General features: G+C 41.1%; 7 protein-coding genes across 14 annotated transcripts in view; 1 reads left to right on the top strand and 6 right to left on the bottom strand.

Moving 5' to 3' along the window:
• Positions 1–755: 755 nt before the first annotated feature.
• On the bottom strand, positions 756–6,980 carry LOC105058909 (DNA-directed RNA polymerase II subunit 4). The gene is made up of 7 exons (XM_010941981.3): positions 6,783–6,980; positions 5,921–5,969; positions 2,348–2,456; positions 2,171–2,248; positions 1,915–1,948; positions 1,756–1,824; positions 756–1,002 (listed from the first exon to the last, which is right to left on the bottom strand). Exons 2-7 carry the CDS (start codon positions 5,967–5,969, stop codon positions 925–927), a joined length of 417 nt encoding a protein of 138 aa, XP_010940283.1. The 5' UTR covers positions 6,783–6,980; the 3' UTR covers positions 756–924.
• Positions 6,981–9,093: 2,113 nt separating this feature from the next.
• LOC105058910 (auxin response factor 12) lies at positions 9,094–25,319 on the bottom strand. Of its 3 annotated transcripts, none has more exons than XM_029260253.2 (17): positions 25,028–25,319; positions 24,685–24,803; positions 24,481–24,596; positions 24,291–24,389; positions 24,149–24,205; positions 23,918–24,073; positions 23,733–23,817; positions 19,244–19,334; positions 18,997–19,161; positions 18,792–18,914; positions 18,461–18,536; positions 16,529–16,676; positions 14,726–15,702; positions 14,461–14,651; positions 11,886–12,025; positions 10,311–10,365; positions 9,094–9,433 (listed from the first exon to the last, which is right to left on the bottom strand). In XM_029260253.2, exons 2-15 carry the CDS (start codon positions 24,725–24,727, stop codon positions 11,938–11,940), a joined length of 2,415 nt encoding a protein of 804 aa, XP_029116086.1. In that variant the 5' UTR covers positions 24,728–24,803; positions 25,028–25,319; the 3' UTR covers positions 9,094–9,433; positions 10,311–10,365; positions 11,886–11,937. The 3 variants fall into 3 exon arrangements, with proteins under 3 accessions (XP_029116086.1, XP_029116087.1, XP_019711032.2); XM_029260254.2 differs by having other exon boundaries at positions 24,481–24,590; positions 24,685–24,894; positions 25,028–25,318; XM_019855473.3 differs by having other exon boundaries at positions 24,685–24,894; positions 25,028–25,318.
• Positions 25,320–35,351: 10,032 nt separating this feature from the next.
• On the bottom strand, positions 35,352–40,525 carry LOC105058911 (uncharacterized). Of its 3 annotated transcripts, XM_010941984.4 has the most exons (7): positions 40,295–40,525; positions 39,854–39,986; positions 39,211–39,750; positions 38,072–38,573; positions 37,816–37,897; positions 37,679–37,737; positions 35,630–35,809 (listed from the first exon to the last, which is right to left on the bottom strand). In XM_010941984.4, the coding sequence occupies exons 1-7, from the start codon at positions 40,328–40,330 to the stop codon at positions 35,791–35,793; spliced, it is 1,371 nt and encodes a 456-aa protein (XP_010940286.1). In that variant the 5' UTR covers positions 40,331–40,525; the 3' UTR covers positions 35,630–35,790. The 3 variants fall into 3 exon arrangements, with proteins under 3 accessions (XP_029116082.1, XP_010940285.1, XP_010940286.1); XM_029260249.2 differs by lacking the exon at positions 37,679–37,737 and having other exon boundaries at positions 35,352–35,809; positions 38,072–38,501; XM_010941983.4 differs by lacking the exon at positions 37,679–37,737 and having other exon boundaries at positions 35,352–35,809; positions 40,295–40,524.
• Positions 40,526–58,032: 17,507 nt separating this feature from the next.
• Positions 58,033–66,843, bottom strand: LOC105058912 (tobamovirus multiplication protein 3). 3 transcript variants are annotated; one of them, XM_010941987.4, is made up of 12 exons: positions 66,340–66,843; positions 65,809–65,899; positions 65,679–65,731; positions 65,499–65,591; positions 65,325–65,396; positions 63,620–63,692; positions 63,468–63,513; positions 61,291–61,411; positions 60,555–60,618; positions 60,403–60,456; positions 60,234–60,311; positions 58,033–58,512 (listed from the first exon to the last, which is right to left on the bottom strand). In XM_010941987.4, the coding sequence occupies exons 1-11, from the start codon at positions 66,826–66,828 to the stop codon at positions 60,292–60,294; spliced, it is 1,176 nt and encodes a 391-aa protein (XP_010940289.3). In that variant the 5' UTR covers positions 66,829–66,843; the 3' UTR covers positions 58,033–58,512; positions 60,234–60,291. The 3 variants fall into 3 exon arrangements, with proteins under 3 accessions (XP_010940289.3, XP_010940287.3, XP_073106463.1); XM_010941985.4 differs by lacking the exon at positions 61,291–61,411 and having other exon boundaries at positions 58,193–58,512; XM_073250362.1 differs by lacking the exons at positions 58,033–58,512; positions 60,234–60,311; positions 60,403–60,456; positions 60,555–60,618 and having other exon boundaries at positions 61,012–61,411.
• Positions 66,844–78,085: 11,242 nt separating this feature from the next.
• Positions 78,086–86,200, bottom strand: LOC105058913 (putative 4-hydroxy-4-methyl-2-oxoglutarate aldolase 2). Of its 2 annotated transcripts, none has more exons than XM_010941988.2 (2): positions 85,986–86,200; positions 78,086–78,779 (listed from the first exon to the last, which is right to left on the bottom strand). In XM_010941988.2, exon 2 carries the CDS (start codon positions 78,756–78,758, stop codon positions 78,252–78,254), a length of 507 nt encoding a protein of 168 aa, XP_010940290.1. In that variant the 5' UTR covers positions 78,759–78,779; positions 85,986–86,200; the 3' UTR covers positions 78,086–78,251. The 2 variants fall into 2 exon arrangements, with proteins under 2 accessions (XP_010940290.1, XP_010940291.1); XM_010941989.4 differs by having other exon boundaries at positions 78,086–78,770; positions 85,986–86,195.
• A 3,787-nt stretch (positions 86,201–89,987) lies between these two features.
• On the bottom strand, positions 89,988–95,455 carry LOC105058914 (uncharacterized). The gene is made up of 7 exons (XM_010941990.4): positions 95,066–95,455; positions 94,223–94,310; positions 93,558–93,625; positions 92,569–92,670; positions 92,365–92,458; positions 91,628–91,805; positions 89,988–90,427 (listed from the first exon to the last, which is right to left on the bottom strand). Exons 3-7 carry the CDS (start codon positions 93,576–93,578, stop codon positions 90,367–90,369), a joined length of 456 nt encoding a protein of 151 aa, XP_010940292.1. The 5' UTR covers positions 93,579–93,625; positions 94,223–94,310; positions 95,066–95,455; the 3' UTR covers positions 89,988–90,366.
• A 23,516-nt stretch (positions 95,456–118,971) lies between these two features.
• Positions 118,972–120,506, top strand: part of LOC105058915 (inactive leucine-rich repeat receptor-like serine/threonine-protein kinase At1g60630) — a 5,443-nt gene continuing 3,908 nt past the window's right edge. Inside the window, exon 1 of the mRNA XM_010941991.4 lies at positions 118,972–120,506. This exon is cut by the window's right edge and continues 572 nt beyond it. Coding sequence (XP_010940293.1) covers positions 119,671–120,506 — 836 coding nt within the window. The 5' untranslated portion in view covers positions 118,972–119,670.

Raw genomic sequence — 120,506 nt, forward strand, 5'->3', positions numbered from 1 at the left:
TTATCTACATCAGATAGAAGTTACAAATAAAAAAAAATTTCAAAAAAAAATTTTACCATCATTATTGACTGAATTCAAGATAAAACGAAGCAACTGAAAACTTTATCTCCCATGTGATATCTAAAATTTTTTTTATTTTTTTCATGATATTTATTCAATATATCTTTCAAAAAATAAACGGTACAATAAGTAGATTGCACCATCATTGCTGAACACACTCAAGACTATATATAATATCAGGACAAAATCTACCCATGAGTCCTACAAGACCTTTTGTTTTCTAACTTTTTGAATTGCACTCACACCAAAGCGATCGCCCCCATGTCCCCAAAAAAAAAAAAACAATAAATTTTTGCCGCCCAAAGCTCTAAATGCCAACATATCTTTGAAAACATAAACAGGGATTTAACCAGAAAAAGGCAATACCAAACGGGCTCAAAAGAATCCAACAGCTCCTGTCGCGTTACCATGGCATTCTTTCAAATTGGCATCACACGTACAGCTAGGACGGGAGAAATAGGAGCGATGCATCAGCTATGTAGCTTTTCTAAGGTTTGCATATAACTGAAGTATACGTTCATAACCTTTTTCCTATGCCAGCTTAAACATGAATCCAGGTATACAGAATAAAATTCAAATAAATATCCAAAACTACCAACTTTATGCTTATACGCCTCCTATAACAGTTGATTGAGAGCAGAATTTCACTGATACGGATTTAACATAGGCCACAACACATATCTACCAGATATCTATGTACTAAATGCTAATATTCATTCTGCATTCCTGTGCAAGATCGTCCAAAGGATTCATTCAATCTACAGACCAGTAGTAGATACATAGACTGATCACTCCATGACCCTTGAAACATGCGACAATACAAGACATTTTGTAGGAGTTCAAGTTCCCCATGACAAGACTACACTACTCAAATTTCTTTATCAGAGAGAGATCATTTAGCATTTTCTCGATTGCATCATCTTCATGGATCCGTCCTTTGCTCTGCCAGATAGAACAAGAGAATTAAAGATAAATGGCCTCTATGTTTCAAAAGAGTCAATACTTGAAAAAAAAATTTGTTCTGGATTTTATCCGACGGCAAAAAGATATGATAAAGCAGCACAGATACGTTACCTGAAATAAATCAAAGTATAATAGTTCTAAAGAGTGTGATACTAGTTTTATATAGGCAACACAAGCAAAATTTCTGGTAAATCGAGCCGATGAACGTAGAGATTGTACGACCTCTTAAGGCATGGACATAGACTTACAGAAACAATGCCAGGAAAAAATTAGGCAAAGTATCATATTTTTCTCCAACAAGGGAATAGTTTAACAAACTTGACAAGAAGAATTTACTCGAACCTACTGGATTAAGGAATCAGAACTACAAGAACAAGTGCCCAATGGTGACCAAATGATGTCAAAAATAAGTGTATTTAAGAATTAATCTTCACCTGAAATCTCACTACAACACCCCTAGGTAGCAAACACAGGGCCCTAGGAAATAATAAGTCTTATCCTAACTGGAGAAACTTGCAACTGCATTAATGGTGGTTCTGTTTGTAAAACTTCGTAGAATGGAAGTGAAGATGACTTTGTAAAGGCTTTTAACCAGTGTGAAACCAATAAGAGGAATGAGATATCCATTCCAAGATATTGAGAATGGGGAAACATCATACATCACAACTAGGTTAAAACAAAAACAGATAATAAAAAGAAGCAACTCAATAGAGTGGTTCCTATAGCTATTACCTTAATTGATGGGACCATAGCAATAGCTTCCTCAACAGTTTCTGGGCAAAGATTGCCAAGCACACAAAGCTGCAAATCCAAAGAAAAGCATGTGATTAGTGCAGTCTTCATTTAGATGATCGAGGTTCCAAACTATTAACTAATTCACAGCATCCATACCTCAAATTCAGCCAATCGGTACCTACTTAGGATTCTGATAACTGCATTAAGAATTTGCAATACCAAGAAAAATCATTTTTTTTTTGGTTGGGGTTGGGGGGGGGTGGTGCGGCGGGCACAGAAGTTTTAACAATTATTCTTCCTAGTCCTCTGTTTTCTGACTTCAGAAAAAATTTAAGGACTGTAACTTTCTCTTTTTCTTTCAAGAAAAGTGGAGGGGGTGCAGAGACCCCCCACAAATTTATTAAAAGGATACTCTCTAACTTGTCTCACAGCATCTTGGTTTTTGTAGCGACTAAAGCGTTTCACGTACTGCATTGACTTCTCAAACACCCTGAATAGAAAAACAGAACTCAGTGAAATACCCAAGAGTAGCCATGAGAGCATATATAGGAAAGAAAGTTGAGTAAATTTAAAACTGGACAACACCCACTGAGATATTTGGTTTGTAGGATCATCAGATAGTTGCTGAAGCTGCTCGTATTTACGATCAAGAATAAGTGCAACTTCACAATTCATCAGGCACTTTGCCTTCAAAAACTCTGGAGATTACAGTGACAAAATTAAGTATTTTCACTAAGCATTAAAACAGCATAATAATTATATGCATTAGATGAGGTAGAAGATACATATGGAATGGGAATGCATAACCAACAAAATATTTCACTCACAATACAAAGGCATTGCACCAGAATAATTGCACACATTTGCTCAGGGGAAACAAGGACCATTTTTCCCTCGAATAAAGCAATCAGTATCAAAAACCATATGGAATGGATCAATCATGATTACCTGCCAGATAAAATCATCATTTGCATGAAGAAAAATCTGATAGATGTTGTGATGCCTCACTAAACACCTCTAATTTTGAAATGTTCCCTTGGAATGTCATACAAATCTCTCTCTTTCTGGACTTCCCACCACATTGCATTTGGCATCTCAAGATTTGAAATCAGGAATGGACAAAAAACAGGCAGACTATGTGAATGCAAGATGAAGCAATAAGTGGTCAAATTGATTATCCTTTGATGAGATAAGAGGCAGGTAGCAGGTACAAATAACATCCCTCTCCAGGGAGGTTGAGAAGGTTAGATAACTATTAAGGATGGCTGTCCCAAATGAACCTTTGAAGTTATTCAATCATCAAGGCCTCCACCAGCTATCTCCACAAACAACTGCCCTCCAAAATTTTATGCTATTTCATCCTTGAAAGAAAAACCCAATCAAAGAATCATCCTATGAGCTCCCATTTTTTGCAATCAGCTATCTTTAAAATCTATTATTCTTGATTTTTTGGAAGCAGACACAAAAAGGTTCTCCCTTTTATTTAGGAGGATAAAAAAGTTTCCATCTCCATGGAAGTTTCTCCTCCAAATAGGATCCCAACCCCGACTTCTCTTCCCTTCATAATGATATTTATGGTCTCAAGGTCAAAAGTTCAAGAAACTTCACATGAAGACTCTCCATTGCATCTACTAAAAGGATTTCACTCATTTACTTTTCTCCCTCTTAATCTATAAAATCTTAAGTTCTAATCCTCCTTAAAAATACCTTTCTAAAATTTCAAAGCCAAATTAACATCGTCCCTTCCACTCATCTTTCCTTATGCTGTATGTCACACATATATGCACAAACAGCCTTTTTTGGTGTCAAAAGTTACAAACTATTTGCCCAGATAAGCAAATTTAGTATCCTGAAGTCTTCTAGCACGTAACTCCACTTGTTTTTAGCCTAAGAAACCAAATTCCAATCTTGAATTGAACAAGTCCTCTAGAAGTTTGGTAGGATAATATACATTTCTTCTCAAAATAAGTGACAACAATTGTAGAATAATAAACTCAAGGAGCTTGTGCACCAGTTGGTAGTTGAAGATTTAAACAGTTAGAACAAAATGTGAAGTAAAATATAGAAAGATCAAGAACATAAGGTGATCTGAAAGCAAAACAAATGACATATGTTAAAGCCACATTATCAAGATAGGGGAAGAAGAGCACGATATTATAATAAAAGTAATGTTGCAATTGACAACCAGAGGTTACAACACAGGTGCGAAAGATATATACACAACTTCGAATTCTGATAAAACATCATGCACGATAAATTGTTGGATGGAATGGAAAGGTCTAGAAGGCATCTTAGAAAAATCTTTTTTTTTTCTTTTTTGGAAATGCCAAGGAAATAGCAGAATTTACAAATCTGCAGTTTCATCAGGAAGGATAAGAAGTTAGTAACGTGAATAATGTGGCGTTTAATTTTATTAGAACAGGGTAAGAACAAAAAAAGTGTGACAAATATATTCATACATTAGCAAACATTAGGAAGGATAAGTAGGAATTTTGAACATTGGATTCGCAAATAATGGGAATGGTCAAGTAATTTTGATAAGAAATAATTTAATAAAAAGATAAGATCATCACCAATTGTTCGATGAGGAGACTGTCAAGACTCAAGAACACAATATCAAAAGGAGATCCAAACACAAGGATAACAGAATTTTAAAGACATTGTCAATAAATTCAACGGAAGATGTGTTAGTAAGGATGAAAATAGGTAAGGAATTATAGCATGAAATACAGTACCACATACAAAAGAAGAAAAATGAGTAAAAAAAAAAAAAGGAGCCTTGTGGTACAAACTCATAAGAACAAAGGAAACAAACAAAATACAATATTTACCTTCAAATCTAATCATACTGGATACTAAACTTCCTGTCTCCTGATGGAGTTCAATGGATGAGTCTATTTTTGAAGACATTAACGAAAAAACAAAAAAAATGCACATTTATTATAGATCCTAAATGATTCATCGTTGAGTGCCAAAAGAACTTATTTGGCAGGAAATTAGAATAAGATTTATATTAGATACCATGTTGATAGTATTAAAACGCATATGAGGGAGCAATTAGGTGTAGACAGGCAAGACAACTCCCAAGAACAAAAGGTCTTCACTACGAATCAACTATGTACCCTGATTTCCAATACCTGCTTTAGAAATGTTATAATTGAAATTTCCCCTTGACCCAAAAAAAAAAAACAAATAAATTTAAAAATGGAATCCTAGAAGCAACACTTGAATATAGAGTTTGGAAATATTGGTCAAGCTGGAAAAGCTTATACCTGTAGAAACGCAAGAGGAAATATGGTGACTTGAAAATGCAGCTAAAATTGGGTGTAGAGATGCACAGAATAAACTGTTTTCTACCTTACATGAATTCTGCCATAGAATGAAGAGATGGATAAAAAAATCTCTACTAGGGTTGTAGTTAACTTTCATATAATCACAAAATACCACAAAGACGATACACTAAATTTATTGGTCCAAAGAACAGGTTATGTGTGGGTCAAAATACTGGCCCAAGAGTATGAGTATAGCAAAGACAAGGCTGTAGAAGGTGGATAAAGCAATAGAATTAGGAGAGATGGAATCCATAATAAGTGCCTCATTGAAAGTTTGAAAGTGGTATTATTTAAACATGGGCATGGAAAACCACACAAGATGACATAAACAAGTTTAACATGGCCGTCGATGGATCAGGGAAGGTAAGGATTTTGACTACAAGTTGATGGGCTGCAAAAGAAAGGTGGATCTGACAGAACTGGGATAAAGGTAGTGAAAATTTTTGAGGTACTTTCAACTTCAGAACTTTCACTTTCAGAGGATTTGACCTTGCTCAGGAACCACAAAGTAGATATAAAAAGCTAACTTATAGTTATGGGATAAGAAATACTGTTAACATTTTTGTTTTTGTGACTAGAATCTGAAATACGTTCAAAATCTTAATCAAAGTAAAAAGGAGAATTTACCCATACTGCACCTACTCTAACAATATTTTGAATACAAGTTTTAGCATGCAAGAACATGCATCTATGTAGTCATTGTAGGAATTATAATTTTCCACACGACAAACATGTATACTAATGGATGCCTAACATCACAGTTGGCACAAATACTTCTTAAAAATTCTTAAAAATTACAATGCTCATAATCTGTCTCTATGCTCACTCACCTTCACCAATTTTTAGCTCCGCAGCATTCTCTTCCTCTTCTCCAGACATCTGCACAAGCAGCATTAGTAGTTAGAAAATCAAGAAATCCCTATGGGAAGAATGCACAATATTAATTGCATATGTACAAAAGGAAGAAAAAAGTTGCTAGAAGTTGCAACGTTGAAGATTGCAGAGGCACCATATGGCTATTTGCTCCAAGTATCTACAGATTTTGTTCTCTAAGCATTTCTAATGAGTATACAATCTTTTCATCAAAAAAGAAGAAGAAGAAGTGATTACAGATTTTGGATATCTTTGCATCTAGGACAACAAATACCCAGGAACTTTCCGTGAGAAAATAAATAAGATCAAATTGAAGGACCCCGGATCACATAACCAGGGTTCTGGCCATCAAATCATTCACAGGGAAATAAAGGTTCGAGAAACACATTTTTAGAAAGTCAAAAGCCTCAATTTTTTTGGCCCAAGCCATGAGTTTTCCCGTTAAAAGCGGCGATCTTTGGGACTAGGAGCAGCGGTCTTCGTTGGCATGCGCAGTTCCCATGAATGAAAAAAAGGATGGCTATGACTATCGTTTACCTAAAAAATTTATATTTATTATTTATTTATAACTCAATAACTTCATTTCTCTTCTAAAGATGCTACAATTCCAGTTGAAGACCACCCAAACCCGTGATGACGGCCACCGGATGCCGCGGGTTCATCATACATCCCTCCTAAACCACCGCTAAAATACCCTCCAGAGTAAATCCACGCTACCTCGTGGATTGAAACCCCACAACCTTCCAACTCCCAGCCAATAAATCATCGAAACAAACACGGAGACAGAAAAAAAGAGACAAAGATTCAGGATTTGTGCACCTGGTATCGCGCTTGGATTCTTGTATCGCCGGTTGAGATGCTCCTCTCGCCGGTCGGGAAGGTCGCTTGTTGCCGATCGCCGGTCGCCGCTTGGGAAGAGGGAAACGGTGAGGAACGGGACCGAACCCTAGCTGCCTCCGAAAGCCTTTTCTTCGTTACTAATTATTACTTCTTTTTTTTTTTTTTGGTTCCGATTCCGGTTTGGTTTCAACGCGTGTTTCTTTTTCTTGCAGTCGGATTCGGATCCATCCACGGATAGCTGGGCGCGAAAAGAGTGTGTCACGTGACGGGGTTTAGAGGCTTGCTCGGTTTTTAACTCATGTTTCTTCTCCTGCATTCAGATTCGGATCCAACGGTGGAGGAAGCTCTTGCTGGTCAGAACTGACCGAGACCACAAGTCAAATGCCTTTTTTTTAAAAAAAATATATAAAATAAAGAACAAAAATTAATTAGGAATTGGGACTCATCCCCTATGGGCATGACCCTCCAGAGATTTTGGCTTCGGGTAATGATAGTAGTTAGCTAGAAATAGATGTTACCGTTAGAGATTGCTTTGCTGGATTTAGATGGGGTTTGCTGGATTTATGGTTTTCCAATCAAATTTGCATTTGGCTAAAGATTCTGTTAGTCTTAATTTTTTTGTTAGATTGTGTTTAGATGCTGAGGAGGTTTTTGAAGATGGTGTTTGCTTGCATATTGGATTTCGAATATATATTTTCAAGAAAATGGACAAAATTTGTCTTTCTAACCCCATTGCATTATGTGCATTTGTGGTTGGCTAACTCATGAGAAAGAGATAAAATTAATTAAAATAGCATAATAAAAACAAAACTTTTTAGAACATTATATTCATTAATTATAGTATTAATTTGATAGTAGGCATGATGATAATGTTATAATAAATGCACTTTGTAACGTTGATGCATCCTATAATGTAACATTGTTTTAATTTTTCATCACAAAAAAATAGAATATAATATAATATTAAAAAATCATAAGAGAATAGCAGTATTCTATAATGATATGCAATAACATAGTATTGTATCACAATATTATATACTAATATTATACTGTTATAATATTATTATATGGTAATAGCATAATAATTTTGTACGATATAATATTATATTTCTAATCATATTAAATAATACGTGATTATGTTGTAGTATTATAAAAATTATTAATATAAGATGTTAGTGCAATATGCATATGTTTTTATCCAAGTTCATTACTAGTTATCACCAATAACATATGTGCTATTGCTCTTTTAGCAAAGTAAAATATATAATATTATATGATAAATACTTAATATTATATTAACATATTATATATACACTATGCTATTAATATTATTAATAATAATTTCTTGATAAGTTTGTCCATTGTGTATGTTATATTGCATGATTATATATGATGGCGAAGGCTGTTACCATGAAAGTTATTAAGCATGCGATGGCACATATATGATTTATGACAGATTGTAAACCCCAAGTTGAAGCTGAGCTGATGATCATTGTAAAATTAAAACTTTTTACCAGTACATAATATAACAATAATGTCTAAGTTGTACTAGTATTTTAGGCTCGATTATTTTGCCATCAACGCATATGATCCATCACATATATACAAAATCCAGAGTAGAAGTTTTGTCGATGCGTAAGGACCCTGCATGCACCGAGGTTTAGAATGATAAAATTAGCCAAGTCCTAAATGTGCATTGGTCCAGAAAAAATTATTTGTATAGCATAACTTGCCCAAATTTGAAAGGATAGGACACATTAACTGTTGAAAAGAAAAATATTAGCTAAAGCAGCGAAAGCCTTTGATATTTAGAGATTTGACGGAACATAAATTTTTTATAAGTGAGATGATCTCATATGTTTGATCAATGATGCACATACATATGATCTATGATAGAATAGAAAGCATATGAAAAAAAATATATAATTATAAAACTAATACATTAAGATTATGATATAATTTAATCATATATAGTACAAAATATAAATAAATTGATGAGTAAATACTAGCGTGATCAATATTTTGTTGTTTTATTAGATTGATGTATATTAGATTTTGATGGTCAGAAGGCAATAGTTGTCCAACTTTGACAAGTATCATGTCAGATTTTGGATAGGATCTTAGGCAAATCCCGGCTTCCATAAAATGCTAAAAAACTGGTGCAGTTTTACGGAAAGCTTTTGGCCATACCAAGTATTGGAGTGACAAAATTAGCCAAAATTTATGACGCATAAATTATTTTGACCTTTAGGGAGAACAAACGAGCTCAACTCCTAGACACACTCTCATATTCTGAGGAAGGATTTCTCTGGAGCACAAAAAACTGAATATCCAAAACACTAGAACCTACAAGGTCGTTACTGGTTATGGGCAGTTAATACAAGAAATGAGACGAGAATATTAATGGTCACTGAGCACAACTAAGCACAGCAAATATTTCAAGAGATTAATACTGCAGAAACTGATTGCGAGAGCAGAACAATGGAGTTCTAACAACAGGTGCTGCATCATATCCATATATTACAAAACTAGACTTCAAGATTCAACCGACTGCCCCCTGCTCGATGGCATGCAAGACTCATGATGTTGATAGCCTGCTCGGAGGATGTGTTTCACATATTCAGATGAACCTGCAAAACTTAAAACCAATCGAGCAAAGATGTTACTGAATTTATCAGGCATGAATGTATATATCTAAGCGTCCATAACATGCATTTCTTCTTTTTTTTTTCTGGTTTTTGTATGCCTGATCTTAATCATTCATATATAAATATTTCAGCATAAGCATGAGCACAAATGTTCTTAAGCATTGTTTAAGCTTAAGGCTCAATATTAATGGAAATCAACCACACCAAGACGAGATTATAAAAAGGCTTTTTAGAATTAAAATTAGTTATGCCCTCTGGACTTTATCTCAGCCGGTTGACACTCTTCTCCTCAGGAGAAAGATCCTAGATTCAACTTTAGATGGTGGCATGCCCACCACTATTTGCAGGAAAAACAAGTTGAGCCAGTTGATAGTAAGTCATTGGGGGATGGATCAAAGTAATGACCCAAGTGTATAGTTCCATATATTGGGCTTTGCTACTCAAGATTCTGAGGAGATCATTTGAGCATAATGTTGACTGCTAGCTTCAAGCATGTATAATATACCCTGGGCTCAGGACTTCAGGCCAAACCTAACCAGCCGTGCCATGGCCAGTGCTCATATGAGGTACCACGCCATACTTGCACAGAATATAAGCCTTCTTAATTATAGATAAATAAGTGTTCTACCATTAAGAATGGTCATCTTTTGAATGTGCAACTCTCCCAGAAAAACTCTGGCATATACTCCTATATCATGTCAATCATACTATTGCTTATTGCTTCAGTATCATAGGACATACAAGGTTCTACAATATACTCCAAATACTTAAAAAGATTGACTAGAAATACTAGCATACATAATGCAAAATGGTTCAGCATATAAAAAATTTCAATATTTATTGGAATCTTTGAACTCACCATGACAGCTACAAAGTCCAGGCTGTTTCATTAATAATAAAGCAGATCCTCCAAACTGCTCATAAAACATAAACTATCTATCAGGACTGAACAAATTTTACTCATGCTGCTACCATGAACATTAAAATTGCAAGTAGTTTTCCAAAAGAAACAGCTGCTAGGCTGGTCTAGGACGTGGTGGATAGATCAGATACAAAAGTACTTGAGAAATCTTAGCAGGAGCATCCACAAAGGGTATGGTAAGGAATTCATGGAAGAGCTTTGTGATGTTCAACACATAGGCTAGAGAGCGTTGGTGACAAGGGCGTTCATATAAATGGTTCCAAGGACAAAGGCAGTGGGAGGAATGGAGTTGAAAATAGTAGTTATTTTAGAGGATCTGGGCTTGGATACAATTTAGTTCCCAACTAATATTTACAAAGCCAATCAGAATAGATGGGATAAAGAATTTGTTGACACGAACATGGACTACTTTCATTTACATATTAATATTCTTACATCTAATCACCTGATAATAGTAATGAGCATCATGAACTCATTTAAATCATCAACAGAAGTTTAAATGATTTAAGATTCTCGCCTCTAAGTTAAATTCTATGAGTGGTCAGATTTAGCATGCTTCAAATATGCTATGCCTTGCAGGAACAAGCCTAATAAAATAATGAGGATAATATGTTTCCATATTAGATATTGCACCATCAATTTGCAAAAGATGCTTCACATAATAGGTGGCAAATTACAGGCATCATCCATTTAGTTGATTTATGAACTTTTCCCAGTGATCTGCTCCTAATGTGAATGGTAGTTTGTATCTATTTTAGTGCCAAAACAGCCCAATATTAACTGATTCACCTCCTAAGGAGTTTAGCACCGCTAAAGGGCGGAAGATTGGCAAGGCATGTATGATGCAATTTGGGGGATCACGTCTAGCTATTCTATGGCACCCAATTCCTCAAGCAATAAATGATATTTCTTACTTATCAGAGTATTGTGAATGATTCAGGGAGCACTCAAGGTTGTCTTTAATTTTTTTTGTTACAAAAAGCAATACCAAAAGTGTGATTCTGATCGGAAAAGTTTTATAGTTCATTGGAAAAACCATTTGTGATTTGTTTATCTTTATCAGGCTACTCTTGTTCAATTGATACGAAACACTTCCTAACTGCGTGACGTTTAATAGTTAGTTTATTCATCCATATGGATGGAACTGGTGAACCAGGAAATGTAACCCTGTACTCCTCAAAACTCTTCATGAATGAGTTTGCCTTGATTACTTTTCTATTTAACTTTGCTATTCCTGTCTGAAAATGTTGTGACAGTATTAATATGCGCCATATTTTGACAGGCTTGATCAAAAGTTCTATTTGTGTGAAAGGTACACGTCCACATGATAATTGATTCCATTCATTTGTTGTCCTGTGCTAAGGCTTGTGAGTAGAAGTTGCGTGGTTGTGGATTATACTATGATGAAGAATTCTCATGCTTAGCATAACAGAACATTATACACTACAAACAGCAAGTAGCCAAGTCTAGTAGGATGTTTGATACAAGATAACTAAGAATGACCATACTCACATATGTGCGCAGCTGTAACATGCCATTTTTGTTTTCTTTCAATTTGAGATGATTAACGGGGCTCAATTGCCGGCTTCCCCATCTCCTGCACATCCTCAGGCGAAAGTATCTTGATATACCACACATTGTTCACAAATGACCTGTGTTAAGGGCCAAATAAATTTGTTATATCAGAGAATGTATAAGCAAGCAAACCAGCTGCATAAATACACAAGTTGCTAGAACCTATATTCAATATATATAGATTGAAGTATTAACTCTTGAAACTATTGAACATGCAAAATGATACAGCATTATAGGAGCTAGAGCCCAGTGATTTCAAGGCAGTTCTTAGCCCAAAATACAAAAAATTAGTAGACCATATTCAAGATCACCATAACCCTGTTATTTTGGAAAAACAAATTGCCAGGTTGAAAACCTAATAATCTAACAGTTTAATCATCATATTGAAAATTTACTTTCCTCTTTATCCTTCATTCTGGTCATCAATAGAATAATTTAATACGGAAATTATATTAGAAAACCCACACCCATAGCTCTTCTTAATATTTATGTTCGCTTAAAATTTCCTCCAGCATTGTGAGCATATACTTTAGCGATTTGTATATATGAGACTAAAGTTTGTGATACTTGATAGTAGATACTTCACTAATATTTTTATAATTACTCTTGTAAATTGCTACCAATAGTTAATTTTTCATTGAATTATAATTTATCCTAGAGTTGATGCCTTGAATAGCAGAATCAGTTGCTTTAGATTGTCATCTAACAAATATGCCCTAGTGTTAAATATCCTCACACTTTTGTTACAATTTTTGTTAAGCTTCCTTTTAATTTAAAAAAAAAAAAAAAAAACACTTCTCCTATTATGCATGTGTCAGTTAAAAAAGGGTGCATTCTCCTTGATAATCACACTTCTCAACTTAAAACCAGTCCTTACCAAAATCACCAACATATGATCTTTTAGAAAAGAGAAAAGCAAAATCTTTAAAAAAAAAATAATAGAAGATCAGAGTTATTCTTTATGGCATGCTGCAGAAACAAAGAATCAGACTGGGTAAACTACTGTTTCCTAATTCAGACTCTTTGCCAAAGGAGTCTTCATATCACTCAAAAACCCTTGTTTCTCTTTGCTTTCTTGACTAATAACAATACTAGACCCCTTTTGGGGAGTCCTTCAATGTTGGGACTCAGTAGAGTATCCAGCCTGTCCTTATTCTAATCCTTCCGACTGTATATACAAGGAATTCTTGCAGCCAAGCTTCTCTTTTCTCTTTTTTTTTTCTCTCTCCCCTTCCATCCACATGCTTGAGAGGATGCATAAGCCAAATGAATAAGAACAGTCCTCATAGGTGACTAGACACATCTTTGCTTCTCCTTTTCTATCTTGAGACTCCTTGAGAGAGGTATTAACATGGCTGGTCAATTATTGAAGACATTAGGATAGGAAATTTCACAACTAGAAAACTTGTGATTTTCTTCGATTAGATCTTGGCTGTCCACTTGGTAGCTTGTTGATGATGGAACCTCCAAACTATAACACTGGTTGTAGTACCAAAGTGCAGGTCTTTCCAACTGACATTTCTTGAAACAATGTAATTTCCAATAGGCAATTGCATCACGATGGGGATCTTTGGCAGAATGACCTTTTGCTTTTCCTTTCGCTTTTCCAATGATGTCCATGGATTTGATGAACTTCTTTTGATGTGAGTTTAGATTCCACTTTGCTAAGACCTATGTGGAATCATTTTGGGTCTACCAGCAGAATAACACCAGAAAGCACTTCTTTGAAGCTAGCCTCCAAGAACACTTTCTATGAGCATCAACCCTTATATAGTCATGGAAATTCATTGGGTTTCAGCCCATATACCATTAAGGCTTAAAGTAGATATTGGTACTTTCTTGCAACATTGACCCGATCTTCAATAGTGAGGATGCTCATGGACCACCTGGCTCCCAGATGAAAATATAGACAGTACCTGTGGAGTACAGAGTACCTCCACCTTACCACATTTCTCTGAATTATAAGACCTGAATGGATTTTCAAATGTTCTTCCACAGATTTTATTGCAAGATTTAAAAAAAAAAAAGAAATACTTTTTTTGCCAATTCTTTTTACTGAATTGCAAATCAAGGTCTACAAAATTCTTCCCTTTATTTAGATGTTTCATATCATGTCCAGTCTGTCTCTTTTTAATCTTTTAAATCTCCCACCATTTCTTGACTTTCTCCCAGCTTTTGTCCATCATCCTTGACAAAGTAATTCCAGAAGTCTTGACATTTTAACCACTGAGTGTCTTGAGTCAAAAGACTATCTATATTGCTAGTTTCTATTGATCATATATGTTTCCTGATTTCCAGACATTCAGCTGCTGGATGCTCAATGATGGGAAGCAGGTTCCCTATGTAAGCTATATGAGAATGGTTATACCCAATTACACAACCTATAAGACAGATTTTCTTTAGAAAAAGAACAATTTGAATAGCAACTACATTACAAGCAAGCAGAAAGAATATTATGACATTTCAATCAAATTTCCAAAAATATAGCTAGAACTGTTTTGAGCATTCTTACTCCCATGGGTCGTCTCCAAGGAGAAGCACGTCATTCTCCCTGTCGACAAACACAAGCTGCCAGCCTGATCTCAGAGGGTCTTCCAACTGACCCTCTATACCAAACATCTGACCCAGCTCCTCACGTAGTTCACCATAGCTGTTGAACCGTGTGATATCCAGTGATCTCCCTACTGATCCTGACTTGTATACCTGCATATTGTGACCAAAATTTTTAATATGAAAGATTTAGATTACAGTGTTATGATCTTTCTCACTCCTCTTACCTTGACAAAAGTTTTGGTTGTTGGATCAGCCTCTTCTGCATTTTGCAGCACAGCAGATGACTCTTTCAGGCCACCATAAATAGAATTTTGAAGACTTGAGGAAGCATATGTCATTGTAGATATATCGTTGGTAATAGAAATTGGGCGTAGACTAGGCACCGCATGAGAGAGGAGGGAGGAAGAATCTATATTAACACCAAACAGGGTGTGGTTCTGCATATCTAAAGAACTATTTTCAGTTCCCATAGAACCACCCTTCCCAGGGAATGATGGAAGCAATATCGTGTTGCCAAAAGTAGTGGACTGTGACATCGTAAATTTTGGTTCCCATGTTTGCTGATTCTGCTCGCTCATCATTGGTTGACCAAGTCTTGCTACATCCAAAATATTTGAACTTCCTTCTGGGTAAGCAGAGCCTAACATACTCTGAACACAGCCAGATGTCATGACTGTTGAGAAGTTCACACTTGAATCAGGAAATTCTAATTTTTCGCGCAACTGCGATGGCAGAGGTGACTGCTCTTGCTGCACATGAGTCCCAGGTATCTGGTACAATTCTGGGTAAGTTTGTGTATGTTGAACCTGCTTCTGGTTACTGATTGATTGCTGCAGTTGCTGATGTAGAACATTATGTGTTAGGTTCTCTGAAATATTTTGCGACTGAGGACAGATTATCTGTTGCTGAAATGCTCGCTGGATAATTTGCTGCTGCGATGATGGGCTGGTACTGTAGGACTGTTGAGGCAATTGAGAAGGTTGCTGAAAGTGTAGAAATTGTTGATTCACATAATCACTGCCTCTGGTACCTGGCAAAGCTGCAGCCGTCATCACTTGATACTGATCATGATCATTCCCCAGCAGTGTAGATTCCATTCTCTGTTGAACCCATGAGCCCATACCAGGTGACTGAAAATTTAACGATGGAAGGCCTCGTTCTCCAGTACTACCTCTCAACCACATCAAAGCATTGCCCTCATCTTATTGGTAATAAGAAAGCGAAGAGAAATATGAGAACAATGCTGATCGGGGGATTTTGTTATTAAGAAGAACTAAAAGTTCCCCATGGTAAATTAGATGCATCACTTTCTAATGTGAACAGAGTAGATGTTAATATTATACAAGGATGGACTAAAAAAAGGGAACACTCATGACAGCTTTCACTACCGATTTACTCTTACATGTACAGAAAATTGTAGGCAATGAGAGGCATAACAAGAGTGTGACTCAGATTGCTAGCTATCTACTGTTCCATGAAAATACCAATACTGCCAATTGACATTTCATGCGAAACTAACATTCCATTTGCCAACCACTTCGCAAAGCCCTTACCATGCGAAACTGTCTTAACACCCCCCCCAACCCCCACACACACAACAAAACAAAACTATTTAAGCATTATTCAACACAACTTTGAATGAGTCTGTGTTTGCAAATTTATGCCATTATATTGTTACTATTCTACGTTGATGGTAGATACTATTTTCCTTGTTTCTGGTACTGTGGTAACTCCTACCACCACAGTGACGGCATCTGGTATCGTATCATCTAAATATATGAGCCTATTTTCCCATTAGGGGTCGGATGCATAACATGCCATTTTTTCCATATCTCCTATCAAATATGGTTAGTTGAAACTGGTTCTTGATATATATTGTTTACAAAATAAATAATGCCACCAATTAAACTACTAAGTTACAGTTAAATTAGATACCAAGTGGCAAAAGAAACTATCTAATAAATGCAAATTGAAGGATGAATCTATTGAATGAACAGAACAAAGAATCAAAACCGAGATCATCTTACCATGAAAAGAGGGTACTCCAGGATACCAAGGACGTTTAAGCCTGAGCGGAAACAAAGATGGATACATGGGAAAGGTTGTTAAAGGCTCAATTTCCCATAATGAAACTCTAGGTGGTCTCTCACCTGCCGTTGATTCATCCCAACCAACCTGTGTTATTATAATGATATATAAATTCAGTAATTAAGAAATTGTCGAATATCCAGGATTGGATTAAGATAAGCAAAAACCATATAAATATAAGTGTTGAAACACACACACACACACACATATATATAGAGAGAGAGAGAGTTGGACTACATACTTTCAAGGAGTTAACAATTTAAAATCAATCACGCACCATCCAAATTGAAGATCCAAACTATTGAACACATGACAAAAAAAAGCCTAGAAACCAGAATTCATATATTTTGGTGGTTTCTAACCTATGCAACAAGTCATTCAAAAATAAACGAACTATCAATAGTCGTGGTGTGGTAAAATATATGATAGGGCACACAAATTAAAATCCACTTTATCGATCATGATCTATAGATCCTAAAACATGGATGGATATAAATTCATCATATTTTGATGATTGGATCATAATAAAATATAATTCATCATGCCATCAAAATTGTCCATTTTGACACCTAATTGATGATTAGGTTCGAGACCACCGAAACACATGAATTTTGGTTTCTAAACACCTTTTTTTTGTAGCATAGATCAAGTTCAATGGTTTGGATTTTAAATTTGGATAGTCCATCAACTTTCAACAGCTAACTCCTTTTTCAAGGAGATAAGATAACGCGTGTAGTCCAACTCATATACATACATGCATATACACATATAATTGAAGATTTTGAACATAAATGAGCAGTAATGGAATTAACTGAATTTGTATAAGACTGAGCAATAAAGACATTAAAAGAAATATTTTGAAGTTATAGCAGAATTATTCTTTTTAGGCAATCTAAAACATAAAATATTATAAATACATTGAGTAACATCTAGGGAAGTGGAGCTGTTAGTTTAATTTCCAAAGATGCACCAAAGTAACTATTAATGAGATCTCGAGGGTGATTAGATGTGTAGCAGGAGCCACTTCCTCGTCCATGATATTTCATGTACATACATGGTGAAGATTCGATCACATCAAAGGTAACTATAAATAGGAAAGGTGGGTGAATGAGGATCTATAAAGCTGACGCCAAATAGTTGGGACCATGGAATGGGCGGTACGGGGCGTTCCATACCGTACTGGTCTCATACCGATACGTCATTTCGGAGCATACCAACACTACTGTCTCATACCGAATAACATACTGACATTGGAGTGGGATTTTACCAGTATGGGATCCGGTACCGAGATGGCAAACCTTGGTTGGGACAAGGCTTCATAGTTATGGTTATATTTATACCTAGTCAGCTCTAATAGCTATGTGAAAGAGGGATATGATTTGATAATATATGACTTCTGCATATTTGTTTTTTATAATTGTATGTCTTTGAACAGTTGCCCTATGAAACATGTACGAGTGCATGATATTGTTTTATCACTCCAAACATGATGAACACTAAATGCAACATAAGGAATTTTTTTTAAAAAAAAGAACTGAATCAATCAAAATGATCTCTGACAGGTGGTATATTTTAGCAAACAAAAAATGCAATATTACTATAATAAGCATGATAAGTAACACCAATAACAGAGAATACAAAGTAATATACTATGTCACGATCATAGGCACACATGTACGTGCGCGCGCCCACACACAGTAAACATGAATTCTTTTCACAGTGAATATATAGCCTCCACCATCAGATATAGCACTTTGTTCAAATCAATTACTAGATTCTTCATCATAACTTACATATTGTAATTATCTCAAGGGCATACTTTAATCAATGTGATGGACACAAAGCAAGAGAGCTCCAATACAACTCTGTACCTTAACTGATCTCCAGTGAGAATTTGGCCAACGTAAAGGGTCCAAATCACTTATTTCTGTTATCGTTCCCATGTACCTAGATTCAACATTGCATTCACATTAGAACTTCTTTCAAAATGAGCAATTTAAAAAAAAAAAAAAAAAAATCTAAACCCATGATGAATAGGTTTAATTAGAGATGAAATGAAAATAAAAAAGATGACTGCATAGCAATTGATATGTCTTGAATGTTATAGATATGTACCCTTTAGAACTATTTCTAAAAGCAAAGTAGCTTGTCAAAAAAAGGTAACTCGTCAAAAACAATTATGGCAAAACGCTGCTACCTTACCTACGGACACTCGACTCCTCAGTCTCAAACAGCATACGAAAGCGCATCCCAACTGATACACGAGTGTGAAACACAGCCTTAACATATTTTGAAAGTGGTATCACAAACTCAGATGGACTTGCCCTACAAAAATTCCACAAGTATAACACTATTCACTAGGACAGAAGTATGGCCATGAAAAGAATATTCAGAGTATTTGCGCTACCTTGGGTTATAAAAAATGGTGAACCGACTATTTGTAGCAGCAGCATGAGCCGCAGCAGCAAGAAGTCCTATGTGCATGCTATCACTTGATAGAACAGATGAAGGCATTACAGTTTGTGGTCGACTTGCTCGTCTGATACCCAACAACAGCTGATTCTTTTCATTCCTAATGCATAAGATACATGGAAAATTAACTCTCAAGTACTGGACTCTGAGTATAACAACAAGATTAAAAGATTAAAGCAAACCATATAAAAAGAACCGAGTCTCCAGCAACAAGTCTCTTGGCACTAATAAACACACTCCACCCCGTGGTAAGAAGATGTCTTTTGGGTTGGCCTGCAACAAGAAAAATGTAGCAATGCACTAATCCACAGCATAATTTGTTTAAAGAAGATTTTGTTATTATGTTATTTTGTGGCATCACAATTTTCAAGGTAGTGAATGGACATATCCTGATTACCCAAATCATCGATTGTTGATTCATGACCCAAAACAGAACAACAAAGTTTTTCCCTCATCTTCATTATGACACAAAATTAAAACAGGGGAATAATAGACAAACAAGTGTCACACTCCAACATCATACTGGCAACAAGGTGGTACAAGAAATTGGTTGCAGTTCAAGTGAGTTAATATAAGTTGCTGGTATGTTTTAAATCAAAACTATGGTGATGCGCATCCTGCAGAACAGCAGCATCCTTTAGGATATGACAAACAACATGTCAATAAAAGCTGATAATTTGCTGGCAATATATCCATAAGACGTTCAGATGATATTCAGTAGTACATATAAGTGCTAATTGTTCACCACTCACGAGCTGAACCGAAGAAAGTGATTGATTGTGTAAATGTTTATCCACAATTATTCTCCTCGAGAATGGAATTCCCAACATAAGTCAATCAGAAAAAAGCAAACAGCTATTAAATAGTCCAAGGATTCAAACTTTGGCTATCCAGATTGACAAAATATTAATTTGAAGAATATGATAAAATCAGGTTTAAAGAAAAGAAGCAATGCCTGTGTGACATCTTATTTCATGGAATCACCTGACATATTTTCTAGAAGCATTTGAACTCTCCTAATTAAGGACAGCATACATATCTACATACATACACTGCTGAATCATCTTTGAAAACCGCTGAAAACATCATTCATGAACACAAACCATGTCTCTCAAAGGTTTCAGTCTTTCAGAGATGCAATTGTAACTTGGATGTATGCCCATTACTATTTGCTTAGTTCGACACAGGAATCTTAATAGCAAAAAAATATTCCAATATATAATTATGATTATGGTTTTCAGAATCGTCCTGAACCGAGTGGTTCAGGGCATGCCAAACTGGAGCGGTGGGAAACCGTGACGATTCTGGCTTGGAAAGGGGCACACGCCGGCGCCAAAGGAGAAAGAGAGGGAAAGAGAGGAAGAGAGAGAGACAGAGAGAGGAGGGGAGGAAAACGCCGGATGCCGCCGTCGGAGGGCGGCGTTGGCCGACCGAGACTGCTGGAGGCGTTCGTGCTCGGTGCCGTCCGATAGGAGCTTTAACCCCGAGAGAGAGAGGCGAGGGATGCTATCGGACAGTGGGGACGGCGGTGAAGAGGGATCTCTGACGCCGCTAGGTGGCCGCCATGACCATCGGACAGTCAAAAATGCGCGGATGGAGCTACAGCCGTGGAATAGGGACGACCACTCCTGTTTCTCACATCGTATTTTTTTAAAACGATGATGAATAGTGAAGACGGCAGTGGGTTTGCCGGCTTCACTATTTCAATTTTTTTTTTAAAAAGTCGAGAAATAGTAAAGCTGACAATGGATTTGCCGATTTCACTATTTCAATATTTTTTAAAAAAAGCTCAGAAACAGTAAAGCCGGCAAACCCATTACCAGCTTCACTGCTGTCAATTTTTTTTAAAAAAAATCATGAAATAGGGACGATCTTTGCCAGCTTCACTGTTGTCGGACTTTTTTAAAAAAGCCCGTGAAATAGGGGCGATCACCCCTGTTTCACAGCCGTGGAGCCACATGTGGCATTTACCCCACCCAACGGCCAGCCAGATGTCCTCCGACGGCCTCTCCGGGGAACCCCCCTCGGTCCCTTTCTTTTCCTCCCCCCTCTCTCTTCTCTTTTCTCCCATGGACAATACAGAGCCGCGGTGGCCACCATGGCCTTCCGAGGGCCCACGCAGCCCTCCGATAGCCATCGATGGTGTCTCCACCGCCTCAACTTGCTTTCCTCCCCTCCTCTCTCTTTCTCTTCCTCTCTTTCTCTCTTTTTCTCCTCTCCGGTTCATCCCTTCCTCCCTTCATCAGTTCGTGCCGGTCCGATCTGATACAGAGTCATACCGATTCATGCCACTGATCGACCAGAACAGTGTTTGATACCTCGATTATGATCATGATGACGGTCCTTGCAATCATGGGTAATTCTCATTAAAACTTGATGATAAGGTTAAGAAAAAAAAAAACCATCTGAACTTGATGATCATGCTCTGCTGCCCATCTATTGGTGATTTTTCAACATGTGCCTATGCTTGTCCATGTGAAATATTGAATAATTTTCTTCTAAACTGTCAGCTTGTGGTGCTTCAATGATCTCTCTGGTAATTTTCTCTTTCAAAAAAAATCTAGCTCCTGATGATACCTAGACACACGCACCAATAGATCATTTGCATCTTGTATTACAAAACACAGGTGCATGATCTGCCCAACCTTCAAACCTCGTTTCCCTTTTGCTCTTCCTTTGATCAAGTAGACTTGAATCATTGTAGTTGATGTATGCTTTGCATCCTGAGCATCCTCCTTCTAAGGATCTTCATAATCTTTAAACAAAATAAATGATTTTCCCAAGGTAAGTGATTAAAATTAAGCTCATGTAGTCCACAAAGCATACCAATTCTCCCTTCCGAATTGTGGAATAAACATTTAGAGCCCTTTGATTTACAGATGGTAAAGCCTGGAATGTCTACTCTTATTCTCAAGTAGAATTTATCCATATTCAGATTCCCAGAGACAGAAGAGGTCTGAATCAAAAAAGTGGGGAGAAATAAATCTTCCCCACTCTCAAGGATATACAATTCCATCCCTCTTGCAGAACAACATATTTTGAGGATTCATAAGTAGAGGTAGAAATAGGCCAGGCCAGGCCAGGCTTTGGCTTAAACAGACCAGGCCTGTATTGTAAAATACTAACCTGAATCTGGCCTGTTGGACTGGTTCAGGCTTAAAATGAGGCTCGGCCTGACCTGTTTTGCAAAATAAAAAAGCCTGGCCTAACCTGAAAGCCTATTTAAAAAGACTCTTTCGTCTTCTTGATTCTCGAAAGGACTAAGATAATTGGATATTGATGGGTAAGATCAATAATTAATTAATTATATATATTAATAAAATAATAATTTTTATTAAATTATATATATATAATTTATACAGGCCAGCCTGCAGGCTTTTAGGCCAGGCTTTGAAATTTTAGGTCTGACCTATTTATTTAAACAGGCCTTTTTAAAAGCCTATACCTGGCTTATTTAGATAAATAGGTCAGGCCAGGCCAGGCCGACAGCAGGCCAGGCCGTAGGCCCCTGACAGGCCGCTTGGCCTATTTCCATCCCTATTCATAAGTGATGTTTGCTAGCATAGGAGCTATGTCACCCTCATACTGAACACTGTGTAAGATTGCCCACAATTTATCCAAATGAGTTTGGTAGATTTAAGTTGTTGATACCGATGAAGATAGAATACTTCAGAATCAAAAAAGTGGGGGGAATAAATCTTCCCCACTCTCAAGAATATACAATTCCAGCCCTCTAGCAGAACACTTTAATTTGAGGACTCATAAGTGATGTTTTCTCTCATAGGAGCCATCTAACCCTCATACCAAACAGTCTTACCTAAGATTTCTCACAATTTATCCAAATGAGTTTGGTAGATCATTAGTTGTTGATACTGATGGATAAGATCAACTAGACGGATCCGTATGACCATTTTTAGCTTTATGTCTGCAATAATGGATTTTTACATTCGTGGACAAGTATATGGAGATACACTATGTATCGGAGCATTCTTTTGTATTCCATGGACAATGCTCTAGCTTCACATCTACTGTAATTCAAAATTCCACTTCACCATGAAAATACTAATGCCGTGGGACAAGGAAAGATCATGCAGTGAAGGTGATGAAGGGAAAATGAAGATATATATGTTGAAAGAAAAGAAAGGGGAAGGGTATAGAAGGGGAACAATCAATTGATCAAAATCTCAAACATCCACTGATAGCCCTCCTATTAGCACCAATTGTATATAAAGATTTTCAATAAAATACAATCTTTAAGACACTTCTACGCATCCCATATAACTACTTAGTTGGAACTCCATTACAGCAGAAACCTACAAATTCATATACCTAACAAGAATGTAAGTGATCATCAGAAGAACACCACCGCTTAATTCTCCTGAGATACCGGAACCACTTATATACCACAAATCATACAAATTCAATGATGGCCTTGAAGTAGCAGTCCAAGGCTCCTTGAGCTTTTCCAACAAGTATAAGATCACATAAATCCAACACTCGAGTATCAAGACCTGCTTCATTGAAGTTTATCTCTTCATTCTACACTGCAAGTGATTCTGACATTTCGATCTCATAGACCTGTGGGCTATCCCACATCAAGATCGAATTGTACATGCCCTATGAAAAGATTCTCAAGTACAGACTGCTAAGTAGATACCCTTTATGACTTACCTCGGAAAATATGCCTGAACTTCCACTCAACATCATGGAGATCCCGAGCAACAAGCTCCTGAGCTGGTGGCTGCTGTGAGAAATCCTACGGACAAACAAACAGCATTAACCCATTAGTTCTATTTATTGCTGTAGCCAATTTAACAAGATCAGAAAAAGATACAGTATCGGCATAGTTATCATACAAGAGGAGGAAAAACTTTCTCAGCTGCACGACGAGGAACAGAAAACCCTCCATGAGTACTGGTATCGCTCGCAGTCAAAGTCTTGCAGAAATAATTCGTTGGCTGCTTGCTTATAATACCCATCTCAGCAGGAAGGTAAGCATCATTCATTTCTTGCTGCAGAAGTACCAATGTTCATCAAGAAATGAACCCTAAAATAGAAAATTATCCAACTTCGGAACTCGGTTTTACCGGGTTTAAAGGCTGCAAGGTCATCTGAGCGTATACCTCATCCGTTTCAACATCTGCCTGAAATTTCACAACCAAACAGCACTCTCTAACCTACATTCTCTGACATTTCCTAGACAGCAAAAAGATGACCTCAAGAACTCACATGCATTGTAACATCGTGTAGTTGGCAAATCAGTTGTGGAGGCAAGTTTGGATAATTGGGGATTTGGCCCTCGACCTCCTTGTTTGTCGATACAGCAACCTTTGTTCCAAAACCAAGATTCCGTAAAAACATCAAAAAAATTCCTTCTAATTTTAGAAAAATCATTTCTTTGAGTTCAAATAAATTTCACCTGCTCGCTGTGACCCTGTGGGAAGTAGACAACTCGAGTGCCGAGCGTCGGTAAGCAAACAAGCGGGCCGGCGCAGGCATGCCAGAGCTCCGAATTTAAGCATCTCTTCTCTGCTCCTACCACAACGCACAAACCAAATAATCGATTTCCTCGGGATAAGAAACAGGAGCAGCGGCATAAAAATAAATAAATAAATAAAAATACCTTCTTGCGCCTGCTGCCCCAACCCGGCGGTGGAAAGCTTCATCTCTAAACCCTAGCTTCTAAAACGAAGAACACAAGCTCACTTCTTGGAACCCACCCCACTTCCGCAACTCCATCTCCTGTACGAATTCAAAGAAAGCTCCAATTTTACACTTCTTGGAACGCACTCCACTTCTTGAGGCACTTCCCCTACTCAAAAACACCAGCATTCTAGAGAAAATCCAAGAAACAGAACTCATCAGCTGCCAGACTTCAGCCGGAACAAAACTAGGGTTTTGGAGGGCAATCGAAACCCAAAAAGCTAAAACCGAACTCAAGCTGGTGAACCGGGGGGAATTCTTACGGGAAACAGACGCTATCCGAGCCCGGAGAAGCTCTTGGCGTCGGAAATCGCCATGGGAGGTCACTTCCACGCTCTTTCTGTACGATATGTGAATGATTGCGGAGAGAGAATGGGAGTGCGATCTCTCCAGCAAATCAGATTTTAACTTCTTTTTTTTTTTCTCTCGATATTTTTTTTTTTTAAAGCAATTTCTGGGACAGTCGGCGTCGGTTCAGAGGTTTTCTAGCAAACAGACTGTGAGGCTAATATGGCTTCCACGATCGCTTTAAGTACACCACGGTCGGCAACTTGCTACATCAACCACCGTCTCTTTGCAGAGGAATTGGTGCTGGCAAGTTCTAAAGCTCAATAAATGACACTAAGTACATGGTCCAAACTCGTGGATTGAGATCTCTAAAACCTAAGGAGATAGGTAGCTGGTTCCAATAATATCTTTCATGTAAAAGATAATTCATTATTTTTTATAATGTGCGTCATTGTATCGTACAATAATTACTATTAGATCTCTACAGACGGTGAAAAAAATGAGAGATCTTAAAATTGTAAAATAAAAAGATCATTTATTCTTTCGTGTAACAGATACAACTTAAACCCGATAGATAAATCGGTATATATTTTTTATCCTGGATATCAATACAACCATGCAGAGACTATAGATTAATCTCGATGTGAAATTGTGGATGGAAGTATCATGCCGTGGGGGAAGGAATGGAGATGAGGTGAAGTGATGGCTATGCACTGCTATAGTTAGCTACCTTTCAAAAAAAAACAAATCAATTAATTGAAGGTCACAACTAGCTAGTATTTTTGAGATAATCTTGAAAACTTCCTATAATATCATTCTGATCTATCTCATATGACAAAAGAATCAACTTAACAGCTAGTAAAAAAATAGACATATTAAATCGAAATGATATGTCTTTGCATGATACAAGATAGTTAAGTTTCTTTCTCAAAGCACGACTGCGAAATCTGATACCCTGAACTCCAGGTTTACAATCCTTCCTTCTGCAAGTGGAAGTAGTTAAAGTGATGGATCTATTGTTTCTGCTATTGCACATGAGTTTATGTCGGCATTTTTCCCCGACTAAACATGAGCTAATCAAATTTCGATCGAACAGCGTGAGGGGTTTCCTATTGTGATTCATTGTATTCAACACTATCTAATTTTGTTTAAGCACCATAGTGTAGGAGAAGGGTTCTAAGCCATGTGAATTGTTGAACATGCTATATTATTGCTACCTTCCAAACAAAGCAAATCAATATCTTCCTCTTGCATTATTTTTGAGATAATGTTCGAGTCCTTCAATAGTTCATGAGTCACCATCAAATAGGGTATGCACTTTAAATTTCCTTAGTGACATGATCTATTCACATGGCAAAGGATGGAACTCATGTTAGCTAAATCCAATGCTTCCAACTCAAGGGCAATGATGTGATCACCAACGCCTCAAGCTTCATGCATGAGCCCACCAATGGAATGTGGTGAGACCGATCCGATTTGGTGCTGGCCCCAATTGCATATTTGCCTTTTAGTAGGTACTGATGCTTCTACAGCACATCCATGCATCATTGTAAAATTATTAAGATCCGGCACATCGATATAGTGAGTACCACTATGGTGTACATAGATGAATCAAAAATTTTTTTGCTCTATCTACTTTACAGCCTCTTTCAAAGACTCCTATGGACATCACCACTCCTGTTCTAATTAATTAAGTGATGCAACAACACTGGATCAGGATCGCTTGGATATACCATGCACATATTTAGGCAATCTTGGCTTACGCAGGGTACTTGTAGCTGTTCTCTACCAAAATTTTTGACGTAGGATTATTCCCTTTGGCTAGTGGAAGTTTGGCCTTCGGGGTTTTCAGGCAAAACAATCGTCAACTTCTCTAGCTAAGATCTCTGCAACAATGCAATCATCTTACACTAGTCTTAAGGATGAGAATTGCCCTCCTTTTTACCCTCTATTTTCCACTCCTTTGCCCATTCTCCTGATAGCATGACAGAATATGATTTCACTGAAACCAAATGTTCACTGGACCACTGGCCATGGTCTCGGAGCTTTTGCTCATGACTGCAGTTCAGGAACCCATCTTTTGGTGACATGCAGATAGGGAGCTAGTGGGGAGGGTGGGGAAGGGGTAGGATATAGGGAGACAGGCTTTGTAGTTGGATGCACTTGGAAACACAATCTCATACAAACAATAACCCCTTACAACTCAAAGCAGGATCCCTGCATGTTCCACTACTTTTATTCAGAGTTGTCTCCTAACACTTCTCCCATCAACCAAGGACCACTGTTCGGTTTCCTTTGCATCCTTATCCATGGTGACCCCCATTCCATCGTACCCCCACTGGCTTCATGAACTTATCTCACAGGTCACACCGACCAGAAGGTACTTCAGAACCACCCCCTGCTGCAAAGTTGAAAGTTACAACAGCAAGCACGCTTCACTGCTTCATCAACTTCTGCCACATCTACTCTCCAGTTTTCCTTTTCCAAGAAAGATCCACCTATAAAAGTTCACACGCCAAACACAAGTTAAGCTAAAGTTTTATTTTGTGTCACATTATCTGAAAAAAGCCATATTTAACATGACTCCATGTTAATAATAATAATAATCTTAAAAACAAGTAACAGTACTACTGGATTACTGGTCTGGATTGAGCTTAGTTAACCTGACCTGCTCCAGTATTCAAAGCCACCTTCACCCCATCCACAAGTTGGCCCACGTAATGCACTAAAAGTTGATATCAGCTGTGCTGGTGTCCATCTCGATGACAGCCGTGCGACCGTGGCAGCCATTGTTGGCCCACCTAGAAGCGACCACTGAACCAATAGGGATGATTTAGTCGGGGCATGGGGTGACGTTGGTGCAGTGGGTATGAAGAGCATCATGTGAATGGGAGAGAGAGGGACGTTGCATCTCGCCCTCAGGTCAAAGAAAGCAACCAGGACTCCATCATGCGGTCCTTGGAATTCTGGCTCCCATGATCCCACTTAGCATTCCCCGTATCTTGTCTAAAGCCATGCTCATGGTCCCCCAATCCAAGGCAGACATCCCCCCTCTCTCTTCCCTCTCGCTCTCTCACTAAATCATTTTACCATGATTCCCACCTGTTCCTTATGGTTTAACTTTTAAAGCCTGAACCCCTTTGGAAGTTTGATGGAATGTGGATGGGCCCCAATCAGAAGTGTGACGAGGGGAAGTCGGTGAAGAGTAAATCTTTGTGCGCCTCGGGCGTGGTAGAAAATCTGACGTGGAGCGTAACACTTTTCATGATTGGTCCACGTGGTCATGCTTTCTAACATCAATTAAATGTATCCATTAAATGCTTACATGATTATTTTTGGTTTAAAATTTTGAATGATAAAAATATCTTTTCTGAAAAAATTATGATATCCCGTGATCTGTTTATGGCATCTCGTATTCTGTTATGATATTTTGAAATATTTTATAATTTTTTAGAAATACGAATTCATAAAATCATAAAGAAAGAAAGGCATCGATCAGAACATTTTCATCATTCAAAATTTCAAACCAAAAAATAAATCATGGATGTATTAATAGACATTGAAAAGTATGACTAAGTGGATCAATGGGAAGGGGCGGTGTACTGTTATTGCACCGCATACGGTGCACAAAGAATTTCCCGTGAGTGAGACATTGGTGGGCGTCATTGCATGTGGAGGATCAGTAGAAACAAAGGGCCCTAAAGGTTCCCTGGCGTCTCATGGTAAGATTGGAGTACAAGAAGATAACTGAGGATTTACTCATTGAAGCCCCATGGCTGCATCTGTAGAAGGAAAAAAACAAAGGTGGGCATAATACTATGCATTGGATTCCAATCGGAGAAGGAATTTTAGCCTCATTGCTAAACTTGATAACGATAATCTATTATCAGGATCAGGCATGCATTCGTGCTCGAAAGCATGGCCGGTCAGCGATTAAATTTAGTCACATCAGTATTTGGAGGCTCGTGATATCTTTCGAAATTTTATCGTTTGTCTCAGCAGATGTGTTCATGAGTAGGTTTAGATATGAGGTTTGCTTGCTTGGATCTTTCTTTGCCAAAAAAAGAGAACCAAATAAGTAGTATGCTTTTATTAGCTCTTTTCATTTTGTTGGGTGAGATACATGAGAAGAGGAAATCTTTCACAAAGGAGTCACTTCCACTTTTGTTATTATTGAATACTATAAGTTTTACCATCATCCCACATGATGAGCAAGATAAGAACCTTCTTTAATATGTGACTAAGACTTGCACCACCAAAATGAGACCCTTCATGAAAACTCCACTATGTGAACATGGGATAGCATGGTTATGTTTTAGATATTATCCAATTTGAAACATGCCATAGAAGGTATTCCATTTAAAGTAGAATTTGTTTTGCCTATATGCATGTAGTTGATGGCGATCTACCTCCAAAATATAACGAATTGTTACATATTTTCTTGAAGTACATTCACCATTGAAGGAGAATCAAATGCAGACCTGAACTTACAAAATCCAATTACATTGAAAATCAACAAAATAAATTGATGAAAAAAATTCTCTCTCAATCCTTTTTTTTTTTTTCCAACTCAATTCTCTCTTCTCAAATACTCAGAGGAGGCACTTAAATTCACTTAATGTTCCATTTACCCTTCTCAATTCTTTTATCTATACTCAGTTCTGTTATTCAAATTGATGGAAATAATCATCTCCTTCTCTATTTATAAATATGAAAGGAAGAGTGTAAGTGGAAATTTATACGTCCTTTCGTTGTATACACCCCATCATCATATGATCCATCAGGTCATTTACCGTTGTGACCCTGAAATCATCATCTAATCAGAAGAGAAGGGGCATCCTTTCTTTTTATCCATGTGTGTTCGAATGGTTTTAAGAGAGGAGAGAGATAAAGGTAGAAATTAAACTTTATCAACTTAAAAGTTCAAATTTTTCGAATATGTAAGATAAGAATTTATAGCTAAATATATCTGTATTTAGTTTTACATTAAACCATTTGGAACACATCAAATTTTTAAAGTACTTTAATTAATAAACTAGCAAGACCTATATTAGGGATATCAACAGGATAAATTCTGTGCGGTTAGTGAAAAAACTGAAAACAAAATCTAAATCTAAATCTACTACTTCCCTCCCAAAAATGAATAATTTTTTAAGTCAAAGATCATAGCCGGCACCCCTTTCTCCAAAAAAAAAAAAAAAAAGAAAGAAAGAAAAAAAAGGAGAAGCAAATTAATCAAAACCCAAATCAAAAACCAGAAAACTACCTCTCTTTATTATAGGGTTTGTGACAATGTGGCTTTGGACAATCCAGATTGGGTAGGATAAAGGATTAGGATTATCTATGGTTATTCTCATAAAGTTAATAATTTAAATTTATAATAATATAAAAGATATTAAAGGTTTTAGATATCCGAAATGTTCGGCTTTAAATTAGATTTTATGTTCGAGATTGGCTCAATGTCGGGTTTCATTTTGAGTTCGATTTTGGATCAGAAATTATCAAAATTATAATCAATACTGAAGCTAAACAATCTTTAATTTTTAAATCTATTATCAAAATCATCTCCATTTTAATTAAAACCAATCTATTAGATTCGAAGATGGATAAAATATTAAAAAAAATTATAGGAATATCTTCTCAATTTTAGTTCAATTTCACTTATATTCGATATACTTTAAAAAGTATCAACTAGTCCTTCTAGTTATCGATGTGTTCTAATATGATCCAGTCATTTACTTACCCACAAATGATGTTATCTTTTTCTCTAAATGGATAGACATGCCCTTCGCTCATAGATAGGCTTGGAAGAAAAGAGAATGAGGAGGAAGAGGGAGACACCGTGGAGGGAGATGAGCTTATGGACGGCGGAGAAAGGGAGAAGGAAGAGATTAATCGAAGAAGAGGGAGGAGGGAAGAAGATGAGAAGGAGGAGGAGGCTGCATGGAGAGGGATGGCTTATGGATAGCTTGAAGGAGGAGGAAGAAGGGAGGAGGAGGAGATCAAGAAGAGAGGAGGAAGGAGGGAGGAGGATGACTAAGAAGAGAAGGAGGAAGGAGGGGCGGTGGAGAAATGGACGGAGATGGAAGGAGCTCCCATGGAGGAAGAGAAATGGATGAGGAAGGAGAGGAGTAGGGAAGATGGATGCCAGTGATAGAGAAGAAGGAGATCAATCGGAGAAAAGAAAAGAGGAAGGAGGAGGAAGAGGTGGAGGAATGAGTGGAGGTGAAAGGAGCCGCCGTGAAGGAGAAAAAATGGATGAGAAAAAAAAGGAAGATGGATAAGAGAGAAAGAGAGACACTGGTGACGGAAGAGGCAGAGATCAATCGGAGAGAAAAAAGGAGAAAGAGGAGAAGAAGGATGATGAGGAAGGGAAGACAGTGGAGGAATGGATGGAGGTAGAGGGAGCTATCATGGAGGAGGAGAAATGGATGAAAAGAAAAGAGAGGAAAAAGAAAGAGGAAGGAGGAAAAAAGAGGATCGCCAGTGATGGAAAAAGAGGAAATCAATCGGAGAGGAGGGAGGAGGGAAAAGATGGACATAAAGATATTTTTATCATTTTATAAAATACTTAAATAAGGTTATGATTATGTGATACCATTTCATTGATGGAGATAGACAGCTGGATCACATTAGAACACATCAATAACTAAAATAATTAGTTTGATATTTTTTAAAGTATAAAAATATAAATAAAATTAAATTAAAATTAAAAAAAATATTTTTATATATTTTTTAAAAATATTTAAATATTCATCTTGCCGACGTCCCCAACCTAGATGTTGGCCGCGTGTATCAGTGATAAGGACCAGTTATGTGATCACATGCATTGAGCTTTCTTTTCCTTGCTGATTTGCTGGTCCCAAATTACATTCCAGATGATGCCAAGTGCCAACGAGTAAACTCGAATGCCAGCGAGAAGAAAGCTGCAAGTGTCACGATCCATCATCTGTAGTGTGTGTTTTTTTCCCAAAACAATGGTGCAAGCACTAAGAACCATTTCCACAGAACGGTGGAAATATCATCCACGTCAAACACGTACAAAACCACCTGCCAAGATTAATATCCTTCCAACAAAAAAAAGGTGCAACCTCTTTGTGCCATGCAAGGATACGTCAAGATCATCAACTATTCAAGCAATAATATTATCACTTTACGTACCTTCAGATAATTTTAAAGTTAGCTTTTAGGGATGGAATATGAAAGGTGGCTAGGGGAGCTTAACTTGTCCATTTTTATTAGTGGCCAAAGATACGATATCTTAGATCCTACCAGATAAAGCTGATAGGCCCTATCACACTCTCTAAATGCGAACATAGTCTCTGATAGATAGTGGTTATCCGAGAGTGTGATGACTTGCTCCTTGGTGGACCATAGCAACATCTAAGCTTGTTATTTCTTGTACTCTCCAGCAGCTCGAGGTGACGACGAATTGACTCGTGTGGACTTCTCTACTTCAGCCTCATCCGCGTTGCCCATGAATTGCTTTTGAAATGCTTCCATCATTTGCAAATTTGTAGGTTGGATACTAAAAAAAGTTAGGCTTTGTGAAGGTTTATGGGAGGCAAGGGGCTTAAGGGATGTATGATTAAAGCATCATCATTCCTCACATGCATGCATATAGGAAAACATGAATGGCAATGAATTTTCTTTATGTCCGGATATAAGGATCATAGAAAGAATCCAAGAAGCTTGTTTTTAGTAATAGATGGATGGAAAAAGAGGGATGCATCATGTGTGGAGTTGGATCTTGAGAATTAGCATTATGATGGTAAAGATGGATGGGAGCGGATAGATGGGGATGCCATGTAACTGATGTCACATTGAAGGATGGTCTACAGACGACACACTTTCTGTCATGGTTTGTCTGATGTCTGAATTGTCTCCTTGATGAGATTGTTCAGCTAAACTAACGTTGATGGGCCTTGCCCCTCTTTTTCTCAGCAAAGACATCAAGATATTGAGATCACCACAATGATTAACTTGCTGCAACTCTTTTTTTAACATCAGCTAATCATCAGATTCGAGTTGCTCTGAAAACTAATATTTAATATTTTACAAAGGAACAAAAGAAAAATCAAGAGAAAACGGAGGTGGAATCTCAACAAACAAAAAGAAAAAAAGAGAGAGACTCATGGATGATGAGCCTCCCAAAAAGTAACAAGCTTTTCTTGAAACGTAATGGTGGGAGGAAAGAACCCTTTAGGCCAAACAAATTGGGGAAATATGAGTGGAGGCATGATGTACAGGCGACAGCCCAGTTTGACATCCTCTCATGAGTTTTCCAACATTAACTTCAAAGAGACAGCTAAAAACTTCAATCCTAAAGTTGGCATGGTAATCTACCTTAAATCACTCGTACACTAATCTGGAAAAAGAATCACTCGAAAGATGTTCCTGAGGAAAGTGGCTAAAGAAATAATTGCCAGTCCTGGCCTGCACAGAAACAGCCACAAGTTGGACCTTTACCTGCTCAGAAACAGTCAGAAGTGTGGCATTTGGGAGCAGTTTGGTTGCAGGTAATCATTCAGAATTCGAAGGAAAATACAAAAGATGTAGAGTGGTAGGAGACTATCAGCTATCACCAACATAAATAGGTAATATCAGTACCCAGTTTCCACTTGAGTAGTGCAGAATCTGAAATCAAGGACAGCATAACCCTAAACACCATTAACTTTATCTACCAACTGCATGGACAAATCATGAATGAAAGGGAGAATAAATATCTCATAAAGCCCAAAGACCTTTATATATTCTGCTGACAGGCTGCAGTTGAGACAGACTACAATGGCCAACATTACTTTGGTCAACCAGTTGGCATACCAGCTCCGACCATCATTTCTTATGGAAGCAAAACAAAGATTTCGACGAACCAATATGCCTTCTATATATGTCATTTATGTTTGCTTCGCAATCCAAATCAGAATCAGAAAAGAAATCCGAATGAATTGAAATCAGAATCGAAATGAACATCGCAATCCAAATCAGAATCAGAAAAGAAATCCGAATGAATTGAAATCAGAATCGAAATGAACAGTTGAGGCTTTAGGAAAGAATAGGGATTAAGTTTTAGATAGATTAAGCCATTCCCAGCCATTCCCATTTCACTCTAGAATTGAAATCAGAATGAAACTCCTCCACACCAAACGGTCGGAACGGGAGTCACTCATTTCCATTTCAATTCTAACCCCCTTCAACCAAACACCCCCTTAATTTCTAAATAGTTAATAGCTAGATATGCAAGAGGAGAGCACTTTATAAAATTTACCTGGGCAAGTTAAGTGTAACCAGCACCATGCCAGATGCCACAAGGTATTTGGGAGAATCCAAATCACAAGCATAAGTTATATTGATAAAAAGAAAAAGGGTAAAAAATGATGAACCAAGTGAAAGAGTGGGGAGCCTCTTAGCAAAGAGAAGAAGTAAAGAGCTCAATGAATCCTCCCTCCATAGACACAAGTAGCCTTGCTTGAGGCCTAAAAGCAATGCAACAGGCTGAAGGAGATAAATTTATATAAACAGATGCATATTGGATGCCTTTCCAAATGTCCGCTCAACTGGTGTGGATCCCCACCGGTCTCTATATTTGGTATCTGAAACAAAGTCCATCTAGTATCACTCTAATTTAGACATCTTTATATGAAAATCTGTTGGCTCTATAAGATCTTTGCTTAAACAGGCTCAGAGACTAGTGTTGAATAGAGATAGATATGCCTGACAAATGTTATCCATCTATTAACGATACCCAAAACTTATTTCCCTTTTATCTTCAGGTCATCTTAATTTGTTCTTTGACAATGTTTGAGGAAAGTTAGTATGGAGAGCTACATTCTTAAGAAGAGCCTTCACCACTCCGTGAAAAATTAGAACTCTTGCTGCTAGTGGTTTACCTCCTCTCTGTCCAGTGCTTTCCACATCTAAAAAGCATGAGAGAAGCTAGTTCAAATGCCATCCACCACCATTCCACAATCATGGGAGACCCGCAGTTTCTTGCAAGTGTGGAAATCTTTCGTATATATTTCAAAGATTTCAGTTATCAAACGATGTATTGGGGAAAGATGGAAGACCAATCGAAGTATCCATCATTCATAGTCACAAGCTCTGTTCACCAGCTATGGTAAAAGTTACATGAGCCCGAGTCTGCTAAGAAGTGATGATCCCAAGTTTCTGAAGTATGGTTGAGACAATTTCTTTTTTCCGTCCCCTAGATTTTTCACACCTCTTAAATCTTAATGTGCTCTGTGAGCTTCTCGCATGTATTCAGAAACAGATATATACTGGATGACAACAATGTCTCCATGAAAAATGGAGCAACACTCAAGGCAGTTGGTAAAAGAAAATTTGACAATTCACTTTACATGGAGGTGAACCAAAAGGCTAGCACTGAAACAAATTGGTGCTCCTCGTCACAGGTGAACCAAATGGTTTGCAGTACAAATATCTGAAGGATGCACCGTGGGCCCTGACATGAAATTTTGCAACAAAACCACTAGATTAACAAGAATTCTGGAATATTTAGACATACCAGTTGCAGCAGCTGCAATGAAACAGAATTAAGAGCACCAATTCCAGCAAGAAAATGAGGAAGGAATGTCGCCAGTTCTTCTGATGTACTCTGCTTGTTGAGCTGTCCTTGCAGCTTGTTGGTTTTTTCTGGTCTCTGCTGCTGCACGCATTTCCTCAGCTTTATGCTTTGCAGCTGCTAGCTTGTTCATAAGCTTATCATGTGCACGAGCTCTCATCCTCTCCACTTCAACCTGAGAAGAAATGAGCATCAACATCCAACACATTGCATTACCACAAAAGGGAAGACATGTGACACTTCTATAATTTTTGTTTAAAATCATCTGCCATCAGGTCGTTAACTGTTCAAACTTCAAATCCCCGACATAGCAAGCCATGTAAAAGAATTATACTACATTAACATGTTGCTCTCATGATTTCGCAAACTTAAATTGGTATTCACTTGGCCCTAGATCCTTGATGTGCTTTATCTTTTTTCTATATTGTCTCAACTTCTGTATTAAATACAAGTACTCATGCATCCTGCCCGTTGATATAGATTTAGACTGATGGTGCTCACTTATATTAACACAAATACTTTTAGCACTGCACCTTACTAGAACCTATCAATTTATTTATCTTGGTTCTACATCTTATGCTTTCTCAGAAAAAAAGAGAGAATAAAAACATATTGGTTCTCTTTTATTTCTGGACTTAAATAGTTGTCCTTCCAACTGTAAGCCCAAAACATGAATATATGTATGTGTGTGTGCATGTGCATATACATACATACATACATACATACATATATATATATACATATATATATACATATATATATATACATATATATATACATATATATATATACATATATATATATATATGTATACATCATACATGTATCTATACATATATGGATAGACACATGTATGTATACACATAACATTGGGGCATCCTATTAGTAAGCCGACCTGGACCAATTTATCAGCTTGCGATATTATTGATCGATTTGATTGGATATGTAGAAATATACATATATGTATACAGACACGTATCTATACATATACGTATAATATGTATGTATGTCTATACATACATATATGTGTATATATACATATGTGCGTCTATATAATAGCATTCCCTTATCTCTAATTACTTTTGTTTTGAAGGTTTTAAGAGATAGATAGCAGCATTGTTCATCACATTATTCTTATAAACCAGTACCTTAATTAGCAGCTGCAATCTTCTAGGCAGGGTTTGCACCTTCACCGAAACTCTCTAGAGTCTAATGCTTCTCTCCCCCCACCACCGGCTCTGCTCCCCTAAATCGCTGGGAATGAAGGTACCATGCTATATCTCCAATTATTTAAAATCCTCCTTGTTTGCAAAATATTATTTAACAAGCTAGTTCATCAAAATTTGTATAGCCTCTCTGAGCTCTCCGTCTCACATCACCCACTGTCTGTGGACCCCCTCAAAATATTCCAGGCACTATCCCATGCCCATGCGATATGATCAGAGATCTAGAAATGGATAAAACAAAGAACTACAAGAAGAATAATAACAATGTTGTGGATAGTAGTTGAACATTACATGTAAATTCTTCCAAAAGTGACCACTTTAGCTTCTAAAAGACATAATTATTTAATCTCTTCTTATTTTTGCTAGAATTATTTAATCTCTTCTTGTTTTAGCAATCTTCCATGAAAAAGCCCTTTTAACTTCTCTCACATGCTATTTTATGGTTGAAAGTATTTCACCTTACCACCATTATAAAGGAACAGGCTTCCCTTTCCTCTTTATTCTCATTTTCTCTATAGATCTCGTACCACCTTTCTAAATAAAAAATAGAAAACAAATTTGCTATATATTTTTTTATGGATATATGGCAAAGACCAAAAATGGTCATAAGATATTTCAAACAATTAAAAATGATAAATAAAGTGAAAACAGATCGATGTTATAATATTGAAAATACATGTTGATCATGATATGCTAAATTCTAACACATCAAGTTTTTCACTCCTGTACTCTTGGTAGACCTCTAAAGATTGACAGCTCAGTTTTCTATTCTAATAAGAAATAGAAATCAAGATTAATGAAATAAATGAAGTTCTCACAGTGAGCAAGTAACAACTATCCTCCATGTAAGCTTATGCACTGTCCCTTCAGTATGTCTCTGCAGATGGATGCAATAGAATACAAGTACATATGAGAAAACAACTCTTACTCATTGTCATGTGGTAATAAATTATACCTCAATTTTCCTCATTTCAGCTTCAGTTTCTGCTTTCTGGTGATTTTCCCATGCTTGGATTTTGATTTCTTCCCGTTTAAACCTGAAAATTCATTATCATCATGAATTAGAATCTGCCAGTGGCCAATGTACCCATAATTGCTCAATGATCAAGCATCAAACATTCAAAGTGACTTGAAATGATTGAGCTAAAGCATACAATTTGCAAAAAGATGATTAGATGGAAAAAAGCAGAAAAGTGTAATGGTATAAATACCTGGCCTGATACTTGGCTATCTCTGCCTCCTCCCAGGCTGCTGCACGCATCTCAGTAACACTTTTTGATCGGTCAACTGGAAGAATCTTGAGAGAAACAGATGCATCCTTTTCCTCTTCTTCTTTGCTTGCCCATGCAGCAATGTTAGTCTTACCTAGCTGTGCGCCAAGAATCATTATCTCTCTTCTAGTTTTCATTTGCAACTCCTTTTCACTCAGCCCATTGTTGCCATCCCTGTGGCCGTCAGATGAACCAGTAATGTTTGCAACAATGTTTGAATTTGGTGCACCCCTCTGCGGGGTTGATGATCGAGAAGAAGTAGGGCTGCGTGTTGGTGTTGAGGCTCTCACAGGGGTTCCTGTCCGAGAGGGCTCTTGGCTAGCAATGGGAGTCATTTCTGTGCCCATATCTCTCATAGACACCGACCTAACTGTCGATGGGGGAGTAATAAGGGTGGTAGCAGTCTGAGGTAATGTAGATGAATCATGACGACTAAGAGAAACTGCCAAAAAAAAAAAAAAAAAAGAAAATAAAAGATGTCTTCAAATGCTCTGATCTTGATGAATATTCCAATGAAGTCCATCTCTCTCGCTTGCTCTCTCTCTCAAGGGAAAGAAAAGGATGACATTTTCCATTCTAATTATCATCCGAGGAATTAACTCTGTTTATAACTGCTTAATTTTGCGTCAAGATAATCCAACCAGCAGTTTATATAAATTTTGATGAAATGATCATGGACTTTATGAAAAATGATTATGGACTCACATGCAACAAGCAATGGGAATGGTTTAAAATATTTTTAAAAAAACGTTTTCCCTAATCAACTCAAATTACTTCCTTGCACATAATAAACTAAATTTAGAAACTTGTTTTTCTGTAACTCCTTAAATTGCTAAAAAAGTATAATCAATTCTGAAAACACACTCTAGATTTGAAATTCTGAACAGATGTTAGCATGTGCACTCTATAAAGCATAACATTATAATAACCAATCCCTTTACTTATCCTATTTGACAGCACCATTCATCAATTCATTAATGGACAAAAAAAAAAAAAGAATATACATTACTTACTGCATAAAAGAACCAAACATAACCAACTACACAAATACTTAATTCAAAAAAATAGTTCTTGCTTACCTGCTGGATCTGCAACTTTCTCAACAATAATCCCAGGCTTGGCACATGAATCCACCACCTGGTAAGAGTTGGGAATCGAATTCACAGCCTTCTGCCCACCAAATCCTCTCTTTTCTTGGCTTGGATCAATCCTCTTAGTGTCTGCATCCTCTGTAATCTCCACAACCACCTTCGTCAAAGATTGCCGGCTACCATAACCAAACTTCTCTGTTTTCTTTGATTGCACTGCACTAGCTTTATAAGGGCGGTTCAAATTGGGGCTCGCAATCCATTTCTGTGCATCATCCCATTTCGAAGGCGCCGGTTTTGAGAATGGCGGCACGAGAGCCGACCGATGGGGAGCGCGTTCACCCTTGTGGAATTCGAAGGCAGATGACACACCGTCTGAATCAAAAGAATCTTCCACTTGAGATCTAATCCTGGAGCTCGATAGGCTTTGATCTGTAAATCTGTGACCCGTCATTGTTTCCAACGAAGTAGAGCATTCAGGGAGGGAGCTCACCATGTCCACATCCTTGCAATCATCCGAAACACTACCACCTAATCACATTCATGGCAGCTCTATCAACTGTGAATCCAAATCTTAGATTTTTCAAATAAATCTCCATCAAAAAAGAGATTTTTTTTTTACAAAGAATCTTACAAGAGTCATCAATATCAGCAGCAACTGCTGCAGATCTCAACGAGAACTTGGACTCCATCTCCTCCTCTTCTTTCCTCTTCTTCTCCACTCCCAAAAGCATCGCTCGAAGCTTGCTGGGAGAAAGCCCACCGCCCTACAACACAAAAAAGGACCAAAAAACCACAAAATACTCCTCAAATCCAAACAAGATCATGCCAAAATGTATCCCAAAAAAACACAAATCTTTCTGTATTCAGATCCCACACTGACCCCCAATGTCACCCCCCACTCCATCTCTCTCTCCCTCCCCTACTCCCCCGTCTTCGAACTTAACCAGCAAAATCGGAATCCGACAAAGCATTCATCGGAGGAATCGAATCCAAAGACAGAAAAGAGATAACCCGCGGCCAGATTCGGAGGGATATAAGATCTGAGAGAGAGAGAGAGAGAGAGAGAGAGTACCGGATGAAAAGGCTTCTCGATTCGTTCGTAATCCATGGCGGAGGTGGGTTTGTGTGGCTTCGCTAGCTCCGGGAAGTGGCGGAGGCCGCCGAAGGCTGGAGTCGGTGGGCCCGGCGGTGCCGCCGCTCGCGTCCGCTTCCCCTTACCGCCGCCGTAAATTTGAAGAGGGCCTTCTCGAGGTGGATCTCCCGCACTGGTACTTAAACCCCCCCACCTTAACTGAACTGAAACCCAAAATATATAGACCTGGCATACTGTGATATTACAGTATTGCCACTGTTTGGCCTTTTTCAAGCACCCATGCCGTCGCTTCCTAGATCCGTTCTGTTGACCGGTCAAACTTGAGGACGAGATGGTTATTTGGATTCCCAAAGGGAAACGGAAACGGGGAACGACGATGGTATGGGCTTTTCTCAAGAGGAGTAGCCGGAGGGGAGACAGGAATGCTGCAGGGGGGTGCGTGGGGTGATGATGGGTTTGGAGGTTTTTCGGAAACAGAGTATAATGATGTCACAGCTGGATTAAGTTGGGTTCGATCATCATATGAATATATTTTATATGAGCTTGTCGGGAAAAGTGTGGGCTGCCACAGATTTCATTTTAAGAGGGAGGGAGCCACACGAGATTTGGCATTTTAAATGCAAAATCCAGGGAAGATGTTTGTTTGACTTTTTGGAGAAGACGTCTCAGTTGGTGCCTTTGTCGGAGAAGATAGTATGCTTCAGTCTTCGGGAGAGAGAGAGAGAGAAGAAGAAATTAATTGGCCTTCTCCGATTTGCTAAGTATTCTAGGAGAAAATATTCGGGTTGCAACGATGATATCAGTTGTAATAAATCAATAAAAAATTAAAAATTGATAAAATATATAAAATAATGTGAGATATTATCTACAAAAATCAATGTAATACATAATAACAGATGAAATATAAAGATTTTTATTGATTTATTAAAAATTTGACATCATCGTTACAATAAATATTTTTTTGTATTCTAGGAAGTAATTGGCCATCTCTTCTTTTTACCTCTGAGTTTTTTGGAAACACTTTTTCAACTCAAGAGTTCTTCGTTACCTGCTGAATTGGATCTTCTATGGACAAGGTGGAAGGAATCTCATTTTAGGAAGGAGCTTCTTCATGTTGGTTGGATAACATAGCCTTTGTCAACCTCTTGGATTCCTTTGGCTATGAAGGAACAAATGACTATTTCATAACAAAATTTGGGAATGGAGAAGTTGCTCTTTAGAGAAATACTCAGAATCCGAATCTTGGAACTCTTGAAAGCAAGCTTTTCGAGAGAATTGGAGGAACTACTGGAAAATATTCATTTCCTCGCTGACTAGCCCTGTTTTAGACAAAGTCAAATGAGAGCTCTCTCCTTTACTCAGTTGAAATTTTGGGTGATGTCTTCTCCTTGATCGGTCTCAACTGCTTATTGAGGTTTTGCAGAACCTACTAGTCTCCTTTTGGTGTTCAACTTTTAGTCTCATTAACTATCTTCCTTTATTTTATACTACTCTTCGTTTTTTCTTAAGACGACTCATTGCTCTGTTTCCATATACTGAATGAAAGTGATCCTGCAATGGGCTCATCTTCTCCTCAAAAGAAAAAAAAAAAAAAAAATGCAAACTTCATTTGCTATGCACGCTACAATAGAATTTGATGTCATGATGTTTGAAACTATGTATGTTGCAAAAGAAGAACACTTCATAAAATGGGGCATGGAAGCTACATTTGGAAACCAGTTTGAAAAGAAGACAGTTATCCTGATACAAAAATTTCTTGTGAAAGAATTATTGATTTATAATAATATTCTTAAAATATAAGTGAAAGTAATAGCTATTATATATATATTATTATAGCAAAGCTCTAGATCAAGGAGTAGTTTGGTTGGCAACAGTCTGATTAGTTCGGTGGTCAATGGTGATCCAAAGATGATTTGGTACTCCTAAGACCTGGAAGAAAAATTCCATCGTCAGAGATTCTTCGATGGAGAACCTTTTAATGGTTAAGTTAGTCGAAGCTTTGATAACAATTGAGGAGAATCTTTAGTAAGTGAGTGGATTCGAAGCTCAAATAACTTATCCAAAGATCCTCTATAGTCCCTTACTACAGAGGGGAGGAGAGAGATATTGTTATAGCAAGCACAAATATAGGGCACACACAGATTCGTACAATCACACAAAATAGAGAAGAGAAAGAAAAACAAACACAGGATTTACGTGGTTCGGCTGAAAAGCCTACGTCCACGGGCAAGACACGAGAGAAAAATTCCACTATGATGAAAAGAGAGATACAATCACTCCAGAACTCTCCAAACCCTAGCCGCACTTTGATTTCCCAAACCTCTCACAAAAACTACCGAGATTGGCAGAAAATACAATATTTATACTGGTCCGTACCGCGGGGGGCGTTGCCCCCCGCACCCCCCAATGAGGTCAGTGGTGGGCTTCGGGCATGGGCCTATCGGCCCATGCCCTCCGCTACCACCACAGACCTCCCAAAATATTTCATTCAGGTCGCAACGCGGGCTTTTCAGATTGGGTCATAATTCGAGCCCATAAAAGATATCCAAAATTCAAGCCACATTAACAGATATGTTAGTTCAATTATTGGTAACTATAACGGAGAATCATGATCTATGATGAGTTATAGATAATGGATGATTCATAGTATTAAATTGTGTGCCATATTTTATTGTAATTGTCAAGAGTTTTATTGAAATTGTCCATAAGAGATATGGGACTGACCCACGTTCTCCTTATAATGGATCAATGTCCCTAAATTTTCTAGAGTTGTCAGCTTGGTCCAATCAAGAGGTTAGGAGAAGTATGATATAGTCATCGACAGTTGGCGAAGACTATGTTTGGAGATAAAATTCACTTCCTCCAAGCTCCAAGGATCTAAAATAAGGCCATAGCGATAAGGACTTTCTCATAGAAGGAACTAGATATACAGATGATATCTACAACCAAAATCTGCATTTACGTAAAAAGAAGAAAGACATTCAAATGACATATGTTGTGGTTCACTTCTACTTATCGATCGATGGCCAATGAGTGTATCCGATGAGGATTTCCAAGGATAAAGATTGATATAGTAATAACCTCATAACAACCATACATACATATATACACACACACGCATGCAAATGTGCACATATACGATATATAATGAGCTGTTGCCGTGCTAAAATATGTATTATGAGTAAATTATCTGAACCTCTCTCAAGGTTTAGGGTAATTAGATGATTCTACTCAATATTTCAAAAATATACACAATTTTTTGATCAAATTTTAAAATTTAAAATTTAAAAAATAAAAAATATTAATAAAATTAATAAAAAATATTTTAAAATTCAAATAGATTAGATAGTAATCATGTTAATATGATTATTAATTTATATAACAGAAAGATATTAGTAGAGAATTGTTACAATGCATGCGGCAAAAATTAAGTAATAGAATATATATTTTTAAAATATTAGATAAGAAATTATAATTATTTTAAATTTTGAGAGGGGTCATTATAACCTATTTATATATTATAATAATCATTATTTTTTTTTCCAATAATTTTACATGTATAATGCTAACGGAGGCCCCCTGTTGTAACGGTTATAATGCCCTCATCCCTTCCGCCGTAACGTCATCGTCGTCAAAACCCCCTGTACCGTACACAAGGCAAGGGTAGTCACGATATTTTCTTTGGTTGCAAGGGTTATTAAAAATGAATGACGTGAGAACGGCCTCCCAAACGGTCAATTTTTTGGGGTCCGGGGCTGGTCAAATCCGGTCCCCACGCTCGTCAGCCGGTCATATGCTTCACACGCCCTCTCCCCCCTCCCTCGCCGAGGCGGTTGTCCTCTATCTCCACACGTGTCGACATCCTACCGGAGATAACTACTTTCCCATGCACTTCAAATCATCCATCAGTCCGCACGTACACATCATTCATTACCACAGTAGGTAACTTTACACGTGCACCAAACTTGCACCCAAACGTGCACATGGGAGCCGAGTCAGAGCAAGTTAGAAGAGCTGGAGATGGAACGTCTTACATATGTGATGGGTCGTTTTTTGGCGTTCGCTTTTATGGGTTCTTTGTACGGGTCTTCAGATACGTATTAGATTCGTCAAGAGAGGTTGGTGGATTTCGTACATGGAGTGATGATGTGGTGGGGCCGGGTAGAAGGACGGCAATCGGCGCTGGTTTTGTCTCGAAGGCCAGGCGGGATTGATTGGCCGGGATTGATGGATACATTTGCGTCACTGTAATAGGAGATTGAAAATATTAATATAGACTATTATCGATATTAATAAAATTTTTATCATAATCATAATATATTAAAATTATATATATATATATATATATATATATATATATATATGTTGGGAATACCGACCGACTGACGGTCGGAAGGACCGACCGACTGGCGGCCCGACCGACTGGCAGTCCGACCGACCGACTGACGGCCCGACCGACCGACTGGTGGCCCAACTGACTTCTGCCCCAACCGACCGATTGACGGTCGGGGCGACCGACTGACGCCACTGCCGGCCATTCAACGGTCCATCGCCGACTGGGGATATGTCGGGCGTATCCATCCCGACCGACTGAACCTAGAGGTCTGATGGCCGACTCACGTGAAACTCGCCGACCGACAGAGGAACCCGATGCCACTTTGCTGGCCACCGACTTAGGGTCGGCCGACTCCTCCGATCGCCGTACAGCCGCCAGACCTTGTCAGCTCTGACAGCGACATGCGGCACGGCTACCTAGGGGCATTGTCCCGTTGAGGGCATTGTCAACCCTGGTGATTTGACAGCCGCACGGCGACGTGACATTTTCACGGCGACTCTGACCGCCCACAGTGAGTTGACAGTTCCTCACTTGTCCGCGCCATTAATGACGGCGCCATACCGTGCTCCACTATATAAACCGGGGAATGCAACAGTGCAAGGGGATCGATCCGCTCCGTCTCTCCTGAAAACACAGGCTCGCTCCTCTCTCCCTCTCTCTCTCTCTTTCAGAGCTCTCTGTCTACATTTCACTGTTGCCCAGTCACCTCTCTGACTTGACCATCGGAGGGTCCCTGCCGGAGCCGCCTCCGGTCAGTGCGGACTTCATTTTGCAGGTGCACGCTTCCCGGCGATCGGACGACGAGGCGATTGGCCGCAACAGATTGGCACGCCAGGAAGGGGGGACAGCATGACAAAGACAAGAGCTCAACGATCGAGAATCACTGGGTCGGTAAGGCGCTCTTCCCGCCGGGAAGAGGCCTCCCCGCCACCACCGACGGCGGAGCCCAGTTCTCCGCGCCCCGCAGTGACCACGGAGGCCCAGATTGCGACCATCGTGCGGCAAATGACCGTACTGACCGACGCAGTCAAAAGCCTCCAGCAGCAACCGGCGGCCCGACCTATGCCTTCTAGGAGCAGCCGCCGACGACCGTGCCGATCCCTGTCGCCTCCATGCGAGCGCCCCCAACAGCGCTCCCACGGAGAGGAGGAGGGACGACCATGGCGCGACGACCGACGGTCACAGCGGCCCTCCCCTTCCCCGTTGGAACGGGCAAGGAAGGAGAAGCGGCCGCGCACACCGTCGGCCTCCCTTTCAGAATCTTCCGGAGACTCCACTCCTGGGGTCTCCCAGCATCGACGAGCGGACGACTACGAGCGACGGTTTGAGAAAATCGACCGCCGACTCGCCCAGTTGCAGATGGACGGCCAGAAGTCTTCGAACGACGTCGACTTCCAGACCGCCCAACCTCTCTCCTGACTGGTCCTCGACGAGCCGATTCCCAGTCGGTTCAAAATGCCGCACGTGGAGCCATACGACGGCTCCACCGACCCAGTCGATCACCTCGAGAGCTATAAAGCTCTCATGACGATCCAGAGGGCAACCGACGCTCTTTTTTGCATCGGCTTCCCCGCCACACTCCGCAAGGCTGCCAGGACGTGGTACTCCGGTCTCCGATCGGGTAGTATCCATTCCTTCGGGCAGCTCGAGCACTCGTTCGTGGCCCATTTCAGCACCAGTCGAAAGCCGCCGCGAACGTCGGACAGCCTTTTCTCCCTCAAACAGGGGGAAAACGAGACGCTCCGACACTTTGTGGCGCGATTCAACGCGGCCACGCTCGAGGTCCGGGACCTCAACGAAGACATGGCTGTCTCAGCCATGAAGCGGGGTCTGAGAGCGTCCCGATTCACTTATTCTCTAGACAAGACCCTCCCCCGAACTTATGCCGAGCTACTGGAACGCGCATACAAGTATATGCGCGCGGACGAAGGAGCGTCCGACCGACGCTTGGCCGAGCCCAGAGGCCCGAAAGAGAAGCGGAGAAAAGGTCGGGAGCCCGCCGAACCAAGCAGGCCCCCGACCGATAGTCGGGTCTCACCACCCCGACGGATCCAAAAGCCACCCCGGCAACAGATTCTGAGGCCGGTACGCTCCAGGTACGACTCCTACACTTCTCTCTCCGCTCCCCGTGCGCAGATCCTGATGGAGATCGAGGGAGAGGAATACCTGCGACGGCCTCCGCCTCTGAAGGCAAAGGGCCTCGACCGTCGGAAGTACTGCCGGTTTCATCAAAGCCACGGCCACGACACCGAGCGGTGCATCCAGTTGAAGGATGAGATTGAAGCTCTCATCCGACGGGGGTACCTCGGCAAATTTCGGAAGGGTCCGCCGACCCAACCAGTTGCCGATCGACGCCCCCAGCCGACTGAAGAGCCAGCGACCAACCAGCCGACGACCGGGGTCATCAACATGATCTCCAAGTGGCTGGGCCCGGGGACATCTGCGGGAGGGGAGCCGACGAAAAAGCCGCGCCCGGACGACGTAATCACCTTCACGGAAGACGACGTTCGGGGCATCCAAACTCCCCACGACGACGCTGTTGTTGTGTCGGCGACAATAGTCAATTATGATGTAAAACGAATTTTTGTTGATAATGGAAGTTCGACAAATGTTTTGTTTTACTCGACCTTCTCCCGAATGCGACTGTCAACTGACCGACTCAAGAGGGTCTCTATGCCCTTGATCGGCTTTGCTGGAGACGCCGTCACGACAGAAGGAGAAATCACCCTGCCCGTGACGGTCGGCACCGAACCACGGCAAAGCACGGTCTCCCTCACTTTCGCGGTCGTCCAAGTTCCTTCGGCCTACAACGCCATACTTGGACGACCCGGATTGAACGCCCTCAAGGCGATCGTCTCGACGTACCATCTCCTTGTTCGATTCCCGACCAAAAACAGAATCGGAGAGATGCGCGGAGATCAACAGCTCGCCCGACGATGCTTCCAAATCTCCGCTCAAAGCGACGAGTCGAGGGGATCTCTGACAATCGACAAGCTGGACCAACGGGAGGAGGAAGAACGAGGTTCGCCGGCCGAGCAGCTCGAGGCGATCCCGATAGGAGAGAATCCCGACAGGAAAGTTTGGGTCGGGTCTCAATTGCCCGACACCGAACGACGCCGACTGACGGAGCTGCTGACGGCCAACGCCGACATATTTGCTTGGTCGACAGCAAATATGTCGGGCATCCCCCCAGAAACAATAACCCACCGACTCAACATCGACCCGACGATGAGGCCGGTGAGGCAGAAGAAAAGGTCCTTCACCCCAGAGAGGCAGAGGGCCATCGACGAAGAAGTGGACAAGCTACTCGAAGCAGGCTTCATCCGAGAGTCCACGTATCCCGATTGGCTGGCCAATGTTGTCATGGTCAAGAAAGCCAACGGGAAGTGGAGGATCTGCATCGACTATACCGACCTAAACCGAGCCTGCCCAAAGGATAGCTTCCCACTTCCGAAGATCGACCAGCTGGTGGATGCGACGTCCGGATTTCGACTGCTCAGCTTCATGGACGCCTTCGTCGGATACAACCAGATCCGGATGGCGCCCGAAGACGAGGAGCACACCGCATTCGTGACTCCCAAGGGCCTCTACTGTTATCGGGTGATGCCCTTTGGATTGAAGAACGCCGGCGCCACCTACCAGCGACTCGTCAATAAGATCTTCAAAGACCAGATCGGGCGCAACATGGAAGTGTACGTGGACGACATGCTGGTGAAAAGCACGCAGATCCCGAACCACGTTCAAGATCTCGAGGAGACCTTTCGCACCCTTCGACGACACCGAATGAAGCTCAACCCGACCAAATGTGCTTTCGGGGTGACCTCAGGGAAGTTCCTCGGATTCTTCGTTTCTCAGAGAGGAATCGAGGCCAACCCTGAGAAAATAAAGGCAATCCTCGACATGCGTCATCCGAACACCAAGAAGGAGGTCCAACAGCTGAACGGAAGAATCGTCGCTCTTAGCCGATTCATTTCCCGATCAGCTGAAAGGTGACTCCCGTTCTTCAAGATTCTGCGTCAAGCGAACGGTCTCTCTTGATCGGATGAGTGCGAACAGGCCTTCGAAGACCTGAAAAAGTACTTGGCTTCCCCGCCGCTGCTCGTAAAGCCGCAGGTCGGAGAGACCTTGTATCTCTACTTGGCCACATCTTCCGAGGTGATCAGTTCGGTGCTCGTTCGAGAAAACGAGTGCCGAACTCATCAGCCCATCTACTACACCAGCAAAGTGCTCCACAGCGCCGAAGCCCGATATTCGGAGACGGAAAAGATGATTTTCGCCCTGACCGTCTCCACGCAATGGCTTCGACCATACTTCCCGGCCCATGCCATAGTGGTGCTCTCCAACCAGCCCCTGAGGACAATTTTGCACCGACCGGACACGTCCGGACGACTGGCCAAGTGGGCGATGAAGCTTAGCGAGTTCGACATTCAGTACCGACCGAGGCCTGCCCTGAAGGCTCAGGTCTTGACCGACTTCATCGCCGAGTGCCCGACAACCGACCAAGGGTCGGGAGCTGAAGACCCAGGACGAGAAGCGGTCTCTGAGCCAGACCCGATCTCCACCTGGGTACTCCACATCGACGGAGCCTCAAACGCTCAGGGAAGCGGGGCCGAGCTCCTGCTCACGAATTCGGATGGGGTGGTCACCAAATACGCCCTCCGGTTCGACTTCAAGGCCTCCAACAATCAAGCCGAATACGAGGCACTCCTCGCTGGCTTGAGGATGGCGAAGGAGCTGGGCATCGACAGCCTTCGGGCATTCTCCGACTCTCAGCTGATCATGGGGCAGGTCAAGGACAAATTCGAGGCACGAGATCCGACCATGATCAAGTACCTTCAGAAAGTGAAGGACCTCGTGGCCCGCCTCGAGTATTTCAAAATTTCTCACATCCCTAGGTCGGAGAACGCCCGTGCCGACGCACTCTCCAGATTGGCGACGTCGGCCTACGACTCTTTAGGTCGGACGTTTGTGGAGAACCTCCAGCAGTCGAGCATCGATCGGGTCGAAGAAGTACAGCAGCTAACATCCGAACCAAGTTGGATGGACCCGATCGTCCGGTACCTGACCGACGGGATCAGTCCTGAAGATCTCACGGAGGCCAAGCGACTCCGATGGTCGGCCTCGCAATATGTCATCATGGACGGCCGACTCTACAAAAGGTCGTTCTCCCTTCCCCTGCTTAGGTGTTTGGGACCGACCGACGCCGACTACGCTCTCCGAGAGGTTCACGAAGGAATTTGCGGGAACCACTTGGGGGGCAAGTCCCTAGCCTTCAAGGTCTTGCGACAAGGCTACTACTGGCCAACCATGAAGAAGGATGCGACAGAGTTGGTCCGGAGGTGCGAGCCATGCCAAAAGTATGCCAATATTCAACACCAACCGGCCAGCCAAATTGCTCCTATTGTCGCTCCGTGGCCCTTCGCCCAGTGGGGAGTCGACATTCTCGGTCCATTCCCCCCAGCGTCGGGCCAGAGGAAGTTCATCGTTGTCGCCATCGACTACTTCACGAAGTGGGTCGAGGCCGAGCCTTTGGCGCAGATCACCGAGCGGAAGATGGAGGACTTTATCCAAAAATCCATTGTCTTCAGGTTCGGATTGCCGCACACCATCATCACCGACAACAGACGGCAATTCAACAACCAAGACTTCAGAGACTTCTGCGTCAGGTTCCACATCAGGCACCGACTGACTTCAGTCGGGCACCCACAGTCCAACGGTGAGGTTGAGGTGACCAACCGGACCTTGCTCCACGGACTCAAGACCCGACTGAATGAAGCCAAAGGTCTCTGGGTCGACGAGCTGGGCTCCGTTCTGTGGGCTTACCGAACGACCCCCCGTGTCCCGACCGGGGAGTCGCCGTTCAGCCTGGCCTACGGGACAGAGGCGATGATCCCGCTCGAGATTGGCCTACCATCTTCAAAGGTCCAGCGGTACCAAGAGCTGGACAACTCCGAGAGTCGGAGGGCCGACCTAGACCTCCTCCCCGAACTATGAGATGAGGCTCAAATCCGAATGGCTTCATACCGATAGAGGGTCGCCCGGTATTACAACGCCAAGGTCAGACCGAAGCTTTTCAGGCCTGGCGACCTGATCTTGAGGAAGGCAGAAGTGTCGAAGCCCTTGGACCAAGGGAAGCTGGCTCCCAACTGGGAAGGACCCTACAAGGTTGTAGACACCTACGGGCCGAGAGCCTATCGGCTGGAGACCCTTGAGGGGAAGCTCATTCTCCGGACTTGGAACGCCGACAACTTGAAGCTGTATTACCAGTGAATTTTGTAATTCAGTAGCCGGAATATAAATTCAGTTTGAAATCTCGGAGTCTTGACTCTTCGACTAATGATCGACGCTCGCCAACGCCCCAACGTATCGACGTGGGCCCAACATCCACCTAAAATCGATGACTTCATCGTCGGTAACGCAACGGACTTTTACAAGGATCGATGCATCTACAATGACGGGAGTTGACACTCCTTCGACGATGCGTCGGACCCTCACAAGGGCCGACGGACCCTTATGAACGGGAGTTGGCACTCCTTCGACAATCAATGATAAATCGGACCCTTACCAGGATCGATGTATCCATATCAACGGGGGTTGCACTCCTTCGACTTTCGGCAACACATCCGCCCTTGACAAAGGCCGATGCATCTGTTGCGACGGGAGTTCATACTCCCTCTACGATCGAATTTTCGGGCCGAACCATCGGCCGACAGGCCGATCGGGCCCCGACCAAAGAAAGGCTAAAAGCCCACGCGACTGTCGTCGCGACTTCCGACCAGGCTACGGCCGGTCGAGGGATATTCGGCTTACCACCGTCTATCGCACGACGCGACCTTAGTCGCATCCACGACTTGCCGACCGACCTACGGTCGGCTGGACGACATTCGGCTTGCCACCGTATGTCGAAAGATAAAGAGCGAATACCCGACGCAAGAGCTTGGGGATCCGACTTGTTGTCATTCCCCCGACACTGCGCCGGACGACGACCGACTAAATGCATCTATGGAAGCCCGACTACCGAACCTTTACCAGGTTCGGTCGGCTCCCGACTCAACAGATGCACCCGACTGACGACTTCGACTATCGAAAGCCGACCTAAAGTCGGAACGCACTCTACTTTCGGGGCTGCACAAGTTGCTGAAGTCCTACCGACTTACGTGAGTTAGTGACTTACCTAAATTAGCGACTCACGTTCGACATTGCAGACACATTCGACATTGCAAACAAAAGGAGAAAGTAAGAAAGTTTCATTCATTACTGAAAAGAAAGTTTACAAGAAAAGGCCGAAGCCCGATTACAAATGCTTCAGAAAAACAAAAACAGAGATAATCGACAGGGCCCGATCATCTGTCCTAGTCGATCTCTTCGACCGACGGAGGATCGGGGATGATCGGCGTATCGGCCATAAGCGGCGCTAGGTCGGTGGCTGAAGGAGGGGCTTCGATCGGCGAGGGGATATCGGTCGGCGCCTACTCCGGGATGGCTTCCTCCGCCACGACGACGCCTCCCGACGGCTGGTCGGCCATCTCCTCGGTTCCTTCCCCTTTGGCTCCTTCCTCCTCGGCTAGCGGCGGGACGACGCGGCTGACGTCCAGCTCCGGGTACAAGGCATGGACGGCGTCCCGACCGTCCTCGAACCCGACCCGGTATGAGGCGAAGCCCGATTCGAGCATCTCCTCCCGGTATTGGTCGGAGGCCCCGAAGTCCTCCACCGCCCGATCGGCCGACTCTTTCGCCGACCTTGCCTCGTCCTCCGCACGGGCGAGCGACTCCCTCGCCGACTCCGCCTCAATCTTCGCCATTTCGGCGTCGATCTGGGCGATGGATAGCTCCTCTTCGGCTTCGGCGAGCTTCTCCAGGCTGACCCGAAGTTGCTCGCGTTCCCCTTGGAGTTCGACGGTGGCGCCGTCCCGTTCGCGTCGAAGACGACGCACGGCCCGACCCTTATGCCTGGCCTCCTTCTTGGCCGACCGAAGTTCGGACCCAAGCCGGGAGACCTCGTCAACTAACTTGGCCTCCCGATCGGCCGATTGCTGAAGTTGGTCGGCCAACATCGCCCTCTCCGCTTCGGTCGCCGCCGACCTCTCCTTGTAAGCTGCCCGAACGTTGCCGAACCTTCGGTACCCGGCCTCCAGTTCGGACATCGTGAAGATCAGCTGCCGATTGAAAAGGCTTCGTTAGAATCGCATAACAAGAAAAATTTCTAAGGGAAAGAAGAAGTGATGCGAAGCTTACCTCAACCATGGTCGGGTAGAACCGCGACAGCATCTCGGTCACCTGCCGAGATCGCAGTGACTCTACGTCGGCTGGGAGGAGGATCGCCTGACACAACCTCCTCGCAAGGTTGTGGTCGGCCAACGCCGATGCACCCTCGGGGTAATGTGCGCTGGGAGGCACTGAGCGGCTCCCCGATCTATCCTCCTCCGTGGGCTCCATCGGGGCTTTCCCCCGATCAGCTGTCCCGACCGACGGGACCGGTAGCGAGGGGACGCTGGAGTTCGACCCGGCGCCCCCCGTTGCGCCAACAGACGCCGTCGGACGATGTTCGGTTTCCCGAACATCATCCGGCTCCACCCGCACCGGCGAAACCGCCGATGTTCCCTCGGCCGCCTCCTCGGCCGGTCTCTCCTCCGCGTGAACCATCGGAGCCGCGAGGGCTATTACGGGCTCCGACTGGTCGGTCGTCGATGCCTCGACGGTCGGCAGAGCTGGAGCAGGTTTCTTCGGAGGGCGCGAAAGGCCGGCCCCCGATGCTGGCCTCTTCCTTGTGGCGAACCGCCGAATCTCGGCATCTGTCGGCCGCATCCTTGGAGGTGTCCCTGCAATACCGACAAAAATGTTAAAGACCGGACCAAGAGCCAAATGAAAAGAAAGACCGGGGGATCGGGCGATACCTATTCGGGGGACCAGACTCAAGCCAGCATCATAGAGAGCTTGTTCGGTAACAAGCTCCCTCTGCTTCGGGACCGACATGTCTTTCAGTCGGTGGAAGTCCTCCCGGTCGTCCGCCTCCACCCGGCTGTTGTCGTTGGCTTCGGTCCGGGGCACGCCCCAGCGGGAAGGAAAGCCCCAGGGAGATGAGGAGGAAACAAAAAAGAATTGGTTCTTCCACCCATGAATGGATGATGGAAGATCGGTGATGAAGGCAAGACCCTTCCGGGGGTTGAAGAGCCACCACCCTCGGGCTTTAGGGTGGGGTCGAAGCACAAAGAATGCCCGGAAGAGTGAAACGCGGGGGTTGGTCGGCAAGAGCTGACACAACAGCGCGAAGGAAATGATTAAACGGACAGAGTTCGGCGCCAGTTGCGCCGGACAAAGTCCGTAATAACCTAATAAATTTCGGACAAACTCCGAAATTGGAAGCCGAAGACCCGCGCGAAGGTCTTCAACATATAGCGCCAGATCACCAGGCGGAGGGCTGTTGATCCGACCGCCGGCCCTTGGAGCGGAGAGCCGAAACTGCTCCGGGATGCGATATTGCTCCCGAAGCCGATCGACATTCGGCCCCAAAAGCGAGGAGGCCTCATCTTCCGGAGCCGATCGGGAGTCGTCGGTCGGGTTCCCCGACCGAGCTCCCTGAGTCAGATTCCTGATCATTGTACCGGAACCGAATGAAGAAGAAAGAGAAGAAGAGGAAGAAGAAGAAGATGGGACCACGAACTAGATGGATCCCTCCGGAAACAAGAAAGCTCTGCCCGCGACGACCGAGAAATCGCCCGGACAGAGTTTCCCCAGCAAAATGGCAAGTGTGGGTCATGGGTCTGGGAGGTCCTATATATATAGGGCCGACCGACGGCCGAGATGCTTCCGCGCCGACCGAAGGCCCTCAGATGCACGACGCGTGGCGCTCGCCGGTTGGCGGAGTATTCGGTGCGCCCCGTCCCGGGACGGCCGCACCGCCCACATTAAATGCCGGAGGGGGCGCCGGCCAACCACCTCGACACGCGGCGCACGGCGCGCGGTTCCGCATTTATGCGCCCGCGCCGATTCGCGTTCCCGATGGGATGCCTGACAGTGGCCCACACTTCCGCGATTGGCGCCGAATATCCGGCCGTCTGACGCCGTATCGTCCGGCGCCCGATCTTCTGACACCGACGCAACATCTGACGACGACAAGATGCGACGTCTGACACCTGACGCCGACGTGACTTCTGACACCGACTAGACGTCCGGATCGCTTGGCATTTATGAGGCGTCTGACGTCGGATCAGCCGGCGGTACGGTCGGATCTATGCGTACGATAAATCCACTCCCAGTCGTCCAGGATTGCTGCCCGAATAAAGGCGTCGGCCAGCTCACCATCCGACTCGGGAGTGGAGGGGGGCAACTGTTGGGGGATACCCACCGACCGACCGATTGACGGCCGGAAGGACCGACCGACTGGCGGCCCGACCGACCGACTGACGGTCGGGGCGACCGACTGACGCCACTGCCGGCCATTCAACGGTCCATCGCCGACTGGGGATATGTCGGGCGTATCCATCCCGACCGACTGAATCCAGAGGTCTGATGGCCGACTCACGTGAAACTCGCCGACCGACAGAGGAACCCGACGCCACTCTGCTGGCCACCGACCTAGGGTCGGCCGACTCCTCCGATCGTCGTACAGCCGCCAGACCTTGTCAGCTCTGATAGCGACATGCGGCACGGCTACCTAGGGGCATTGTCCCGTTGAGGGCATTGTCAACCCTGGTGATTTAACAGCCACATGGCGACGTGACATTTTCACGGCGACTCTGACCGTCCACAGTGAGTTGACAGTTCCTCATTTGTCCGCGCCATTAATGACGGCGCCATACCGCGCTCCACTATATAAACCGGGGAATGCAACAGTGCAAGGGGATCGATCCGCTCCGTCTCTCCTGAAAATACAGGCTCGCTCCTCTCTCCCTCTCTCTCTCTCTCTCAGAGCTCTCTGTCTACATTTCACTGTTGCCCAGTCACCTCTCTGACTTGACCATCGGAGGGTCCCCGCCGGAGCCGCCTCCGGTCAGTGCGGACTTCATTTTGTAGGTGCACGCTTCTCGGCGATCGGACGACGAGACGATTGGCTGCAACAATATATATATATATATACCAAATAGAAGGTTTCATCTTCGTCTCCTGAACCATGGTATAATTTTTCAAAGAGATTGAGATGGGAAATGTGAAATAGTTTGGAAATAAAGCCCAAACATCTATAATTCTCATGCTTGGTTATGGAACCAAGCATAAACAAGAATGGTATTTCAATCCGGTACACTATATTCAAAAATTTTGAGTAAATTATAATATGAAGCAATACTAAAAAGATGCTCATAAGAGATGCCCAATGCAACTAGACCTCGATACGTGCAATCATTGAGGTTTGAAGGGAGTGTTAGAATCACTCAAACTCTCATCTCATGCTTAGGCAACCATAAGGGGGGGAAAAGTCATGTGAAGCTCTTTGTAGCATAGAATACGAACATGGGGCATCGTTGATTTCTTTATTATTATTATTTTTTAAATTTAAAAAAAATATAATTGAACTCTTCAAAGTTAATTAAGTCCAAACCTCCTTCCTCCCTTCCATCTATCTGTTTGATCACCCATTCCACCAAAAAGGAAGTTATGTGCGTTTGGTTCATAACTGACATCGAAATTTGAATGGTTTGAAAAAAATTCAGTATATCATATCTTTCGATATATTTAATTTATGATCAAAATTAAAATAAAATTTAAATTGTAGAAAAAAATAGTGATTAGATTGTGGAAGATTGTGACGTTTCTATTTTTTTTCTAAAATTGAAATGAGAGACTTCCTGCAATTAAGTTATAGTAATTAAGTTGTTGGACGAAAGCCACTTATTCCTGTCCCAACCCCCTCCAACTAAATATGTCTAATTTCAAGGAAGATTTGATAACATCAAACGAAGCAACGCAAACAACTACCGCAAGATAATAATTCTCTTCCAACCGGCCAGTCTATGGTCCATTCTCACGACGAGATTCCCTTCTTCGCAGTTCTCCAAGGTGCTTCAAAGCAGTGTTGGTGCTGGCAATACAGTAACGCTGTCCTGCTACTGCTTGACAGACCAAGTATACCATCTCACCCTTTTGAAAGTTGAGCTTGAGTCAGAGCAAAAGGTCAGATAAAGTTTTTTTTCTTGGTAAAATAAAGATCAGATAAAGTAACCAGTGTATACCTAACGTTCAAAGCGTTGTTGGTTCTCTCAAAACAACATTTATTCAAAGCTGTGGACCTGAGAATGTCCGTTTAAGACTGGTAGTTCATATGATCCATTTAGATGTCAGTAGGCATTCAACTCACAAGCTTCTCATACCCTCCACCCCACTTCCCCAACAGCTGCCATCTCAGAATCCTTGCGTTGAAGCGGTGAAGGATCACTACTAATTGGCATGTGAATCTCTATCAGAAACTAATGTATCCTGTTGTTTATTACATTGCTCTTTAATAAATTTTTGTGATAAGTAGGCTCTAACTGAGTATCTTGTTATTGATCATATTGCTCTTTAATATATTTTTCAAGTGATAATTAGGCTCAAACAGAGTATCTTGTTATTGATCATATTGCCCATTAATGTATTTTTGAAGTGATAATTAGGCTCAGACTGGCTGAAATGTGATCCATTTGGAAACTAATATATGCCATTCCAGATGATGCACAAACTTGCTATGATCATGATAGCAGGCCTATGTGGATATACCATGCAAAAATCTTCATAGGATGCACATCCATGAACATGCATCCGATTTTCCATACAAGTTCCATAACACAAATTATTATGAACGAAATATGCATAAGAATAATGTGCTACAGAGTCTGTATGAAGACAGTACACACAGAGGTCAATCTCCATCAAGATGGAACCTGTTTTGATTGGCAACTCTTCTTCCTTGATGCATATTCACATCAATGCAGAAACAATTTCTTTACGATCTCGTGCTAGCAAATCAAGATTATTCAACTAACACAATGATCTTAAGTCCTAACATGGTTTGTTTGGCTATAATCTTGGCCACTCATAAGTTGAAAAGATGAAGAATTCGATGAAATTTCCCACACCATCAAAATCAAACTTATTTACTGAAAATAGAACTTGTCATGTTTGCTGTCAAACATACTTCAACATATTCAGACAATATGAATGGAGTTTTGAATATTCACCAAAGCTGCGTTTGGAAACAAAGGTTACCTGGAGAAGGTCAACTTACACCTATTCCTTTTTACTCCGAAATAAATTATTCCGACCTATTAATCTTATTCCACTTCCGAACAAAGCCTGAGTATGCTGAAATTTAATTTATTTGAGCCCACAGTGAACAGTGAACCGACAAATATTCACAGTAAAACTAATATCTCAAATGACAACGATAAAATATAAAAAGAACCAAAGGTTAAGAAAATTTTAAGTCATGTATAAAACGGAAATAATGCTTACATGATCTCAGAGAGATCACATTAGATCCACATTAGCTGCATACTTTAAAGGCTGCTAGCATCAAACATATGGAGATGCTGTATGATGGACCATGCAAGGTTAAACTAACAAAACGCATTGTTGTTACTAAAAGGAATACCACGCAGACCTTGCCCAACATTATTCACATTTTTCACATGCTCCCTAGAAGCAAATGAAACCTTTGACCAGCAGGTACCGCAGAATGGCATTTTTGCTTCTCTGTTTCCTGGAAACTTCTGTATGAAGGAGCCCCAGCTTTCAAAAGCTCATGAAGTTCTTGTCTCGAAGTTTCACCACGGCAAACTAGTGATGTAACCCCGAATCAGTGAATGGAGTGATACCGTGTGATCCCGCGCTTTGGCGGCAATTTCCTCAGGATGAATAGGACTAGAGATGAAGGAAGAATTTCAACAAGCTGCACAAATTTACAAAAGAACCATCAATTGTCATACATATAACCTTCTGCTTTTTCATATGCTGTCAACTTAAAACAAGCAAGCAACAAAACAAGATACCAAACTTAGGTGGGTAGAAACCATATAACTACTAATTAACGTAGATGATTAATTTGGAATTAATCATAACCAACCAAACCATACATAACAAACTAACTCATTGTGATCTAGACTGAATCCTAACTAAACTCACTAATAAGCAAGGTAGTCCAGGTAAAAGTTTCACCTCACGATCTAACTGGGTCATTCTTAGATCAGCCCTTGGCTTTGAGAAAAGAGAGTTTACTTCACAAAGAACAGCATGATGAGTTAGCCATCATCTCAACCATATTTGACCAATGAAATTAATGATGCTACCATTACCCATTGCCATCACTGTTTAAAATAAGTTTAACCTTGTTTAGTGCAAGTTATCTTAAATTATGGTATGACCTAGAGTGGATCATCCCGTAAGCCATTGATTTAATTGCAAACTTAAAACCATTTCTTGTGTCACAAAAGCCAGCTAGACAGAAGCAAAGCAGTTTATTGGGAATTTTCCTAGCAGACTTCCATTAACTGCAAAATCATACATCTTCTGCTAAAAGTCTCTATTTCAACTACTCCCAAAGTATCTTAAAGTAAGTTTGAATAGTTGCAACTCTCAAGGACAACAATGTTTCTTCAAAAAAGTTTAAGATATATAAATTAGAGCTTTAAACCTCCTTATTATAAATAATATGATCATATAAAAGAAAAGAAATGACAATTTCATCTGTAAGAACCGTGTATGTCTTATCACCATCAAATGAGCAGCAATTGATGTGTTTTGTGCCCCAGTTTTTGCTACATGTAATCATATATATTCTGTTCATACATTGCAAAGCTGAAAACCGACCAATAATCCTAAGACTAACTTGAATGAAAAGTTTGCTCCTGAAGAAGAGTTCAAGGAAGATGAATGAGTAAAGCTCAAACCATGACTATGTGGATGCTACATTTGAATTTTATTTAACATGTAAATGAAGTAGATTTTTTTTTTTTGATTTTTCATATATTTATGATAGATGGTAGGTCATGACGTAATGGTGATGTTTCGTTATTATGATCCAAGTCTGTTGGATTCGGAACACAGAAACAGCCTCTTCACACAAGGAGGTAAGGCTGCGTACATTTGACCTTCCCTCAGATCCCATAGTAGCAGGGGCCTCGTGCATTAGGATGCCCTTTTATATATTTATAACAATATTAGGAAAAAGAATCACCGATGCACATTAAATATCAGACATAATGAATTATCGGCATGGGTTACTTCATTATATTTATTTAATTTTAAAGATCTTTTGCCACTTTTTCTCAAAAATTCAATGAGAACAAACGTGTGAACTGTTCACATGTATCCGACAGATCTATAGTTGATGCTGAGATATAGAACTTCTCAGTCTCAGGCAATATGCTACCAATAGACAACTACTGAATCTTTGCTCCGCCATAATACTCAGAGATGGAGAAGTGTCGACCAACAAATTATATTTCCAGCCAAATAGAACATCTGTACCCTAACTCATGGATACTTTATTAAGACACCTAGATACACGAAAAGTGCATATTCATGTAAAATTAGTGTTAACCTCTATGTTCAGTTGCTTACAGAGGTACTGTAATGTCCATATTAACGCACAAACATAGATCAAGCCCATACCAAGTAGTACAAGAAGTTCAAAATTGGATGGTTCAGAACATCAAGATCTGCAGCCTTATCAAAGGCATTGAAGCACATCTGCAGAACAAATATTAAATAAGATAATTATCAGCAGATGAGGATTGAGACAGTTAGACATTGGCCAATGAGATATAGTATCCACACCTACCATGACACATCTCACCAAAAAACATGAGAAACATATAGCTGTGACATAGCCAACCTGTCCACATAAAAATGGAAATAAATGATTATAATAAACCAAAGAACCTTGAGGCAAAATCTCAGTTATGAAAAACAAGAAAGACAGTCTAAACATACCTCTTCCAACTTTTTGTGTCGCCCTTTGGACTCCAAAGGAAAGCGTCGCAACATTAGAAAGAGTCTACGGATAAGAAAAATATTGATTACAAAAACCATAATTGAAAGGATATGCATACGAATTGCATAATTTTTAAGAAAAATTATAAAAACACCCCTTCAACTTTAGCTCAATTTTACTACGGGCCCTTCTAATTATCGATATGTTTCAATGTGGTCCAACCGTCTATCTCCGTTGATGGAATGATATCACAAGACCATCACATGATATCATTATTTCATAAAATGATGAAAATACCCTTATGTCCATCTCCTCCATCCTCTCCGATTGATCTCCTCCTCCGTCACCAGCATCCCTCTTGATTGGGATTGATTAGGAGAATTATGGCCTGGTTGAATGGATTGATTAGGATCACACGGTTCCTCTCCATTTCTGTTCCTCTAACTCTCAAAATTATCAAACTCTGATCTGGTTGTTTCCCGGAGGGCTTGGAGCTGGAGGATGACCGAGCTCCTCCTCCTTTGACAAAGGGCTTCCAAGTAATGATCAGAGTCATCCTCTTGTTCTTCCCTTTGGAGAATTTGACATCGAGAGCCGCTGCTCATCATTCCAAGCAAGATTGGAGCCCAAAGAAAGAGGGTTCGGTCAGAGCCCAGATCAGCGGCATCCAATTCTCCCCCACCATCCATTTCTTCTAGAAAACCCACTTTTGCAACAGGGGCATTTGATCTCTACCTCCATGACTGGATTTACCATCCGTAAGCACATGCGGCACCAGTATCTAGTAACCAGAGTCTCATCCATCTTCTTCCTGCCCTTCTCTTCAACCTTCTTGTCTAGCTTCCAAGACCAAAAACTGCAATGAATCCAACAAGCAAAGGGGACAAAAAAGTACTTAAAAGGAGAAGAAGTTAAGCAAAATTTAGACAAAATATCAGCTTAACCTGCAACTAGGCCTTCATCCAAAGGAATCTATTCTTTTCTTCCACCATAAAAATATATAGAAAAATCAGGTCTTCCACTGGGGAAGAAATTGGAAATCTTGAAATGAGTCTTAGTTTCTATATTTCTTATCGCGGAAGGATAGATCATTTAAAACAGATCTTTCAGGGAGAGAAATAGTAGATCTTTTCATGAAATCCATAGGAAATCAACATAAAAACACCTTTTACGACATCAGATCCAAAAAAACTCTCATAAAGGAGATTCCTTTCTTTCAAATCCATGAGAGCAACACAAGAAAAAGAAAAAGAAGACCCACAAGACTCCCACATAATTAAATACCAGCTGAATAATATCATGTTCTCAATGAAAGAGGAGACCAGAAATTACCATCTAAAAAGGGCTCTTTTTAGCCACAAACAAATTCCTAAGAATCACAGCCAAAACCACACAAAACTCTGATCAAAATCAAAATTTTCTGCTGTTTCTACCAACAAAATCAATGATTTCAAAGATTCATTCAAACCATACAAAACTATCCATCTCCACTCATTCATTGCTGACGGCCTCTTCACCCTCCTCCCCTTCCTCTTCACCCCCTCCCCTCCAATCCCACCCATGAGACCTTCGACACCATCCTCCCCCCCCGCCCACACTGACCTCCACGACCCCATCCTACCCCTCCACGGTGGCTCCCTCCACATCCACCTCTCTTCTTCACCGGCAACTCTTTCCATATGAGCGAGGGGCATTTCCGTCCATTGAGAGGAAAAACGAACACCATTTGTTGGTAAGTAAACGATTGGACCACATTAGAACATATCAATAACTAGAAAGACCAGTTTGATATTTTTTAAAGTAAAGGGACTATAAGTGAAATTAGACTAAAGTTGGGGGGTGTTCATGCAATTTTTCCTAATTTTTAATATATGTAGGTTGTGTCATGAACTCTAGAAAGCATGCTAATAAAATCAAACAATTAGTCCATAGCATTCTCCATGTAAAACTAAGCACAGCATTTGCTTTCCTAACCAATAAAGCTTATCTTTTTACATGATCTAGATGACTCAGCAAACATGATAATGTGCTTCAAAGCAGGACGACCCATATCACCAACCTGGTGGACCATTCTTTTCCAACATTTCTGAAGCATAGGTATTATAATCAAAAGATAATATACTGCAGGTTTATATTTATTCTTGAATTTCCAAATGCACAAAAATGTCCATATTCCTGGGATGTTTAGCTCAATATGAAGGATTACAGAATTGGTGCACAATGATACAGTCAGCAGAAAAAACAATAATATCATCAAATGAGGTCCTAGCGCATGTCTCCATGAAATGGCAATACCTGCAATCTGTCTATACCACATGAATTTATAGAATAGCTTTGACGGGATTATGTCAAGGTATCTACAGTGGATATGTATTTTGAGAAATGTCATGCATCTATCTTTAAAAACAAATTTTAAACTATATTTCGTAACAAAACTGCTATCTCATGAATATTGAATGCTACCAAGATGAGAAACTGGTTTTTGTAGGAAACAAGGAAACATACCTATATGACATGAATTTATAGAAAATTGCAAGTAAAACATAAAATTTGAATGCAAGAGAAAACAAGAAAACATAAGATAGACATTTAAAACAAACAACGGAAAGTTAACAAGCATATATTCCTTACATACTGCAAGAAATGTACCCAATTCGAGGATTAGTTCCAATGGAAAAAACAAGCACACTCAGACAGGCACATTGTATGAGCATCCTAACATTATTTTCCTTTCTAGCTAGCCAGATCATATCTAACTATCATAACTCTTTGCTTATATTAGTTGTTCTGTGCATGCAAATATGATGTATGATAAATTCTGCCACATGATGTGCAACTACCAATGGACAAGAATGTGGATATCAAGATCCATCAGACTATGAAAACATGGAGATAAATAATATATGTCTCACCTCCCTCCATACAGAAGAAAGCCAAGGGCGGCAGACAATGAGACACCTGCCATTTTAGATACTCTCTCATTGTTAGAGATTTATAATAAACAAACCGTATTTCAGCAATATATACAGTCACGTGCAGAAAAACCAAGTAATCAGAGCCACACCTGCAAAGAATATCTTGGATAGGATGACCAAAGGTTGGATAGGCTTCCACCATATGAGCAACCATAGTGCAATCTGTGAACAGTTAAAATGGGAATTATCCAAGCATCCTATGCTAGAGCTATGCTAGAGCCATGCTAGAAAAATTTATTGTTATTTTGAAATTTAAAGAGGATGATCCCAGAAATACATATCCCAAAATATTTTCTTAGGCACATAAAAAATGAGCAGGCCTTCAATATTTGTCAAGAAATGGTTTCACTCTTCAACAGCAACGTATTTAACAAAAGAATAGTTCCCTTTACTGTAAGCATGCCAAAATACGGACACACCAACCCTTGCAATAGTAGATGTAAGAAATGCTAGTCTGCACTGAATGGAGAAGGAAAGGTACAGAACATTAGATGTGATATTTCTTCACCAAATTAGCCAACTATTTAACCAACTCAGGTGAAATTTTTAGGCACGATCCAAACACCACAAGATAGGAACACTGGTGGAAGATTCTAATGACAAATGAGCATAGCACGTATCAACCAGCTGGGTCAATATTTTTCCAGATAAGATCTTAGCATGTTAAAGTAAGGAGGTTTAGATAAGCCAAATTGTGTACAAAGTAATCATGACAAATTGGGTCCAGAAAATAATTTTTATTACTGGCCAACTCGCTACACTAACCACATCCAGAATCATCCATAGGAGAACATGTTTTTCAATTTTTTTAACGAAAGAAAAATAGAATTGACTACCAAGCAAGTGTTTGCTTTAAAAATCTGAAAATACAATGGAGAAAAGGCTTTTACTTTCATTTCCTAAATTCAGGAAGAACTAAAAATGATGCCAAACATAGTCAAAGTTGTCATGTTGAAATTAATGATAATAGCAAATTCTTCAAACTGATCAAAAATCTATTGCTGATTACCTAATTATATACAAGTAAGGTCAGCTCGTATGGTCAGTTGACATGGTTCATCAATTGCTAGATCTATTGTTATTAATATTGCTATCATTAACCATATATATATAACAGTAAATGTCATGTAGTCACTTGACCACCAACTTATGGTGACCACCTTTTAAAACATCGACTCTTCATATGGCTCTTTGAGACTATTGGCTTGCATACAAGAAGAGTAGGGAAGGGAAAAGATTCATAATAGGAGGAAAATTGCCTTTATCTAGAGATCATGTTCTCTTGATTTGCCCATTTAAACATGATGACAGCAAAAACAAACCAGGCATTTTATCCATGCAATCAAAGCTATTTTTGTGCATGTTTCCTGGCTCCTGCAATTCCAACCATGGCTTTTAGTTGGCTGAGGATTATTCCATGTTATCCTTGTTATCAATGCATATTTACCCACAAATTATTAAGATGTAAACTGTTGGATGATGTTCAATCACCAATTGACAACATCAGATCATATGCACATCAATTGCATGACTACTGAAGTCTGCAAATAGGAAATATTATAGACAAGTATTCTGTTTTTAGATTTCAATTCATCTACTGTGATGATGATAATTATAAATTTTCAATATCAACCCTCAAAACACAGAGAGAGAGAGAGAGAGAGAGAATTGACTACCAACAACACAATGCACTGAATCATGACCTTACTTTTACCTCTAGCATCACAATAAAGAAACAATCCGCCTCTCTGGAGTTTCATTATTCATCATGCAGAGCATCAACAATGTCCTTACCTGAATAACATAAACTCCTGCATTAATTGTGTAGAAACTCAGCCTAAGCCCTTCAGTAGATACTGCTAGTGCCTGCCATAAATTGCATTTCAAAAATTTAATACAAAGGGAAAGTAGGTAAGGATCCAGAGTATAGACTAACAACTTTAAAAAGAACAAAAGTTGAAAGCCAACCTGATAATATATCTCTGCCCAAAACAATACCAAGAGTGCGTAGGTAGTGAAGAAAGCAAGACCGGGAAGATCGAGAAGAATATGCTGGATGATCTGGAAAAAAGAACCAACAAAAGCTATAGCACAAATCCACTTCAAATAAAAAACTACAGGATGAGGACTGGAAAGAATGAAGCAAACCTCAGGCTTTAGTCGTTGCACACTCCGACGAAATACAAAGACCACTGACCGAACTGCAAAGAACCAGACTTTCACCCAAAGAACGGGGCTTCAACACATTTATATTAAATTACTTAAGATGGACACTTACACCCATTGACGAGGAAGTTCAAGAAATGAAAGACCTTTTGTGTCGTCCAACCAAACTCCGGAACTCTACATTCAATTCTTAGCAATTGTATCTGCAAAATAAAGCATCTAAGTATCAGATGATGGTCACTACCACTTACAATCCCAAGTTCACATTTTTTTTTAAAAAAAAGCAGTGCGATCGATCAGGAAAGCCCTCCTATCACAAAACGCAAGTGGTTGTGATCAAATAAAACTTTTAAAAACAATAGTTGAGCATTACAATCGTATTGTTTATCTTTATCCTCCAAATCTTTCAAACTTTCGGTTCTGACTGCGTGATTGCTTGTGTGTGAGAACAAATAAACACCAACTCTATGAATTGTAACAAAAAAAGAACAAGTTTCTGAAGCCTGCACCACAGAATTGAAACCATAGCAAACAGCAACCTCCAAACTCTAAAAAAATAAATAAATAAAGAAAAGAAAAGAAAAGAAAAAACGATTTGAACTTATCCATGGAATTGATTGGAGAGATAAAGAAGAAAGATTACGAGAGCGACGGCTGAAACGAATCCGAAGAGCCCGGCGAGGGTTTGGAAGATCCGATCCTGCCACAAGGTCGAGTTGTTCACCTCGTCCCACCAATCCCAGGCGTTCTTCAGCGAATACGCGGCTACCGACGAGTCCATCGAACTCCCCATCGAATCTCTTCCCCGCAAGCACAAAGTTTCCCGCGACCGGAGAGTGATCTCGGCGATCGGAGGCGCCGAAGTTTCCAGAACTCGAGAGGAAGAAAATAATCCCCACAGAGGAGGGCAAGAAAGGGGTGCGAGATGGCTTTCGACGCTGCGCGGCCCAACCAGTAAACAAACGGGGACCGATGGATTTGATCGGAATCGATACGTGTCAGTGGTGGGACCACCAGCGCCGACCTGATTGTCAGCACGTGTGAGCCGAACAAAAGTGAACGTTATCCATTCATGGAGCCGGGCCCCGGTTGGAGATACTTGATCGTATGAAACACCAACAATGCCAACCATTCCAACTTTTTATAAATAATGTCGAGAATTGTGCCTCTATTCTGTAACCCATTGTCTAAAAGTCTGTACCATGGGTGAAAAATAAAACATCACATCAAGTGTTATCATCCAAAAAAATTCCTTCACCACTAGCATACCACATGATATAATAGGATTTCTGTTGTATGTTGCACCTTCCAATTCTATAAGTATACCAAGACCCTTATACCATATGATATGCCATGAAAAAGAATAATTTAAGTACCATGGTTGGACTTTATATTATTGTTACACTTATAAGTAAATGGACTGCAAATTATCACACTTATCTGTTGATTTTAGATGTGAAAATGCGTTATCATATCTAACCTCTAACCACATCTGTTGGGATATACTGATCGTACCCCCTCACGCCGACTCACCATCGGGCCTACTTGACCGACGACCGACTCTGCCGACCGACGGCTGCCGTTACCGATCGATCGAGGATACGTCGGTCGGGCAGACCTTCTTCTCTCTCTTGGTCGGCTGAACTATGGAGTCCGATGCCCGACTCTCGCAACGCACCCGACTGACTGTCGGGGGGGCTCCGAGTTTCCACCCGACGCCCCTCAACTAGCCGCCGACCTACAGTCGGACGGCTCCTTCAAATGCCGTACGACTGCTGGGAACTGTCAGTCCTGACAACGGCATGCGGCGCTGCCGTCTAGGGGCATTATCCCACCTAGGGCATGGGTCAACCCTAGCGATTTGACAGCCCCACGACGATTTGACAACCTCACGATGGCTCTGACAGTCCTCGGTGAGTTGACAATCCTTCGATTGTCAGCACCATTAATGACGGTGCCATGTCGCGCTCCACTATATATATCGGGGAAGGCAACAGTGCTGGGAGGTCTTTTCGAAACCCTGAAATCCTTCCTCCTCTCTAGCTCTCGCTCTCACCCTCTCCTCTTGAGCTCTTTGATTCTTTTCTACTGTTGCCTAGTCTCCTCTCTGACTTGACCGTCGGAGGGTCCCCGCCGGAGTCACCTCCGATCAGTGCGGACTTCTTTTGCAGGCGCTCGTTCCCGACGATCAAGCGACGAGGGAATTGGCCGCAACAGATTGGCGCGCCAGGTAGGGGGCCTTCATCGACAGCATCAGGGATTGTAACCCCCACGGAATCCAAGATGACAAAGACAAGAGCTCAGCGGTCGAGGGTCACTGGATCGGCGAGGCACTCTTCCCATCGGGAAGAGGCCTCTCCTCCACCCTCCATGGCGGAACCTAGCTCTCCGCATCCTGCGGTGACCACGGAGGTGCAGATCGCGGCGATCGTGCGGCAAATGACCATGCTGACGGACGCGGTCAAAAGCCTTCAGCAACAACCGATCCGGTTGCCGCCCTCGCCGGTCGAGCAACCGGCGGCACGTCCGATGCCCTCCAGGAGCAGCTGCCGACGCCCGCGTCGATCTCCGTCGCCTCTTCGGGAGCACCTGCCACAGGTCTCCCATCGAGAGGAGGAGGGGCGGTCGCGGCGCGACGCCCATCGATCTCGACGGCCCTCTCCCTCCCAGCTGAAACGAGCGAGGAAGGAAAAGCGACCGCGAACACCGTCCGCCTCTCTCTCGGACTCATCGGGAGACTCCACCCCTGGGGTCTCTCAGCACCGACGGATTGACGACTACGAATGCAGGTTCGAAAAAATCGACCGTCGGCTCGCCCAGCTGCAGGTGGACGGACAGAAATCTTCGAATGACGTCGACTTCCAAACCGCCCAGCCTCTCTCCCGACTTATCCTCGACGAACCGATCTCCGGTCGGTTCAAGATGCCACACGTGGAGCCTTACAACGGCTCCACCGACCCAATCGACCACTTGAAGAGCTACAAGGCTCTCATGACGATTCAAGGGGCAACCGACGCTCTTCTTTGCATCGGCTTCCCTGCCACGCTCCGCAAAGCTGCCAGGGCCTAGTACTCCGATCTTCGATCGAAAAGTATCCACTCCTTCGGGCAGCTCGAGCACTCCTTCGTGGCCCACTTCAGCACCAGCCGGAAGCCGCCACGAACCTCGGACAGCCTTTTTTTCCTCAAACAGGAAGAAAATGAGATGCTCCGACACTTCGTGACGCGATTCAACGCGGCCACGCTTGAGATCCGAGACCTCAACGAAGACATGGCCATTTCAGCCATGAAGCGGGGGCTGAGGGCATCCCGATTTACTTACTCTTTGGACAAGACCCTCCTCCGAACGTACGCTGAATTGCTGGAGCGCGCGTACAAATACATGCACGCAGACGAAGGAGCTTCTGACCAGCACCTGACTGAGTCCAAGGGTCCGAAGGAGAAGCGAAGGAAGGGTCGGGACCCTGCCGAGCCTAGCATGCCCCTGACCGACAGTCGGGTCTCACCCCCACGACGGAACTAAAGGTCGCCTCGACGGCGGAGTCCAAGGCCGACACGCCCCAAGTATGACTCCTACACTCCTCTCTCTGCTCCTCGTGCGCAGATTTTGATGGAGATTGAAGGGGAGGAATATCTGCGACGGCCTCCGCCTTTGAAGGCAAAGGGCCTTGACCGACGGAAGTACTGCCGATTCCACCGGGGCCACGGCCACAATATCGAGCAATGCATCCAACTTAAGGATGAGATTGAAGCCCTCATACGTCGGGGATATCTCGGCAAATTTCGAAGGAACCTGCCAACTCATCCTGTTGCCGACCGACGATCCCAGCCGACTGAAGAAGCAACGACTAATCAGCCTACGGTCAGGGTCATCAATATGATTTCCAAACGACTGGGCCCGGGGACGTCTGCGGGAGGGGAGCCGACGAAGAAGCCGTGCCCGGACGATGTAATTACTTTTACAGAAAAAGATGTGCGGGGCATCCAAACTCCCCATGATGATGCTGTTGTTGTCTCGGCAACAATAGCCAATTATGATGTAAAAAGAATCTTTGTAGATAATGGAAGTTCAATGAACATTTTATTTTACTCGACCTTCTCCCGGATGCGACTGTCGACCGATCGACTCAAGAGAGTCTCTACACCCCTGATAGGCTTCGTTGGAGATGCTGTCGCGATGGAAGGAGAAGTTACTTTGCCCGTGACGGCCGGAACCGAACCACGACAGAGCACAGTCCACTTGACTTTTGCGGTCGTCCAAGTGCCCTCGGCCTACAATGCCATACTCGGAAGACCCGGACTAAACGCCCTCAGGGCGATAGTTTCGACATATCATCTCCTGGTTCGGTTCCCGACCAAAAATGGAGTCAGAGAGATACGCGGAGACCAACAACTCGCCAGACGATGCTTTCAGATCTCTGCTCAAAGCGATGAATTGAAGGGCCCCTTGATGGTCGACAAGCTGGACCAACGGGAAGAAGAAGAGCGAGGTGAACCGACCGAACAGCTCGTTCCCATCTCGATAGCGGAGAATTCCGACCGAAAGGTGTGGGTCGGGTCTCAATTGCCTGACCACGAGCGACGACAGTTGGTGGAGCAACTGAAGGCCAGTTTCGACATATTCGCCTGGTCGGCGGTGGATATGTCGGGCATCCTCCCAAAGACAATGACACACCGACTCAACATCGATCCAGCAATGAGGCCGGTGAGGCAGAAGAAAAGGTCTTTTGCTCCTGAAAGACAGAAGGCCATCGATGAAGAAGTGGACAAGCTACTCGAGGCAGGCTTCATCAGAGAAACTACATACCCCGATTGGCTCGCCAACGTCGTCATGATCAAAAAAGCCAACGGGAGTTGGAGGATTTGCATCGACTATACCGATCTAAACTGCGCCTATCCGAAGGATAGCTTTCCACTCTCAAAGATCGACCAGCTGGTAGACGCGACGTCTGGCCACCGACTGCTCAGTTTCATGGACGCTTTTGCTGGATACAATCAGATTCGGATGGCACCCAAAGACGAGGAGCACACCGCCTTCGTGACCACCAAAGGCCTCTACTGCTACAGAGTAATGCCCTTCGGACTGAAGAACGCCGGAGCTACCTACCAGCGACTCGTCAATAAGGTCTTTAAAGATCAGATCGGGCAAAACATGGAAGTGTATGTGGACGACATGCTGGTAAAGAGTGCACAGACTGCAAATCACGTTCGGAATCTCGAAGAAACTTTTTGCACTCTACGACGACACCGGATGAAGCTGAACCCGACTAAGTGCACCTTTGGAGTGACCTCCGGGAAGTTCCTCGGGTTCCTCGTTTCGCAACGAGGAATCGAGGCCAACCCCGAGAAGATCAAAGCAATCATCGACATGCGCCATCCGAACACCAAGAAGGAGGTCCAGCAGCTGAATGGAAAAATCATCGCTCTCAGCCGGTTCATCTCTCGGTCGGCTGAAAGATGCCTCTTATTCTTCAAGACCCTAAGGCAGGTGAAGGGCTTCTCTTGGTCAGATGAGTACCGACGAGCCTTCGAGGATCTGAAGAAGTACCTGACTTCCCCGCCGCTGCTTTTGAAGCCGGAGGTCGGAGAGACGCTGTATCTCTATTTGACCACTTCCCCCGAGGCAGTCAGCTCGGTGCTCGTCCGGGAGAACGAGAGTCGAATTCATCAACCTATATACTACACCAGCAAAGTGCTCCACGACGCTGAGGCTCGGTACTCGGAGACGGAGAAGATGATTTTCGTCCTGATCGTGTCCGCACAACGACTCCGTCCATATTTTCAAGCGCATACCATTGCGGTCCTCACTAACCAGCCCCTGAGGGCGATATTGCGCCGACCCGACACGTCGGGACGACTGACGAAGTGGGCGATGAAGCTCAGCGAGTTTGACATACAGTACCGACCGCGATCCGCCTTGAAGGCCCAGGTTTTGGCCGACTTTATCGCAGAATGCCCGACAACCGACCAAGAGCCGGAAGGCGAGAGCCCCGGAGGAGCTGCGGTCTCCGAACCTGACCCAGAGTCCACCTGGGTATTGCACATCGACGGAGCTTCAAACGCTCAGGGGAGCGGGGCCGGGTTCCTGCTCACCAACTCGGAGGGGGTAGTCACTGAGTACGTCCTCCGATTCGACTTTAAAGCCTCCAACAATCAAGTCGAGTATGAAGCACTCCTCACCGGCTTGAGGATGGCGAAGGAACTTGGGATCGACAGCCTCCGGGTCTTCTCCGATTCTCAACTAATCGTGGGGCAGGTCAAGGGCGAATTCGAGGCGCGAGATCCAGCTATGGCAAAATACCTTCAGAAGGTGAAAGATCTTGTGGCGCACCTCGGATATTTCGAGATCTCCCACATCCCTAGGTCGAAGAACGCTCGGGCCGACGCCCTCTCTAGACTGGCGACTTCAGCTTACGACGCTTTGGGCCGGATGTTCATGGAGAATCTCGAGCAGTCGAGCATCGACAAGGTCGAGGAGGTGCTATAGCTGGCGGCCGAACCAAGCTGGATGGATCCGATTGTCCGATCCTGACCGACGGGATTAGCTCTGAAGATCCCACGGAGGCTAGGCGGCTCCGATGGTCGGCCTCCCAATATGTGATAATGGATGGCCGACTCTATAAAAGGTCATTCTCCCTTCCCTTGCTCAGATACTTGGGACCGACCGACGCGGATTACGTGCTCAGAGAAGTACATGAAGGGATTTGCGAAAATTACTTGGGGGGCAAATCCTTAGCTTACAAAGTCCTGCGACAGGGCTACTACTGGCCCACTATGAGGAAGGATGCAGTTGAGTTGGTTCGGAAGTGTGAGCCATGCCAGAGGTATGCCAACGTACAACACCGACCAGCCAGCCAAATCACCCCCATCGTCGCCCCGTGGCCCTTCGCCCAGTGGGGGGTCGACATACTCGGTCCCTTCCCTCCGGCATCTGGCCAAAGGAAGTTCATAGTCGTTGCTATCGACTACTTTACTAAGTGGGTGGAAGCTGAGCCTCTGGCGCAGATTACCGAGCGGAGGATGGAGGACTTCGTTCAGAAATCCATCATTTTCAGGTTCGGATTGCCGCATACCATTATCACCGACAATGGACGACAATTCGACAATCAGGACTTCAGAGACTTCTGTGCGAGATTCCATATCACGCACCGACTGACCTCGGTCGGGCACCCATAGTCCAACGGCGAGGTCGAGGTGACCAACCGGGCCATACTGCACGGACTCAAAACCCGACTGAATGAAGCCAAAGGCCTCTGGGTCGAGGAGTTGAACTCCATCCTGTGGGCATACCGGACGACACCCCGGATCCCGACCGGGGAATCACCTTTCAGTTTGGCCTATGAAACGGAAGCCATGATCCTACTGGAGATCGGGTTACCATCGATCAGAGTCGAGCAGTATCACAAGTCGGACAACTCCGAGTGTCGGAGAGCCGACTTGGACCTCTTGCCCGAACTCCGACGTAAAGCACAACTCCGTATGGCTTCCTACCGACAAAAAGTGGCCCGATATTACAACGCCAAGGTCAAGCCAAAGCTCTTCAGGCCTGGAGACCTAGTCCTAAGAAAGGCAGAAGTCTCGAAGCCTCTTGACCAGGGGAAGCTAGCTCCAAACTGGGAAGGGCCCTACATGGTAGCAGACACCTACGGGCCGAGAGCTTACTGGCTGGAGACTCTGGAGGGGAATCCCATTCCCCGGACCTGGAATGCCGACAACTTAAAGTTGTATTACCAATAAACCTTGTACCCACTCGCTAAGAATGAAAATTCAGTTTCAAACTTCGGAGTCTGAAATCTCGACTCTTCGACTGTTGATCGGCGATCGCCAAGAAGTACGAGCCCCGACGTCCCGACTCGGACTTAACATTCCACCGGAGACCGACGGCCCGATCGTCGACGATGCATCGGACGATTACAAGGGCCGATATATCCATGACAACAGGAGTTACACTCCTTCTACAGCCAAACTCTTGGGCAAAATGATCGGCTGACTCGCCGACTCTGCCTCGGCCAAGAAAAGCAGAATGCTGACGCGACCAATGCCGCATTCACAACTTACCGACCAGGTCATGATCGATCGAAGGATATTCGGCTTACCATCGATTATCACATGGCACGACGTAAGTACCCGACCTAGGTCTGGGTAACGGGAATCCGACTTGTCATCGCTTCCCCGACTAAATGCGTCGGACGCCATTCGACTGAACGCATCGAACGACATTTGACTATCAGACCCTATGAAATGATCCGACCATCGAGTCCTGCCCGATGGTCGGTCAACTTTCGACTCGACGAACGCGCCCGACTCATGATCGGGCGATAGATGTTCGACTTAAGCCCCCGATCGTCGGGTTATACGACCATCGGGAGGCTGATCGAAAGTCGGAATTTGGTCTGCCTTCGCAGCGGTGCACGTTACCGAACATCCTAACTAATCTATCGGGCTAGCGACTTATGTGTTCAAAAGTATCCCACGACACATGAAAGAAGAGAGACATACAAAGGAGAGGAGTTCAAGTCCAAAAGATTAACTTCGATTTCATTAGAAGTTCGGGCCAAGTTTACAAAACTAGGCAAAAGCCCGAATACAAGTATGATAAACAGAAGTAAAGAAAAGTAAAAGACTGACTAGTCCTCAGAATCGGCCTCTTCCATCGGGCGGAGATTGGGGACGGTCGGCGAATCAACTCGGGCTTCGAGAGTCGGAGCCGCTTGACCTTCGGTGGCCTGCTCCGTGTCTGCCTCGGCTTCCGCTGTGGCGGTGCGACCTCCCGGCAATGGGTCAGCCACCTCCTCCGCAGCTGGGGCCTCCGACTTTGGCAGAATGATGCTGCCGAGGTCGAGCTCCGGGTACAAGCTTCGGACAGTCTCTCGAGCATCCTCGTACCCCACTCGGTACGAGAGGAAGCCGCTCTCCAGAAGTTCCTCCCGATACTCTTCCGAGTCGCGGAAGTCTTCTATAGCCCGACCCATGGCTTCCTTCGCCGACTCCGCTTCTGCCCTCGCGATGTCTGCGTCGGCCTGAGCGTTGGACAGACTTTCTTCAGCCTTAGCGAGGTTCTCGAGGCTTACTCGGAGCTGCTCGCGTTCAGCCTTGAGCTCTTTGGCGAAGCTGTCCCTCTCGTGATGCAGCCGACGGACGGTTCGGGACTTCTTCTTGGCGTCGTCCCAGGTCGACTGCAGCTTGGACTCCGAAGTCGCCAAGGTGCCTGTGAGTCGGGAGACCTCCCCGGTGAGTCGGGAGATCTCCCCCTCGAGTCGGGCTTCCCGATCGACCGACTGCTGCAGCTGGTCGACCAGCACGACCCTGTCGGCCTCGGCGGTCGCGGCCTTGTCCTTCCAGGTCGTGCGTAGATCGCCGAATCTTCGGTATCCGACCTCCAGCTCGGATATGTTATAAATCAACTGCGGGAGACAAAACCGACCATCAGAAGGCTGAACTTGTGAGAAACAATAACGAAGACAAAGAAGAGGGAGACTCACCCAGATCATGGTCGGGTAGAACGAAGACAGCATATCGGAGATCCGCTGATTCTTCATGGCCTCAATGTCGGCCGGGAGAAGGAGCGTCTGGCACAGCCGTCTGGCCAAGTCGTGGTTGGCCAGGCCCGACGCCCCTTCGGGAAGTGAAAAATCGGTCGACGCCCCACCACCGGCCAACCTTCCTTCGTCGTCGGGCGCCATCGGGGCCTTCCCTCGGGCGGACATCCAGGCCCTAATGTCGGAGAAGGATGGCACGCTTGAGCCCGACCGAGTATCCTCCGAAGGCGCGGCAGCAGCGGACGCGGGTTGCTCGGGTTCGCGCGCCTCCTCCCGGACCTCCTCGATCGGCTGAACAGCCGGCACGTCCTCGACCGCCTTTCCCTCGGGCGAGGCTGCTCCCTCGACCGATGGTCCCTCGGACGGGACTTCGACAAACACCATCGGTGCCGACAGTGTGATGACGGGCTCCGCCTCCGACCCAGTCGGCTCGCTCGATGGAGCTACTTGGGGCCTCTTGGGAGGCCGCGATGGCCCGGCCCCTTGTGCCGGCCTCTTCCGCACGACGTACTGCCGGATGTCGGCCGCCGTCAGTCTCTCCCTCGGTGGCATATCTGCAGACGACGACAGATGATCAGCACCACAAAAGAAAGGAAAGAAAAAAGGAGAAGGAAGACGAAAAACTGACCTAAGTGAGGGACCGGGCTGAGACCGACGTCGTACAGGGCCTGCTCGGTGACGAGCTCCCTCTGCTTCGGCACCAAAATATCTTTCAGGTGGTGGAAGTCTTCTCGGTCCCCGACTTCCACCCGACTGTTCTCGTTCGGTTGGGTTCGGGGGTCCCCCCAACGTGCAGGGAATCCCCAGGAAATAGAAGAGGAGACAAAGAAGAATTGGTTCTTCCATCCGTGGATCGACGATGGAAGACCAGTGATGAAGGAAAGTCCCTTTCGAGGGTTGAAGTACCACCACCCTCGAGCTTTAGGGTGGGGTCGGAGGACAAAGAAGGCTCGGAAGAGTGAGATCCGAGGAATAGTCGGCAAAAACTGACACAACAAAGCGAAACTGACTATTAGCCGAACCGAGTTCGGCGCGAGTTGTACCGGATACAGTCCGTAATAGTCAAATACGTTCCGGACAAACTCCGAAACTGATAAGTGAAGACCGACCCGGAGATCCTCAACGAAGAAGGCCACCTGACCCTCGGGCGGGCTGTTGACCCGACCGTTGGCACCAGAGGCGAACAGTCGAAATTGCTCCGGGATGCAATATTGCTCCCGGAGCCGATCGACGTTCGGCCCCGAAAGTGAAGAGACCTCCACCTCTGGGGTCGACCGAGGATCATCCGTCGGGTTCCCCGACCGACCTCCTCTTGGAGACGTTCTAGCCATGAACCAGAACAGAAGGCAGGAAATAAAGAAAAGAAGGAGGAGAACCATGAGAAAGCAAGGAGGAAAACAAGCGACGATGAAGGCTCCCAGAAGAAAAGAAAAACTCCCAAGAAGAAGAAAAGCGGAGACGATTACCTGGAACAGGGGACTACGCGGGCAGAGTGTCGACAACGAAATGGGGAGAGTAAAAATCTGGATGCAGGCGACCTTGTATATATAGTACCCCCGACGGCCGAGATGGAGGCACGACCAACGAGGATCCCCCAGATCGCGACACGCGGCAACATCTGGACCCTTCTCCAGCCCGACGGTTCGACGCACCTATCCTCAGATTGGGCCACGTCCCCTCTATCCGCTTGGGCGGGTCCGACCCAATGGCTTCCCACCACGCGGCCCAAAAAGACGTGACGATTCGCGTTCCCAAAGGGACGGCGGGAACGACGGTTTCCATTCCCAACGAGATGGGACGTCTGACATCGATGGGAGGGGCATCTGACACCGACAGGGCATCTGACGCCGACAGGACATTTGACACCGACGGAACGTCTGACGCCGGCGAATCGCCTGGCATTCATGGGACGCCTGACACCAGATCAGCCCACGGTACGATCGTTAAAATCAGGACTTAATGCGATGGGAATCCACTCCTTTCGCCCGATGCTGCCGCCCATACAAAGACAGTGGCCGACACACCATCCGACTCAAGAGTGGAGGGGGGCAACTGTTGGGATATACCGACCGTACCTCCTCACGCCGACTCACCATCGGGCCTACTTGACCGACAACCGACTCTGCCGACCGACGGCTGCCGTTACCGATCGACCGAGGATACGTCGGTCGGACAGACCTTCTTCTCTCTCTTGATCGGCTGAACTATGGAGTCCGATGCCCGACTCTCGCAACACGTCCGACTGACTGTCGGGGGGGGCCCCGAGTTTCCACCTGACGCCCCTTAACTAGCCGCCGACCTACAGTCGGCCAGCTCCTTCAAATGCCGTATGACTGCTGGGAACTGTCAGTCCTGACAACGGCATGCGGCGCTGCCGCCTAGGGGCATTATCCCACCTAGGGCATGGATCAACCCTAGCGATTTGACAGCCTCACGATGATTTGACAACCTCACGGTGGCTCTGACAGTCCTCGATGAGTTGACAATCCTTCGATTGTCAGCACTATTAATGACGGCACCATGCCGCGCTCCACTATATATATCGGGGAAGGCAACAATGCTGGGAAGTCTTTTCGAAACCCTGGAATCCTTCCTCCTCTCTAGCTCTCGCTCTCACCCTCTCCTCTTGAGCTCTTTGATTCTTTTCTACTGTTGCCTAGTCTCCTCTCTGACTTGACCGTCGGAGGGTTCCCGCCGGAGTCACCTCCGGTCAGTGCGGACTTCTTTTGCAGGCGCTCGTTCCCGACGACCAGACGACGAGGGGATTGGCCGCAACAACACCAATAAGAAAAATCTCTCTTGGTACTCGGTTTTTCCTGTCAGAGTTTCTTCACATTAAACCTGAGGTCCATTTGAGTAATCGACAAACTCATCTATTATATCAACGTAAAAGGTTTCATTACTTGAATACAAATATGCAATAAACTTCAGACATGCAGCTGGTCACAGATGGTGCAGAACTGGTAGAAGGCAACAGTGCTGATACAAAGACAGAGTACATAGTCATACGTGTGACTTCAAATAGTTAACTCTGTCCTAGAAACTAGAATACCATCACTATCTGCGTAAAGCCACTCACCATCACAAATCCTTGTTCCAGCAATATTTACTGGGACGTGCTTTTCTCCAATTCCCTTCTTGTTGGCTTTCATTGGATGTGAAGCCAAAGCTCTTACACCAATATCGCAACCGTTGATCTCGTCGACATCCCTTATGCAGCCATTGACCAGTATACCAGCCCATCCATTGTTCTGAGCTTGTTGAACAGGGTTACCACCCAATATAGCACAGCGCATGCTCCCACCACCGTCGACAACCAAAACTCTACCATTACCTTTCTCCTCGAGGAATTCTCGCACAAGAACATTGTCCTCAAAAACCTTGAGAGTGACAACAGGGCCAGAGAAAACCTGCCGCCGCCCATAGATTTGGAAGATTGGCTGAAGTGCACGAAGCTCACCATTCTGGATTAGGTGTGGATTTGCATCACAGACTTCAGCAGTAGCCAATGGTAAAGCAGCCATAGTCGTTTTAACCTACAGTACCTTTGAGAAAGAAACTTTTAATATCAGTATCAAATGCTGGCAATCGTTCCTTTCAACAACAATCATCAGAGATGCAGTGCTTTCAAAGATACCAAAATATGGAAGTTGACAACCATGATAATATAAGATACCAGCAGATAGAATCACATCAATGCCCTCTCTGACAGCAAGAAGGAAATCACAATTAATTGAAGCAACACACTGAAATGACCGAACCAATTAGCACAACTATTCCACATGGCATGCCTAGCATTAGAAATCTACAGTTCTCTTAAGCTTCATTGATACAGAAGAAGATTCCACCAGTACAGAAGCAAAGGCAAAATGCCTAGGAAAGTTTCACCGAAGCGGAAAAGATCTGCATTTTGCAGGCCAAGGTTTGTGGTGAAAACTTACCACACACTCATTACACAGCTTAGCAATCTCTATATCAACATTGTTTTGAACCAGAGAGCTTCCTAACATTTTACAGACCACCTACAATCTTGCAATGCTTATTCTTATATCTAAACAGAAAGAACGTTGTTTTGCAGCATGTTTAATCAATTTATTAAGCTGCAATTACATGTGAATCTGCAAAGCAAAACCAAGACCAGAAAACGGGCAGTTGCAGCAATTATCTAGTCAACCTTTGTAAAATTGGCCCAGCCCGTCCAGCCCAGGGGAGAATGGACAGAATGTTTTCACCCATCTGGCTGGGCTGGGCCTGAAATCCCCATTTAAAATTCAGGCTGGGCTTAGGCCGGCCAAAAAATGTATAGGGCTGGCCCAATCCATCCCAAAATAAAATATATATACATATTATAATGTGTTATTGTTTATATTTCCTTTAAATAAAAAAAAATAAAATGTTTAGCTTTAGAATCTCAAACCAGAAACAACAGTCCCCACCTACCCTCTCTCTCCTTTTTTTACCTTCTTTTTTTTTCAAGAGAGGGAGAGTGTGGTGTGGGGGAAGGGGCCAAGGGTTAAATGTCTCCATCTCCTTCCCTCTCAACCACAGCCCCTACCTTGATCCCCACCTACTCTCTCTTCCTATCTCTCTCACTCACACCTCCTCCTCTTAGTGGGCACCATTGGAAGTTCTGTGTGTGTTGTGGGGGGGTGGGGGGGGGGCGTGTGTGTGTCATCCCTCCTTTTTTTTTCGATTGAGCGGATGGATCATACAAGTCTAGTATGGATACATTCAGAAGAATCAACAAACAAAAATATCTTGTAGTTGCACAGAAATGCTAGATATGTTCCCCCAAGCCATATAGCCGAAATGATTTGCCATATAGAATGCCATCCAATCCACAGCACTGTTACCATATAGAATGCCACCCAATCCACAGCACCATCGCCCCCGGTAGACGTGAGCCACATTAAAGGAAATAAAGCTCCTGATAAACTTCCAAATATCCAATAAAAGTGGGTGCATTCTGAGCATGGGACTGCTTACTGACCCATCCCACCACCATGCTAGAATCCCCTTCCAGTATAACGTGAGCCCAGAACATTGACCTTGCAAACTCAATCCCATACCATGCCCCTCCCATCTAAGCAACTGAAACTGTGGTGCATATAGCTGGCAGCTACAAAGTCTGAGTTTGGACCTCTAATCACAAAGCACATGCCACCTCTTTTGCTACCATGTGACACACTGCTGACAAGTTAATCTTCAGGTAACTAGAGGGTGGGGGCTCCCAGGCAATGTGGATCATCTGGGGCAGAGAATCTGCTCTCTCGTCCCTTCATTCCAAGCTCCCATCGTAGCACAAAAGGGAAAAGGATGAAAGCCATGAATGTCTCCACCAGCTCCTCGTCTCTCTCGCTCTCTCTCTCTCCCCTCCTTCCTACTCCCTCTCCTCCTCCAAACCCCTTCTTTCTCCCCCTTGCTGCTAGCACCATGGTTGCCACCCTTCACTTCCAGTCTCCTCTCTCTTAATTGTGGTTAATGCCCTGAGTGATTGGGTCAGGTTGGATTGGCCCAGGGCATCCTGAAGGGCCAAACCAAGCTCAAGCTGAATATTTTAGGACCAAACTTGAGCCAAGCCAGGCTTAGGCTAGGATATAGACCCTTGATACCTTCCTCCCGGCCAGATGATGCGCAGGTCCCAAAAAAAAAAAACCCAAAAACACCTTTACAAGCTGACAACCCAGATTGGTTATACTTGTCAGTCAAGCAAGAAGCCTAGATTATACAAGATGTGCACTACACAATACATAAGATGAACATGGCAAAATAGAGGTGACTGAGATGAGCCAATTGCAAGAATAAGACAGACTTGAAAATGAGTTAAAGGATGTGATGATATCAGCAAAGAAAGCTGATGACAAACTGATTCAGATACATGAGCGACATGGTTATATGATTGTACCATACATAATTTAATTTTAATTCATAATTTTAGATAGAAGTAAAATACATGACATCTAATTTATGCATATACCTTGCCAGACCTGCAAATCATAAAGCAAATAAAATTTACCAACAATAAAAAGCACTTGGGTTAATTAATTCCTAAGGGCAAAAGATTGCTTTCTTGTACCCAAAAAAAAAAAAGACTGCTTTCCAATAGGCATATAGGAATTCTGCACAGCTACCAGATATTAGTCATTAGCACATAGATATAGGAATGAAGATCACATAAGTTATGAGTACAAAACTGAATTACCTAATTCAACATAATTTTCTAAGAAATTATAGAAACTAACATATTCTATGGCCTATTTAAGCAATTTAAATGAGTATCTGGTTTCATACTTTAATTTGATTCAATCTTCTAATAAATTAAGGAAAGGTCTTTCTGCAGTAATATCTAGTCATAACCAATGAGGGAAAATGTTGGTGCTAGCATCAAGAAATGATTGAATAAGTTTTAAAGGGTAAAGATAACAAAAGCAAGGAGCCACAATGCTCTAGCCCATATGGTTGAATATGATTGAAATGAGTTTATCTACCCCTTCTATGATGAGGAGAAGCCAATTACCTTATAAACAGACTTGGAAATCATTGGAATGGAGGTTGTCTTTGTATAAATATGCTATAATTAATTACTTTTAGGAGTAAACGGACAATGTATGTTAGGATACCACAAGTTAGATAATATAATCCAATTTCAACCATTGATTATTCCTTCCTTGATGGTTAATACATAAGAATAAAATGTGAGCTATGATAAAAGACACAGTCATACATTTCCTGATAGAAGGTAATTATTGTCACTTCGGAAAAATAAAATCTTGATCTTACAAATAGTGTTGCACGGTTGGGTGAAGAAATACCCAAGTTACACACAGAATATTCTTGTTTTTAAAAAAAAAAACAAAAAAAAAAAACAAAAGAACCGCATCTGCAATTGGTAAGCAGCAGAGATTAAAGCGTAATCCAATATCGGATTCTCATTCAAACCATAAGGCTGTTTATTTTATAGTTCCTGAGAAATCAAGATTTTACATATGAATTATTATATTAGGTTTTGTTCATCCATATGTTTGCAAGATGTGTAACCAAGTGTTAGGTCACTAAATATCTAATAAAACACCAAAAGTGGGCTTTTATGAGATATGTAGTAGCCCATGCGTTTTCTCAAAACTTGTTCATGTATGATCTCAAATTCACCTTCCTAATAACCAAATCATCATGCCTAGTAATATCTTCTTATCTTAGGAACTCCTTCCCTCGTTCCACCACCCTACTCTCATCTTCCTTCTCGCGCTTTCTCCTCCATTCATGACATTTTCCTCCTCTTGTTTCTATTCCACCACTCTTCTCATTTTCTCCTTCATCCAAACTCTCCTCTTCCTATACTCTGCCCCTCTATTCAACCTCCATGTATCCTCTCTTTCCTCTCCTAACACAGCTCTGTTGTATAGCCACTTTTTCTGTTTCCCCCAAAGAAATCAGAAACTCCATTGTTATATATACTTTTAGATACCAGAAAAACCCTTCTCCAACCTAACCATGATTGCCAAAATTGGGGGCAGATGTGGGAGCAAGTACAAGTACGAGCATAGGGAAGCGGATAGTTTAGAATCACTTCTCATAAGAAAGCACTTCAGAAATGGGTGTATCTTTTGAGATTCTGGAAAGATTTGAAAGCATGTTTAGTACCCTAGACAGAAGATTCTGACTATCAAGAACCTAATTACAAAATTAAATAAAATAAAATTTGACTGTGCAACTATTATTATTTAAAAGCCTCTGCTTATCAAAATCAGATTGCACAAAATTAGTTTTCATCCCCAGCAAAGTGAAGAGGCTCTTAACCTGATAAATAAAATACAAAGTTAGGAACCAAACTCAGTATCAAACATGACAAGAGGTGCAGGATGGGAGTGCAAACTTAAAAAAGATGCAACTTGATCTGATCTTGTGTCTATAAGCCAAAGTTCTCCCTCATTTTTTGAGCAATAACTCTCCCCAGTATTTGTGCTTCTGTTTTATCACAGTTTTGCCAGCCTTCTGTAGCTATACAATTAACAGAACTATACCCTAATACAACTACACAGAGCTGCTTATAATTCAAAGAATGTCACCTCGATTTTCCATAACTAGAGTGTAGAATCCTTTGATATTATTATTTTTGCATCTCATGTGATATTCCACACAAACAAGCATTCATCAATCTTGCTTCCATCAGGCCCTCATTAACAATAACCAATTTCTCCGGATGCATCAAAATTTCAATTCATGCCTAAAAGGCTCACCTGGAAACTCGCAACTTCTATGGTTGCATAACCTCCAAAAATGAATCCCAACTCCCATACCAAATACATAAAAATCAAGAAGCTCATCTTACATTCAGCTTTCCACAGTAGAAAGATACAGAATTTTCCCCCAGGAAACGATGTAATAAACAAGGAAAGATTGTTGAGTTACAAGAATGCATCTATCCAAGTGAAATTTGAATTGGACCCTGATGATTCATTGTCTATACATGTTTCTCAAATTGAAATGATGCATTAATTAACAATTTATAACAGCTTGCCGGATATGTAGGATATAGCATTTGTTTAGACGAGCAAGCATGAAAGTACAACATTCTTGATTGAAAGGGACCTACATTTGTAAACTATAGATTTCCCAAGCAATATATATATGTTGACAAGGCTGCATGTCCTTTGCATGGCATTATATGGCAATGCGGGTCACTGTACAATACAATCATTTGAAATTGACTGACAGTAGCAGAATATATAATTTTTTTAAACTCTAGAGTTGTATAACTAACAGCCAGCAAATTTTAATATATTATATCAATGATTCAACATAATGATTGTTAATATATTACCAATCTCCATGGTTTTCCACTTCCTTTATGGCAGAACTTCAAAAGTACAATCTTAAACTGATGAATCAGATGCATGATAAGCTCCCTCACACCCAATCAAAAAGCAAAAACAAAACCATCATATTTATGTTCATGGCCATGAATATATGACATTCATATTACCATCACTGCATCAAAATTCTAGATGAATGCAACCTGGATCAGAAAATAGTTTGCGATTTAATTCCTATTTGGTCTCCACTGAATTTTCAATAGCAGGCCAAACAAATAGCATAACTTCCATGCTCCTTATTCAGATTATCAACAAAAATAAATTAATAGAAAGATCAGATTCATATCCCAATTCTTCTACTTCCGGAGTGCTGCAACTTCTGAAAAGGGACTTCAACTGAATGCCCAAAGCAAAAAACAGGGTTCACAAATTGGCGTATGTTACCTAAAATGAGACAAGATACAGGAACAGATTTGCAATGAGAAGGCATTGCCGCTAACACAGGATTATGACAGTAGACACGTAGGAAACAGGAAGCGTCTATGTACTAGATCAAACTTTGGTTTAACTATGTCGGAGGAATTGGGAAACATGGTATCCCAGAATTAAGCAATACTTGGGTATATCCTTTACGCAAAAAAATTCAAGTTGCTTTCTCCAGTAATGTGAATCATATGTGAAGGGCTATAAAACCAGAGGGATACATGTATCACACACAAAAAATTCATATTAATTGCAGTTACTAATCCAGTGCGCATGTCACTTCAGATCTCATTCCAGCAATTGCTTCTTAAGCACATCATCACCCTAGTTGTTTCTGAGAGCTCCAATTTCTTCAGGCAGCCACTCCAGATTTGGATATAGTGATTTCAGGATGGCTTTCATACATTCCACACAAATTTCCTTAATGTATTCCTAAACATTTCCATTTTCCACATCTGACACATATTTTTCTTCTATGTGCTGCTTTCACTTGACATGACACTTCTGCTTTCACCTTCTGTTTCCAAAGTGGCACTCAAGGTATATGGAGCCAAAACCCCTATCCTTGCAGGGGATGCGGGATTTTAACTAACCCACTCACCTTGGTTGCCAGAAGTGGTTGCATGTTTGAGATTCTGGGAACATTCCAAATCATCATGAAGATTCGGTTACCAATCTTACCTTCAATGCCAAGCATCTTACCAGTGGATTAGCTGGATATCAACTATAGGGAACACATATATCGAGTAGAAAAGCACACACAAAATACATATACGAAGAAAAGATTTCAATTCAGGATGTCAAGAAGATAATCATCTAGATATAAGTACCAACAAAATCATCATGAAGTAAGATAACCAACATAAGCTCCTGACAAAAGAATCTAGGTCAAATTTTTCAGATGGAAATGATATCCTAACACAAATAATCTTGTTAATTATTCAAACACTTGCATGCTATGGGATCATGTTCCCTATCTCTAATGTCCCACCAGTACTGTCGCGTCCATTTGCAAGGTTTAACAACCGAAGTTGCTCAACATCCCATAATCTCCAATAAGTCTGGGATAGTTCGTGATCACTCACAGCTGCTGATCTAAAACATTTTGTTAAAAAAAAAAAGCCAAGTTTTGACGAAAAAGAGAGAAATAACCACTATAATCATTCAAGCAAAACATCATAAAACAATCATCATTCAAAGCAATATACTTATGATTTTAAGAATTTAATGAAAAAAAATTCATGCAAACGCCCAAGATCAGCACAGTGACCATTAATTCTCTAAATTAACCGGTTAAAAATCAGAAGAAACTGCCGAAGCTCCTCCAGAAAGCCTAATAATCACGAGATTTTCAGACCAAAAACGAGGATTATTGCTCGCATAAAGAGATTAAATTTTAAGAACGATATTGAAATCGAGAATGGCGATTTGAAAGAACAGGATCGCGATGCTTACCTCGATACACGCTTCGACTTCTTCTAGATTCCGATCCAGCAGGAGTTAGGGAACGGATGAGAATGCGTCGAAGACCCGCCGTCCAGTCGGATTTCGTGCGACGCGAGGCGTGGAATCGGAGGAAAAAGAACAAAGCAATCGGGGAAGACATCCGCCTCCACCTGGGTCCCCACTTTATTTTTCTTTTGGACTCGTTTGGTTGACGGAAAGTGTAAGGGGGAAGACGCACACTCTGGGAAGTGAACAAACGATCTCTTATTTGATTGAGTTTCAAAAAAAAAAAAAAGGAGAAAAAATAAAAAAAAATATTTTTTATAAAAAATTATTTTTTATATTTTATCAAAAGTAAAAATTTATAAAAAAAATGGGTTTGGTAGTTGACACTTCTTGTGGCACAAAGAATGATGATATTTTTTATAATAAAATATTTTTTAAAAATTCATGATTAAAATTTAATAAAATATTAATGTATAGTTAGGATATTATAGTAATATTTATATAAATATATATTATATAAATATAATATAAATATTTATTATATTTTAATATTTATATTAATATAATATTTTATTAATATTAATATAATATTTATATTAATATAATATTATATTTATATCTATATTAATAAATTTATTATATTAAAATATTTATATTATATTAATATAATACTAATATATTAGTATTATATTAATACAATAAATTATTATAATCTAATATTATATTATAATATATTTATAATATATTTATATTAATATAAATATAATATTTATATTTATATAATATTTATAAGTAAAAATATATGATTTTATATCTATTAAAAATATAATAAATATTTTATATAATTTTTTTTAAAAAAAATAAATATTCGTCCAAATATAAACCACTTTATAATAAGTCATCCTTTCATAATCAATTAAATATATCAAAATTTTATTTTTAAAAAATTATTTTTTAAAAAATTATTTCTTAAAAAAAAAAATTCCCATGAATTGGATTTTTTTTTTTTTTCTGTTAAAAAAATCTAAGTTTAAGTTAAGGCAGAATAAAAGCATCAGCATAACATGGGCCGGCAAAAAGGGAGACTCAAAAGTTACGTCCCCGCCACTTGGTTACCCTTTCTACTGGTATCATATGAGTAGCTTGGAAGGTCCAAATAGATTTTTTGATCTACCATATATTTCTTGTAACCCCGAGAAAAAAACTATCATATATTTCTAATATGAGGAATAAAGGAAGAAAAATCTAGGCAGATGATGCATTAATCTAGACGGTAATTGTTACGAGGTCACCCTCCAACCAAATCTGAGTAGCTCTAAATTAGATCTCTCAAATTACTCGGTTGATCCAAAATCAATCTTCCATCCATCTTTCATCAATATGTTTTGCTAGAATCGCATCATATACCTACAATGTTGTTTTGATTTTGTGAACCAAGATGCCCTCGGCATAATTTATTTAAAGTGAAATCCTCCAGCACCAAGGAACCTGAAATTGTGTTACACCATATGATTGTCATCCCATAAAACTAGGTGTGTCGTAGAGAAACCAATAGCGAGATATGAGGAAGACGAGAGAGAAAAATGGAGGCAAAGTGAGAGAGAATTGTTCGAGGAATGCTGGATCAACGGGCACAACATCGTGGCAAATACGTGGCTCTTCGTCAATCGAGTAATTTGAGATTTAACTCAAAAATTTTAAACTAGAAGAATCTGGTTGAAATTGGGCAAAGTTGAGGGGTGAAATTGAAAGCTATCCTTCTCGTTGGGAGCCAGATGGTTACCGGGAGGACTGACCGGTTCCCGGATTCAATGATTTGGATGTTTGAGAAATTTTTTGTGAACCGCTTGTCATGTAGAAAATTTGATGTAGAGCGCACCGCTTCGTTCTATTAGGCTACATAGCTGTCGTTTTTCAATACATATTTAATGTCTGTAATTCTATTTTTTCATTTAAAATTTTGAATGACGAAAATATCATTTTTAAAAATTATAACATCTCTTCTTAAAAATTATGATATTCCTTCACAAAAATTATGACACCTCTTCTTTTCTGAAAAAATTATGACATCCCTTCATAGAATTATACACCCCTCTTTCACAATATTATGACATTCCTTCAAAAAAATTATGACATTCCTTCAAAAAAATTATGACATTCTATGAAAAAATTATGATATCTTATAAAGAAAGATGCCATAATATCAATATAGGATATCATAATTTTTTCGAAAAGGGTGCATAATTTTTATGAAGGATATCATAATTTTTAAGAAAAGAATTGCTACAATAAAATTAAAAATAATAATTTTTTAAAAAAATATTTTTATTATTTAAAATTTTAAATAAAAAATATATATATTAAAAAATAATAATTATATGATCTAATAGAGCGAAGCTGTGCGCTCCACCTCAGATTTTCTGCACCACGGCCGGTGCACAAAGGATTTCTAATGGGTGTACATTCGGCGGATTGGGAGATGGCTGGCCTGTCTTCTATTGCGGGCCAAATTTTGGATCCATTGGTTCCGGACGTGACACAGCTTTTATGTTGGATCGCAGATCCGATCCATGAGCAGGGTGTGATACACGGGGGCTTCTGGTTCTGAGGTGACCAAGGTTTGTTTTAAGTAAGAGTCCAGCCTAGAGTTTTAAATAATGTCTATTTACTTCAGATAATGGACCATGGACCCCTCCATTATTGTCAATTATTTTTATGGTTGAAAATAATTGTATGGATAAGAAATATATATGAAAAAAAAAAAAAAAAGGATGATACTTAATACTTCTTTGTAATAATCCACTCTTCTAACCTATAATAATTAATGATGATCATTGCAAGATGTTGTTTTGAGAAATAGAAAAAGAAACTCAAATGAAATTTAATTACCTGAGCCAAACCAAGGTGTATCACTTTGGACTCGAACCGGAACAGGACGCTACTCGATTCCTCAAGTATAACATAAGAGATTGAATTTTCTCTCGAAAAAAAAAAAAAAAAAAAGCATCCGAAGATAACCTAGGATCTAGATATCCTTGTCATCTAGATTCCCTTTTTTTAAAGAAAGATTCTACACAACAACATAACCTATCAAGTCTCCCGAACGTGAGACAGCAACAATTGATGTGGAGAATGATTGATTTGGACTTTAATGGCACTACAATTTTTTTAAAAGAAGTATTGAACAAAAATATATATTATTTTCATTGATTAACTTTTTGATGGGGAAGACTTTGCTTTAATGTTTTACATTGGCTCAACTAATCGTGCGCACTCATTTGAGCATAGGTTAAACTGTTAAAGTCTAAAACAACCAGTTTTCTTAAAATAAGGGAAGGTGATTCATTTGGGCAAACCAGAAAAAATCTAGGAATTATAGTCTGTTAATATGTAGTTTGAATGAAAAAAATTAACAAAATGTCTAGCCCAAGCCAAAGAGGCCTAAAATTTTACATACAGTGTCAACTTAATTTATCAATTCCCAGTCCTTGAAATTTGTCCCAAAATTTTGTAGCAAATCTTATGATGCTCATCCTTCCCTTTTCTTTTCCTGTGTTGTGCACTTGGATCCAATTTCAGAAAGCAGAAATCCAGGTCTGTTGTTCCAGGATTAAATTTATATCTTGCTCTCACTTGTTCTCAGAGCATTGCAGCTTTAAACCTGCGGAGATGCAACACCCCATTTTTCTCCATCACTATTTAGAGTTGAGGAGAAAACATAAAAAAATAAGCACTGATATCCACCATCATTGCCAAAACACTGGATATTGGTAAGAAATCATTGCCAAAACCTTAATTCACCAGCACTTACATAAATTACACAAATCTTCAACACTGACATTTATGTCTTTACACCTCCAAACTTTAGCTGGATCATAAAAATAACCACCCCAAAGCATCAAAATGATTACCTTTAAGTCACTAGACCAGTTACTGTACCTTGATATTGACCAAACATAGCAAAAGATGATCTACATACAACCAAAGAGTTAAAGTGAAAAATAATTGAATGCAAGAAGACAATTCAGTAATTAATGTTGCAAGCACACTCAGATAGCATGATCGTGGGGCGGTGCAATGAAGGCCAGGCCTGAAAATATTTAACAGTTCGCTGCTCCACAGCACTGAGTTATAGAGTTTACAGTCGTGATCCAGCATTTAGATCTCACACCACCTACCCCAGTACAAAGCAATGCAGTGCTTTCTCTATAATGCTTCTACTTCATTGCTCATTTGCAGAGATAAAGTAACAGCGGGGGCAAAAAAAATCATGAGCTCCTCTGCAAGTAATTAAAAGTTGCATCTGCTGTGCTGCTCCCCCACAAAACCTTTATAAAAGTAGCTGAGCTGTTCTGCCACCAGACTTTCAAAAATGCAGTTAAGTTCAACCTCTTTGGTTGATGGCAAGCGTGTAATATATCAGAATCATGGACCCCATGCTAGACCTGTAAAATAATTTCAGAAATGTAAATAATGGTAGAGAGCTAAATCCAAGTTGCTCGTCTCTCGTACATAAATTGAGAGGAGGGCGAGCATTGGGTGATCATATATTCTTCTTATGTCATCATGAAAAAGCCTCAGAATTCAAAATGTTTGAATAAAACTTATGAATCTGTTAGAATCAACACCTCTCCATGAGTAAAGCAAATAAAATCAGGCATAGGTGTTGATCCTAGGTATTACAGAAGTGTGTGTTTCAGCAATTTGAATTGCACAAAGTCTGTTCTTGGAGAAGAATGGGACTATGGGATACTAATATTGTCAATGGAACTCAACCATGGGGGCCAAAAAGGCAGCACAAAATACTAAGTAGATGCAGCACTGCAATCAAGTTCTATTCCCCTCTTGGCTCATGTAATGCACTTAAGAGGTAGTTCTTAGGATTTACATGAAAAGTAACAACCATGGGGGCTATTCATCACCATTGGAGAGTACTTTCTTGGATCAAGGGGCCACAAGTAGATGGACCAGCAGACACGATGCTAGCCACACATCCACAGAATGCCTTTCGAGAGTAATAAAGTTGATGAAGGGTTCATGTGTGATTGTAGTATTCACCAGCACAGTAATGAGACATTGCAGGTGATGTCATGAGTCACAGTAATCAATTGATGGGGACTCTCTGATGGGTGCAGTTAATGATGACAAATAGATGCACCCCACATATAACAATAGAATGTTTCCTGAACCTTATACCCTTTTTTCCTTTTATTCTGAATTTAGTCTGGAAGGTTGGGGCCTGGTACATCATATCTAGATCAAAATCTTTGTGGGTCTGAAAATCAAAAGTTAAGTCCAGACAGGCAATAAAGACTGGAGCATGAAAGCACTTTCCATGGTTGCTGGGAGTGATCATGATGAATAATTTAAAGGCAGTAAAGTATCTTAACCATGCAACCTAGATTTCTGAGTGTTCAATCAAATAATTTCTACTTTCCTCCTTCAAGGCACCATCTCCTAACCATGAATAACCCATGGTTATAAAATTTATTGAGCAATCATATGGGATAAGGATCCATGATTGAACAGATGCACTAGATCAACCATGGAAACTAGTTCTCCACTATTGATAGAAGGACCAAAATGAGTTGATGAATCTGAATTGACTAGACAACCTTGATACTTTGAGTCTTAATAGCACTTACATAGTTGCAAAGAAGAGAAGAATTTTCCTTGGATGGATGGTTGTTAAGCGACTGAACCTCTTAGTCCTTCCTTCTCCCAAGTCTGTGAGGACAGGACAACCAGCTGCAGATGGTGCAGATACAAGAGCCTTGTTCGGTACCAGGGGCTGCTTCAACTGCTCGAGCTGAGAAGGCATTACTGTAGAAGTGAAATGCAATCAAGTTCCAAACCTAGACAGCATTAGTGCTATTTAATGGCCTCACGCCATGACTAAAACATCAAATTTGAAATGATGTCCATTTATGGAAACGCATAATTACATCCAGATGGTTGAAGGTACATGAAAATGACTTACATATCAGATTCATGTTGCAAGATTTACAATATGTTACTTAAGGGCTTTTAATTTGAAATCTAGAACTCAATTGGATGAGAATTCACCAACAAGAAGTTACACATCAGATATATGCAGTAGGACTCACAATGTGGTAGCTTAGAATATTTCAAGTCTGAATTGGGTCATCAGGTAAGTTATGCGGTTGGGGGCCTTGATGCATGACGTGAGGTCTCAAAAGGGCCATTATAAGTAAACTATGGGTGCTCTTGGCACCAAGATAATGATATTTAGCAGCAGTATACCATAAAATGAAAAAGATAAACCACCTCCTACCCACCCACTTTTTCCATGCTAATAGCATGCTCCCCACAATGATTTTTTTTTTTTTTAAAAGTTCAAGAAAAGAACATTTACTCGTACCTTTAACTATAATCTTTTTGGATGCATCATCATTTTCTTGCTCCTCCACAGCCCGTCTCTCCATACGGCTTGAACCCTTACGAGAAAGAGCCCTCTGTAGTTCACTCCCCAGCAAAATGTCCGGTATCAGATACAAAATCTTAATACATATTTGTTATGGTAACTAAAAGGTCAATAGAATAATATCAAAAAGGAATCACTCACAGTCATTTTTGGACTTCCAGAGAAACATCTATCAGGCTGCTGTGTCAGACTTTCAACATCCAAAACTACATTTCCCACTTTATCCATGGCTGTAATCTGGCTCTGCAAAAAAAAAAAAAAAAAAAAAAAAAGGGGGCAATAACCCCAAAGAAGAAAATAGTGTTAAATTACTGGTGGAAATTTGTAGTGGTAATTGGTAGTAATTAGTAAAACTTTGTAATGGTAACTAAACTCTCATCCTTTATAATCACACCCTAAATGAATACTTTCGAAAACCTTTTACACATCTTATTACAGTCAGAAGTCTACTTCTATAACCACTAATCTAAATTATAAAATGTACCACTTTAATATTATCTGTTCCCACTTGCTACTCTCCGTATCCATAATCCTAATCCAGCTTCTTTTGCTTCAAGTTAACATAATATATTTTCAAATAGCAAGCATCTTCCATCCCTATCTCATCATTGCCATCCCGGCACCTTCTTGGATGGTTCCCCATATTTTAAGATCTTATTTATCCAAATTGTAGCCTACTGTAGATTGACTGCACATGACCAAACCATCATAACCAGTGCTTTATTCTTGGCAACCAAAAACTTCTACTAAGAGTGCTGCATCTGCTTCAAAATCTTTCTGAAAACTTGCTCCTGCACCAGTTGCTCAAGTGCTCTTTTTCTAATTTTTTTAGAGGTATCCATATTTATACCAGAATACACTTGATGCTCTTCCACTCTGTTAATTCAAATACCTAAGCATCTATCGATTTCTCCTTATTATTGTTCACCTTATGTTTCTGCTATCTCAGTCCTTCTAATTACATCCTTCATTATGCATATCAACATCATATTTATGAAACTCTTATAGACTGTAGCTTGTCTTGTTACTATTCAAAACATCACTTTGGGAAATTTACGAGTCATACAGAATCCATAAACAAAATCAGTCATATGAAAGGGTCCTATAAGTACAGATTTTTTTTCCCTTACCTGCAGTAAAACCTCATCCATTTCCCGAGTTACCAAGTAAAAGCTCCAAAGAGTAGAGTCCACATCAACTGCCACCAAAGATTAACAGTCTAATTAGCAAGGCTTTTACATAAAAGAGAGCTTTTGAAAAATATAAACAATTTGGCAAGAGGCACAAATAAAACCTGTCAATTATGATATCTCATCCCATCCACTAAAGTTCCTATGTACCAGAGCATAGATTATATAGTGCATTGACTAATTATATGTGCAAAATTAACAAAGATAACACTGTTAACCGATCTTTCTAGGCCCATCACTAGAAGAAGCCTATCAATCCAAATCAATTAATCAATGAGATAATTGTAGAATGGTACATGTCATACCCTCTGGGGGGCCTAGCTCATCTATAATTTATTGGTATTTGGTGAAGGACACCAATAATAACCCATCAATAATTAAGAGAATTCCATGAGATTAAAGTGAATGTTATGAGGCTTTATCTCCTAACATAATCAAATTAAGCTGCTCTGTGATTGATTGGATCACAGCTGGAATTAGAAAATATGGGAATGTGTTGTTATATTAATATTAAAATTCTCAAACCCATACAACTTTGTTGGATACAGGCGTTTGCCTAAAAAGAGGGATAGGGAAACAAATAGATGAGATCAATATCCATATACCTCCAGACGTTTCTGTGCACCAATCCTATTAAGGTTTTCAGAAAAAGTTATCCTCCACCATCCAGAATCCCATCTTCAGCTTCAAAGCCTGCAACATCAAAATAATGAAAAATATGTCATTTGGCAGAAAAATATTTCAATACATTTAAAAAAAAATATCTCATTCGTCTCTGCTATATCTCTATGAAATATTAACAAAAAAAAAATTGTGATAGAACAAGATGATGACATGGATAAGGAGCTCCAACATAGCAGGGGGGAAGACAAGGTTTTCTATACATATTTTTTGGCAGAGATGAAGAAAATGACATGCCATGGAGAAAGACCTTGCATTCCTTCTCTGCATAATTGAGAACAAAGAAAAGAAAAGAACAGCTCTAACACAGAATCATCTAAAAGGACCAAAAATGTTTATTTCCCCAATCAAATTCCTTTCAGATTTTGATTTTTCTCATGAAGAGAAGATGAGCAAGTGAAGAAAAAAGCCTCCTTTTTTACAATAGAATGCAGGTTGCTGCAAGAAAGCTTATAGAAAAAAATGACAAAGAAAAGAAGTACGAATGTCAGTTTAACTTGGGGGAAGGGAGAGAGGCCGAGGAGAGAGAAAGAGAAGCGTCGATGAATTCAATAAATTTAAATCTTAGAAGAGCAGCAGAGAGAAAGATGTCAAATGGCAATCAAAGCTCCCCAGAAATCGAAGATTCTGACATGTTTATTAAGGAAAAAAACGTTTTTTATTCAAAAAAACCAGTGGATGTCGTAAATAACCACATTTCTCCTCTTTTCTTAAGCATCTTAAGCTAAAACACCAATGCAAATAGATCTATCCAATAAAAATCATACCTTTTGTTAAGTAGATCGATTGAAGCAACAAAATCGAACCAAAATAGCCGTTGGAGGCGGAGTTTTTCTTTTTTCTTTCTTTTAATCCGCTTTGAGGGCGTAGTTTTCTCCAGATGGGTGACAGTTTGCCGGGCTTTGGCAGTTTGCCTCAGAGAGAGAGAGAGAGAGAGAGCCGCAGATTCGGACTTAGCGCTTGCAACAGAGATAGGTCAGGTGTCTCCCTCTGTCTCTCTCCCCGCCTCTCTCTCTTACAAGACCTTTCTCTCTCTCTCTCTAGTCTCTCTCCTCTGGATAATACTCTGGATCAGCTTGATATTTGGATTTGGGCACGTGGTTAGTGTTTTGGGCATATCTAAACTCTCTCTCTCTCCAACTAAAAATAGATAGTTGGAGGAACCAAAATGATACAAAAATGCCAAAATTAACCAATCTTATCAACTATATAAATGCCAGGTAATGGGATAATAATAGAACCTTGCTCATTGGGTAAATTCTGTTAGATTAGGTTGCTCCAAGCTGTAGTTGTGCTAACTCCAACCAATATATATTTAAGAGTTGTGCCAGTGATTTAGACTAGGCCTTGGTCTTGTATAACATGGGGCAAGATAGGTTGGTCTCATTCAAGGATTCCAGCTCAGAATCAACAACCCCTTTCAATCAACAGGTCTGAGTCAGGGGATATCTAAGTTGTAGCAGTTGCAATCTTGGAAAAGTCATACCCCCCAACCCCCCCATGACAACATTTTCTTAGTTTGTGATTTATATTTCAGATATAACTCCTAGTCAAATCAAGTTCACCTCCAGTTAGCAATGATACTGAGCCTATAAAACCCATCTAACACTAGTTTTTTTGTGCTGGTAAATAACTAAATTTTTCCTCTCTCTTTTTTTTACAAAACACATTTGGAAAGTGCATATGAAAGAGAGAGATGCCAAACTTGATAAAAAGGCAGGCAATCACAGGTTCCACCACCATTTATTGTCCAGTACTGCTCCAGATGCAAACTCTGTTCCAAAAAGATTGAACTTTGTCAGATTTAATGTCATTAAATTATTTTCACTTTATAAATCAGCAGGGCCTTCTTTTAGAGAAATAAATAATCAGACGTTTCATGTCCAAAATGCCATTGTAGCATTGGTAGGTTTGGTAGGTAACGTAAGAAAGAACAATGGCAAGGGCAGGTACCCTAAGCATGGGACACTGGCCAAAATATTAGAGCAGAGTTGGTAAGGCCAAGGGAACCTTTGATGGAGTCTTCCTGCCTACCTGCCTGAAGTGACAAAGAAAAAGCATCAGCCCACCTCTTAGCTGCCACTGCTATCAACCCTCTGTTTTTTGAGGCATCTCTCGTACCAACCAGATTATTTTATTTGCCTTCGTTGGAGTTTTCTCCCATACCAACCAGAATGGAGAGGATACAAAATTTTTTGAAGGCAAAAGACAAAACTTTGGGAGCTGACATGACCTTAGCTTCCTCATATGTACGGTTTTTTTTGTGAATAAGACAATAGGCAAGCCGGAATTGAAGCCAGCAAAATTAGTTGGTGCATTAGTGGTCGGAGATGGAGTTATTCTTTATGAAACAACAATTCTCCCAGCCGAATTAAGAGTTGTATGACCAAATTTACTGCATCTAATAAAACACTCAAAGACTTCCTGCATTGTTCTTAAAAAAGATTTATTGATGGTGATCGGATGGTTATCAAATCCACCAAATTCTGAGACTTCTCATCCGTTAGTATATAATTGCTAGAGATTGGCTTCTTCTCTTCTTTCTTATGAGATGTCCCATATTGTTGTTTACATGACGCCTTATGTGGCTAATTATATCATGGACTTGATTTAAAGGCCTACAATTACTTCGAAATAGCTAGCCTTGTATGTTGGGAGGCAAGAGGACCATTGGATGCTTCAAATAAGTGAATGATGATGCTTTGGTTTATTCTGGATCTCCTAGGCTTTTTTGGAAGTTCCCACTGGATCATGGTTGCACTAGTGTAGGTAGTCTGGAACCCTTGTATAGAATATCCAAATTTTTGACTAAATTGTGTATAATTGAATAGTTTGTATTGGTTTCAAATTATTTTGGTACTGTCATTCAGTTGTTTCAAGCTCCCAAGGCGAGCTCTGTACTTTGGCTCTCCAATCTTCTGATGTGTCTCTCACCTGGTGTCCTTGCCCTTTGAGCATAGGCACATATCCTGTGGGCATGTGATCCTTTTTCTTAGTAATACATGTTGAGAAGAGAAATAATTGGTCCACACGTGTGGTTGAGGTTTAAATCCCTCAGCCCCATGCTTACAGTGTTAGCTGGTAAAATAGTTCACTCTCAAGTAACCATAACTAAATGAGTAAATGGATAGAAGAAGCAGGGGCAGCTAATCCCTCAATCTATGGGGCAAGCTAATTTGCTTAATATTTCAAATTTGATGTAACTTAACTGTTCATAAACCCATAATCAAATTTGACATTTTCTAACCCAACCCGGAATAAGTCTAAGCACACTGTGGCACAATCCAGTCCTACAATATGGCTAAAAGGGTTATTCTTGAATCTTGATTGGGTTATAGCCAACCAAACTCAAATTAGGGCAAAATGGACGGTGATGTAAGTGGTCTTGTTTCATCTGGACTCCGACTCAAATCGATGGATGGAAAGAATTCGGAGATGTAGCATTGAAGTTATACAATCAAATAAATTTATGAGCACTCTTCTAATATGATTACCTGGACAGCAAGGGATACCCGGAACCTTTTTTCAGCTCATGCTAATATTCATTACCCAAAGCCTCCAATCCTGAGCTTTCTTAAGGTTGGCGGCGTTGTTGACAATGGAGCCAGAGGTGGTGCTAGTTTCACTATTAGAGAACATGATTTAGAGTTTATAGCTGCAGGTAGAGCTCAATTTTTCGATATCATTATGCATAATGTTGAGTTGTGATGAGCATAAGAGGATCTGAGATTTGCAAAACTAATCTTAGATGTCATTTTCCTAGAGAATGATTCTTCAATTATGATTGGTTGTGTATTAAAAACATCTCACCATACTGATTGTCATTCCCTGCCGATTGATATATGGAGATTAGTCATACAGTTTATTTTGTGTTACACATATTTATCGGGAAGCGAACAGTATGGCGAACTCTATGATGTTATTTATCATGGATCATTCTGACTGCCAGATTTGGATGGATATTTCTTGTCTCTCGATGTAATTTCATGACATTTTGTTGTATGATTCTATTGGACATATTCACACTAGATTTTTGTGAGCCGGCTGATTTATCCAAAAAAAGAAGAAAAAAAAAACAAAGCATAAAAATGTAGTTGACGTGAGGATCGTAATCAGCATCTCTGCTAATCTTCTCATTTTCTTGGCCCTTCTTGCTCGTACGGTTAGTCGACTGCTGCACTTCAAAACACAGAACGGTTCTGTAGAATATATTGCACCAAAGATTTCGAGTACTACTGCTCGCAAGGAAATCATAGGCGTCCAGATTCCACGTTTATCAGCTTCTCAATTCCACAGGTTAAAAACTGTAGGGTTTTCAGCTTTTGGACGACAAGAAAGGCCTTCTCTTGGGAGGTGCGGTTCCCACAAAGAGCAAAGCGACAACGACATAGAGGGGTATGAGAAGCCGACCCGAGTTTGTGCTGCAAGCCTGGCTTACATCATGATGCATTTGAATGCATTCCGGAGGGTGGTAGGCTGAGAATGACGAAGGAATTTAGCCTAGCTGAGCCATTAGGACTATAAAGCAAGATGGCATGTCTCAATTTATCTTTGTGTGGGTTCTGTTATTTTATTCTTTTTCTTGTCTTCTTCTTTAGGATACTGTTCTCTTTTGATCGATCGTTTCATTTTCATCTAGGCATCTAATTTTTCATTATAAATTTAACGAAGTTAACATTTCTCTATCCATTGCAAAGCAAAACAGGTATGGTGTTTGGATTTTTGTATAAACCTAAGGTTTCGAATATAGATAATATTCATGTAAGAAGATCCTACAAGAGTAGGGCCTGTTGACCGATCTGGTCTATGGTTTTTCGTAAATGTGTGCATTCGATTTTTTTGACTCAAACTAAATTAAAGTTCTAAAAAATCAAACTTCTGAATTTATATTTTATAAAAATAAAAATCGAGTCGAAGTAGCCTAAAATTGAAGAAATCAATTCGAAATAATTTCAGTTCGGTTCTGCTTGGTAATTCAATTTTTGGTTTCTTGCGGTGATGGACCAGTGATGGAATAACACAGTCCAACTAGATATGATTCAAGTAGTACATAGACCAAATCTAAATATTAAATTGAAAGGAATTAGATAATTTCTTTTTTTGATTAATTGAAATAATCAAGTTAAATATCAAAGATTGAACCCATTAAAAAATTTCAGTTCGATTTTAAATCAAAACTGAAATTTTTAAGAAAAAAATCGAACCAAATATCAAAATAATTAATAGTTTGGTTTTGTTGCTGCTAATCTTCCCACCTGAGGTTGGACACCGAGGTGGAACTGCCAGTGGATCTTCGTCCAAGCACCTGCAAAATAAGTCCACACCGGAGTGGTGCTCTCCGACGTAGACCTTCCGATGCTCAAGTCAGGAGATCGGAGAATAAGAAGAGAAGAGAGCAAAGAGTCGATTGCGTACCTTAGAGAATCCTGGAGCTTTTAATTTATAGAAGAGGAGTTTGAGATGTATCCATCTCAAAGTCTTGGCGGTTTTCAGATTTATCATACAGATAGATTCGGAGGAGGACTTTTCTTTTATGGGAGATTTAATGCGGAGGAATCCTACCTTATCTAGATTTTTTCAATTGGGAGGAAAGACGGATCAGTTGGTGGAAGGAATAGATCGACCATAGCCGATCTAGTAGGTCATCCGAGCCAAGGAATCGGAGTTTGTGGAGCAGATACTTGCCCACTTGCTTGTCGAAGTAGATCGATGAAATGAAGTAGATCGTCCTTCAAGGTGACATGGGATTAGACTGAGGAATAAAAACTGCTGCTGACTTGATAGGTCATATTCGGCAATTACCATATCTACGCTTTAGCCCAGCAAACGCTATCTCCAGTAGCTCGACTGTAACTAGCTCGATGGTAACGAGGTTGTTTGGGCTGAAGCTGAAGTATGGATCTATAATAAATGCCTTCCACTCTCAAGGTCGAGCTGCTAATAGGTCGATCGAAGAGAGTACCTAGTCCGAAGTCGAGGCTGATATAATCGAGCTATTTTTTGTTAACACGTGTCGAAGATCGGTGCTCTAAAATGAATCGCCTTTATATCTGGACGGTTGATTCTTCGGATCTGTGGGAGCTCTACCTTGACCAATCAGAGACCGTCACTTGTCGAACACTGGTCAGAAGAGGTAAACTGTCAGTCGATTGGAGCCATCATAGGGTTCTATAAATAGGACCACGGTAACTTTCTTTTTACTGCTTCTACTCACTACAAGAAAAGAGAATTTTTGCGATAAATTTATTGATGATGAAAATATTTTCATCATCAATAAGACTATTTACGATGAAAACTTAATTTCATCGCTAATGATGAAACATTTATGATGAAAATTAGTTTTCGTCGCAAATAGCTTCATATTTACAATGAAAATAAAATTTCATTGTAAATACCTATTATTTATGATGAAATTAATCATCGTAAATAATAAAATATTTATTTTAATTTTAAATTTTTAAATATTCATGATGAAAATAGTTTCATCGTAGATAATATAAGTATTTATGATGAAAACTCATTTTTCATCGTAAATACTGGTTATTTATGATGAAAAATTTTCATCACTAAAATTTAAAAAAAATAAAAAAATTTAAAAAATTTAAAAATTAAGAATTACTTACTATAAAAATATTACATCATAAATAATGGAGTATTGATGATGAAAATTAAATTTTCATTGTCAATAATCAAGTATTTATGATAAAAAAAATTTATCGCTAATATGTAAAAAAAATAAAAAATTTTAAAAATTAAAAAATTATAGATTATTTGGGATAAAAATATTACATTGTAAATACTAAAGTATTGACGACGAACATTTCGTTTTCAAAAAATATTACATCATAAATTCAAAAAATTTTCATCACTAATATTTGAAAAAATAAAAAATTTAAAAAATTTAAAAATTATAAATTATTTATGATAAAAATATTACATCATAAATAATAGAGTATTAACGATGAAAACTAAATTTTTATCGTAAATACCTATTATTTATGATAAAAATTTTTCATCGCTAATATGTGAAAAAAATAAAAAATTTAAAAAATTTAAAAATTATAGATTATTTATGACAAAAATATTATGTCATAAATACTAGAGTATTGATGATAAAAAATTAATTTTCATCGTAAATACTCTATTATTTACGATGAAAAATTTTCATCATGAATATTCAAAAGAAAATAAAAAATTTTAAAAATTTAAAAATTACAGATTATTTCTGATAAAAATATTATGCCATAAATAATAGAGTATTGATGATAAAAATTAAATTTTTATCATAAATACTTCATTATTTATGAAAATTTTTTTTATCACTAATACATGAAAAAAATAAAAAATTTAAAAATTATAAATTATTTATGATAAAAATTTTACATCGTAAATACTAGAGTATTGATGACGAAACATCAATTTCTATCATAAATACTCTACTATTTATGATGAAAAATTTTTATCGCTAATATTTGAAAAATAAAAAATTTTAAAAATTTATAAATTATAGATTATTTGTGATAAAAATATTACATCATAAATAGTAGAGTATTTACTATGAAAAGTGATTTTTCATCGTAAATACCTAATTATTTACGATAAAAATTTTTCATCGCTAATACATGAAAAAATTAAAAAATTTTAAAAATTCAAAAACTATAAATTATTAACGACAAAAATATTACATCATAAATACTTGAGTATTGACGATGAAAAACTTATTACATCATAATTTTGTCGCTAATATTTCATCAAAAATATTATGAAAAGCTTATTACATCGAAAATATTACATCGCAATTTCATCGTTAATATTTGAAAAAAAAATAAAAAATTATAAAAATTATAAAAATTATAAATTATTTATGACAAAAATATTACATTGTAAATAACTTAGTGTTTACGACGAAAATATATTTTTCATCATAAATAGTCTATTATTTACGATGAAAAAAATTAAAAATTGATCATTATTTGCGATAATACTTTTCATCTCTAAGTTTCTCTGAATCCGTCTCACTGCTCAATTTTGCAGAGGTTATTGGTTCTATGGACTAACCAAAGGTCACAAAGTATAAAAGTCTTGTATCTGTCCAAGAACATAGAAAGGAGATGATACTCGATCTTTATACGTTAAAATATAATCTATAAAAAGGTTCTTCATATAGTATTTAATTTTTATACATTAAAATATGATATTGGATCTCAATTATTTACGATGAAAAATTTTCATCGTTAATATTTAAAAAAAATAAAAAATATAAAAATTATCGATTTTTTCGATGAAATGCTAGAAACGTCATAAATACTTCATTATTTACGATGAAATAATTTTATCACTAATAATTAAAAAATTATAAATTTAAAAAAATAACTTTCGACACTGAAAAAGAATCATTCTCTCAGTATCCAAATTTTGTTGGATGATGCAACAAAATTCTTCACCCGCAATCGAATCAACCGTCTATAAAATCCAAGAGCAAACCATCTCAGAAAATTAAATACAAAAAATTTGATTCAGAAAAAATATCGATTTCTAACTGTATAAAGAATAAAATTTTATCAACTGTTCGATAGACTAAATTGTATCATATACTTCTAAACTGTATGCGGAAGATCTTTGTTGGGTCCTTCAGTATTATTTTTTAAGAGTGTATTCATGGTCTTAATTGGTATGCGATGATTATTTGTCACCGATATTCTCTAACTAGCTGAACTTTTATTATTACTATCCAGTTCAAGATTTATTCTAAGATTGACATATTCTTGAGTAGGTATTATCCTTTCTACTATACTCCTTTTGTGTTAGATCTCAAGAGTCTTTGCTGCTCGCAGATTAAATTTGAGTTTGGGTATCCATTCAAACTTTTCAACAAAAACTATATTTACGTTGCTCGCAGATCTCAAGAGTCTTTACAGAAATTATTTTCGATGAAAACTATATTTACATTGTTAATAAGATTATTAACAACTAAAATTTAGTTTTCATCGTAAATAATTTTTTTATGAAATTTCTTAAGAGAAAAAAAATTTTTAATGAAAATTTTTTTATTTTTTTGATAGAATTATTGGCAATGACATTTTAGTTTTCATTGCTCATAACATTATTGACGATGAATATTTTTCTTCACAAATAATTTTTTTATTTTTTGGTGGGAATTATTAGCAACGAAAATTATTTTTCATTGCTAATAAGATAATTAATGATGAAATATTTTATTTTCATCACAAATAATTTTTTAAAAAATGAGGGTAATTTTTTTTGATGAAAATTATTAACGATGAAAATTATTTTTCTATCGCTAATAATGTTATTAGCGATGAATTTTTTTCATCACAAATAATTTTTTTTTATGGCAAAATTTTTTTATCGAAGAAATTTTTTTGATGGAAAGAAAAATTTTTTAGCGAAAAAATGAAAAAAAAATTTTTTGATAGAAATTATTAGCGATAAAATTTATTTTTTCGTCGCTAATAAAATTATTAGCGATGAAAAATTGTGTTTCATCACAAATAATTTATTTTCGTGACAAACTTTTTTTTACCAAAATTTTTTTTTTGAATTATTAGCGATGAAAATCAGTTTCCATCACTAATAACATTATTAGCAATGAAAAATTACGTCACTAATACTCCTGCTTTCAATCGACGTCAAATCGATGTCTCTTCACGTGAAACTGCGCGAAACCTTATTTCCCCCCTCCTCCCGTCTCTTCTTTCCTTGATCTCTCTCCCTCTCCCTGAGCTCTCCTCTCTCCATGCTCTCCCCTCCGTCTCTTCCCACCGGCGAGCCCCTCTCCACCGCCGCCGTCCGCCGACCGCGCCGCCCGTCGTCCGCCATCCACCGTCCGCTGGAGGTAAGGTTTTCAACCTTTCTTTTATGTTGATCGAGCCATCGAGGGGCGGAGCTGTTCGTGGGGGGTAGGGGGTGCCGTGGGCCGCCGGTGGCACCATGGGACCGGGGATGGGTCGGCAGGCGGAGAGGGGGTAGGATCCAAATGGGGGCGGGGTGGGATGGGGCCGAAGGGGGGGTAGCTGGCGGCAATGAAGACGGCGCCGGAGAGGGGCTCGGCTGGCGGGGAGGTTGTCGGCCGTCGGGGAGGGGGTCTTGGGCGTAGGCATGCAGGATGGGGTGGGGGGCTTGATGGGGCCGGGGGGATGGGGCCGGGGAGGGGGTGGTCGGCGACGACGGAGACTGGGCCGAGGAGGCTGTCACCGGCAGAGATGGGGCCGAGGAGGGGGCGGCCGGCGATCGGGGGAGACGGTGCCAAGGAAGTGGCGACCGTGGGGAGGGGTTTGCACGGTGGGGAGGGAGGAAGGGAAGAGAGAAAGGAGGGAAAAAAAAAGAAAAAAGAAAGAAAAAAATTAAAAAAATTAAAAAAATAATAAAAAAAATAAAAAAAATAAAAAAAAATAAAAAAAATAAAATATTAATCAAATATTTTATTATTTGATTAATAAAAATAAAATCTGAATCACGATCCGAATTGGATCAAGGTTGCGATTCAGATCGAGACTTCAATTCGGATTAGGATCCAGATCGGGATCTGATCCGGACGGCGCAGGGTCTATGATAGTGCCAGTACCGTGGGAGGCCAAGTCTGGATGATGCGAGGTGTGTAACAGCATCGGTGCTGGCATCGTGGGAGCGGGGGTTGAGTTCGGATGGTACGAGGTGTATGACGATGCCGGCATCGTGGGAGTAGGGGCCATGGGAGGTCGAGTCCGAAGCTCGTTCAGAGAAAAAATTATTTTAAAAAAATATTTTTAAGTAAAAAATATTTAAAAAAATAAAAAAAATTATAAAATAAAATTTAGGTAAAAAATATTTTAGAAAAAAAATCATCGAGCCTTCAGGATTAGGTTTCATGTTATTATTTTGCGTTAATATTATTTTGCATGCTCAACTGCTTATAGTTTATTTTATATTTATTGTATAAATTTATTTTATATTTATTACATGCTCAACTATTTATAATTTTTTTTTATTATTTAATATTATATTTATTTATATGTCAAAAATTACAGGTATGGCATCAGGAGACAGACGACGATGTTCGTGTTCTTTGTCTATCTCGGAGGCTGAGACGTTTTCACCGATTTCTTTTGCCGCACCAGTTCCATCATCAGAAAGTTCTGCACTGGCAGGTCCTAGTGAGAGGATTCAAGTGAGATGGATCCGAGTGGTATTATTATTCTTTTTATGTAATAAAATTTAATTTTTTTTATTTAAAAGCTATCATATTAATGATTTATTTATTATTATTTCATGTCAGTCTCCACCGATAGTGAAGTGAGGGCGAGGTCCATCGGAGAACCTCGCTCTAAAGCGTTGGAGACATCCAAACTTTTTTTTTTGAGTTTAATTATTGAATTATTTATTCTTAAATTAAGTTTATTATCTACTAATTTGACTGATAACTGTGCAGAGAAGATGTGTCCAGAATGCCACAAATCGGATGAAACAGACTGTATCGCATTTTGGAGGTTCGAGATCATTCGCTCGTCACATCAAGCAGATGATAAATAATTTTTAATTAGTATATAATTTTTTAGCTATTTAAAATTTTTTTAATTAATTATTCTCAAATTTGCAGAGAGATGGTGAGAGTGGCGAGCTTCCTGATAGGATCGATATCTACCAGCTGACCCACTAGCGATGGTCAGAAGAGTAGACGTTGGGGAGCTAGGAGCTCTTTGTAAAATTTTTTAATTATTTTTTCATTCACAGTCTGATTTTTATTATAAAATTAAAATAGCTATAACTTTAATTTTCAAAACCATATGACAGACATGAGATCCCAGCCTCCCTCTGAGGGCTCGACCGCACCCACAAATGATGAGATCTGTGATCAAGTGTTTGGTACGAGATTCTGTTATGTTAAGAATTTAGGATATGAGATCACTGCTCCCTCATCCTCACGCTCGTCTAGGGCTGACATTCATGCTACCTGCGATGCTCGACTAATGGAGGTGCAGGGATAGGCTACTGAGGATCGACAGCGAGCTCATGAGTTGGCTGCATGTATCGATGAGTATCAATGGCTCCAAATCTAGATGATGGAGTGGATGGCACAGATAGAGCGAATGATACAGCTGACGAGGCAGTAGCAAGATGGTTCAAGCTCTTTCGAGTGCTTCCCTTCTCCAGTTCGTTCTCCTTCTGCAGATGCCGACACTTGACGGCCTCTTTATATAATTTTTTTTTAATTTATAAAAAAATATTATAAATATAAATTAAAAATATATATTCATAAATTATTTTTTAAAAAATATTTATAAATTATTAACGATAGAATTATTCTCAATAAAATATTGATTGCCAAAAATATTTTACTACGATAAAAAATTGATCATAAATAAAATTTTTAATAAATTTAAAAATATTAAAATTTTATATTAAATTAATAACGATGAAAATATTTTCATCGCTAATATGGACATTTGTGATAAAAAATTTTTATCGCTAATATTTTTATAAATTTAATTTTAATAAATATTTTTAATTAAATTAATGGCGATAAAAAAATTTATCACAAATGTGTTTATTAGTGATGAAAATATTTTCATCGCTAAAAATTTTTAAAATTTTGATTTTTATAAAAATTTTTAATTAAATTAATAGCGATGAAAATATTTTTATCGCTATTAATCTATTATTTATTAGCGACGTTAAATTTTATTGTAAATATTTTTTTTATGACTAAAATTTTTTATCGTAAATAGTTTTCAAAAAAATAATTTTTTTAACAATAAAAATATTTCATCATAAATAAATGATTATTTATGATTAAATTTTTTTTCATCGTAAAATATTATCAACGATGCGATTATTGACGACGAAATATTAGTGACTAAAATTTCGTCACTAATAACTATTAGCGACGAAAATAGGTTATTAGCGATGAAAAATTTTCGTCGCTAATAATCTATTTTGTTGTAGTGACTATTCGAAGGGGGGAGCTCTAGCACTTGACGATTCTGCATACTTGCTCAGATAAAGTCGAGCTACTTCTACTCATCGTCCTTCATTTGCTCAGCCGCTTCATTCTTAGATCAGTTCCTTTCTCCTTAGCTATGAGTGAGTCTAGCTTATCTCCCGACACCTGGAGCTCAGATGAAGATTTTAGGAGTGCGAGTCGTGAGACGTTAAGCTCGGGGAATGACGGCAAGAGTGCAGTTCCTGAGTCATTGGGCTCAGAAAATGATGTTAGGAGCGCAGACCCTGAGTCTGACATTGCTTGTTCTTTGGGTAGACCCAAAATCCCGAACTTCGATCTATATAAAGTAGATTCCATCCTCACCTTCGAGGACCTAAAGATTATAAGGTTGAAATACTAAATACCAGCCGAGTTTAAATTGGAGGTCGCCATTCCAGGCAAAAAAATAGCTCTTCCTCGTCTAAGCCGAGTAGGCTTGTACGAGGAAACTCTGAAGGCTGGAATCCGACTGCCTTTCACTATCTCATAGTGAAATTTCTTAAGTTATATAGGGTAAGTTTTTATAGTATCGTGCCCAACTCATGGCGTCAGATTATAGGTTTCTTTGCTCATTGCCTTTTCCTTGGGGTCGAACCGACCTCCTATCTTCTTCGAGCCTCCTTCACACTAAAGGAACATCCCAAAGAGAATGGATGGTGGTATGCCTCTCCTCGATGGGGATGCCATATCTTTCGAGGTGCTCCTACTTCAATGTATAACTAGAAGGAGCGTTTCTTCTTTATCTCGATCGAGCAATCCTAGAACTTCAGTACGTCATGGGGGGTCAGAGCTCCAATCTTGTCTGACGTCAAGGAGGAGGTATTGAAGCAGATCTTCAATCAAACTCCCTTTTCACTAACTCAATTTCTTACCGAGGATATCTTGTTTTGGATCAGATTAAGTCTAGCCAATCCGAAGAGTGAGTAGCTTTTCATGCATATTTTTTGGCTCGATATTTTTTCTATTTTTTATTAAGCTTGTATGCTATGCAAAAATGAATGCCAACGACTTTGAAGCACTTCATCGGGCCATGAAAAGGAAGAAGGTGAGCACGACCCCAGCTCCCAAATGCGGTCGCACTGAGGCCATCCTTGCCCGACCCACTGCTGGGGGCTCCTTGGGGCCGAGCAGTATCTCGAGGAGAAAATCTTCAGCACCTGCAAGGCAGTGATGCTAATACGATCTACTGCACTGAGGGAACTTGCCCCCTAGCCTTCTGTCTCCTCATCGTAGAGGAACTCGGATAGACCCTGAATCTTTATGAAAATGTAATCACATCCGGTCAACATACAAGTTGGGACTTTCCCCCTGGTGGAAGTTCCATCAGATGCCGGCATTCCAGACACCCAGACAGGCATCAATAATTATCGGGTTGCTCGGTCTCTGGTTCAGTTGGTTCTCCTGTCGGTCGATGTCGAAGCCTTCAATGCTAAGGGTGGTGCCTTTCGAGTCCAGGACTCGTATGATTCTATACTTCAGATAAATGGTGACTTCTTTATATTACTCTGTCGTTATCAATCCCATTATTTATTATTGATCTTCTCTTTCCTTGCTTTTCTTCTTCTTTCCTTTTTTTTGTAGCTCACCCATCATGTGGACTACTTTGTCGAGACGATGTGTGAAGCACGACGTATTTTGAAAGAAACTGAGGAGAAGGCCGGCTAGGCTAGTAGAAGGACGGATGATGTCCAACTAGCAAAGCTCAAGGTTGAGAAGGAGGCCAGGTCGCTAAGGGAGGAGCTAAAGCAATTGGAGTCTGAGCTTTCCAAAGCCCGGGCTGAATCTGAAGCTTGGCTGTCGGTCGAGAAGAAAAAATTCGAGGAGAAGCTGGAGGCCGTCAAGATCACCACAGTCAAGACCTTCAAATCCTCGATCGAACTCTGCAACATCAAAGTGGAGTATGGCATGGCCTCGTACATGCAGGGGGCCACTGACCTCAAAGAAAAAATCAAGAAGGTGGCTCCTGATTTTGACCTCTGTTTGTTGGAGTTAGATGACAAGGAAGGAGAGGTCAGTGAGGATGGAGATGAAGGCCGATAGATTGAGGATCTCTTTAGCTCGAAATGAGAAGGTCGGGCGGCTGAGGAGCTGGTTCAAGCTCCACCTCCACCTTTGGCCACCATCATCTTGTCTGACCGTATTGAGGCCGACAAACTTCATGCTCCAGAGAAAGCTTAAATATTTTTTCTTTCTTTTTTTTTTTGTATCTTAGCTCGGACATGTTCGAGCTTGATGTTTGATTAGTTCATTTTGATAACCTCTGTATATATCGAGATATTTTGTATCGGACTGATGAAAGTCTTGTAAAAATTTTTTTTTTAATGAAAGTACTCTTTTTTCTTCTTCAGCTTGTCGAATGTTAAGTTTGGAGTCTGATAAATATCACAGGATACGCTCTAGTTGTAAATCATCTTCTTGATGATAAGGAGCAGGAAGCAATTATTTTTAGATGGCAACTACTATAGTTTGATGAGACAAAGGCCGAAGTGTGATTGCTTGATCCTCGACCACGGTTACGTGGGGTATATACCAGTCCTCGATCGTGACCATAGACCACATAAAGATTTGCATGAAGAACACGTTCCACTCCTCGGCGGTAGTCGAGGATCGCGTGTTTGGCGAGTTGAATGGAGAACATATTTCGCTCCTTGATCGTAGTCAAGGATCGCATGTTTGGCAAGTTGAATGGAGAATATATTCCGCTCCTTGATCGTAGTCGAGGATCGCATGTTTTAGAAATTGACGTGAAGAACACATTCTGCTCCTCGACCGTAGCCGAGATTCTCATGTTTTGGAGATTGACGTGGAGAACACATTTCGCTCCTCGACCATAGTCGAGGATCGCATGTTTTAGATATCTGCATGATAAACATGGAAAACATATTCTATATTCCGTCTGTGGACGAGATGCATATTTTTCAAAAGAACATATAGTTCCATAAAATAAAAGAAGTAATTTATTATTCAATTTGATAATAATGAAAACTATAATTCAAGGGTGGTAGTACATAAATTATTGGCGTTTCAAGTTCTGGGGATCGGAGTTCTGTCCAGTCGACTGAGTCGATAAACTTCTGATCAAACTATCTTGGCAATACGGTAAGGGCCCTCCTAATTCGATGCAAGCTTTGATCACTGTTGGGCGAGAAACCTTAGCTCGATGAAGAACTAGCTGTTCTGTCAAGAAAGATTTTTTTTTAACTCAAAAGTTGTAACATACTATCCTTTGTTGATAATTAGCCGTCCGCACCCATGCCTGCTCTTGAGTTTCCTCCAGCATGTCTAAATTCGCTCTTAATCCAAAAGAGTTGCTATCTGCATCAAATTCTTGCACACGCAACATTGGCAAGCCGATCTTTAGTGGTATGACAGCTTCAGTGCCGAAGGCTAGCTTGAAAGGAGTTTTTTTTATTGAAAGTCGCTGAGTCATTTGATATACCCAGAGCACATGATATAGCTCTTCGATCCATAATTCTTTTGCCTGATCGAGCTTAGCTTTCAAGCCTTGCAACAAAGTCCTGTTCGTTACCTCAGCTTCACTATTACTTTGAGGATGAGCTATTGAGATCAGCTTATGGTTGATGTCCAACCCATTGTAGAACCCTTTGAACTTTGAGTTGTCAAACTGTTGTCCGTTGTCGGTGATAATTGCTCGTGGCAATTCAAATCGATAGATGATCGATTTCTATACAAAGTCACATACCTTTGTCGAGGTGATAGTTATCAGTGCTTCCATTTCTATCCACTTGGTGAAATAGTCGATCGCGACGAGCAAAAATTTTTTCTATATCGCTGTCATCGAAAAAAGTTTAAGAATGTCCATCCCCCATTGAGCAAACAACTATAGAATTTTGATCAAACCTAGAGGGGTCGAAAGTCGATGCTGAATGTTTGAATCCTCTGGCACTAGTCGCACTTGTTTACTAAGTCGACAGCATCTTTCTGCATGGTTGGCTAGTAGTATCCCTGCCATAACATCTTATGAGCGAGAGCCTTGTCCCCCAAGTGATTACCGTAGCTTTCCTTGTAGACTTCTCATAAAGCGTACTCAGCTTTTGATGGGTGAAGACACCGGAGCAAAAGTAGAGTGAAAGACCTCTTATACAATCTCTCATCATAGATGAGGTATTAAGGGGCAAGATATCTCAACTTCTTAGCCTCATCTCGATTAGCAGGCAACATCCCGTCTTGCAAATAATGTACGATGGAATTTATCCAGCTTGGCTTAGGGTCGGTTTGCATCACTTCAGCCTCCTCAATGCTTGACTTTTTAAAAGTTTCAAGATATGATGTCCTTTTTAGGTCAACCATACCTATTGTTGCTAATTTTAAAAATAGATCGGCTCGTACATTTTCTATTCTCGATATCTGTAGGATATTTATGGTAGCAAAATTGGAGGCAAGATCTTTGACTTTCTATAGGTACTTCATCATGTTCGACTTTCGAGCTTCATATTCTCCCTACATCTAACGTACAATGAGCTGTGAGTCACTATGAACTCTGAGGTGTTTCACTCCTAGGTCTTTTGCCATTCTTAATTTAGTCACCAACACTTCATATTCGACTTCATTATTGGAGACGGAGAACTCAAAATGCAGGACGTATTCTACGACCACTCTATCTGGACTGGTTAAAATCAACCCAGCTCCCAAGCCTATGGCGTTCAAGGAGCCATCTACATGAAGAACCCAACATTCATCAGTCGACGAAGCCGCTTCTTCAACATTTTACTCCTCATCTGGAATGGTGCATTCTAGGACGAAATCAGCTAATGCCTGAGCTTTGATGGACGGTCATAATAGGTATTTAATGTCGAACTCACCTAGCTCGATGGCCCACTTGGCTAATCACCCGGAGGTCTCTGATCGATGGAGTATCGATCTGATAGGCTGATCGATGAGGACGATAATGGTATGAGCTTGAAAGTATGGCCGCAACTTCTTAGATGATATCACGAGAGCATAGACCATCTTCTCAAGCTTTGTATACCTAGTCTCAGCATCATGAAGCACTCGACTAACATAGTAGATTGATTTTTGCACCTTGACTTCTTGGTGAATGAGGATGGAGCTAATTGCGAAGAGAAAAATAGCAAGATACAAGTACAATACTTCTCTGAATTCTAATTTGCTGAGGAGTGGAGGTGAGCCGAGGTATTTTTTTAGGTCATCAAATGCAACTTGGCACTCCTCCGACCATTAAAAGTTCTTCATCTGTTTGAGAGCTTTGAAGAAGGATAGACTTCTTTCGGCTGATCTTGAAAGAAATCTGTTCAATACGGCAATCCTCCCAATCAAGTGCTGTATTTCTTTAATCATCCTCGATGGCTTCATTTCCTGAAGAGTTTGAATTTTTTCTAGATTTGCCTCAATTCTCCATTGAGACACCATGAAGTTGAGAAATTTGCTAGAGATGATACCGAACGCGCACTTGCTGGGGTTGAGCTTCATTCAAAATCATCGTAGTATTGCAAACGATTCTTCAAGATCGGCAATGTGATGCTTGGCAATCTAACTTTTGACCAGCATATCATCAACATACACTTTCATGTTTCTGCCGATCTGCTCCTTGAAGATCTTATTAACGAGTCATTGATAAGTTGCCCCCATATTTTTAAGGCCGAATGGCATGATGCTGTAGCGAAAAAGACCTCGATCAGTAGCAAAAAAATTTTCTCCTTATCCTCTGGGACTATTTGGATTTGATTATATCCAGTGAATGCATCCATAAATGATAAGAGTTGATGTCCCAAAGTCGTATCCACCAGCTGATCAATACGGAACAAGGGGTAACTATCCTTTGGGCACACCTTGTTGAGGTCAGTGTAGTCGATGCACGTGCACCACTTCCCATTGGCTTTAGGGACGAGGACGATGCTGGCCAACCATTCTGGGTAATATACTTCTCGCATGAACCCTGCTTTCAAGAGTTTGTCCACCTCTTTCTGTATGACTTTCTGCCGATCAAGGGCAAAACTATGTTTCTTTTGCCTAACCGAACGATACTTTGGATCCACATTAAGTCGATGCACCACTATCTCTGGATCTATGTTGGGCATATCTGAGGTCGTCCAAGCAAATATGTCAGTATTGGCCCATAAGAAAGAGATGAAGTGCTGACGATCCTCTTTACATAAATTTGAGCCGACCTGCACAACTTTATTTGGATCTTCGCCAATGGATACAGATATTAGGTTTACCACAGGATGTCTCCTTTGCTCCGTTTTCTCATCCCGCACATCTAGCTCATCCGTTAACTGTTCCACAGGTGTTGCTCCTTGCGGGGTCATCATATAGCACTCCTTTGCGAGCTATTGGTTTTCTCAAAGCTCGCCGACTCCATGCAGGGTAGAAAATTTTACCATCAGATGATAAGTCGACACTATAGCTCGAAGTATATTGAGTCTAGGCCGATCTAGAATAATATTGTATACAAACGGACTTTTACCATGAAGTAATTTATTTGTACAACTGTCTGTTTTGAAGCTCGTTCGGCTATAGTGGTCAGAGGGATGGTTCCTTCCACCAGGACCATAGTATCTAAGAATCCAATCAGAGGGATAATCATCTTCATCAATAACTCAGAGTCTAAGTTCATACGAACAAAGGCATCATAAAACAAGACATCAACTAAGTTTTCATTATCAACCAAGATCCGATGTATATCATAATCAGTAATATTTAAAGAGACAACTACAGGATCATCATGGGGATAATTTATTCCATCTAAATCGGCTTCAGAAAAGGTGACCTCATCATCGATCTTCATCTTTTTCACCTCCTTATTCTCAGCTCGACTCGGATCTAAGGTGCATCGACCGAGCTGCCTCTCAGAGATCATGTGAATCTCCCATATGACTGGCTGGTCTCTATGGAGGCTCTCTTATCGAGAAGGTTCATCACGTGGATTCCTTGGGATCTGGCATACATCGACATATCGATGAAGGCATCCATGCTGGATCAGTGCCTCAATTTTCTCCCTGAGTTGCCAGCATTCCTCTGTGTCATGTCCGTGATTACGGTGGTATCTGCATTACTTCCTCAGATCTCTCTTGCGTACTGGGATGACCATCCTCCTTGGATGAGATAACGCTTCTTGCCGCTTTGTCTCCATGAGGATCTGAGCTCGAGGGGTATTGAGCGAAGTGAAGTAATAGAACCTCTGTGAAGGAGACTTAGATCGATGAGGTGGTACAGGAGATCTAGGTCGATTATTTCGAGATGAGGTCTAAGAATGTTGAGGCTTAGGTTCTGGACGTCAGTGTTGCACTCATCGGAGGTCTTTCTTTTTCTCTTGACCAGAGCTCTGATGTGATGTTCGGCTAAGATTCTTTCCTTGTCGGTCTTAAGCTTCATCGATCTGGGCATAATACTCAGCCCGCTCTAACATTTCAGGAAAGTTTTTTGAATAATTCAAATTAAGCGAGTAAAGGAGATCATTCTACTGGAGCTTGACCTTAAACAGGGTCATCGCCACAAACTGATCCAAATTCTATACCTCCAAAGTCACAGCATTGAATCGACTTATATAGTCTCGCAAAGATTTATTCTCTCTCTGCTTGATACTGACGAGGAAGTCCGAATTATGTTGCTGTCATCGACTGCTGATGAAATGCATGATGAAGAGCCAAATCAGTTGATAGAATGAATCTAAAGAGTCCAGTTGCAGATTAGAATACCAGTGACGAGTTACCTTCCTCAGAGTTGAAGGAAAAGCTCGATCGAGAGTATCAAAGTTTGAAAATTTTCTAGATGGTCCACCAGATCGGTACTTCCATCATAAGGCTCCATCTGAAGCATCTTGAGTCGAGATGGAAGAGGTTCGTCCATTATCCTCTGAGTGAAGGGCGGGTCGACGTTGAATCCCAAATTGTCATCTAGTTGCTTTGGTGCTCGAAGTGCATCTAGCTGTTGTTGCATTTCTCGGAGCTTCTCTTTCATCTCATCATCCTTGGTTTATCGACGGCAAGGAGAAGCATAACCTGGAGTTGAATCCCTTCTAAAAATAGGGGTAGGAGATCTTCTAGGACGATAATGGGGAGGACTTGGAGGTTGGCTATGACGACTAGCCTCTGCCCTTGGGCTACGAGGGAGCCGATCTTCCTCTTGCCGACTGTGGACCTTCTGGAGCGGGGGGTGGCTTTGTGTTTTGTTGCATCTCTCTCACCACAGCTGAAAGTGCTTGCACTTGTTGGACAAGGCTATTACATTTATCATGGAAGATTGCTGGTGCCGCTGGTGCCGGTGCTATCGCTGGTGGAGGGTTCTCCTATGCCGGTGGTGGTGATGTAGTGGTCGGTTGGATATTATTGATCTGCTGACCATTAGACCGTTGTGATGCATTTGATGCTTTTTTGCACATCCTCATGACGATCGGTGTTGAACTCCCTATCCTCTCAAAATAAAACCTTAGGACTAGTCTTGAAATAGGACTTCGAAACTAGTCGAAGAGGGTCTTTCCTCTAGCACCAAATATTGCTGCAAATCTTCTCACCTGAGGTCGGATGTCGAGGTGGAACCGCTGCTGGATCTTCACTGAACATCTGCAAAATAAGTTCACACTGAGGTGATGCTTTCCGATGTAGACCCTCCGACACTCAAGTCAGGTGATTGGAGAACAAGGAAAGGAGAAAGTGAGGAGTCGATTGTGTATCTTGGAGAGTCCTGGAGCCTTTAATTTATAGGAAAGGAGTTTTAGACGTATCCATCTCGAAGTCTTGATGGTTTTGGAATTTGTCGTATGTATAGATTCGGAGGAGAACTTTTCTTTTACGAAAGATTTAATCGCAGAAGAATCCTATCTTATCTAGATTTTTTCAATTTGGAGGGAGGATGGATCTGTCGGTGGAAGGAATAGATCGGCCATAACTGATCTAGTAAGTCGTCCAGATCGAGAAACCGAAGTCTGTGGAGTGGATACTTATCCTCTTGCTTGTTGAAGTAGGTCAGCGAAATGAAGTAGATCGTCCTTCGAGATGAAATGGGATTAGACTGAGGAATAAAAATTGCTGTTGACTCGATAAGTCATATTAGACGATTACCACATCTGCGCTTTAGCCCAGCAAATACCATCTTCAGCAGTTTGGCTGTGACTAGCTCGATGGTGATGAGGTTATTTGGCTTGAGACTAAAGTACGGATCTACAACAAATTCAATTTTTGGTTAACCGAATCATCTACGGACCCTTTTTTTTTTTTTTCCAATTACCCATACAAGTCCCGGACCTATTGGTCTGCGGGAAGAAAAGAAGGATTAATGGAGATCCTTCTTTCATTCTATAGGATTGGAGCCGAGGAGATGTTTGGTTTGACATAATACATACTTAAGTATGCTGTCCAATTTACAGATCCAATAAAAAATCTAATCCAATCCTGTTAGATTATTTAAAGCAATCTTAATGTGGTGTGACTTCCTGTGAGCAATTTAATTTTATTTCAACAATATAGGTTAACAACTTTCAACATAGATTAATGGGATTTAACAATAAATTCAGGTAGATAAAAGGAAAAAAACTAAGAATGCTTGACTTCAACTCGGCTGGTTCAACTTCTAAATTAGACCCCAACAAATAAAAATTGCACACCAGTTCTGCCATAAGAAATTGTTACATCATTGTTCACGATATGTGCTGGTACCTTGGGACTTGAATGCTTGAATACTTGACTATGAGTACCATGTAAACTTGCTGAAATTTATAGCAATTTAGATAGTATCAATATCTCAAGCCTAAACTTAGACTGGTCAGTATCTGACATGGACTTGGGCAATCCCATTGAAAAGTGTATGCATATATTTATTCAAAGATGATTCGAAAGTTCCAACATACATAGTATTCTTGTCCTGGGAGGGGTTGGGATAAATTATGGTGTATCATCACTTTGCAGCTCCCGCGGCTTAGTTCCCGGCGGGTTTGGGGTGCTTTTTAGGCAATATCCATTCGTTCTAGCCATTTTGATGATTTTTTTTTAAAAATTGTGGCTAAATATTGCTCGGCATGTAATAATTATCTTAGATGGCGATGCAGAATCTATTTTGAAAAGATTTTTTTTCCTATAATGCTTCAAAGATAAAATTATTTTTTGATAAAGTTAAGATTATGGTCACTGGATCCAATATAGATGGTTAAAAAATTAATCTATCAATAATTATCTATAACCAATCGTATGTATAGCTAGTGCGATAATTTTCTTAAAATCTAGAATTCTAATCAAACCAAACTAACCAGAAGCCTTAACCCACTCTAAAACATGCCCGATAGCTTACAAGATTTCTATTAAAAAAAAAATAAAGAAAAGAAAGAAAGGAGGGAGGAGAAAGAAGAGGAAGAAAAAATCTATATTATGCTCAAAATTCTATAAAAAAATTAAAAAATGACACATTAAGCCAATACATTCTCGAGTTTTCTAAAGATATATTTGAAAAATCAAGCAAGATTGAGTTGGGACTCCTATTAAACTTATGGAGTGAGCAATCTACATCCCTTTCGGCTCAAATTTTGTCGAAAGAAAAGATTTATGTGAATTTTTGTCTTCCTGCATTTTATTAGGCCCATACCTGAAATTGAGGATAAGATTAGGTGGAGCCTTTAGAAGAACACGTGATGGAAAGACCATCAAGCCTAATTCTTTTAGGAAATGATGCCCAATTCCACTGAACTTTCAAATGAGCTCCAAATGGTATATAAATAATTCTTTGGAGGAGAATGGATGCATTGCCTTGGAAGTCAGGATAAAAATATCCTCACACCACATGGGAACTCAATCATATAACTTCTAGGGTGAAGTCCATTTGGTTGACCCATCGGCCGGCATCGCCTTCAAGCTAGGTTGTGTTTGAGTGTTTGAATTAGTCTAACTAAACGTAAGTTTGTCTCAATCTGGTCCAACCTTTCTAAAATACACCTTTCCCAATTAACATGAAGCTTAGGATAGAAGTTTGTAAGCAGGTGGAACATGAACATCAGATCAAACCACTTGCCAAAAAAGGAGAAATTAACACCAAATGTAGCCATGAGATCCACCTTTAAACTGAATCCAGTCCTTTATGGGCCGTAGCTGGGTCACACCCTTCTCGCCTCATCCCCAGCGGCTTCCTCTAACCGCAGGGCCCCACATCATATCACCAAGACGTGATAAATAATCAGTTGATCCCCTTGCTCGACGTCCACGGACGCGATGGCCTCCATCTGCTTCCAATCAATGCTACGGGGCCCAAGTCTTTTATCAAACATCTGGCTGTCAACGTGGCAAGAGAAGAGTGGTCAGCCAGATGATGATTAGGAAACAAGGAACCGTGTTCTTATGACACATGTCCACCCACTGTGTCCTTTCCACTTTTGGGTCTTGAACGCTGTAGCAGTAAAAGTTTGCGGCCACGTGCACCTGGCGAGGCCGACCGCCACAGCTGGCAATTACCGGTGGGGCGGGCCACCACATTTCGCACCCAAGGTGAAACCACTCTCGATCGCACCCAACGCCCCACCCAGACCCGAAATCTGAGCCACAAAACCCGTCCCTCAAGTGGGACCCACACACGCCTGGAGATCCGCCACGTGTGAAAAGTCCCCCAGGCGTCACTCTGTCTCTCGCTAAAGGGAACCTCCCTTTATGGTCCCACGTGTGGTCTCACCACGCCTGATGCGTATTAAATGACCATCCCCTACCTCCCTTCTCGACCAAAAAGCCGCTTGGAGCTTTCAATTCCCTCACTCCTTTCATGAGCTCGCTCTCTCTCTCTCTCTCTCTCCCCCCTCTTCTACTAGCTGGCTTTGATTCCTATAATGCTTCTCCCCATACGCCACCGAGATGAAGTTTTGACGCTTTTCAGAGGCTTAGGTTGAGTTTGTTCTTCTGAGTGCCTACATCTGGTTTTGTTCTTGTTCTTCCAAGTTTCTTCTAAATTTTTAGTAGTTAAAAGCCTTTTCTGTTTGGTAGTGCCGGGTGGCATTGGTTCTCTCACGGCCATGGAGATCTGGAATCCCATTGGATCTCATGCCCCAGAGAGAGAGAGAGAGAGAGAGAGAGAGAGAGGGAGGCCGAGAACGACTGCACTAAATAGGGGGGCCTTTAATGTTTCGATGTTTGAGAACTAAAAAAAAAAAAGTTCTTTTTATTTATAGCTTGGAAAGGAAAAAAAATAGGAAGAAAGCCATCTCCTTCGCTGCCATCTCTGAGAGCAGTTCACGTGAAGCCATTTCAATGCTCAGCGATCGCCGAGTCCCCTACCGAGCTCGCTCGGTGGAGTCTTTCCCTTTCCTGGAGAAGCTATGTGACTCGAAGGAGAAGCCATCCTTTTCTCTCATACATGGCGGCTTTCGATTCATTGGAGAGTAACATCTCACCGCATTGATTGTCATTTACTTGTTTCTTTACTCTTTTGCTGGTACTCGTCTCCATGGAGTCAGAGACCATCTCTCCGAGGTGTTTGCTTCTTTTTCTCTTCTTCTTCTGTTTCCTTCTTGCTCACATTTCTTCTAGTAGAGCTAAATCTAGCGACGCGGAGGCCCTTTTAGCTTTGAAAGCCTCCATTGATCCCTTGGACGCCATCCCGTGGCGGCGAGAGGCCTCGCCGGAGCTCTGCAATGGGTGGTATGGTGTCAAGGAGTGCGCTCCTAATGGGAGGGTCACCAAGCTTGTGCTCGAGTTCCTCAACCTCACCGGCACTCTAACGACGGAGATCCTTGCTCCCCTCGACCAGCTCCGTGTCCTCAGTCTCAAGTCCAACTCCCTCTCCGGCGCCATCCCCGACCTCGCCCCTCTCCCCAACCTCAAGTCCCTCTACCTCAGCGACAACCGCTTCTCCGGCCGGATCCCGGCCACCCTTGCCGCCCTCCATCGCCTCAAGATAATTGTTCTCTCCAGCAACCTCCTCTCAGGCCCCATTCCAGGGGCATTCGCTGGAATCCCCCGGCTGTACACCCTCTGGCTCCAAAACAACCTCCTCACAGGGGAGATCCCGCCCTTCGACCAGCCGAGCCTCCGCTACCTCAACCTCTCGAACAACAATCTCTCTGGCGAAATCCCAGCCACCGAAGCCCTCGCCCGGTTCAATCTCTCTTCGTTTCTCCACAGTCCCAGCCTCTGCGGCTCCCAAATCAAGATCCCCTGTTCTAAAAATGCGATCTTTCCGCCCTCCAGCAGTCCAGAATCCTCCACTTCTTCTGCCACCAATGCCTTCCCCCCTCATATCGCTTGTAATCACAAAAGAAGCAGCAGAATAAGACTCATTGC

The sequence above is a fragment of the Elaeis guineensis genome, chromosome 16 (assembly GCF_000442705.2).
Source record: "Elaeis guineensis isolate ETL-2024a chromosome 16, EG11, whole genome shotgun sequence".
In the NCBI taxonomy this organism is placed as follows: domain Eukaryota; kingdom Viridiplantae; phylum Streptophyta; class Magnoliopsida; order Arecales; family Arecaceae; genus Elaeis; species Elaeis guineensis.

Coding starts and splice junctions, on each gene's coding strand:
- LOC105058914 (XM_010941990.4), bottom strand. CDS start 93,578: ATGGATGAGGTTTTACTGCAG. Junction 92,671..93,557: donor TGGATGAGGTTTTACTGCAG/GTAAGGGAAAAA, acceptor TTTTTTTTGCAG/AGCCAGATTACAGCCATGGA. Junction 92,459..92,568: donor CTGGAAGTCCAAAAATGACT/GTGAGTGATTCC, acceptor AGTGAACTACAG/AGGGCTCTTTCTCGTAAGGG.
- LOC105058911 (XM_010941983.4), bottom strand. CDS start 40,330: ATGGATTACGAACGAATCGAGAAGCCTTTTCATCCG. Junction 39,751..39,853: donor TGCTGATATTGATGACTCTT/GTAAGATTCTTT, acceptor GAATGTGATTAG/GTGGTAGTGTTTCGGATGAT. Junction 35,810..37,815: donor CTGAAATGAGGAAAATTGAG/GTATAATTTATT, acceptor ATTTCTTCTCAG/GTTGAAGTGGAGAGGATGAG.
- LOC105058909 (XM_010941981.3), bottom strand. CDS start 5,969: ATGTCTGGAGAAGAGGAAGAGAATGCTGCGGAGCTAAAAATTGGTGAA. Junction 2,457..5,920: donor GGAGCTAAAAATTGGTGAAG/GTGAGTGAGCAT, acceptor TGTAATCTCCAG/AGTTTTTGAAGGCAAAGTGC. Junction 2,249..2,347: donor CCTACAAACCAAATATCTCA/GTGGGTGTTGTC, acceptor TTTTCTATTCAG/GGTGTTTGAGAAGTCAATGC.
- LOC105058910 (XM_029260253.2), bottom strand. CDS start 24,727: ATGAAGCTTTCCACCGCCGGGTTGGGGCAGCAGGCGCAAGAAG. Junction 24,206..24,290: donor TACACGATGTTACAATGCAT/GTGAGTTCTTGA, acceptor GTGAAATTTCAG/GCAGATGTTGAAACGGATGA. Junction 16,677..18,460: donor CTCACTGGAGATCAGTTAAG/GTACAGAGTTGT, acceptor ATAATAACACAG/GTTGGTTGGGATGAATCAAC.
- LOC105058913 (XM_010941988.2), bottom strand. CDS start 78,758: ATGGCTGCTTTACCATTGGCTACTGCTGAAGTCTGTGATGCAAATCCA.
- LOC105058912 (XM_010941985.4), bottom strand. CDS start 66,828: ATGGTTGGCATTGTTGGTGTTTCATACGATCAAGTATCTCCAACCGGG. Junction 65,900..66,339: donor TCGTTTCAGCCGTCGCTCTC/GTAATCTTTCTT, acceptor TTTATTTTGCAG/ATACAATTGCTAAGAATTGA. Junction 65,592..65,678: donor TGCAACGACTAAAGCCTGAG/GTTTGCTTCATT, acceptor TCTTTTTTCCAG/ATCATCCAGCATATTCTTCT.